Source organism: Hyaena hyaena, unplaced genomic scaffold, assembly GCF_003009895.1.
Source record: "Hyaena hyaena isolate Hyena2069 unplaced genomic scaffold, ASM300989v1 scaffold_170, whole genome shotgun sequence".
Lineage (NCBI taxonomy): Eukaryota > Metazoa > Chordata > Mammalia > Carnivora > Hyaenidae > Hyaena > Hyaena hyaena.
This window is the reverse complement of record NW_024080802.1, coordinates 1,794,150-1,938,328: the sequence shown is the minus strand read 5'-3', so window position 1 is coordinate 1,938,328 and position 144,179 is coordinate 1,794,150. Positions and strand designations below refer to the sequence as shown.

Here is a 144,179-nt window from a genome sequence, read left to right as displayed (position 1 = left end):
TGGCTTTTCTGACTGGAGACACTGTTCATCTTACCCACCGTCATACATGGCTTCAGTCTCTAATTTTCTCTACTTATACACCAGTGAATTAGATCTTTGTGACTTCTTTTAAAAGTTTGTATTTAAATTCCACATAGTTAACGTACAGTGTAAATTAGTTTCAGGTGTACAATATAATGATTCAACACCCATACAACACTGGGTGCTCATTGCAACAGGAGCACTCCTTAGAAAAATGTGGAACGCATCACGAATTTGCAAGTCCTTCTTGCACAGAGGCCATGCTAATCTTCTCTGTATTGTTCCAGTTTTAGTCTAGGTGCTGCTGAAGCAAAGACTGTGACTTTTTAAATGGGTAGACCAAAAAGCTTCCTCTGCATCCTGCGTTAAAGGAGTCCCTAGGGGCACCTGGGTGGCTCAGTCGGTTAAGCGTCCTAACTTCAGCTCAGGTCATGATCTCATGGTTTGTGGGTTTGAGCCCCGCATGGGGCTCTGTGCTGACAGCTCAGAGCCTGGAGCCTGCTTCAGATTCTGTGTCACCCGCTCTCTCTGACCCTCCCCTGCTCATGCTCTCTCTCTCTCTCTCTCTCTTTCTCTCATAAATAAATAAAACATTAAAAAAAATTTAAAGGAGACCCTAACCAAGATGCCTGGGTGGCTCAGCCAGTTAAGCATCTGACTCTTGATTTCAGCTCAGGCCATGACCTCATGGTTCGCAGGATGGAGACCCACATTGGGCTCTGCACAGTGAGAAGCCTGTTTGGGATTCTTTCTCGCTTCCTCTCTCACTTTCTCTTTCTCTCTCAAAATAAATAAACTTAAAAAAAAAAAAAAAAAAGGAGACTCTAACCAGTAGTCAGAGAAGCTGAGTATGGTCAAAGGGTATTGGTGGCAACATGCTGTGTGGAAAGGGATTGAGCACATCCCAAAAGAGGTGATCCATAGATATTGGTTGAATTGCATCAAACTGGAATTCAAATCCTGGTTCTGCTTCTGCCTTCTAGGATATTAGGCAGGTTTGCAAACCTCTGGGAGTTTCATATATATGTTGAGGGATGAAGATATCTGCTTTATAGGGTAGGGTGAAGACAGAAGAGGGTAAGGTGTGTAAAGTGCTTTGTGTGGTCCTCACAGTAAGGTAGACATGTCAATATCAGCTGAACAAGAAAGTGCCGTAGCATTTCACTTCAATTTCTGCCACATCCTACACCTTAAAGCTAACAAGGTAAAGAACTCATAGGAGAAGTAGGGATCTCTGGCCAATACCAGTGAGGCTTTACCCATCAGGGAAGGACTTCATGTGGGACTTGCTAGTACAAGTGCATGGGACATAATCTCCTTGTTAATGTAAGTCATGGGGGGGAGGGGGGCAGGCAGAGCCTGATGGACACCTTCGTCCCAAACCCCAGGAGCCACCACATCCCCTGTGGCAACTGAGGGGCCCAAGGAATGAGGAGTGCTACTCCAGAGTAGAATATACAGATCCCAGATCAGACAGAGTTCTTAAAGTTGTTACCATAATGCCTCCATTTTCTTATCTGTATAATGGGTGTTACAATATAACTTACATCTTGGGTTGTTGTAAAGATGAAGTAAGATAGTCTATGGGAAAGATTGGGCATAGAAGCCTGGGACTGTGAGCAAGCAGCACACAAATGTCAGCTACTGTTGATTGTTTTCTATTTTTTGTCAGTATATGGCATTGTTAACAAGTACTTCATCCATTACCTTATGTATCAATTGATCGATTTTCATTTAATAAACAGGTGTTCACTCAGTCACTCCATTTATTTATCATCAAATATTTATTGAGATCTTACATCGTGCTGATATCATGCTAGGCTCAGGAGATGCCAAGACTCATTCGGCAAGAAATTCGAAGGCTAGTTGAGAGAGAGGCTGGTAAAGGAAAACAGGATGAGACAAAGTGTATTAAGGGTCATGATCGAGAGTTGTGTAAAGCGCTCCTGGCACCTGGAGAAGCCAGGAAGGGCTTCACAGAGACAATGCTCTTTGAACTGGGTCCTGAACGATGAGCAGCCTGGGGAGTTTAGGCTTACACATTTCAGGTAACAAAAAGAGCTGGCAAAAAGGGTACAACCTTCCAGTCATGGGGAGATGAGGTACAGCGAGATGGCCACAATTCATAATACTGTATGGTATATTTAGGGGCACCTGGGGGGCTCAGCCGGTTAAGTGTCTGACTTCGGCTCGGGCCATGATATCATGGTTCTGACTTCAAGCCTCACATTGGGCTCTCTGCTTTCAGCACAGGGCCTGCTTCACATCCTCTATCCATCCCCAACCCTCACAGCCCCTCTCCCATCGCTCACGCTCATGCTCTCTCTCGCCCTTAAAAATAAAATCAATATTAAAATAAATTAAATAGTTAAATAAAAATTAAAATAAATATTTAAAAGTTGCTGAGAGAGTAGATCTTAAAAGTTCAAAACAAAGCAAAACAAAACAAAAAAGAGATGGGAATGAAGTTGTGCAAACAGAAAGGACTGGAAGCCACGAGGACTTCGGTGTGGGTGGTGTCCCGCCATCTGCCGGGCACCTTGCCCTGAATTCAGACGCGACCTCTGGCTGGGGCCACTGAGCCCCACCTGCAGCTCAGCCCGAGCCCAGGTGCCGGCCCAGGTCTGCTCTCGGGCGGAGGAAATACAAGTCGTTCACCGACCTCGATGTCTGCTCAGCTTGGGCTATGGATTCTGTTCCGAGCTCCTGCTTCCCTTCCCGCTGTGAGATGTCCGCTTTATCCCTCGTGACAGGCTTTATCTGCTACTCCAATTCTGGCAACTGCGTTCTTCTTTTTCTTTCCTCCACGTTTCGCCTCTAAGCTTCTCCAAAACTGGAATCCTGCCTTTTCTCTTTGGCCCTCCCCAGAGCTTGGGTCTTCTCTCAAGCCCCGTCCTTGGCTCTGGGGCTCACTCCAGGCTGTCTGGTCCATTGGAAGTTATTGCCTGCCAGATTCCTCCTCCGGGGGTCCCAGAGTGACCTGCAAATGGCTGAACCATCTCTTTACCCCCTAAACAAAAACTCCCATCTACAAGTCTGTTTCCACTGTCTGGCGGCACTGCCCTCGGGACCTTCATATCAACAAAACTGGTTTGGCACCACCACTGATTGAATTCCTAATTCATGACTATTGCCGATGAAATATACATTCCCTTGCTGTTAAAAGTACCGCCAAACACACTTTTTAGGATACAGTTATGCCGTAAGCTTTTGTAAATTCACCGCAAGAATTTGGACTAATACCACCTGTCCGATAAAACTATTAGAAAGGGGCGCCTGGGTGGCTCGGTCGGTGGAGCGTCCAACTTCGGCTCAGGTCATGATCTCACATCACAGTTGGTGAGTTCGAGCCCCGCATCGGACTCTGTGCTGACAGCTCGGACCCTGGAGCCTGCCTCAGATTCTGTGTCTCCCACTCCTTCTGCCCCTCCCCTGCTCACATTCTGTCTCTCTCTCAAAAATAAATAAACATTAAAAAAAAAAAAACCTATTAGAACATATGCTACCCAGGTGCCTTGGTTTTTGTGGGCCCAGGCTTGCCTGTATTGACTAGCATTTTATGGCATGTACCATTTTCCTTGACATTGCTCAGGAGATTAGGACACCAGTCATATGCTGCCAGCCACAACTTTCAGAAAACAAACTTGGGAATAAAGTCACAAGAAGAAATGAGGACCATTTGGAAATTTGAGAACCCACACGTTCTCTGTTTTTTTGGTTGTTGGTTTTTGGTTTTTTTTTTTTTCCCCCAGGAAGAATTTCAAAGTTTCAACCTGTTCTAACTCTAGCCCATCTGGCTACTTTATTAGTGACATCAGCAGCATCTTCTAATGCTCTCATCTGAGGCAGTACTTTCCAAAAAATTACAGAAAGAACTTTTGGATTTGATGTACCATATTTTGCCCATTTTTTTTTCTTTGAAAAAATAAATCCCAACTGGAGAGCATTTTAGAGAGATGCTCTAAATTTCTATGTGCATAGAAATATTCGGTGAGTCATGCCTAGTATTGTAGGTCTATTCCGGTGCGTGGGGTTTCCAGAACAATTACATAAGTGTTAGCATAGCCAGGAACTTTTGACATTTGTGGCAGCTTAATGGAGTTCTTTTCATCATTGAAAATATCCTAATTGTTGTTTCCTTAAATTTAAAATGCATAAAACTGGTGAAGCAGTATAAATTGATTTTGAGGCATTTCCATCAAACGTGCTTTGTTGGCAAAGAGACTGAAGAACATTTATTTGAAATGAAATACAGGTGATGAAGCTGTAACAAATACAATAATCTAATCATTCAGCAGAAATTGCTTTAGAGTATAAATGGTACATGAGACATTTTTCTTTTTCCTTCTACCACCCAGCAAGATTTTCTTTACAATCTGAGTGCTGTAGCATATTGTTTACTTAGGCAACATTAAAAATGGGAGTTATTCAATAATATGGTTTTGAAAATGCTGGGATTCCAAAAGTTACTAGAACATAGCCATACCTTGCTTTTTATTTATCAGAAGACTGCCTAGAAAATAATGGGATATGTCAAGTACCACTCATATGTTTGTAAAAATGTTAGTTACCTCTGTTTTGTTTTGTTTTTGTTTTAAGATACTCAAGTTCCTAGGTTTTTTCCAGTAAGAGAAACTAGAGAAGGATTCAACTAGAGCTGTTATCAATTCATCTTTTCCATCTCACAAGTGAGCTCTCCCCCACGCCCCCAGGCCAGAGTTTGGGGACTTTCTAGGGACGATTAAGTCCTTAGTTCTTATAGATGTTTGTTTAGTGTCTTGCACAACTTCCCTATTGGCTTATTTTCCTGCAGAGAGGAGGTTGTAGTTATGGGTGTCCCTGTATTTGCTGGTTCAAAAGACTGGTTCAAAGGACAGGCAGGCAGAGAGGGTATGGACTCACAAAGGTTGTTGTCTGCTTGTCCTTTCAAAGGGAAAGGATGGTCCATCAGGTCCAACCCTGCACACCCAAGTGCTGTTGGATTCTTTCCACATGACCACAAGTACTTGAACACTTTTCCTCTGTAGCAAAGCCTGTAAGCACAGAGTACCCTGGGAATCCCTGTAGGCGAGGCTGTGTGAACCTCGTGGGCTGTGGGTGTGTAGGGGAGAATGTAAATGGGATCACAAATGTAGTAAGTATGCTTGTGACTTGAAGTCATCATTAGAGTTTGCTTGTTGATGTTGGACTACTATGCGCTGTCCAGGACTGCTTCTAAGAATCTACTGAACATGTACCTCTGGGGCTTAGCAGATAAGATGAAAAGTGGAATTTGGTATCCCTGCCAAGATTTCTAGATAATGGGAATGAATTTTTAGGAGGAAGTGATGTTCATCCCAGGGCTGGGAGGGTGGAGTAGGAAGAAGGCAGCCTTAGCAAGGAAAAAAAAAATGCTTCCAAAACCAAAGCCAAGTCAAAACATACCCTCTAGACCAACAAAAAGAGGCGAGGGGAGCTGTCTTCCTCTGTTTCACAAAAACTCCTCATCTTCCTCTACATATTCCTGGCTTTCTGTATCTGGTTGTCACCAAGTCCAACTAGCTCTGTCTCTTCTGAGTCTGGAATCTATCTTCCCTTCTCCATTTCTCCAGCCACTGAGTTCAATCTCTTTTCGTCGTCCACCTGAATAGCCTCCTCACTGGTCTTCCTGCTTTCCATCTTCCCCCAACAACCCATAACTCATCAAGGGGATCTTTCATTATTTTATAATGGGAATTTATCGGGAGTATTTCTGTCAACTGTCAGGACAGACCAGAAGACTCAGAAATTGATAGAAACTGGTGGAGATGGGAGTGGGATAGATCTAGGAGCTAATCATCAGTGTTGCCAGTGCCCTGCCCTGGAATGAATGATCTTCCATCACTTCTGGGGAATTTTTTTCTAGCTTCCTTTCCTCTTTTCAAGATTTTCATTCTAAAGAGTGACCATCGCTCCAGGTTGGTCAGGTGGCTATTCGGTGGTGAGTAGAGGGTTCGGGGCACCTGATTTAACAGTCTCCCTACACTTTCCAATAGGGGAGAGGTAACCCTTCAAAAGGAAATAAAAACGGAGTAGATAATCATAAAAAATTAGCATGTGCCCATGATATGTTGATTATAGAAGGGACACCCAAGGCCAATGGAAATATATATATATATATAAAATCCTGTTGTAGTCTGATATGCTTGTTGACTTATCTCTCTTTCCCAATAGATGCTGAAGTCGTTGAAGAAGAACCATGTCTTATTCACCTTTGTATGCCCAGCCTCTCAAGATACATGCAATAAGTATTCATTGTATGAAAGAATGACTCAAAATCTGTTTAAATGAAAGCTTTGTTTCATCTAGTCTCTAAGCTTCTGAGCTTACTTTATGGTCCCCAGCCTTCAGAGATCCTTCTTCCTGAACTAATGCACTCAAAGCTGAACTCAGTGGTACTCAGTCCACTCACCCTCTGGGTGCTCCAAAAGGGAAAGGGAGAGAGACAAGAGACTATATGTCAAATACAAGCTTCTTCCTGGTCCTGTTCATCCATCTTTTCTATCACCGTTTGGTCTTCAGGAACTCCTAACATGCATTTGTTCCTGGGATGCATAGTAATTCTTGATGAGCTGATATCTAACTATTTCACTTGACATAATGAATGGAAAGAATGTGTTTGGAAATCAAACAGATGTAAGTCCCAATATGAACCCACCAGTTACTAGTTCTGTGACCCTGGATACTTTTGTTTTAACTGCTCTGGGTCTTGGATTACACATATGTCCACCGCAGATACTACAAGTGTAAATGAAATAATATATGCAAAAACACTTGTCAAAATGCTTGTGTGACAGGTGTTCAGTGAACATCAGCTCCATTCTGCCTTGGTGGCTTATAGTGACAGAGGCATGAGAGAAATTGCAGGACTAGAATAGATAATTTGAACAGAAAGGAAAAAATAAAAGCAGAATGAACACAATAATTTGTTCTAACATGAATCAAACTCGATTACTAACTTTTTACTGAACTCTAAAACATACTAAAGTTTAAAAAACATTAAAGAGGGGCACCTGAGTGGCTCAGTTGGTTAAGTGTCTGACTCTTGGTTTTGGTTTGGGTTATGGTCTTCACGGTTCCTAAGTTTGAGCCCCACTTCAGGCTCTGCACTGACAGTGTGGAGTCTGCTTGGGACTCTCTCTTCCCTTCTTTCTCTGCCCCTACCCCACTTGTGCTCTCTCTCTCTCTTTAAAATAAATAAACTTTAAAAAATAATAAATTAAAAATGTTAAAGAGTGGACTTAAGGGACAAACAAGCCCATATATATTTCTAATACAACAACAGGATTAGCTATTCCCCAAACCAGAACGCGCACAAGCATAACACTGGAAGGGATGTCCTCTCCAGTGTGTGGCATTGCTTTGTTCCATTCCAGGATGCACTGGGGTGAAGTTCTGGTCTTAGCTGTCATAGCTAGCTAGCTACTATCAGCAGAGAGGCCACTTATATGGAAACCCCAAGGCAGAATAGATCAAGGATTAGAGAGACAGCAAGCATTCAAATGAGCTAGTTGCCTGGGAGGCAGGGGGTGAGGAGGGGCTCTGCTCAATAACTATTTTCCACTCCTCTGACCTGCTCCTTTTTCTGGTTTATCTCATCAATAAAAGAACATGTTCGATTATGTGTGGTATAATTAATTATATAATGTAATAAAAAATTATATATATAGGTCAGTTCTAGCAAAAGGAATTAAAGAAGCATCTTTGACTATGACTGTACTTTTGTTTTCTGTTCTCATTTAAGAAATCACAAATAAAAATTCAAGGTACTGCAGTGGAAATATAATTTGAGTTTCTCTGAAATTAATTTTTGTTAAAAAAAAAATGGGTTGACCCGAGGAGAAATAAAATCAACTCAACAATTCCAAGGTTGGGTATGATACCCACTTCTGTCTCCAATACCCCTCCTCTTGCCCATTTTTCTTTTTCTCCTAAATTCTAAGCTGCTTACACATCACAGATTGTTCGTGAGGAGGGGTGTATGCTAGCCCAGTGTGGGAATGCCTAGTATGGGAATGCTAATTCATGGTCTGGAGGATAGAGAAGGTATGAGATAGAACCGGAAGACAATGAGCTAGAAATAGACTAACCCACCTCCACACCTCTCCCCATAAAACTCCCCACTTCGCTGCCAAAGGAGAGTCACAGTGCCACGCAAGCCTGACCACAGACAGGCTTGATTTTTTTTGGAGACTCACTTATGCCTGATAGGAGAAACAATTATCAATCATGGAGCCTTCCCTTAACCTGGTCAAGGAGGGGACAGAGCCATGATTGAAACTAGGTATGTCAGATGCTCTTAACCTGGAATTCTGATGTCAAGAGAAGTGACACAAAAACTCAGAATGATCCCAAATCATTTACTCTTTGACAGCAATGGCCAAAGGAAACCCCTTATTCCTAACAGCTGAATTCCTAGAGCTTCTCTTATACTTTTATGCAACAGCTTTTCAGCCTCTCCTGTTCTGTGAGCTACTCTCTATCCTTCTTATAAAAAAAAAATCATTTAATGTTTTTATTTATTTCTGAGAGAGAGAGAGAGAGAGAGAGAGAGAGCATGAGCAGGGGAGGGTCAGAGAGAGAGGGAGACACAGAATCTGAAACAGGCTCCAGGCTCTGACCTAGCTGTCAGCACAGAGCCCAAAGCAGGGCTTGAACCCACAAACTATGAGCTTGTGACCTGAGCCGAAGTCAGACGCTTAACGGACTGAGCCATCCAGGTGCCCCGAGCTACTCTCTATCCTAATAAATTCATTTGTTTAAAATATCCAGACTTCACTTCTGTTATTTCCATCACAGAATTCAGACTAACATACTTCTCAGATGCTACAGGCTCCAATATTCAATACGAAAGGTCAACATTTGGAAGGTGGAGAGAGTTACTTGGGGTCAAGCATTTACTAAGGTACCAAGTTCACTTTTTCTCAAGCCATTCAAATCCCAGATGTTGGCTTAATGACAATTCTCACAAGCCTAGGAAGGCAAAGGAGCCCCGGAGGACATTTTCCCAGGGTTAATCTGGTTGAGATCACCAGTTTCTCTAATTCTGCCAAAGTAATTCCAATAAGCCTCACAGATTCTAGAAAAAGGTCAATGGTACAGGTCTAGATGGGTAAGTTTAAATCAGTCTTTTAAGAGGCAGAGCCAAAGTTGCATGGTAATTATATAACAGATTATGATGGAAAAGCAGCCGCTGCAGTTAGGTCAATAGGCATTTAAAAAAATCACTGCGTGGGAACCCTTTCAAACCACAATGGAGCCTACATTTCCCAGAAGATCCTCATTCCTTCATTCGGCAGCAATTTTAGTTCACTGGAACCACAGTTTCTGCACGAAAGCAGCTGAAAAAGAGACTGTATTTTACTTTCCTATAAGCAGCATCTCCTGGCAATGGCATTTTGTATCCCTAAGATGTCACAGTCTTTTGAAGTTATTTTCAGTTTTGGTTTGAAAAGTGTCCTAAATTAGCAATACCCAGCCTTCTCCTCATGGAATTTTGGAGTTTAGGGAGGTAGGGGGGAGGGGTACGTACATAAGAGAGAAAGTTCTTAAAACATTTGCCAGAGTCCTCCTCAGTCTGTTGAAATGTTTTCTTTTCAAAATCTGTTTGTTTGTGGGGGGAAGGGGGAACTTGTTGGCTCAGTTGGTTAAGCGTCTGACTCTTGGTTTTGGTTCAGGTTATGACCTCACAGTTCAGGAGTTTGAGTCCTTCATCAGGCTCTGCGCGGATGGCACGGAACTTGCTTAGGATTCTTCCTCTCTCCCTCTCTCTCTGCCATTCCTCTGCATGTGCTCCTCTCGCTCAAATAAAAAAATACACTTAAGAAAAAGAAACTTAGAAAATTTGTTTGTTTTTGCAGCAGGTGCCATTCCAGCATCCAAATGGGGAGGAATCTCCATATATTCTTTCATTCAACATTTGGTGAGTACTTATTAAGGGCCAAGCACTATACTCCGTACCAGGCACTGGTAAACCAGACAGGCAGGGTGCTTACCCTTGAAGAACTCCTAGCCCAATGGAGGGAGACAGAAACAAACATAATTTCAGATCCGCTTGGCGCATGGGCAGCCCCTGGGTCCAACCAGTGGGTTAAGGAGAGGTCTGAGGTCCTTACTTTCCAGGTAGAAATGGTTGTATGTGTGAAGTAGCAGTTTGGTAGACAGACCCTTCAGACCAGAAAAGATCAAAATGGGAAACTATTGATTTCAAATACGTTTAAAGAAAGAAAGGCTTTTAGGGAAGGTCTTGCTTCCAATGATGTATTTCAGTTATTTCTTTGCGTTGCTCATTTGGAATCTTTTATAAGTACCTTGCATTTGTAGAATGCACTCTGATTTTGCAGAGCCCTTTCATTTGGTCCTGAGAGAAGGGCTGCACAAATATTATCCTGATTTCACAGATAGGAAGATGGAGGCTCACACGACCTTCCCAGGGTTCTCAGCTAGCCAGGCTTTCCCCTTTCCTGCTCAACACCATGGTCCTCACTTCTCTTCTACTTGTCTTGCCGCCATCTTTTTCACCTGGCACAAAATCCTCTGCTACTGAGTGTTTGATTGGGATTAGCCAGGATATTTTGGTTGGGACGCAGAACATTCCTCCCGACATGCACGCGCTTTTGGAAAGTGCATACTCCTTGTATTTGCTTCCACCATTGATCAGAAATTATTATTTTTAAACCTTTCTCTTCCTGGCTCAGAGACCATTGAAGAGAAGAACCAAGTTTCCAGCAGGACATTTGCTTTCCCGGCAGGGATAGTCATACAAAGCATCCAGAGAGGACACTGCAAACGTAGTTATTGTTTTGCATCAAACACCAGAAGCAGGAACACCGATGCCAAATTAATAATAGCAACCTCTGAACTTATAATAGTAAGAGTATTGGCCTTCCATGACCCATTTGCCTGATTCATCCATCCCCATAACATTTGATTAATTAAAGGAGAATAGTATAGAAACTACATACAGATAAACCTTTATTGTAATAATATGGCCTCTACTCATGAAAGGTAACATTTCTAAGCAATTGTGAACTAGGCATCTTTCAACAGAAGTCTCCCCTTCCACCTGGAGGCATTCTGAGAAGAACGAGCCTGGAGAATGATTATCTGTTTCATAAGAGTATATTTTTCTCAAGCTTTCAAGGGAGTCATCGTTGAAAAACTCATAAACAGAAAGTTAATTTGTAATAAGCTGATGGTGATAATACAGATTTTATGACTTTTGTTGTTTTAGTTATCTCTTTTCTTCTTTTTTTAAAGAGCTCAATAACTGCGCTGGATGTTAGCAATCCATTAGCTCTAGAGGGAACATTTTTAGTTCCCAGAAAACTCATTTTTACCTCCCAAATCTGAACCTGCAAACACAAAAAGCTCTTTGTCTTATGAAAAGGATTAGTATTAGTTGTTTCCAAAAGATTAGGCCCATTGATCTGAAGCAACTGTGCTTCTAAAACAATGTAGGACATTATCAATTTTAACCATTTGTCCAGGAAGCTACGCTTACACTAATGTTATTTGTCCAGCTGGGTATACGGACCAGGAGGGAGAAGATCAAAGGGCTTGGCGATTGCATAACACCCAAGATCTATTCTGATCATCAATCAAGCCTGGAGCACATGGGCTTGATTACAAACGCCTCCATACACATCCTTTTGGGATGCTGATAAGTGGAAGGCAAGGCTATCTGTAATGGCCACAATCCACTTCAAGAATTCCTAGGATCTCTTTTTAGGTCATTCTGTAGTCCTCCTTAGTTTTCTGCATGGTGAGCACACAGAAAGCACAAGATGAAAACCCTAACATGCAATTTGCAGCAATGGGCCCCTTGGGATTTTTTTTTTTTTAAGCACATAAAAAGCAGTGTGGGAGGTGACCTGTGGAAATATGTGTGCCACCCCTTGATGGGCCTACCTCCCCCCTCTCCAGGGAGGAAGGCTGGGCTGCTGTATCCCCATTCTGCCCCCGCCTCCTCACTCTAATGGCAGCAAGGCCATGGGGAACACGGGAAAAGTCACTCAGCAGGGAAAGCAGGAGGCTGGGAATGGGAGGGGCCAGAGCAGGAAGAGAGAAAACACAAATGGCTCCACAAGAAAGGAAAAATGGCAAGAACAGAAAAATACATCAATGAAAATAAACAAAACGTCAATACAAAACTCACAGGCGGCATTTACCTGAGAAGCAAGAAAGCTAAGGAGGCAACTGAAAGTCGAACAGTGTAAAAGTGACAGGCAGTGCAGGGAGACTACACCTTGCCCAGCAGGGCGGCCAAGGGGACACTCCATTCCAACCAGGCACCTCGGAGCTGGCCCGTGACTGTGCTCTGAATGACACCTGGCCTCGCTGGGATGCTTGGCAAGGAGCTTGCAGGAAGGTGCAGAGAGGGAAGGGATTGCAGAGAACCTGCCGGCATGCCTCTTCCCTTTCTGAGGTTGAAAGCTTCTCAGAGAACGTTAAAGGCTGACAGCTAAACTTAATCAGGGTTAAATCACCGAAATGATGAAGATGTTCTTATGCAACACAAATGGAGAGGGAATCCGCCAGCACTTTCCCTACAAGGTAATGTTACAGGCTCATCAGAGCAGCCCTACAGTTTGGAAATGTTTCGGAGTAAGTAAGGGGAAGCAGGGAATGTGAAGTCTGCTTCACTGCCAATGTGTTCTGGGGACTGGAGTCCTATCGGTTAAATAGGCGGGGCCCACAGCAGGTGTTCTGCATGGACAGTGCTCACCTGCTCTCTGTTCAGCAAAGATCTTCATACAAGGCATCCTAACAACATTCTGTTTTGAAGATAGTCCTTTTTCCTTGGGAAATCCAAATGTTTTCTGGAAAAAGAGCTGGCATAAACCATACAACCAGGGACTGGGACTGAATGACACATTAGTCTGTTTCAGGAGAGTTCAGCAGTCTGATTTTGTGCCATTTCAGTCATTTTAGAAAGTATACAGGTCCCATTCTGGCTCATACTGGCTTACCACGTGATTTGTGGTCTTTAAAAACCAATGCTGAATTGGGGTGCCTGGGTGGCTTGGTCAGTTAAGGATCCAACTCTTTTTCTCCACTCAGGTCATGATCTCACTGTTGGTGATTTCAAGCACTGGTGGCTTTACCTCCGTAGTCATCCTTCCCCAAATCCATAACCTTTGTCAAACCCTGAGAAAAACATCAGATAAACTCTATGGACAACATCCTATAAATTACCTAACCAGTAATTCTCAAATTGTCAAGGTCATCAAAAACAAAGAAAGGCTGAGAAACTATTACTAACGAGTCTAGAGGAGCCAAAAGAGACATGACAATTAGGGGAGCCTGGGTGGCTGAGTGGTTAAGCATCCGACTTTGGCTCAGGTCATGATCTTGCGGCTCATGAGTTTGAGCCCCGTGTGAGGTTCTGTGCTGACAGCTCAGAGCCTGGAGCCTGCTTTCAGGTTCTGTGTCTTCCTCTCTCTCTCTCTGCCCCTCCCCTGCTTACACTCTGTCTGTCTGTCTGTCTCTCTCAAAAATAAATAACATTAAGAAAAAAAAACAGAGACATGACAACTAAAGTAGTGTGGTGTCATGGATAGGATCCCGGAACAAGAAAGGACATTAGGTAAAAATGAAAGGAAAAAGTATCAGCTTTAGTAAATAATGATTATTCTGTAGTTGTGACACACGGGCGATGCTGATGTAAGACATTAACAATAGGGGAAACCAGGTAGCGGATATGTGGGAACTCACTGTACTGTCTTCGCAATTTTTCTGTAATTCTAAATGTATTCTAAAATTGAATGTTTATTAAAAAATAAATGTTAAAAGTTAAAAGTCAGAGCTCATGGTTTGGTAAAACCAGTCACTTGAATCCATTTCGGGTTTCTGCTTATGGTATTCCCAGTGTCCCATGATTACTGATATTTGACCAAGAGGAAAGTTGAAACATAAAGACAAGACTGAACACAAGGTGAGGGGCCTCTAGAACTCATCTGTTTGCTTCTCCATTCAAGCACGTGGCCTATGGGGCTCATCCAACTACCTCCTACAAGGATGTTGGGTTATAAAGGAGTTTCAGGTGACATCTTTTTAAGCATCTAGGTCTTTCAAAAGGATACTTTGGAATCCTAAGGAATGATTTTACAATGGTAGAATTTCCAAAACATGAACCACTTGGTTGGAGATAAAGAATGGCTCCATTGGTCCTTAAGCCCTTTGTACTCCCTGGGCCAGCCACTACTCAGATGACACAAGGTCAGCCAGTCGGGATTAGGGCAGTGGCCATAAATCCGTATTCCTAAGGTCATGAGTTCCTGGAGCCCATCAGGGATAACGTGACTTCTCATCTTGCTACGTGCCATACGGTCAGAGTGGTAGTGAGTTCTGGAGGCCGTGACAGCAGGAGACTGTAGTCAGCCTCACAGAGACAACCTGTACCTTGCTTTCTGGTCTTTAATAACCTGAGGTGTTGCTGACAGCTATCTAACCAGTTTCTGCAACTGCCACCATGAGAACATGACAGACTTTGGACTCATAAAATCCTGAGTTCAAGTCCCCACATCCAAATTGGCCACTTCCTAGCTTTGTGGTTGGGGTCAAGCTAATTACTCTTCCTGATCTTCAGGTTTTTCATCAGGAACAACAAGGCTGATCGTTATCCCACTTTGAAGGATTGGTGTGAGGATTAACCACATGGAGTGTGTGAGAGCCCCTTGCCCAAAGTCTGAAACATAGCAGGTGCTGACCAAATATTCTTTTCCCTCCTCTTTCCCTTCTTTTCTCACACAGCCAGGACAATGGGGACAGGCACAGCCTGGACGGCTCAGCCCCTTCCACAAACACCTCTCTCTGTTCTCACAAGATTAGCATTTCTAATAGGATCAGGAATTCTGTTAATTCATTGATCATTAATCCTGAGGTGTGCAAATAATCTCTTCTGATTTGTGCAGTTCCAAGCAAATGCTTTCTTAGGGCATGCATTTAAATTTTTTAAATTTATTTATTTTGAGACAGACAGAGAAAGAGAGAGAGAGAGAGAGAATTCCCAAGTGGGCTCCATGCTGTCAGCTCAGAGCCCAACACGGGGCTCAATCCCATGAACCATGAGACCATGACCTGAGCCGAAATCAAGAGTTGGAAACTTAACTGGCTAAAGCACCCAGATGCCCCAGGGTGTACATTTATTTATTATTATTTTGTTGTTACTCAGTGTGAAGGTCGAATTTTATCTCACCAGAAATTGTCCGGGCAGATCTCTTGTTGGACAATGAAAGTTCACTGAATCCAGGAGCTATGCAAAGTAGACACCAAAAAAAGGTTGTTTAAACCAAGACAGGACACTTTGCAACAAACAATCCCACTGTATCTCTGGTAGAACTGTGGGGAGAAATCAGTAGGAAGCAGATGCCTAAGAAGGCTAAGAGTAGTGGGGAAAAAGAAGCCAAACAATATATGTATTTAAAATAGGTTAATAAAATAAAACAAAGTAAAAGAAAATAAAACGCGAGTGGCCAGTAAGGGTGAACGAGAAAAGAACCCTCAAAACAGAGACAATCTGAAGGTGCAAAGGCTGGAGAAAGTTCTGATCTGAAACCCTGATAGGGGCTCAGAAGGGAAATTTCTCCTAACACACAGGCCATTTATATTCCTGAATGGCGGCCGCCTTTGCCATCAGTGTGTTTCTTTCATGCCAAGGGTAGAAACGCGCCGTTCTTCCAGGCCCGCCTTCTCTGCAGCATGGCCACCTGCATGGTGCAGCTTACATCTAACTGATAGAAGAAAGCTTCTGTGTCTTTGTAAACCGAACCAGCAGTAAACAAGCAGACTTCTAGTATTTTTATTTTTCACGGTCTGCATGATACCATGACGGCGACAGCATTCAAGGAGGCCATCATTTAGACCTAACATGATCTTGAGGGATTCCACAGAGATGTTTCTCAATTTGACCCAAACGGGTCTTCTGAACCCTTGAGGGAGGGAGGGTGGGCATGGATTTTCATGGTTTTACTGCCAAGTGTCCTTGCTCTGTTATTTTAGAAAACTTTTTAATCAAACAGGTGTACATGTTGATGGTGAAAAAACTTGACAGTGAGGACCAGCTAAATAAATATCACCCATTATCTCATTAACCAATGATAATGCTATCATTGCTATTTTCTTTTTCTTTTAAAACTATGTTTACAAAAAAAGTTTACATTTTTATATAAAAGTTTAATAAAAAATGTGAAAAAGAAAAAAAGCACCCATCATTATTCAACCTTAACCACTATCAGAATTTTGGTATTCTTTTTTCAGGTACTATTTCCCTCTCTATGAATACCATTCCTTTTTTAACATGGTAACACCTCTACCACCTGTATACAAACTATATGTATACAAACTATATGTACAGTTTAGTACTGTGACATTTTTACCTGACATTGCCAGAAGTTTTTCAAGATTACAAGGTTTCTCTTCATCTTTATTTCTAAAGTCACAGTAATATCACAGAGTAGTTGTCTGTCGCTTATATTTACCTATTTCCCTATAGTTTGAATATATATATATATATATATATATATATATATAGTTTGAATATACATATATGGCTGTTTCTAGATTTTGTTGTTAAAAATACCACTGTGTCAAAGTAGTACAAGAATATTGTATTTTTCTTTTTTTTTAAGTTTATTGTATTTTGAGAGAGAGAGAGAGTATGCAAGCAGCAAAGGGGCAGAGAGAAAGGGAGAGAGAGAGAATCTCAAGCAGGCTCCTCACTGTTAGCACAGAGCCTGACATGGGGCTCAATTCCATAAACCATGAGATCATGATCTGAGCCAAAATCAAGAGTCGGATGCTTAACCAACTGAGCCACCTAAGTGCTCCAGTAACACTATATTAAAAAAAAAATTTTTTTTAAGAACCTGGAAATGGTATGATTTTGTTACCTCAGTTGTTTATTTTTCTTTTTTTATAATTAAAAATACTTTTTAAGTTTATGTATTTTGAGAGAGACAGAATGCGAGCAGGAGAGAAGCGGAGACAGAGGGAAAATCTCAAGCTTGGGCTTGGACTCCAGAAACTGTGAGATCATGACCTGAGCGGAAACCAAGAGTCTGATGCTCGACCCACTGAGCCATCCAGGCGCCCCACCTCAGTTGTTGCTATTTACATAACAGACATGTATTGAGTGCAGGGTGCTGGAACACCAGGATGAATGAGCTATAGGCCCTGTACTCAGGAGACTGCAGTGGAGACAGGATATAGCGGAGACAGATGCTTATACAACATATTTTAGTTCACCTTGAGAAGTACAATAACAGAAGTAAGTGCCAAGTTCTATGAGCTAATCCCTAAAAAATGATTTGCACGGTACCTGGCACACAGTAAATGCTCAATAACAAAATGACAACAATGACGATGATTGTGGCCATCCCATTTCTGAGAGAACCATTTAAATGCCGCTTTCCATGATTCACACTTATAGAAAAATAAATAAAAGCAAGACCGTAACAGAAAGTGCTCCTTGAATTACAAAACTTAATGATAACGCATACATGCCCAGGCTATGCCAGCAAATAGCAAAGGTTATCACAGTCCTTCTACTTGCCAAAACACATTCCTCAAGGAGCAGAAGCTACTTCCGTAGCAATGTTCTAATGCCATGATGTCATCCTAGCTTGAATGCTATCACATGGAATGACTTTGCTCTCTTGAATATGACATGGGTCAGACAGCGATTTTCAGAGAAGAGGTCAAGTTAGTATTTTATTTCTTTAAAATACATATGATATATTTGTATATATGTATCTTACATACAATACATTTTTAAAAATCTAATTTTGGCAAATCAAGGCAGGCAGGAGAACTCTAAAATTTTCCATAGATGGGATATTTTTTTTACATTTAATTCCTGATTCCCATCATTGCCTTCAGCAGCCAGGTCGGCTGACCTGAACAATGGTTAATGTTTAAAAAGGTACAGCCTGTTCTGGTTCACAGCCCTGCTCATTTCCTCTTCCTGATGGTGCTGTTGTGATTGCAGGACTCAAGTAAGGCTTTCATTACATGAGAATACATGAGAAATGACGCTCAACTCACAGTAAGTGGGAGATCAAGGTTGCTTGAAGATAATGAGTAGCCTTAAGGAAAAACTTGACTTGGCTTGGACGCCTATGGGGATAGGTTTACTGTAGTACATGGAAGTCGTCCACAGCCACCACTGAAATATGCGTAAGGATTCCCGACAGGAAATGAAGGAAATGCTGCATTAAACTGAAAGCACAGTGGGATTTAAATAAGCCGTATATAGACTCTCTGGTGAGAATTTGATCAGGGCACCGCTGGCATTGGCTCACCCTCTCATCTATAGTAGCAAAGGGAATTACATGGTCTGCCCATCAAATCCAGAATACAAAGTGCTTTCAAGCCCTCCAACTATCCTCCTCTTCCGTGTATTGATCCTAGTCTCGTTAATGCCCGGTACGATGTTCTATGAGAGCAGCACAACGCAGCTACTGACATTTCCCATAAGTGATGTGCTCAGTCTTCTTCCTACCAATCCAATTAGTCCCACACCCGTAGAATTTTACTCAACACTCAGCTCCTCTGAGAAGCGTTCCCTGATTACCCTGTCGTTCCTCCTTATTGTTGCAAAGCCTCAGCACTTGTCTGCCCATTGATTTGCTCCCTAATTATTGCTGGGCATTTAATATGCTCAGCATTAGGCTCAGTCCCGTGGCCACATGATGAGTAAGGCTCCAGTCACTACCCTCATGGAGGTCACAGTCCACACACAAAAAATAGCCTAATAAAATGTGATAAGGGCAGTGGCTGAGACAGGCATGCGGAAGCACAAAGACATTTATCTTCTGGGGTGTCAGAAGGTTTCCTGAAAAAGCTGATGTTACAGTTGGATCTCCTGGGATAAGTAGTAGCTTCAGTAAAGGACGGTGGGGAGAAGAGGCAGGCAGGCACGAGACAAGCAGGGCATTCGTATATTAGTAATCTCCTTGCTGATGAGACGTGCTCTGGATTCGGGTTCTTTTCGTACAATTGAATTATAAGCCCTTCTAGAGACCATAGTTCATACTACTTTTGCCTTCCTCCCCATGGGTCTGCTCTTGGCCCTCGTGTTTTCTAAAACACCAAAGAGTATTTGTAAAGAGTGTGCTCCACCACCCTGGGCAACACTGCCGACTCATTGGCCACCTCCTGCACATTCTGTCCACCAGCGCTAGCAAGACTGTGTGGCCATGGAAAGCCGCATCCGGCTCTTGGGGCGCCTGGGTGGCTCAGTCCGTTAAGCGTCCGACTTCGGCTCAGTTCATGATCTCACGGTCGGTGGGTTCGAGCCCTGCGTAGGGCTCTGTGCTAACAGCTCAGAGTCTGGAGCCTGCTTTGGGTTCCGTGCCCCTCCCCTGCTTGCGCTTTGTCTCTCTCTCTCTCTCAAAAATAAATAAACGTTAAAAAAAAAAAACTTCACAAAGAAAGATGCATCAGGCTCTCAGCTGCAACCTGAGACCTAGGAAGACATGCATGCCCTTGACTCAAAGCAAGTATGTGCTGCTTACATGGCAGAACCATCCAAACCACTTACCTCGAAATCCCATAGCCCTCGTTAAATGCCTAACTATTTCATATTCTTAGCGTTTGTAATAATTTACATTTTATATTCAAAAGCTTTGCCCCAATAATTCTATTATAATTTCCTTGGACAACTAAAAAAATGTACCAGGCACGTATGGAATAGAACTTTAATCATCCTACGGAAACAAAGCAATCGTTTAAACATAAGATCTTAAAAGCCCCCTTTTATTGATATGATTGCTGGCTACCTCAAAAACTGCAAATGTTGGGTGGTTACTGTTGTCTCTTGATCTGATTGATTTTATTTAAAACTAGAAATAGGAGGCAAACAGGCCAGTGTCTTACAATCCTTGGAGAGCTCTGTGGTGTCGCTCTGTGTCACAGCGGGCAGATTGGCTGCCTGAGACTAGATGGAGGCGTGGGCTGTGTGCACTGCTCCGCCTTCGTGTTTGGCCTCTAGGTAAAAAAGACCTCCACATCCCAAGACTGCAAAATCTCCTTTGTTCATGGATGGTTAAATCTTAACCCCTTTTCCCACTGCCTGGGGTCAGGGGTGGAGGAGACATTGGAGGAGACATGAGAGGCAGAACACAACTACAGGGTAAATTCAGTCGGAAAAAAAAATGGAGAGAGAAAGCACCAAACAAGTTTTACAGGCTTTGCTGCTCCAAAGCTGTCATTTCAAGGTTACGGCTTTAGAATGAGGCAGCTTTCCACCTGAGCACTCCTGAATGGAAACAGCCATGATTTAGCTTGCCTCCGGAGAGAAAAAAGAAAAATCCTGGAGCTTGGAGCCAGGTAGGGAATTTTGGCCACCGAAACCAGAGTTTTTGGAATGGCCAAATGGAACTTGGAAACCATTGTTTCTGACGGCTCACTAGCGAGGCCCAAGTCATAGAGTGTGAAAATTAAGCTAATGGCCTGTTTAAAACTCCCCAGCCAGACGTTCCAAACCCAGGTGATCTTCTAACAAGCAGAAACTTCATGCAGGAGATGGTTAAATAGAGCCACATGCCAACCAAGGCCTGCATCAACGACGGGGAGAAAGGCAGACAGTATTTCCTTATCCAGTTAAACTTCACAGTACCCGGGAGAAGTCATCCGCTGCAAACCCTTTAGAACTTATATGTGAGGGTCGCCTGGGTGGCTCGATTGGTTAACCATCCAACTCTTGATTTTGGCTCAGGTCACAATCTCATGTTTGTGAGGTTGAGCCTCCACCTTGAGCTCTGTGCCGTCAGCAGACAGAGCCTGTCTGGGATTCTTTCTCTCCTTCGCTCTGCCCCTGCCCCGAGCTCTCTCTCAAAATAAATAAATAAAACTTAAAATAAAACCAAACAAACACCAAACCTGTACGTGAACACTCCGGCAAAGCAAATAATGCTTCCTGATTAGTTTTTGCTCCAAGCCTCAGTGTCCTTATTAGTACAGTAGAGATGTTAACACCTAACTCAAAAACACAGTTCTACGACTGCACAAGATAAGATTTTCAAGGCCTCCCCCCGTAGGCACCTAACGGTGATTCGCTTCTACCTTTTATCCTACTGTTCTGACTCCTACTGCTGTTACCCTCTTGGCAGTTGATTACATAACAAACTCACTGGGTTTGTTCATCGTTCCTCTCCTGGAAGGGTCTGAAAACCGCTGGGGACAGGAGCCGCGTCGGATGCACTTCCCACCGAGGACAGCTCCAAGTACACAGGTGGTAGGCGCGTGGCAGATACGCTTCCATACCCACAATGAATTGCTTCACTCCTGTGTGACCTTTCCTCCCTCTCAGTAACATGCAAAGGCTGGCGAAGATGAGGAGAACAAAGGCAAGAGAAATGGAGACAAAATTAAATTTCCTTACAACATGCAGCCCGTTGCTGAATACCTGAGACATGCAGAGTGTGATATTCCTCAAGGGACTAACAGCCGCCTCCACGTTAATGCTTCGCTACAGACTGAAAGCAACCTTAGCCCGACAATGGCCAGACCTCCAGGATTAACATACGAAAATCCCTTTAGAGACTTCTGTTATCTCTACCCACCTCCCACACACAGAAAAATATATAAGCAATTGCACCCTACAGTCCCATCCCAGTGCAGCTCTTTCTGCCCATGGGTCTTGCCCCTGTGCTATAATAAAAGCACCTTTTTGCACCCTAAAATGACTCAAGAATTCCTTCTTGACCAAGCCGCTGAACAACCCCGCATCAGTGGGAAAGCATCAAATGATTTCCAATAATTCTACCACCTTTTCCCACATTTAAAGACAACAGGGTAACAGAAACGTGACTTTCTCCTTAAAGGTATTTCTTAACACGTGTTAAGTTTTTTAGAGGGCAATGCCTGTATTTCCCAACCAGGACAGAATTACAAGAAAAATTACCCCCTAAGTGGCCCTTTAAGTTCAGTCCCAGCAAAATGTAACTTCAGAGCAATTATCTGGCCAAAAGGACATTTTACAGATAACTCTACAGCTTCGCTCTCTAATCTTTTGCGAAATTCCAGCACCCTTGCAGCTAGCTGCCTTATTGACACCATCAACCAGGGCAGGGAATGTCTGAGGACACGTGGACTTCTACAGACAGGTGACTCCTACAGACATACAGAAGGACATTCGAGATTCCCACATCTTTCACAGATGAGTAAGCAGAAGCCAGAGAGGTTATGTTTTGCCCAAGATCATGGGCTAGTTGGAGCTTGAGCCAGGTAAAAACAAACAAACAAACAAAAACTCATGGCCAGTGGTTTCCAGTCCAATTCATTTGTTCAGTAAATGCTCATTAAATGTCTATTATGTGCTTAATATGTTGGAGATACAGACATACATGACACAACCCTTATACTCAGGGGTCATACAGTCTAGGAGGGGATGAGAGACAAGAGAAAGTCAGTTACGCAACAATGGAGTAATGGATGTAAGGGGTCCTGGGAGGGTCAGGCGAGAAGAGTGAGGGACCCCAAAACCTCAGTAACTAAGATAAAGACTATTATCATGCTAAAGACAGTGTCATTATGACTCACTTTTCTCTTTGCCTCAGACTCCAATATGGCTCAGCAAGACGCTCCTGCTGCTCTTCTATTTTACATGTTAATATTCTGTTCACTGTGGATTTTTGGCTTTAGTGGTGATTATGCAAATATTACATTAAAATAGTCTTTATTTTGATGACTGAGTTTTTCTGGTGCCCTCTTCTGGAATTCTGCACCTTAGCCAAGAGCCTCACTCTAGTCTCCAGGGGAGTCTGACAGAAGCTGAGTGGGGAAAAGAGGAAAAGGAGGGTCCTGTAGGGGGCTTCCAGCAGAGGTACAAGGTGTTCAGATTCTGCTTCCTTGAGACCTACAAGTTCAAAAAGAGCCCCATCAAAGGAGAGGTAGGAAATTTTCAACCACAGCAGCTTAGCTCAACCAATTAGCTCAATTGCTAATATTTTGTGTAAGGGCTTGCCAAATTCAAATTTGGTAGAAAGGGATTCTCAGGTCTAAAAGCTGCAAAGTTCAGGGGGCACCTGGGTGGCTCCGTCGGTTAAGGGTCTGACTTCGGCTCAGGTCATGATCTTGCAGTCCATCAGTTCAGTCCCCGCTGACAGCTCAGAGCTTGGAGTCTGCTTCAAATTCTGGGTCTCCCTCTCTCTCTGTGCCTCCCCTGCCCACACTCTGTCTCTGTCTCTCTCTCAAAAATAAATAAATAAATATAAAAACAAAAAAATAAAAGCTGAAAAGTTCTTACGGCAATGAGAAAAGATTAGATTCAGATACATAAGGCCTATCACATGTGACACAGGGCCCGAGTAAGATACAGGACTGAGTAGGTACATGGAGTAGGCAAGCCATCAGCCTGAGGAGAGAGAGAGTACACGGCACATACCAGATGCTGACAGACCCACCAGAGACGCCCTGGGTGGCAGAGTTCAGCTGTTTGCACTCCTCCCAAGCTCCTCCTATAGCGCCTGTTAGCAGACTCATTCAACAGACATGTCTGCTCTTTTTTTTTTTAATGTTTTATTTATTTCTAGGAGAGAGAGAGCATGAGCAGGGGAGGGTCAGAGAGAGAGGGAGACACAGACAGAAACAGGCTCCGGGCTCTGAGCTGGCAGTCAGCACAGAGCCCGACGCGGGGCTCGAACCCACGAACCGCGAGATCGTGACCTAAGCGAAAGTCGGACGCTTAACCGACTAAGCCACCCAGGCGCCCCACATGTCTGCTCATTTATTGGACCAAATGGTTTGCATCCCCTTATCTGTCCACCAAAGAGAGGGTCTAAAAAGATAATTTTTAAAAATTGGCTATCACATCAGAAAGTCTGCGATTCTTAGACAAATGCTGAATAGATCGTGAGGGCGAAGGACAGACCCCTTAGAAATGATTCCTAGAACTGAATCAGGTGTAGTCCAGCCAGACTGGGGGTGGGGGGGCACCACATTACACAACTCCGGGGGGTGACTCAGTGGAATCTGTGTCATGCAATGCACGGGTGACGATACAGGGCAGCTCTCATTTATGACGGTGCCTAGATACCCCCTAGGAAATAATGTGTCCACATTTTGGCTGATTCATGCATCCTAATTCAAACCATTTGGCTCTTTCGGTTTTAGCAAGCTAGAGTCTCAAATTCTATAAAATGTCTCTAGCAAGACTGTTCAATTTTCATCCTCCCGGATCCATGTAATTATTAGGGAAGAAGGAAGTGTGTATGCATAGCGACAAGCGATCAAGGTGACAGGGGAACCCAGAAACCCACGAAAAGTAGTCAGCTATGAAAGATTTCAAGATCAGAGTCAAACTTACTATATTGGTTGGGTTATATATACAACACACCTGATAAGATCAAGTTTCGGGGGAGAAGATGTAAAAGTGGACCCCCACAAACTCCCAGCAAGATTAGTATTTCTTACAAGCTATGTGTTTAAAATCTAAATTATACACGTACCATACTTTTAAATCAAGTTTTAAAACTATACCTACAGTGACAGCACCAAAAATGCACATGAATACAGGAAAAGAATGTGAGTTTATATGCATTTAAATGACGGTTCTCCAGGGGCATCTGGGTGGCTCAGTTGATTAAGCATCCAACTCCTAATTTTGGCTCAGGTCATGATCTCACGGGTTCGTGAGATCAAGCCCCTGGTGGGGCTCTATGCCTGGGATTCTCTCTCACTCTCTCTCTCTGCCCCTTTCCCACTTGTGCACACACATGCGTTTTCTTGCTCTCTCTCAAAATAAATAAATACACATTTTATAAAAAAAAAAAAGATGGTTCTCTGGATAGTGTGGTGATGGGTTATTCCCCCCTCCCTTTACTGAGATATAATTGACCTAAAAAACATTATATAAATTTAAGGTATATGATGTGTTGCTTTGATACACTAATATATTGCAAAATAATTACCAACAGAACTTGAACTAACACCACTGTGTTACCTAATTCCCATTTCTTTTGGGGGGTGGGGGGCTGAGAACATTCAAGATCTATTAGCAACTTTCAAGGATACAGTACACTATTATTAGCTATAATCACCATGCTACACATCAGATACCCAGAATTTATAATCAGAAGTGTCTATCCTTTGGCAGACATCTCCCCACATCTCCTCATTTCCCCACCCACTAGCCCCTGGTAACTACCTTCTACTCTTTCTTCAATCAGCACTTTTAGATTTCACTGATAAGTGATAACATAAAGTATCAGTCTTTCTTTATCTGACTTACTTCACTTAGCATAATACCTTCAAGATCTATCCCTATTGTCAAAGATGGCAGAATTTCCTTCTTCCTCATGGCTGAACAATAGGCCATTTTTTATTTATGGGTGTTTCCCCTGCCTAATTCTCTTATTTTTCTTTTCTATTTTCTAAAAATGTGTTCACTCAACAAATATTTATTCAGCACCTGTCACATGCTGGGGGCTGTTCCAGGTACAGGAGATACAACGGCCAGTGTCATGGCATTTAAATTCTAACGGGGGGTGGGGAGTGATCTAGGCAACAAAGGAAACACGTACAAAGAAAATATGTAGTTACGTGGAGAAAATAAAGTAGAGAAGCATATCAGGAGTACTGGTGCGGGGGTGGCTTACAATAAGTGTCAAGAAAGACCTAGAGGAAGGTGATATTTAAGTAAAGGCTGAAAGGAAGAGAGAGAGTTAGCCATCCAGTGTCAGTGCAGAATGCTTCCCAAGCTGAAGAAACAACATTGCAAAGGCCCTGAGTGGGAGAGGAGTAAATAAGGCAGGGGAAGTAACAGGACATGAGGTTAGAAAGGCAAGGGGGCCGATTATGTGAGATTCAGAGATCTTTACAAGAAATTGGATGGGGAAAGCCTTTGTCTGATTTTGAGCCGAACACTTACAGCATCTGGCACATTCTTCAACGGTATCACTCTGGTGGTGTAGGAGAGCAAGGGCAGAAACAAGAAGACCATTAATGAGGATATTTCAATACTCCAGGCAAGATGTTCTGGTGGCTCAGACTAGAGTGATGGTGACAGCGGTGTGGGACTGGATATATCCTGACAGTGTGGCCAACAGGATTTGCTGCAGGTTCGAGACATAAAGAGAGATCAAGGAAGGTTCCAAGATTTCTGGCCTAGTGGGAGTTGCCATTGACTGAGGTAGGGACATCTGTACGAGGAGCAGATTGGGACGAAGAACGGGGATTTAGTTGTGGGTGTGTTATATTTGCAACGTCAAGAGGAAGTGGGATTTGGAGTTTGGGGGGAAGTTGGGAGAAGGAGCCTGGGACTGGAGTTACATATGTGAGTTGGTAGCATGTCTATGATGTTAAGACCATGAGACTGGAGATCCTCAAAGGTCTGGGTTTAAAAAGTGAAGAGATATCCAAACCCTGCCTCCTGGGAGGCCAGTTCTTGTGCAAGTGAAGGGAGCACAGGGCTTGTGGCCATATTGGAAGGTGGTGGATATAGTGGTGGGGATAGTAGAAATGGCCTGGTTACATCTATTTCTCATGGAAATAGGAAGCAAGTATTAAGAAGATAATCAGGTAGGGGGTGCCTGGGTGGTTCAGACAGTTGAGCATTTGACTTCAGATCATGATCTAGTGGTTCCTGAGTTCAAGCCCCACATCAGGCTCTGTCTGTGCTGACAGCTCAGAGCCTGGAGCCTCCTTCACATTCTGTGTCTCCCTCTCTCTCGCCCCTCCCCTGTTCATGCTCTGTCTCTCTCTCAAAAATAAATTTTTAAAAAAGGAGAAGATAAATAGGTATTTGTTAAGGACAAGGAATTAAAAAAAAAAAAAAGGAAAACTTACATATGCATTAACTTTCACTTGGCAACATCACTTCCAGGAATTTTTGTTAAGAAAACAATCAAGGAGGGGACACCTGGTTGGCTCAGTAAGTAGAGCATGTGGCTTTTGATCTTGGGGTCATGAGTTTAAGCCCCATGTTGGGGGTAGAGTTTATTTTAAAAAAAAGAAAGAAAAGAAAATCATCAAGGGGGTACCTGGGTGGCTTAGTCGGTTGGGCATTGAACTCTTGATTTCAGCTCAGGTCATGGTCTCACGGTTCATGGGTTCAAGCCCGAGGCTGACAGTATGGAATCGGCTTAGAATTTTCTCTCTCCTCTCTCTCTGCTTTTCCCCACTCTCTTTCTGTCTCTCAAAATAAATAAAATTAAAGGAGAAAAAAGAAGAAAATGATCAGTAACTTTGGCAGGATATTCTTTGGCAGGGCTGTTTATAAGAATAAGAAACTAGAAACAGTCTAAGAGACTCACAATCGCAGATTGGTTATATGTAACAAATTTCTTAGTTAGTACAGCCTTTCAAAGGTATGCATTGACATCAAAAGCGATTGACCATATATTCAGAAGAAAAGGAAATTTTCCATGTTTGTAAAAAATATTTATTTGTATATACCTATCTACATGTATCTACAGGTTTAAAATAGATAATTCTCACCAAATTGGATTATTGATTGCTGATTCTTTTTGTTGACTATGTTTTCTGATTTTTCTCTGATGAACAGAATGAGAAATTTGTAATGAGAAAACAACAATACAAGAATGTGCTCAAGGTCCCTGTCGCGACTTTAGTTTTTCTGTGATTCTCAACATGTCCTGCAGCCTTAGCCCTTGAGCTTCCTTAAATGTAAAGCAAACCCTGGTAAAGCCACAGGTAGCTACATTCTTACCTACACTCCCCATCAGCCACACTATTACCACTAAAAGCACCCGGACTAAAAATAATGTGATGTTTTTATCTATATGATAATTCACGTTAAAATACTTTAGTATAGGGCAGCCTGGGTGATCTCACAGTTCATGAGTTCGAGCTCCACATCGGGCTCTGTGCTGACAGCTCAGAGCCTGGAGACCGCTTCAGGTTCTGTGACACCCTTTTCTCTGCCCCTCCCCTTCCTTTGTGCTCCCCCCTCCCAAAATAAATAAAAAACATTAAAAGTTTTTTAAAAATAAAATAAATAAAATAAAGTGAAGTAAAATGAAATACTTTAGTATAGGCCCTTTGTGTGAGGGGCATTAACTCTAATCAACAATGCAAGGGGTGATTAATTAGTGTGTGGAGAGTCTGAATCTAAATCAACACCTTATGGGTAGTTTTAGCACAGAGAGAACACTTGTATGAATCAAAACTTACGGCTAGTTAATTGACATAGGAATGTTAGAAACACTGCTTATGGTGAAATTGTGAGTTAGCAGTGGTGAAACAAAACCCATTGACCTTGCACAGGCCATGTGCTCATGGATTCAATAGCCCACACCCACTGAGATCTGCATCTTTTGGCCCTGGGTCCTTCCACTCCATGGAGGACCCTCTTGCCTGATCTAACTCAAATGTTACCTGTATAATCCTGCCAGCAAGTCCACTTCAAGTAAGATGGTTTCTGGTAAGATGCTGGTTGACATGCATAGTAGCAGGGCGGGAGCTGTCCAAAGCCATGCCTGCCTGCTTGCTAGCTAAAATGTGTGCATATGATTGTTTGTTTGTCTTAAGTAAACTCTACTCCCAATGTGGGGCTTGAACTCATGACCACCAAGATTGGGAGTTGAATACTCTCTCCACTAAGCCAGCAGGGGGTCCCTGTGTGCATATGTCTGACTTACTTGTTCTGAGACTTGCTTGGATCATGATATGCCAACTGGTTTGGATCAAATCATGCCCACTGGCTTGTTAGAAGAAACCACAATTTACCAGGAAGCACCTCATTATCTCCGTTGACCAGATCGATTTAGGTCATTTGCTACAAATAAAAATAATCGTATCATTTGATACACATAGTGGACATTTTCTCAGTAGTATAGAAGGTGGATGTAAACACATATTTAGAGACTACTACTGATGTACATAATTTAAGTTTAAAACAATTTTTTAATGTTTATTTATTTTTGAGAGATAGAGTGCAAGCAGGGGAGGGGCAGAGAGGGAGGGAGACAGAATCCGAAGCAGGCTGCAGGCCCTGAGCTGTCAGCACAGAGCCCAATGTGGGGCTCGAACCCATGAACTGTGAGATCATGACCGAGCTGAAGTCGGACGCCTGAGCCCCCCAGGCGCCCCGCCTTACTTAAGTTTTGAAAGTGTGCTGCCCATGACATAGCTTTAAGACAACCCTCAGCCCTCCTTTTAACCAGATTGCTGTCCCAGACTCTTGCTCTATAGGGATTCTGGCACTGCCCCCTCCCCCACAGGGGATTCTGAGTACCCTTTAGAAGGCCATCTGTCTTGTTTCCACAACGTGCCACTTACCTTTGAAACAGCTGCTCCAGAATTCAACTTTCCAGCTCCAAGTTGGCATTTCTCTGATCCATTTGCAACTTCTGCACTATTAATGTTTGGATTATACTAGATAAATTTGGAGGTTAAAATTGATTCATGCAAATGGATGTCTGAGTAAGCAACAAAACATGACCTAGAATGATCTTATGGTTTGATATGGCAAAAACATGTTTTATAATCTGTTTAACAGCAAACTTGAGACTTCCTGAATGTGTCAACCATAACACACCCTTTTTTGTTAGCAGGGAGAATTGATTTTCATATTTTTCTTCTCATTCACAATCAAGGAAATTGTTAAACGAGAAAATCTGGTCTTCCTCAGTAATACATTTTCTTATATTTTTCTTTTCATCCTGTCTTTTTTTTTTTTTTTTTCTTTTATCATCTTCCTGTGCTGGACTGGAGCAAAGAGCTCTCTCATACTTGGATTGGTGGCACTAACCTCATTTAGTATTTTACATACACCTGCCTGGTTCTGACCAGAGATCAAAATGAGTATTGCCAATAATGGGACAGATTGACATTATGTTCCTTTAGTATAACACACAGAGAGGAACGCAGCACCACTTACATCATATTCCTAGCAAAATGCATATACTATCACAAAGAAACATCATACAAACCCAAACTAAGGGAAATTCTACAAAACAACTAGTGTGAGGTCTTTAAGAATACTGAGGTCATAAAAGATAAGGAAAGATTGAAGAATATTAAAGAGACATCAAAAGTAAATGTGATACATTATCCTGGATTGGATCTAGAAAGAGAAGAAACAACTTTTTTTTCTGTACATAACAGAACAACAGGTGAAACTTGAATGGGGTGGGTGGATTACATGGTGATACTGTGTAAATGTCAACTTCCTCTTTTGATGGCTGGACTATGGTTATGTAGGAAAATCTCCTTGTCTTCTAGTAAATACACATTGACATTTCTAGTGTGACATTTCAGGTCTGCAACTTTTAATTATTTCAGGAAAAGAGATAGATGGGGGGAGAGAGAGAGAGATAATAGATGATAGATGATAGATAGATAGATAGATAGATAGATAGAAAATGGATGGATGGATGGATAGATAGATAGCTGATAGATATGAATGAATAGATATGTAAAGAATGATAGATATATAGATGTCGACAAAGCAAAAGTGGCAAAATATTAGCAACTGGGAAACTTGGGTAAAAAAGTATATGGCTTGGTGTTTCTGGGTGGCTCAGTGGGTTAAGCGTCTGACTCTTGATTCTGGCTCAGGTCATGGTCGTATGGTTCCTGAGGCTGAGCCGCACATTGGGCTCTGCACTGACAGTGCAGGACCTGCTTGGGATTATCTCTCTCCCTCTCTCTCTCTGTTTCTCTCTCAAAATAAATAAATAAAAACTCTAAAAGAAAACTTAAGAAAAAAAGGAATATGGCATCAGGACACCTGGCTGGCTCAGCTGGTGGAGAATGCAACTCTTGATCTCAGGGTAAATATAAATCTTTTTTTAAAAAGTATATGGCTTCATGTTATTTTCAACTTTTGAAATGATTTTAAAACAAAAATGGAGAAAAAGGAAATATTACAGAGTATTATAAAGCAACAGCCATTAGGTTACTTACCATTAGTCTTTTTATTCTTTTTTAAGCTTTAAGTTTATGTATTTATCTTCAGAAAGAGAGCATGCAAGTGGGGGAGGGGCAGAGAGAGAGGGAGAGAGAGAGAGAATCTCAAGCAAGCTCTACTCAGTCAGTGCACACAGCCCAATGAGGGGTTCAAGCTCACTAAACCGTGAGATCATGACCTGAGCCGAAATCAAGAGTTGGACATTTAACCAACTTCGCCAGGTGCCCCAACTTATCATTACTCTTAAAATAAGAAAGTTCACTATCACCATACAACAAATGGCAAACATCTACATCTGTATTATTACATATAAGATACAGACGGACAGCATCTATCTCTTTCTATCTGTCTTGTACATGAACACGTGTGTAATCTGCCTGGGATCCTGCAGATCGGCTGAATCAGAACACGGGGGCGCTCCGAGGGTGACCGTGACTCACAGCCAGCACGGCACATCACCCTTTAAGCAAGTCTAGTCAGTTCCAGGAACTCCTGGGTAGGTCTGGGAAGGAAGAAATTCTGCTTCCTGTCTTCTCTCGGGTGCTCCGTCACTCACTAAGGTGGAGGCACCTGATAAGGAATGACTCAGGAGAGCTTCCCAAACCGTGTTCCTCCAACACTAATGTGTTCTCAGAAAACAAAGGAAAACGAAACCAAAACTCCATCTGGTCTTTGGGTGGAAGAAGTCTATATAAAGCTTCCTATACTAGATCCTCCCTGGGCATTGACTTATTTATTTATTTTAAATAGGGTTTTTGATGGGGGCGGGCACCTGGGTGGCTCAGTCCGGCGTCAGGTCATGATCTGGGAGTTCACAAATTCAAGCCCTGCTTCAGGCTCTGCACTGACAGTTCAGAGCCTGGAACCTGCTTAGGATTCTGTGTCTCCCTCTCTCGCTGCCCCTGCCCTACACATATCTCTCTCTATTTCTCAAAAATAAATAAAACATTAAAAAAAAATAAAATAAAGACAAATAGGGTTTTTTCGAAGTATAGTTGACGAACTTTCTGGACATTTATAATAGGAATTAGTTTATAAATGTTTTACAAATGATTGCCTGTTGTGTAACTGGATATTTTGCAAACTTTTTTGGCCATGGAATGCTTTCCCTCCCTTTCTCTGTGTGTCTCTCCTGGCTTCCTTACTCCCCGAGGGTGCGCATACCATTCAGGATGCTGAAGGGAACCACCTAAAGGCGGCTGGGCCTCGGGCACTGCTCAGTTAGGACTTGGCACTGGACATCTGTGGTTCTCACAGCTCTGACTTCCTGCGTGTGTCCCTTTTATCCGCAGGGTGACTTCCCTTGTGTGATTTGTGCAATTTCAAGACACTGTGAGTGGCACCTGGGCCTGATGGTCCTCCCTTCACAGTCAGGCAAAGAATGGATTGGGGCGCCTGGGTGGCTCAGTCGGTGGGGCGTCTGACTTGGGCTCAGCTCATGATCTCACAGTTCGTGGGTTCGAGCCCCACGTCGGGCTCTGTGCTGACTGCCAGCTCAGAGCCTGGAGCCTGTTTCAGAGTCTGTGTCTCCCTCTCTCTCTGACCCTCCCCTGCTCACGCAGTCTCTCTCTCTCAGAAATAAATAAAAACATTTTTTAAAAATTTTTAAAAAAGAGAAAAAGAATGGATTGGATTCGTCCTGCTCAGCTGACCCCGATCCCTCACCAGATCTAGGGAAACCAGCCAGGGCTCACCCGGTGGCTGCAAGGGTCCCTATCATACCTGGTTGCTGCACAAAAGATAGGTGGATAGGATGAATATTTGGTGGAGAGTACCAGAATGTTCTCCACAAAGTGGAATCTATTTGTAAGTTATTTATTTAGTTATTTATTTATATACTTATTTAGAGAGAGCACTAGCAAGAGAGGAGCACAGAAAGAGAGAGGACAGAGAGAGACAGAGAGAGAGAGAGAGAGAGAGAGAGAGAGAGAGACTCCTAAGCAGGCTCCACGCTGTCAGTGCAGAGCCTGATGTGGAGTTCAAACTCACGGACCGTGAGATCATGACCTAAGACAAAATCCAGAGTTGGACGCAGGTCTGACCGAGCCACCCAGGCGCCTCCAGAAAGTGGAATTTAAACAGCAGAGAGCCGAGGGCATTGCGCCTGGCTCAGGTGCACCTCTCCTTACACCGATGCTCCCAGACGCTCACTGACGACTGGGGCGGGTGGAAGGGACCGCTGTGTGCGGTCCCCTCCCCCCAGGCTAGAGCACCAAGGGCCACACAGGCACACCGCCCCAGTCGCTGCTCACTGAGGAAAGGATAAGCATGCCAGGGCACTGAGTTGTCTTGTCCACTGTTCTTTTTCTTCTTTTATTCCTCTGTGTTCCCACACCTGAATTTGTCTTTGTTTTTGGTGCCACCCAGATTTCCACCAGCCCTGGCCTCGAGGAGCACAGCTCTTCAGGACACTTCTGAAAAGACCACTGAACACAGATGGCTCACCAGCCCCACCCCCGCCCCCCACCCCTGTACATTGAATTCCAAAGGTTATTTTCTTTAAGCCTTCATCTCGACCTTTTGCCTCATAATTTTGAAATAAAATCCTTCTCCGGACAGGTCCTCAGAAAGTGCTAAGAACTGAACAATGAGTCATTATTCCACAAGCAGTGGTTTCCAAACAGCACTGGCGAAGGCGAGTGTGTGGCGGTAACTTAGCAGGGGTGAGCCAGGCTGCTGCGAAGAAGGCTCGAGTGGGAGGGGAGTGTCTGAGCTTTAGCCTGAGCTACTGCAGGCGAGGCACAGAGAATCAACACAGGTCAGGTTTTCCTTCTTTTCTTGTGAAGTACTTACTGACACAAGTACAGTGCTTTCATAGAACTCTAGCTGGCTTTGAAGGCGAGCCATCCCTCATTCATCACCCCAAAGACGAGCGACAACTTCTAGGGCTCAGGCCTGCTCATTGTAGGACAGCGCCCGGTGCCTGACCCACAACAGATGCTCAGTGAGGTGTTCTCTCTCCCCTTCCTCGCTCCTCTTTCCTCCTTGCCCCAAAGCACTGCTCCAGAAGAAAAGATCCAAGAAATCACTGAAGATTGAGTAGCAAGTTATTCCCACAGCTGCTGTCCTTTTGCCCGTCTTCAAATCATCAGCCTCTTGTAATTAGGTCACCGCCTAATTCATCTGATAAATTATATACATGCACGCTTTTAATGTGAGATCTTCGACAGCTCAATTCAAAATAGTGACAAGAGCTGAGAATCTTGGGCTTTTTCCTCACCGTCAAGTGCTTGCTCCTCTCTTAAAAGTCAGCCCAAAAGGTGAATTGGGTTTGAGAGTTTTTAGGGTCACTTTGGGGTATACGTGACCCTGTAAAGGCCACAGTTTGTCAAATATCTGCCTCAGAGAAGAGTCAGAGCCTTGCAATTCTTTTTTTTTTTTTTAATGTTTATTTATTTTTGAGACAGAGAGAGACAGAGCATGAGCACGGGAGGGGCCGAGAGAGAGGGAGACACAGAATCTGAAGCAGGCTCCAGGCTCTGAGCTGCCAGCACAGAGCCCGATGTGTGGCTTGAACCCTCTAACCGTGGCATCATGACCTGAGCCAAAGTTGGAAGCTTAACCGACTGAGCCACCCAGGCGCCCCAGAGCCTTCCAATTCTGAGAGTCTCCTGAGGCTCAAAAATTCTTCAAGGCCGCCTCAGACATGTGAGACTCCTCTGGTCCCAGAATTCTTCTGCATTTACCAGTTCAGCTGATGCAAACCACAAGTTCATAGAGTCTCAGGGCAGGAGATGATCTTCAATGTGCTATTCTCTATTCTAAGCTACAAATTCCCTGCCAAGTAGTAATCTGGCCTTCTCTAAAATATCTCCAGGGGTGCCTGGGTGACTCAGTCAGTTGAGCGTCTGACTTTGGCTCAGGTCATGATCTCATGGCTCATGAGTTCAAGCCCTGCACCAGGCTCTGTGCTGACAGCTCGGAGCCTGGAGCCTGCTTCCAATTCTGTGGAATTCCAAATCCCTCTCCCTCCCCCCCCGCCCCCCCCCACACACTTTATCTGTATCTGTCTCTGTCTCTGTCTCTCAAAAATAAATTTAAAAAATTAAAAAAATACATCTCCAGGAAGGAACTACTCTATTTCTAAAGGAAGTCCATTTTGCTTTCAGGTAGTACTAATTGTTTGAAAGTATTCCTTAGATCTGGCTAAAGTCTACTTTTCTGTAGTTTCTACCTCCTTCTACTTCCTGAAATCACTTCTTAAATGTCCAGAGTTTCTATGTAGCAAATACGTAGGTTTCGAATACCTAGAGCCTGCTAGTTCTTATAAAAGAATCTTAGGGTTGAGCAGGTGAGGCTTCCATGTCCCCCATTCCCAGCCAAGGGGGACAGCATACTCCCTTGTACCTAAGGGGCCATGTTCTGTGTGACTCCACAGTTCTGGTCTACTGATGGGCTGACCCATGGCCTGTGGGAAGCCCAGCACACATGTTTGTCTTGCTAGAGATGATGACGATTTAAAAAAAATTTTTTTTTAATGTTTTATTTATTTTTGAGAGAGAGAGAGACAGCATGAGCAGGGGAGGGTCAGAGAGAGAGGGAGACACAGACTCTGAAACAGGCTCCAGGCTCTGAGCTAGCTGTCAGCACAGAGCCGGATGCGAGGCTCCAACCCACAAACCATGAAATGATGACCTGAGCTGAAGTCAGACGCTTAAACGACTGAGACACCCAGGTGCTCCAATGACAATTAAATTCATCAATGAAATTGTTTCCCTCAAGAATTTGGACTGGAAAAGTGGGGAGAGGTCAGTCAGATGGTAAAAAGCAGAAACAAACAAAAGTAGCCAAGCCCTGTTAGTGCGGAAGCACCAGAGTCGGTTACCTGGTACCTGACACTAATCACCTGTAATTATGATGTATTCTCTCAATACGGTTCACATCCTGCACTGGATCTAAGTTCTAGGCTCAGTTAGGCCCAGCTAGACCACATTTCCTCTTTTCTGACAGACTTGCCTGGGAGCTGGTTGCCGTAATGCCCAGCACTGTACCGAAGAGTCCTGCCTGCTTCATTTTCACATAGTCTTCTAAAAATTTCTGCATTGCCTAAAATAAACCAAATGAATCTCTAACTCTACAGGATTTAACTAAGAGTTCTCACATCTTCCAAGTCTCTTCTCTGGGCTAAAGATCTCCACACATGTGAACAATCATTATGAAATGGCTTCCAATCTCTTCAGCTTCTCTGCCTCTCTTTGTCCCACCTCCCATCTCTGAATGTCTTAGTCTCCCCTTTCTCACCTCCAGCTGCCAGCATCACAAATGAAGCAAGTCAAATGGCAGCCTATGCGAGGCAAGTCCTGCGTGTCTCCAGCATAGAACACGTGTATGAAATCAAGTGTGCATCTTCTTTCCATTTTTGGAATGAACAGCAGAAAGATTTCCCTACTTGATCAGCCCCATGAAACCCAAGGATTGTTAAAACCAAACCTGTGAGACGAATTAAAATGGATGATTATCGGGGTGCCTGGGTGGCTCAGTCAGCTAAGTGATCGAATCTTGATTTCGGCTCAGGTCATGATCTCAGGGTTCATGAGATCGAGCCCTGCATTGTGTCGAACTCTGCGCTGACAGCACGGAGCCTGCTTGGGATTCTCTCCCTCCCTCTCTCTCTCTCTCTGTCCCTCCCCAACTCATTCTCTCTCTCTTTCCTTCTCTCTCTCAAAATAAATTAATAAACTTAAAAAAATTAAAAAACAATAAAATGGATGATTATCTGCAAGTTCTTAAAGGGAATATGGTGTGGAGTCTTCTAGTCATCTCCTGATCAACCCCTTTTCATTGGATGAGATCATCAAAAGGACTGGCTCTCATTTCAGTTTACTTAGGTAGTATTGGGAAAAGAAGTTAAAAAAAAAAAATCTATGCTCCAGATAATGTGTTTAAATTGATTATCTGAAAGAAAATGTAAATGTTCTCATGCAGGTCCACTTTTTTGGTTGCAAGCTATAGAAAACCTCATAATTACAGAAACCACAAGACATTGTTTACTGGGGTGTCTAAAACTGGGTTCAGGCTCTGGTGGTGGTTGTTTTGTTTTGTTTTCCGCTCAAGGTTAGCATCGGTAATTCTGCCTCCAGAATTTTACTTGGCGTTTGCACATAACTGTGTTGAAGACTGAAAATCCTGCAAAATTGAGCCACCAGAAGACGCCCCCTTCCATCTCATTGGTCAGGGCAGAGGCATTGGGCCAATCTGAGCTATAAGGGAAGCAAGAAGTGCGTTTCTGGCAAAGGAAAGTAGGATTGTCATGACCAGGCAAAGCATCTGCTTCACTGTGCTCAGAAGGTTTAAAAATAGAGTTTCATTTTATTACGGAAGTTAGCACATAATTGTTAAGGAAAGTTTGGAAAACAGAAGAAAAAAATTCCCTACGGCCCCTAACCAAAGTCTTCTCTCAATGCACTAATATTAACACTGTTCTAACCATTTTGTACATAGAGTCTGACTTTCCTTTCCATTTTTTTCACTTAAGATTATTTTAAAGCGTTATGATTTTTAAAATACATTTACTATTTTGAAATAAAATCTAAGTTAAAGGCGGCTGCATAGAGCAGGGGTTGGCTCAGGAGTGGAGACGGTGCTATGTCCTGGGTTCTGGCCCACATTTATCACTGCATTTCCGGTTCCTCAAGACAAAGAGGTATGTTTCCTTAGTCCTACCATTTCCGAGTCTACAAGGTCTCCACAGCTGTACCTCTGAGACACACAAGCCCCACTGTCAGACACTGATTCAACAGAGCAGCGCCAGGCCACAGAGACGAGCAGGCAGGTGAACTGGGAGGCTGCGGCCATGGGAAACTGGATGCCCAGCATATAATAACACAGGATACGTAATATATGACAATGAGGTAATACCAGATCCTCCGGTTTCCTAACAGACCCCAGAAATCTGGATTTTCATGTGATATTGATTCATTTTTTTACTTTTTAATTTTTTTCAAAAATTTTTTATGTTTTTAAGAATTTTTTAATGTTTATGTTTGAGACACACACACACACACACACACACACACACACACACACAGAGTGCAAGCGGGGGAGGGTCAGAGAGAGGGAGACACAGAATCCGAAGCAGGCTCCAGGCTCTGAGCTAGCTGTCAGCACAGAGCCTGACACGGGGCTGGAATTCACAAACCAAGAGATCATGACCTGAGCCGAAGTCCCGATGCTCAACCGACTGAACCACCCAGGCGCCCCTGAAATTGTTTCATTTTTAAATCTCGGTACCTACTTTGAAATTCTGCAGACGTGGAACAAAACATGTCTGCCGAGTGCTGGTTTGCAACCCCAGCTGAACCAGAAGCTAACTTGGTCAACACGAAGTAAAGGAACGTACAGAGGGGAGTTACATGGACCTGCTTATAAGACATTTTGGCTATACAGCAACTGGATCATTATAATGGGTCTAATATAGCAAATGCTTATATTAATGGTAAATAAAAATAGGATTTTATTGGGGCACCTGGGTGGTTCAGTCGGCTGAGCGTCCGACTTCTGCTCAGGTCATGATCTCGTAAGTCATGGGTTTGAGCCCCGCATCGGGCTCCCTGCTCTCAGCCTGTCAGCGCAGGGCCTGCTTCGGATCCTCTGTCCCCCTCTCTCTCTGCTCTTTCCCTGCTTATGCTCTCTCTCTCAAAAATAAATAAACCATTAAAAAAAATTTTAATAGGATTTTATCACCTCTGGTTTCTTACATTTGCAGTATAATTACTTCTCATTGTTTATTCCAAAGTCCCCCTGGGTATGAGCTGACCGGATGCTCTCTTGAATGCGTACTGTATCGGAAACAACCAAGTCAGGACCCTCTTTGGACACAACTCCTTTTATATGTATTTTTCCTGATCTCATCTGGTTCCAAATCAAGTCCTGTGTCTTTTGCCTTAATGAAGCAGCTTATGGAGAAAATGGAAAGGAAAATGATGAGAGCTTTGGACAGGTGTTGTCTTGAGTAGCAACTGCCATCTCAAGTGGTTGATTCTCTTCTGGCCCCTAATGCACGGCATTTTGTCTCTCCTTGTTAGAGAATGACTGCTCAGGGTCCCAGTGGCGGGGAGCGCGGCACTGGGCAGTTCTAACTCTCCACGCGCTGAGAGCAGTGCCAAAAGAGGATTGGCCAACTTTGAACTTTTTAAATTTTTTTTCCTTAAGTTTATTCATTTATTTTGAGAGAAAGAGACAGAGTGTGGAAGCAGGGGAGGGGCAGAGAGAGAGATGGAGAGAGAGAGGGAGAGAGAGAATCCCAAGCTGGCTCAGCAATGTCAGCACAGAGCTGGAGGCGGGGCTCGAACCCACGAATTGTGACATCATGACCTGAGTGGAAACTAAGAGTCAGACGCGTAACCCACTGAGTCACCCAGGCGCCCTGACAACTTTGAACTTTTTATGTGATTTTTGCCTTTGACACGGTTGTTTTAAGTGAGGTCTAAAAAAGCAACAGCCCCCTCCAAGGACATCGGGTGTCTAAATGATTCATCTTCTCACAGACCTTGATATTCAATCCAGGTGTAGGAATAAACACCATAGTCCTCAGGGTCTATCCTTGGGGCTTGGAAAGGCTTCAGTGAAATTCTGGAGCAGAAGGCCCAGGCACTTCCCTGACTTTCTCTTTGTTCTGCTAACTTTTTATCTCCGAAAAGCGAAGGGATTTCCTTTGGGGATTAAGCGGAGGAAACAACCTGAGGTGGCAATAGTGTTTCATTAGAATTAGGAGACGCAAAGGTATCCTGAAGTCCAGGGAGCACGAAGCCCTTTCCCCCAGTCTTGGGCCTCCTCCCTCTCTCCCCAGTGGGGATCCACAGCCCCCCACCCCCCACCCCCCACCCCCATCTGAGTTTCTCAGTCTCCTTTCCCTGGGGCACAGGAAGATCTCCAGCAGACACAGAAACATCTCATCCCACAGTGACAACAAGCTACCCTGCCTTCACCCCCCCACCTTTTGTATTTTACAAAAGCATTTTGTAACAGATATTTAAAAATCAGTAAATGCCATTCTCATTCCTGCCAGGTCATGGTTTTGAATCACTGAAAGGAACAGAGGTAGAAAGAGGCAACTGATGAATTTTCTTAATGATACATTTGTTGCAAGAATGTGAGAAAGAGAAGAGTTTCCTGCTCACAGAGGCCGATGTGAAGCTCTACAAGTTTGTCCTAATCCCACTTTTCATTCCAAACCAGGGGTCTGCAGAAGGATGAAGGTATGACAGTCAAGAAAAGGATTTGTGTCAAAAACAGCAACATTACTGCCAGCCCCACATACCCATCACCTGTCAACACAAGGCCAGATAAAAAGCGCATGGGCACTGCTACTCAAGAGTCATGAAAAAACTGTGAAATAAACAATTACATAAATCACATCTATCACATTCCTTTCTCCCATTTTTTCACTCTGATTTGTGGCTGACATTTACTGTAAAAATGTTCATTCATAATGCAAATGAACCAATTCTGAGTTAGCCATGTTTTTTCTGATTCCTTTGGCAGTAAAACAAGCTTGCTTTCCCCCTTTGGTTAATGATTAACTTTAAACTTTTCAAAGGGCCAACTATTTTTCACAGTTTTTATTTGAACTGTTTCATTTTCCTTTCGCTTTATTATGATCACTCCTTACATTTTTCGGAAGATACTTGGTTCACACCTTCATCGTTTCGGTGGTATCCCACCTAATTTGACAGATTCGTTTCTATTTGCATTTAAAAATGCTCTCCACTACGTGTTGGGGTTTCTTCACTGGCCCAAATATTATTTTGTGAAGTTTAAGTTTTCTCTTTCATATTTTCTGTATGATTGAACATTTTATTTTGTTATTCCTAATTTTATGATTTATTCTCTGGATATATGGAATTGTAACTTACCTTATATCATGTAGTCCAGAACATGGTCAAATTTTGTTTAAAAATACACTTGGACAAAAAAGAAAATTTGCTTACATTTTCATGTAATTCTTTGTATGTATGTTAAGCCTGCCTTATTAGTTTTGCATAACACTGTTACCATGGATTAATAAAGTTCTACTTCTACGGGGGACCTGGATGGTTCAGTCAGTTAAGTGTCTGACTTCACCTCAGGTCATGATCTCGCAGTCCGTGAGTTTAAGCCCCGCGTTGGGCTCTGTGCTGACAGCTCAGAGCCTGGAGTCTGCTTCAGATTCTGTGTCTCCCTCTCTCTCTGCCCCTCCCCTGCTCACATCTCTGTCTCTCTCTTTCTCTCAAAAGTAGATAAACATTAAAAAATAGAAAAAAAAAATTCTACTTCTGAACAGTAGATATTCTTTGTGTTGCATTTCTGTCAATTCTTTCCCATCACGTAGTTTGCTTTGTAAATTTAGAAATTTTACATGATTGGGCTATTTCTCCTATTGTTTTTGTTGAGGAACCTACTTTATTATGAGAAGAATCGCAAATCAGAGCCTTGATTTTTACTAGGAACATGTCTGAAATTTGAACAGAAAATGCAACTTTTGTACTTTGCAAAGAAAAAAAGTGGTTGTGCACACCCTGTCCACCCCCGTTAACCTCCGCCTCTCGGCAAGACACCGACCTATTTTCCTAGTAAGCCCAAGCTGCCACTGTGTTACCTGACTGAGTCACAGTTGGGGCTTATGCAGGGCAAACCAGCAATTACACTGTGCTCCTAGATTCAGTGTACATTCATAAATCCTCTGGTGCATGGAGTCTAAAACCTCGTGACCTCATAAGGCAAAAACATTGTGGAATATGAGGAATACAACGCATTGGAGATATTAATTCCACTTAAATATCTATTCGAGACCCATCTATATTTATTATTAGTTATATTCATCAATAACCTCCAAATATTGGAATCATTTCTTTCTTTGGGTAAAATCCATTTATGCAAATACTTTTACCCAGGGATAGAGGGTTCATCTTTCAAATCCTGTTAGATGCACAGAATTTATCTCGGGAACAACAAAAACCAAGGTTGCTCCCCACGTGAATGAAATGTTCAGTGAAGATCTGGACTGCTTTGTCTTTAAAGTCAGAAAGCAGATAATACTTGTTCTCCATATGTCAGAGGGCAAGGACAGTATGCGGTGCGGGTAAGTTTTGGTCTTACTGCCACTTACTGGTTCACATTCCAGGCCCTTCTCCCACTTTCCATTTTTGCCCTGCCTTTATTAGGGTAATTATGGCATCCATCGTCTCAGGCTGAATTCCTCTGAAGTTGCTCAGAGCTTAGCTTTCGGCCTGAACCTGGAGGTTTTCTGTGTATGGAAGGCTACTTTCTTTTACGCATTTATTCTTTTTGTTGTACTTTTACTACAACGTTAATTTTGTATTAAATATCACACTTCCATTCATTACCACATAATACGTGTATCCTTCCAACAGTTACAGTTGAAATCAAATTATTTGGAAATGCAGTCTGGGGAAACAAAATGATTAATAAGTAGCAATAATTTCTACCACTTATTGAGCCCTTCACTCTGTGACAGCTGCTGTGCCAATCATTTCACAAACGTAGTTCAGTTATTATTGTCACCTTTTATAGGTAAGGAAACGAAGCTCTGTGAGTGCCTTTCCTGAAGGTCACACTATTTAGCTATGCAACAAACAGCAAGTGAGAGCAACGGGGGCCCCCTCTGCCCCAAACATCAAGCATCTAAATTGTTACCTAGGCTATTTCTTCCAGTCCACTCTTTGGGCTGGGAGTGGATTGAACAACAAATGTTTTAAAAACACTCAAAAAAAATGAAAATTCTCATTTACTCTACAAGTATCTGCTGAGTTCCTGTGAATGAGGCGACGTGCTTGGTGCGGAATCTGAGGATGACAGCGCTTCCTTTTTGAGAAGGCAGAGCCGCCACGGAAGAGGCAGAATGGCACCTGTATTGCCGTCTACGTTGGACCAGAGGCACGCAGGCAATGGGTGGAAGCGAAGGATCTCACACCTGGTGCTCAGGGAGGGCACCTCTGAAAAGGCGGCCTGTGAGCGGGACTGACGAGTTTTGAGGGGACGGAGAGCTCCAGGCAGCGTGAGTGTCAAGTACAAATGCCCTCAGGCGGGAGCGGTTTTACTTCTTCAAAGGCATAGACGCCACTATGGCCGGAGGGCAGGGAGGAAGGATGATCCACGGCAGAAGGGAGAGCAGGTCCACGAGGAGGGGACAGGGGTCACATTACTACTGTCAAGACTTGAGCTCTGACTCCGGTTGGATGGGAAGCACTGAAAGGGTTTGAGCAGAACAGCCACACATTTAAACTCGCCTTTCAGTGACCACCCTGGCCCACTCTGCGGGGAGGGCAGCCGGCAGCCTGCCAGGAGGCACATGGGGTTGTCCAGGTCAGAGACGACGGTGGCTTGGGCCGTGGAAGGTGATGGAGACGAAATCTGCTGAAGGAATGGAATGTGAGGGGTGAGAAGGAGGCGAGTAGAACTCTGAGGTCTTCGGCTGAGCACCTGCCAGGAGAGATGCGGAGACAGGGAGTTGCTGGCTGGGGGCTGGGGGAGCAGAGTTTAGTTTCAGACACATTCAGAAATGCCTACGCGTCTTCCAAGTGGAGGTGCGGAATAAACAGGCGGTTGAATAAACAGCTGATGAGGCAGTTGAATATACAGGTTAGGACAGGTGAGAGGCTGGAAATCAGATGAAGACTGATTAGAAGCTTAGAAAAAGGGGGGGAGGGGTTATAAACGACCCTCTTGAACAAGTTTCAAGGCATTTTAATTTATATCATCACTGCTTTTAGACCCCTTCCAGAGGTCTGTGACGACTGTAAAACTACATGGCATCACTGTGTTGTAAGAAGTGGCTACAGCTCCACCATTGGCTTCTGGAGTGTGGGCCTTAGGCCAACCAGCGTCTACACCACCTGTGGGCTTCTTCGAGCTGCAGATGTCTGGGTCCTACCCAACCTGGTGAGTCGTACACACAGCGGACAGGGCCCAGGAAACTTCGACAAATGCTCCAGGAGATTGTTATACACAATTAAAGGTGCCTGAGCTGGATAAGAAGTTTAGTGTTTCAAGGTTTAATCATTTAAAAAGAAAGGAACAACTTGTTTTAAAGGTAAAGCGTCTTTATTGTTTGAAGCTTAAGAAATTGTAAACAAAAATCATTATGACATTTCATTTCTTAGTCTTTTGAATAAGGTTATAAAAATACAATACCACTTAGTCTTTATAAACTCTTGAAAATGTCTAGAAGTTCACACTTAGTATAATATAAAAAGGCACTTAAAACACACAATGAGATGATTTTTTTAAAAACCACCTTATAGATATGATTAAAATTCCTTGTGAAAAAATTTATAAATAGAGACTCCTAAATAAATAGGACTTGACTTTTTTCTTCTTTTTCAAAAATTTCCCCCATGTTACCTACAGACAGCATAAATGTGACTGCCCTCTCCCACCTGCTTTGTTCTTGATTTAGGTTAATAGAAAAGCAAGCTAATATTAATCGGGTTTTCTTCAATTTAATCTCGTCTTAGATAAAACAAAATTCTTACTTTGTAACCAAATCACCCTAAGCATTTTTTAGAATGTCAGTCTCATTTTTATTTTGTTTTAAATCACAATTCATTAAAAAAAAATAGGAAGACAATCATGTGAACAGTATATGTACTTATTACTCAGCCACCAAAATCGCCCTAAGCAGCATTTCTGAGGCATGTGAATGTACCTGTGTGTTTGTAAATATTACTGTTGCTTCTTTCCAGCTTCAGAGCATACTGAAATCACTCTAACGCTGGCTTTGTCAACTTGGGTCTGGACACGACCCAAATCATTCAGTGCACTCATCTACGAGATGAAAGATGTGTGAGCTTCATGCATTTTTAGCTCTTCATTTTCTTTCAGGCTGAGCAAAGGACAAGCCATGTACACTGTAAGTTAAGTAAGCATCCGCTGCCCTGTGCCACGTATCTGCTGTCGCTAATTAAAATAAGTGTGTTCCTGCTGTGGAAATTCTACGCTTTGGGAATTTTATAAGATCAGCATTTCAGGGCCATTGTTAAGAAAGTATTAATGAATGTTTTTGAGCTAAAAGAAATAGGAGTCAGACTACTAACTCATTCCCTGCACACAGGATGCTGTTCCAGAGGTAACTGTATTACTTCACCCCAAGGGTGTTGCTCGCTAAAGAAACACATCCATCGCTTTAAGGAATTGCCTGAACGTGATCAACTGCAATGATTTAACAATGAAATTCAAAGATTTGGTTACTGTCCTGGCAGGATTTGGACTAGAACTGAAAACTGGCATTTAAAATAATATGGGGGAAAATATAGAGCCACTTGAATACTTATCACTTTATTACTGCAATCATAAATGGTAATGATTTGAATTAGTCCTTGACATTGATTTGTGTGTTTAAATTGGTCGTTAATTATACCTTTTCTGCCTTTGGTTCTGTTGCTCACCCTTTTAAGAGACGTCATGATCATGATAATCAGTACACGGTTGTGTTGCATGAAGGAAGCATCTCGTGCTACCTTCCAGAGACTATGTACATGTGTTCATTTATCATGCCTCTGCTCATAGTTTTCTATTTAACTTTTCTGCTGGAGAGCACTGAAAAGCCTGTGCTGATTTTCAAGGCAGTCTTTCAGCTTATCCTCGGTCAAAGTCAGTCGCTGCTCCAAGATTGAAACAGTCTGTAAAAAGAGGACAAAATAATCAATGCCTGGTGACCTGATGGTGAGGACGGTGATGGTCATCTCTGCAGAGGGTTCCTTTTAGGAACTGGAATGTCCACCCTTTTGCCAGGAAGGGGCTCAAAGGTGAACCCCAGAGTTTGTTCAGCTTTTGGGCTCTACCGTGGGGCAAAAAGCACCAGCAAGCAATTTGAGGAAGAAGAAATCTGATGCCTTTGGGGAGAAGAGAGTAAAAGATGAGGCCTTTGTAGACCATTCTTGTCTGGCCTCCTAAAGCACCAATGCCAGGGAAGAGGCCACATGAACCATTCTAAGCGGGCTCTCGTGCTATATGGCAGTGTCGGGGGTGGAGGCGGAATGCCACCTGCCCAGCCCACGGGCTCCTTAAATGTCATCGCTGGTCATTCTGGCATGATCAATCCATGATGGACCATAGCTATGCCACCCCAGGGAGCTGGACACCTAGTTTACTTTGAAAATATTACAATGACTGGCATCAGTTCTTACAGCCTGAAAATGATAACGGCACCTCCTGGGGTGTTAGGAAGACAGGATAAAATAATGCACGGAAAATGCTTATGCCAGTGCCCGGCACACAGGACTTGGTGAATCTTAGCTATTTTAACCCCTTTGGCTAACAAATGAGCTTCTGACTACACACATGTGTATACACACACACACACAAACACACACACACAGACACAAACACACACACACACACACACACACACTAATGGCTACTTTTAAATGTGGCAAATCCAATTTTTTGTGATATTGACTACTTTATCTTCAATCTTTTATATTTCCTATAAACTCTTTATTCTAAAATAAAATGGATTCAGGAAGCTGCACAGAACACATGTCCCTTAATGAATTCTCATGAGAAAAGCAGCCTCATAACTAGGTCAAGAACTGGAACTCTGCCAAGGAGTTACTCCCAGGGGCCTTGCCGAGTCCGCACTCCTGCCCTCCTGCGAGAACAGCTGCATTCCTGACCAAGTAACTTTCTTGCGTCTCTTTATGGTTTTATCTTTCAGGTGTGTGTCCCTTGACACTGTAATTTTGTCTTACCCATTTGCAAAGTTTGATACGTCATTTAAAGTTCCTTTTAACCTACAGCTTCTCATCCCCTCTCCCTTTTTTCTTTATAATTTGTTGATAGACTCAGGCCATTTTGAGTAGAGTCTGCCTGTAGTGCTTCCACCAGCCTGAATGTGAAGAGGAGCACGCTAAGGGTTCAGTCTGGTCTATTTGGTTCTCTGCCTGTTCTATACATTGCAGCTGGATTCAAAGGCTTTAGTAGACTTGTACTAGATCTTTAAGACTATAGATCTACCAAGATCTATAGATAAGACTATAGGTAGTGCTCTATTTTGTTATAAGATATGTCAATAAGGTTTGATTTCTTTTCTCATGTTGGGAATTGCTCAGTGCCTGAATCTATTAATTCGTGAGGATTATAAATGATGATATTCTAATCTCATCCTTCAAAAAAAGTACTAGTTACGGTAATTTGTTAATAAGAGACCCTTTCCTCATCTACTACTTGGCTGTCTAGTACTAGAGTTCATATAGGAAAGGCAAAATAAATGCTTGGTCATTTTAGTCAACAAGTTTCAAGGCAATGAGCTGATTCCCTATCACCTTCTGAAGGCAAACATTTTTTAAAAATCATTATTTACCAGCTTTTGCTTTTATAGTCCATACTATGGATTATGACTAATTAAAAATGATGCTGATAATATTTTTTTTACCATTTCTTGAGTACCTATATGGGCCAAGCGTTTTGCCATATATTTTATACACATTATCCCAATCCCACATGCTAAAGCTGTTGATATGTATATTAGCAACACCTTGAACACAAGTTAACTCCATTTATCTACCATATAAATGTAATTTTATTTTAATTTATTTCTAATTATAGCTCAGTACAGATAGGTTATAAACACAGAGACTAAGTTAGGCGATGTTCAGTCATCTGTAATTAAAGTGCGTCAGAACATGTTTATTTTACTTGCTACTTGCCCACAGATTCAGTGTTTCTATTTTGCAAGTGTGTTGGGCTTGCTTTTAACCTCTTAATTGTAAAAAGGAAGCCAGCCTTTCAAAATTAAAAGGGACAGTGAATAAAGCTAAAGTGGTTCATTTAACTTTGAATTGGGTAAAAAGGAGAGATGGGTCATGAGGCTATGGACAGATTCATTTGGAAGAGTCTCTAAGAATGACCGACATCAAACACAACAGTATAGGTGAAGAAGCTGTGGCAATATGGGGAATAAGCCAACCGATACTAAATCTGGCATGAGGCCAAAGGGGAAACTGCCTTTAAAGGAAAGAAATGTCTGATAAACACAGAGAAAGTCACCTCCAGCACAGTATTACAATATAAAAATTGGTGATTTAAATATGATTTTCACTGAACAAATCATATGATGACTCCAAGTTCTCACATGGCTCTTTCCCACATTCTGACAGGACCCCCCAAACCACATACATGCCCCTTGCCTCTAAAGGCCCTGAGATGTTATTTGTGGGTTTTTAGTATCCATTTAATTAGTGGTTCTAAACCCTGGCTATAAAACAGAGTCATACTGGGTTAAGAGACAAATGACAGGCCCTTACCCCAGACCAATGTCAATGGATCTCTGGAGATGAGAATTGGCCATCCGTATGCTTTATAACTGCCCAGGTGATTATAATGTGCAGCAGTGATGAGAACAGAATGAGAGGATTTCTATGTGAGAGCTATTCCAACTCAAAATATGTATTATGGAAAAGTAATTGACATCTCTCCAGTTCACATTATAGCCTCTCTTTCTGTATAACTTATAACAAGGTCTGCCCATTCTGTGTATCGGAGGAATAATAAGACTTCTTCCAAGGAAACACTTAATCCACAGAGTTGGAGGAGTTATCGCAACACATAACTTCCCTTAAATGACATCTTTATCTCCTGATGGAGAGTTGGAAGACCCTTGGTATATGAAGACCCACAGTATACCTTCTTTGCAAATGTAAAATGGCATCAAAGGACAAGGTGATTTCTAAAACAAGAATGCAAAAACTATCACCTCCAAGAGAACACTGAGGCAATGTAAAAAGCTTTGAAATTAGGAAAGTTACATCTTGGACAGTGAGGAGATCTGTAGAGTGAAGAACTATAAACTTTGTCACAATTTCATTCTAACCAGAAACTGTTCATCATTTTGCTATGGCCCTAAATATTTCCTTGACAATGTCCTAATCTGAACACACTACATCAAAAACCTTAGGGTAAAGCGCTACTGAGCAGAATCAAATACCTTTATAGCATGGAGGACCAGTGCTATTCTTCATAGTCTCCGCTGTTCCTTCTGGCCTCCAGAAGCCTGATATAGCACCAGGGCACGCGTGCGCACACACGTGTGGGCTCTGCTCTGCCCTCTGTAGTACCTTACTATTGCAGTCCAGCAGAGCAGGCCTTGCTATCTGGATGGCCACCCCGAGCGTGCCTTTCTGAGAAAAAAGAATTGCCCCTGCCTGCGAGTTCTGCAACCTGCGGTAACCAGGATTGTTTCACTAGCCCTTAAGTACATGCAAAGCGTGCTGACCCACCTGTGTCAGTACATTGAGCTGTTCCATGATATGCTCTAAAGCATCGGTCACGGCGAGCGGTACGCTTCGCTGGCTCTCAGAGGGGAAGTCACTCATGTCTTCGGTTTTCTTTTTCAAGGCCGCTGGTGAACAGTCCGATGACAATAAAGAAGGGTTCAAGAAATAGCTGTTGATCTCTTCACCCTTGTCTGCTGAGGTTCTAACAGTGGTATCTGTTGTCTTTGACATCATAGAAAAGACAAGAAGAGTTATATTTTCCAAACCTTAAAAGGAGTTTCCAATAGTCCTCTTCTAAATACCCAGCTTTCATTTCATTGTTTATCCTCAACTACAGTATTAAAGAAATGACTCTGCAGGGAGAAAATAAAGCTGACAATGAATAGAGAAAATTCACTATTTTCCTTGATATTTTAATGAAATACACTTTGTATTTATCTTTCTGAAAGATGAGGCATTCTAACACTAAAAAGACTGTTAGATGCAGTCCAGTTTTTTTTTTAATTTTTTAACATTTATTTATTATTGAGAAACAGAGAGAGACAGAGCATGAACAGGGGAGGAGCAGAGAAGGGGAGACACAGAATCTGAAGCAGGCTCCAGGCTCTGAGCTGTCAGCACAGAGCCCGATGTGGGGCTTGAAACCACAAACAGCGGGATCATGACCTGAGCTGAAGTTGGACGCTTAAGCGACTGAGCCACTCAGGCGCCCCAGTCCAATTCTTAATTAAAAACAAATACCATACCAAGATGACAATTACTTTTACAAAAATAAAAAATAACAAGTATTGGTGAGGATGTGGAGAAATCAGAACCTGCATGCAACTGCTGGTAGGAATATAAAATGGTGCAGCTGCTGTAGGAAACAGTTGGGCTGTTCCACAAAAGTTAAACATAGAATTACCATATGATCTAACAATTATTCCACTCCTAAGTATAAATCCAAAAGAACTGAAAGCAGGGACTTAGGTACTTGTACACCACTGTTCATAGAAGTTTTATTCACAATAGCCAAAAGGTGGAAACAATATGAGTATCCATCAGCCGATAAATATATAAACAAAATGTGGTATATACATCCAATAGAACATTATTTAGCCACCAGAATGACTGGAATTCTGATACATGCTACAATAGGATGAACCCTGAAAATACAATGCTAAGTGAAATAAGCCAAACTCAAAGGAAAATAGTGTATGAGTCTACTAATATGAGGTCTGAAAAACATGCAAATTCACAAAGACAGAAACAGTAAAGTTACTATGGGCAGGAGGGTCGGGGAGGGTGGAGTTATTGCTTGATGGGTACAGAGTTTCTGTTTGGAATGGTGAAAAAGTTCTCAAAATAGATAGTGGTGATGATTACACAACATCGTGAATACTTATTGCCAGTAAACTGTACACTTAAAAGTAGTTAAAAGGGTAAATTTTATGTTGTCTATATTTTACTACAGTAAAATAAAAAACAAAACAAAACAACTGTCCAAACATATGGTAATGAACAATCGAAAATAAAATTTTAAAAACTAACCCCATTTACAATAGCATCAAAAGAAATAAGATACTTAGGATAAATTTAACAAAAGAAGTGTAAGACTGGTACACTGAAAACTGCAAAATCACTGAAAGAAATTAAAGATCTAAATAAATGGAAAAGCATACACACCTGTGACAAGTTCACAGACCAACTGGAACACTTTATACTGTTAAGATGGCAATACTACTCCTCAAATTGATATGTACAGATATAATTCCTATCAAAATCTTAGCTGCCTTGTTTGCAGAAATTGACAAGCTGATCTTAAAATTCATAAGGAAATGCAAGGAACCCAGAATAGCCAAAATAGCATTGAAGAAAAAAGTTAGAAGACTCACACTTCCCAATTTCAAAATTTACTACAAAACTACAGTAGTGAAGACAGTATGGCAATGGGCATAAAGACAAACACACAGATCAATGCAACAGAATTGAAAGTCCAAAAGTAAGTCCTTCCACTTATGGTCAGTTTGTTTTTGAATAAGGTCACCAAGATAATTTAATGGGGAAAGAATAGTGTTTTTCACAAATGATGCTGGAAAAAGTAGATGTCTACGTTCAAAAGAATGGATTTGGACCCTTACCTCACACCATATACAAAATTACCTCAATATGGATCATAGACTTAAATATAAGAACTAAAACTATAAAACTCTTAGAAGAAAACATACAAGTAAATTTTCCTGACTTTGGACAGACACAGGCTTTTTAGACACAACACCAAAAGTACAAATAACTGACTAAATAAATAAATAAATTGGACTTTCTCAAAATTAAACACTTCCATGCTCAAAAGATACCATCAAGAAACTGGGAAAAAAAAAAAACTCCACAGAATAGAACATTTGCAAATCATTTATTTGATAAGAGACTTGCCGATGAACATATAAAGAACATATGAACTCTTACAACTCAAATATAAAAAGAAAAATGGTCAAAGGATCTGAATAGGTGTTTCTCCGAAGATACACAAATGGTCAATAAGCTCATAAAAAAGATGCTCAACATCATTAGCCATCAGAGAAATGCAAATCAAAGCCACAATGAGATACCACTTCATACCCACTAGGATGACTAAAACAAGAAAGAATCTAAGAAATGTTGGTGAAGATGTAGAGAAATTGGAACCCTCAATATAGTCATTAGTGCAACTGTATAACAGTGCAACCACTTTGGAAAGTAGTTTGGGTAGTTCCTTGAAATGTTAAATATAGAATTACCAAAAGACCTAGCAATTCCATTCCTTGGTATATACCGCAGACATAACAAAACTTGTTTATGAATGTCATGGAGGCATTATTCTTAATAGCCCAGGTACAATTCATATGCATCCAAATGCTGTGATAATGAATGGATAAACAAAATGTGGTATATCCATACAATGAATATTATTTACCCACAAAAGGAATGGAGTACTAATATCTGCTATAATGTGGATGAGCCTTGAAAACATTAAGCTAAGTTCAGGAAGCTATACACAATGGCCATGCATTGTGTGATTCCACATACATGAAATGGTCAGAACAGACAAATGTATGAGGACAGACTAAGATTAGTGGTTGCCAAGAGCTAGGAAGAGAGAAGAAGGAGGAGAGATTGTAGTGGGTATGAGGGTGATGAAAATGTTCTAAAATTCTCAGTCACTTGGCAGTTCAGTCTGTAGAGCACAGGACTCTTGATCTCAAGGTTGTGAGTTTGAGCCCCATGTGGGTGAGAAGCCAAAAAAAAAAAAAGAAAAAGAAAAAGAGAGAGGCAGAAAGAGGAAGGAAGGAAGAGAGGGAGGGAGGGAGGGAATAAAATGTTCTATGATTCTTTTTGGAGTGGTAAAATATTCTAAAATTAGGTAGTGATGATGGTTACACAACTTTGTGAATATACTAACAACCATTGAATTACACACTTTAAAATGGTGAATTTTATAGTATGTGAATTATATCTTATTAAAGCTATTGTGAAAAACAAACAAAAATCTAAATACACATATCACAGAAAATTTTTAAAGTTTTTAATCAATTTTACATTTCTGGTTATCACATGAGAGTTCCTGAGAGGTTACCTCTCAAACATGTTACCTTAATGATGACGATGATGGTGACAACAGGGCTTGCTAAGTACCTGGTACTGTTTCAAGTACTTTACACATATAAACTGATTTAATTCTCACAATAATCCCATCAAGTAGGTTCTACTAATATTCCCATTTTATAGATGAGGAAACAGATACAGAAAGAACGAATAACTTGCCCAAGGCCATACACGTAGGAAAGATGTATGAGACATAACCAATCTTAAATCTCCATGATCCTCCCAACCATTTGTTAGGAATATGAAAACTTTCAAGTTTCCCCTGTCACAATCTTATAAATTCACCATTTGTTGAAAATAACAAAAACAAACTCAAAATCCACCATTTGCAATTCAAGTGTATTTTAAAAGGGTGTATAAAACACATCTTTGTACTCCTACCTGGCTCAGGGGTCTCTCTGTTTGTTCACTCAACAAACAGTCCCAGGGCCCCGCTCTGTGCTAGGCACCATTCTAGGCAGCGAGAACCCAGCAGTGGGCGGCACAATCCAACATTTAGCTCTTCTGAAGCTTGAGCCTTTCAGTCATTTGGTAATATATCTTCTCTACTCTTCACCCTCAGAAATTTATAAACTTATATTTTTGTTTTATTGTCTAGCAGGCTATATTTATCTTCAAAAGCCATCCTGGTTGCTTAGCAGTTTTGCTCTGTACCCCCCAAGACCCTCCCCCGCCCTTTGTGATATGCCTGACAATGTTAAAGTGTGAACCTGAAATACCTGAGTCATATTATTTTAGGATATGAAGCACTCATTTAAAATCCACACCCCAAAACAATCCCATTACTAGCCCTCTGAATTATTCATTCCACATGAGAAAGAAAAGCTAAAATTGTAATTAAAATGTCCAGAAGCAAAATTCCTAGCAATCACAGACCATGGAGGAACACGTTAACAAAGGATTTTTAATGCTACTGATTAGCCAGAGCCAGTATGACCCATTCATTCATGCTCCGAGCTAAGGGAAGGGGGGAAGGAACATACAGAATTTCTCTACCTGGGTCCCCAGCTCATGGCTGGTGGCAAAGATAGAAATGAAAGCCCCATAAAGAAATACACAAAGGATTTGCTGCTAAGTCCTGCCTATTAATCACAGTCTGCATTCCCGATCCTGGGCAGTCATCTCACTGATTGGGAACAATGTGTGGATGGCCATGTACAATGATCCTCATCCCCAAATAACTAATTCCTCCTCAAAGAACAGACTTTTTAAAAAAAAATTTTTTAACTTTGCTTCTGCTCTGCCTGCAGTGCCTTTTCTGCCCTTCTAGCATGGCTGAATCCTTTTTGATCTCTAAACGTCTGCTTAATTGTCACTTGAGAAGGTCTTCCCTGATCACCTTACTGAAACTGGACCTTCCATTCTCCAACATGGCACCCTGAGGTTTTCCTCCATAACTGGTCAGAGTTGGTGTCTAGATATTTGTTCCTGATATAATGTCTGTCTCCCTCACTTACCACTACATCCCCCGCGGCACCCCCCCCCCACCCCGACTTGGCAGGAACTTGAATCCTTTTGAATATGTTAACCATTTGTATGCAGATTTTATTACTGTTCTCACAGATGGAAACCAAACACTCTATATTTGACCAAGGCAGTCTTCTTCACATGGATCACAACACGGCTCCGTAAATACATGCAAATATCACCTGTGATGCTGTGGCAACAGTACCAGCCATTCATGGGAAAAGGCCTCGACCTAATTAAGAAACCCGTCGTTGAATTCTGGGGCTTTGCAGCCAGGGTGGTTAGTGAAGAAAGGGTAACAGGAAATGGACAAGGAAAGATTTTAAGACCTAGACAGTCTAGGGAATAAAAGATCTCAATACAGTCTTAATAATGCTTTTCTTGTTGGGGCCAGCATCAAATAAATTACTATGACATGACATGTGAAGATGAATAAAACACAGAAAAGGGTATGGGCAGAGAGAGGGGGAAAAGTACTAGAACTCCATCCCACATTAGCCACTGTCTCTCAGAGGTACTGGAATCTAGAAATTAGCATATTTTTTCCCACGAACCAACCCTGACTTTTAATCCTATTTGTACAAGGAAAGAGAGAGACGCATAGCATGGGGAAGTTTTAACACATTCATTCATAAAAATAAAAAAAGAAAATGAGGAGGGCAAAAATATGTGATTCTATGCCATCCAAAGTCCAGCAAATGAGGCTTTGGTCCCCACTGCTCTCAGTGCATCAGGCCCTCCTCTACCTCAAAGCTGCTGGCACTCATGTCCTGGGTAAATGTTTACCAAGCACCCACATCATACTAAGCATTTACCAAGGTTAAATTTTATGTCGCCGACCAAAAAGAATGAACTCTTGCCATCTGCAGCAACGTGGAAGGAACTAGAGTATATTATGCTACGCGAAGTCAGAAAAAGATAAATAGCATATGATTTCACTTATATGTGGAATTTAAGAAACAAAATAGATGAACAAGGGGAAAGGAAGGACAAATAAGACAAAAAGGGAGAGGGAGGCAAACCATAAGAAACTCTTAAATACCTACAATCTGATGGGGGTGCTGGAGGCATGCTGGGTGGGGGAGCTAGATGGATGGGCATAAAGGGTTATGGGCATTAAGGAGACTACTTCTTGGGATGATAACTGGGTGTTGTATGTAAGTGATGAATCACTAAATTCTACTAAAACCAATATTACACTATATGTTAACTAACTTGGACTTAAATTTTTTAAAAATTGAAAAAAAATAAATGTATGCGTGGTACAAGAGAAGTCAGTCTGCTCTCGAGAATCCTCTGTTGTGGTGAGAGAATTAAGACAGAGCAAGGCCCAGAACCCCTGCAGCGCCTGGCACATCACTTGCACTGCAGAATGAACAAGAAACACAGGCAGACAAATGACTAGAAGACTGCAGAAAAGAGCAAATGCTTTGCTACTTCATAAAAGGAAGAAATCACACTACATTCCCTTATCTCTTTTATTGCTGACACTTGAAGTACAGTGAGGTATGAAGAACTCCCTCGGGGGCTGAGTTAGCAGACGAAGGTCTCTAATGGCAGGCGTTAAAGCTACAGCAAAGGGCAAGGGAGATGTGGCACTTTCCTTCATGGAGCTTACAGTTCTCCAAAGAACCACTGCCTCCAAAAGGATGGCGGGACAATCACCACCCCTGTTTTGGACAGGCCCATGGCTGCCATTGCAAAGATGGGAAATGCAGCCTCACCAACTGCATGAATAAATCTGAGTGGCCGAGAAACCCTATTTCTACAGGTTAAAAGGCTGGACTCCCCATCGGAACATACGAAATGAAACAAGAAGTACAGAGTTGACTGATGCAAACAGCTTTGATGGTCCTGAGAGCTAGATACAAAGCCTCTGACATTCTAGGGTCAAAGAGCTCTTAGCAGGTTGTATAGATGCCATGGAAAAATTAATGCACAATTTTTCACTCATCACTACGTTAGAGAATGAATTTTTTAATACATTAATAGAAAGTGAAAATTGTGGCACCTGTAAGCAAATTTTTTTCCACGAAATTAACCACGCATAGTGTAATCAAGGTGGACACATCTAAACTACTACTATTTATATAATTAGCAATGGGACATTCAAGATGCTGTGGTGCTCTATTACACCTGGAGGCTCATTTTTATATTCATTCCCTTCCTCTCCTCTCCTCTCCTTCCCAGTCCACCCCCTCTTGCTCCCCCACCCCTTCTTCTTCTTCTCATCTACACCCTGTCTGGGTGAGCAAGTCAGAATTAATCACTGGGGCCACTTCACTCATAAGTCGTCATTCCTGCCATCAGTAGAGCACTATCATTTCTTGTTATATTTGTGTTCATATGTCTATATTCCCAACTGGTTTGAGAGGCAGTCTCTTGAGGTCAGTAGCCATAACTTGACCATATTTTTTCCTCAGGTGTCTAGCACAGTGCATGAGACACTGATAGGGCTCAGCAGTTGTGGAACTTTGATTCTCAGTCACTGAATTCACTGTCCTGGATCAGTTGAACCATAAACAAAATACAAATATTGATAATTTGACAATATTTGGAGAGAAGTAAAAACCCAACATTTTTACTACTAATAAAAACTTTTAACCCAAAGTTAAATAATACCATTCTCTACTAAAAATTACTGTCTGAAATGCCCCCTCAGAGGCCCAGTGAGGGAGCAATGGAAGCACTTATCACTTAACTGCAAATCTGCAAATCACTTCTTGATTTTTATCCACACTCCCTCCAGCATACTTGATGGTTCCTAATGGTCTACCATAAAGACTTTCTGACAAATATTAATGCAAAAGTAGGCATTTCACATGTAAAGATAATCAATGACTTGGACTTCAGGTATATCTTTAATAAATGGGTTTTAAAAAGTCAGTGTTGGCTTATAACTAAGAATTTTAGTCATGGTTTAATTTTGTAACTAAGGAACAAAACTGACAAAAGCCAGAAAAATCTATCCAAGATTGGTCTTGACCCCTCCAGCTAATGTGAGTTTCCCATCACTGAAAATGCTAAAATAGACTTGTGATGCTCACTTGTTAGGGATATTAGGAAAAATATACAAACATCAGGTCAGGAAATTCTACTGAATGCCCTTCAAAGTCCTTTCCATTCTGGACATTCTGAAAATTTTAAATCACTACACACACACACACACACACACACACACAAAGATGCCTGCCTGAAACAGACTAGGATAATAAAAAATATCTTCTGCCTGGACAAAAATAAAGGTAACTATTACTTTTCAAATAAAGAATGGTTTATTTATTTTCAATAACATTTAGAATGCAAATCTGAAACGTCAATAATCTCTATATGCGATCTAAAATATTGAAGATGTAACAATCATTCAAACAGCATTATTTTACTTAGTACCTTAACGCCAGAAAAATTCTAAATGCCAGAGATACATAAGTGCATTAGTGTCCTACTGCTGCTGTTAACAAATTACAAGTTTAGTTGCTTAAAACAATACAAATTTATTATTATCTTAACGTTTTGGAGGTCAGAAGTCCAAGATTGGTTTTACAGAGCCGAAACCACGGTGCCAGGAGAGCTGTGTTCCTTCTGGAGACTCCTGAGGAGAGACTGCGCCTTGCTTTTTCTGGTTTCGAGAGACTCCTGCCTTCCATGGCTCCTGACTGCATTACTTTAATCTCTGCTTCCATTGCCATTTCTCCTTCTCTAATTTCCATGCCTCCTTCCTCCCTTTACAGGCAACCCAGTGTCTATATTGGGCCCACCCGAATAATCCAGGATAATCTCCCTAACTCAAGGTCCTTAACTTTATCACATTTGCAAAGTCTCTTTTGCCATGTAAGAAAACACATTCCCATATTCTGGGAATAGAAACATGGACGTCTTTAAAGGACTATTATGCTGCCTACTGTAAGGAATGAATAAATGAGATCCCACTGACATGATATTGTAATTAAGTGGGTGAAACAGGAAAATAAATATACAGGTACATGATGTAATGTCAGGTAATGACAAGGGTTATGAAGAAAAATAAAGCTGGGTAATGTACTATATTATGATATAGCTTCACTGATGATGTATTTTTTTTTTAATGGGAAAGGTAGAAAATAAATTTTAAGCATGTCAAGTTTGAGATGCTTATTAGGCTTCCAAAGGGAATTGTCATGAATGTCACTGGAAGTATAGGATTCTACATTTCTGTGGAGAAGTTGTGGAGAGTGATTAGTGATATGTGTTTACCAGTTTTTATAAATGAACAGCCAGAGGAAGAGATACACAGAGCAAGGTCTGGAAAAGTCCCAAGTACAGGAGCTTCTGGCACCTTGAAGTTGGGGTGCTCGGCATATAAATATTATAGCCATGGGCCTATGATCACTTGGGGGGGGGTGGAGTCAAACAAAACAAGAGTTGCAAAGACTTCAAAAGGCAGGAAGAGCAGGGAAGGTGACTAGTGGCCCATGAGGTGGGAAGGGTAGTGGGGCCCAGAAGCCAAGTGATGGAAGACTTTCAAGGGGAAGGAGGAGCTCACCAGGACCAAGTGCTGTAGAAAGCCTGAGATAGATGGATTCACTGGGGCCATGACACAGCAGAATGGCAGAGACAAAAATTTAATTGAGGTGGATTCAGAAGAGTGGAAAATGTAGAAATAAAGATTGAACATAGGCAGCTCTTTTGGGGAGTTCTGCTTTAAAAGCGAGCAATGAGACAGCAGCTGGAGAGGGATAAGGGGTCCGATGAAGTTTTCCTTTTTAAAGATGGTAAATACATTACAAATGCTTGCTGATGGAAAAGATCTAGTAGTAGAGGCAGAGCAGTGATGTCACAGGGCCGCGAGGTGATAGCTACTCAGTGAATGAGGTGGCTAGGCAGTACTGAGTGCCCTGAAACTTTGTGTAAATAAACTTAAGGTGCAACCAGTCAGCACGGCTTTCTGGTCAAAATCAGTTGCTTGGGTGCTGGTGCAGAGTAGGCAAAGAAATAGATTTGACCAGGTTGAAAGTGTGTGGGTGAGTACAACAGAGGGACGAAGTCCGGGACTAGAGCACGGCCATGATAATGGACTACAGACTCTGGGGTAAAGGAAAGGGACGCAGACACAGGAGGTGGGCAGTGACAAGGCAGGAGGCTCAATGGAATGGAGACCTTTCTGGAGTGGATGAATTACCAAACCTGGAGGACTGGAGGAAGTGGTGGCCAAAGAGTAGGAAGCTTTACACTGAGTTTACCATCAGCACAAAGGATTCAGACAGTCGCTGAATTCATCTGAGATTCCTGACAGAGAGAAAATGGCTGTCTTTCAGGAGTGACTCAGAGCGTTGCTCTATCTTTAGTTCTCTCCTTCAGATCGGAAGCCTGTGGTAACCAAGGAGGAGATGAACCAACCAGGGAAACGGAAAAAGGAGCTATCGAGTCACCCATGTGGGACTGTCACAGGACACAACATCAGATTCATTCTCAATTTCTGAAATTGCTAGGAAGGAAATCCCGCAGGAGATAACCACGTCTCTTCTGTTGTGACTATCTGCACAGTGCCCTGTGTAACCTTGTAAAAACATACCCACCTGCGCCGGTCTTATTGACTTAAAAGTATCTCTTGGATAAAATCAGAGGATGTCATGTGAAATTTGTGTCTCCCAAACTAAACTGGCTGAGCTGAGAAAGACTTCTGCTTGTCCCTTGGGAGAAATCATTGTCTTTTCTTCAAAGAAAGAGCCTTCAGGCTTTAGGGGTAAGGTTTTACAGACGGTTTTGATTTTCCTTCTTCAAACCAAATTGGAAGTTTTGTTTTTGTCAGAAGACTTGAAAAGCACATCCCTATGCACCTATCAACAATAACATCTGAATGTTTAATTCAATCCCCTTGGAAAAGGCACCTGTGGCAACAAATCAAGTGTCTGTCTTTGTCTCCAATCTTTATTCTTATCTCTAGAGAAGCTTAGTAATTTTGAAGCCACGAAATGTTAGGCTACAACAGCGACATATAAAATCTGTACAGAAGTGTCCTTATATGTTTCACCTCTCACACGATTAGGCAAACACCAACTACGACATTTCACTCTGTTTAAAAAAGGTGCGTGCATGTGTGTATCTAAATTTTGAGGCAGGTAATGGCTTATGTTATACAATGGTGTATTTTTTAAAGATATTTACACTCAAGTATTGTATCTTGGAAAAAATGTAAGTCTGACTCGGAAAGTCATATTTGGTTTAGTTTCACCTACATGTCTCAGAAGAGCCACCTGTGCACCTTTTAGAAAACTGCCCCTTCTCTGTGTGCACAACAGCACAGCAACCAAGAAAAATTAAAACATGAGTGAATAAGAAACCTCACTGCAACACTAACAATTTTTTTAATCTTTTTTTTTTTTTTTTTTTTTTAGGCAGGCTCCATGCACAGCATGGGGCCCAATGTGGGACTGGAACCTGAGATCAAGACCTGAGCTGATATCAAGAGTCAGACGCTTAACTGACTGAGCCACCCAGGTGCCCCATTACTAACATTTTTGAATGAATCAGTAATCTTCTTTTATCTAACTGGTAACTGTCTTTTTTTAAAAGTTCCAACTATGCTTTAAACTTTTCAATAAAAACATAGACATAATAAAGCAGCCCTCTCCCCTACCTTAAGAAAGAAAGTGGACCCTTTTCTGATCTTTCCTCTTTTCTTTCCCTCTTAAAGGATACCACCATCTTGAATATGGTATCTATCATCCCTCCCAATTCACGCCCCATTACTTTTTATAACATCTGTAGACATCCCTAAACGATAGAATGGGTTTTGCATGTATTAGAACTGTGCATAAAAAAATGCAACAATATATTATATCCTTTCAGAACTTCTTGTAAATCAACATTTTTTGATTTGTCTATGGTGATACAGCTAAGTCTAGTTCACTTCTTTTCACTATCAAATAGCATTCCACTGATTGACTTTTCTACAATGTATCTATTCTTTCTACTCCCATTAAGTGCTACGATGAGCCTCTCATAAATGTCTCCTGGATACACGTGCAACAGTTTCTCTAGCCTGGAAAAGTCATAGTTTTACCAGATATTGTCCAAAATATTATCCAAATTTATTCTCATATGAGAAGACAATATCCTCTTTTTCTACAAAATAAATATTTCATATTTCATTGTTAGACATTTTAAATTTTAACAAAATTATGGCCAGGAAATGGAATTTCATGGTTTTAATTTCACTGCATTTCCATGATTATTGGTAACATGAACATATTTTATATGTATATTAGCATCCTTCTGTAAATTGCCTGTTTAAACCCTCTGTCCGCTTTTTAATTGTTCTACCTCTCTTTTTCCTAATTTAAACTATCCAGAATGTTCTTTATACATTCTGGATACCAGTACTTTGTTGTTTGTATGTATAATATGTCTTCTACTCTGCAGTTTGTCTTCATTTTTATTTTATGGGATTGTCTTTATTCACACAAGTTTTTGTTTTAATGTAGTCAGATTTATTAAACCTTCTTTTGTAATTTGTGCATTTTGTATTGTGTTTAAGGAATCCTTGCCCACTAGGAATGTAGAAATATAGTCTTCTGTTTTCTTTTAGATGTTCTGAGTATTGGTTTTCACATTTAAGCCTTTAACTCCTCTGGGATTGATTTTGTTTGTGGCTAAAAGTAAGAAAATAATTATATATTTTTTCCAGTTAGCCAGTTGTCCCAGCAACATTTACTGAACAGTCTATGTAGTGACCAATCCATCTTCATGTGTCTGCAAAGCCAGGCCTCTCATATACCAACCATCTGTAATTGTGTGGGTCTGTTTGTGTGCTCCCCATCGTGGACTCTCTGTCTCTCCCTGTAACGTTAAAGTTCATTAAAACATTAAAGTTTCATTAAAAATATTACTGGGAGGAAAATAAATAAATCTTTAAAAAGGTGGGAGGCACCTGGGTGGCGCAGTCAGTTGAGCATCTGACTTCGGCTCAGGTCATGATCTCATGATATGTGAGTTCGAGCCCTGCATCGAGCCTGCTCTGTCAGCACAGAACCTGCCTTGGATCTTCTGTCGTCCCCTCTCCCCTTTCTGCCCCTTCTCAGCTTGCGCTCTCTCTCAAAAATAAATAAATCCTAAAAAAAAAAAATTACTGGGAGGTTTATTAGAATTGCCTTGAATTTGTAGATTTATTCAGGAGAACTAATACCTTAATGACATTGGGCCACCTTATCTACAAACATGGCATTCCAGAAATGCCATGTAATGTTTTATTAATTTCATGTTATCCTTACATGAAGGCCACTCTGCATTCTCTGTATCATTTCAATTTTAGAACATGTGCCTCAAAAGGAAACACTTCACTACCATGTTAGTATCATAATAGTTATTCAGACAGTGCCTAATTTACGATGATGTTTCAAATTACAAATTTTCAACTTTATGATGGTGTAAAAGCAATACACATTCAGTAGAACTACACTTCAAATTTTAAATTTTGATCTTTTCCTGGGCTAGCAATATACATGAGGTATGATGCTCTCTGGTGATGCTGGGGAGAGGCAATGAGCCACAGCTCCCAGTCAGCCACACAACGCCAAGGCTAAACAACTGACACACTTTCAACCATCCTGTTTTTCATTTTCAGTAAAATATTCAATAACTTACCTGAGATATTCAACAATTCATTATAAAATAGGCTTTGTGTTAGATGATTTTTGCCCAACTGCAGGCTAATGTGGCATTAGCACATTTAAGATAAGCGAGGCTAAGCTACGACGTTCAGTAGGCTAGGTGTATTAAATGCAGTTTATCAGGATTTAACCATGTTGGTAAGTCGAGGAAGATCTGTGCACAGAAAGCCAACTGAATCAACAAGTCAAAGTATATCCGCAAATAACCATCCTTGGTGTTTTTGTGAAACATAAAGCTATCATAGAATCAGGGGCACTAATTAGAATATCTTTTTGAAAAATTATTTCCTGAGCTTGCTTATTCTCTGAGATAAATAATACCATTTCTTTCCTACAGGCCCTATCTTCTGTTCCTCAAAACTCTTCACGTGCCAGATTCGAAAGAAGTGAGCTGTGTGTTAAAAGTCATGAGATAATTCTTTTAAATTGTACACACACAGTAAATCATGCTTTGCTCACTTGAATGAGACTTTAGCTCCCTTACTCTACTGTTTTAATGCTACGAATAGGCAATTTTAAGACAAGAATTTATCCAATCATTTAACAAAGCTACAATTCAGAAAACTGGCAAACTTTCAGAACATCTTTTAGAGAGCAAATATTGTATTTATTTATTTATTGTTCTATTCATCATGTAGCATAATGTGAATATTATAGTACAATTAACAATAACTGTGATTATAACAGTTATATATATTCACAGCTGGGTATGAGAACCACCCTTCTGTCTATTTATTATTCATTAAATCTTTCAAAAAACAGAGTGAAAGCTTTCTATGAGAATTCAGTATACACAGTGTACATTGTATTAGTTGACTTTAATTTGCATTTGCTAAATAGTGAAGTCTTTCCTTATCTTCCCCAAATAGATGAAATTTGACCCTCATCTAAAGCTCTATAAAAACTCAACTTTACTTCTTAAGGCAATTAACAATTTTTCCTTGCATTTCTGCTATTTGTAACATCATATAATTTTCTCTGCTATAATATGGTGGCCATGTGAATGAGACATCAAGTCACATAGACCATTAACCCTGTATCTTCTGTGTATTAACTGTATGATGTGGGACAAATTACTTGACCTGTCTAGGCCATAGTTTCCTCATCTATAAAATGAAGAAGACAATATTGAGCTACTTTATAAGGTTGTTGTGAAAACGTAAGTAAAGAGTTTAATATAGGAGCACCTGGGTGGCTCAGTCAGTTGTGTCCATCTTGGGCTCAGGTCATAATCTCATAGCTTGTGAGTTTGAGCCCTGCGTTGGGCTCTGTGCTGACAGCTCAGAGCCTGGAGCTTGCTTTGGGTTCTGCCTCTCACTCTGTCTCTCTGTCTCTCTCTCTGTCCCTCACCTGCTCACTCTCTCTCTCTCTCTCAGAAATAAACATTGAAACAAACAAACAAGTTTAATATATAGTTTGTGTTCACTTACTTACCTACCATCATCAGTATTATCTTTTTTTTTTTTAATTTTTTTTATTGTTTTATTTCTGAGAGACAGAGAGAGACAGTGTGAGCAGGGGTGGGTCAGAGAGAGAGAGGGAGACACGGAATCTGAAACAGGCTCCAGGCTCTGAGCTGGTAGTCAGCACAGAGCTCGATGCGGGGCTTGAACCCACGAACCATGAGATCATGACCTGACCCGAAGTCGGACGCTTAACCTACTGAGCCACCCAGGCGCCCCTCATCAGTATTATCTTATCATGTCCTCCCCCAAATCTTCTACAATCTAAATTGCAAGTTTCTAGAAGGGCAGAAGCCACAGCTACCTTCCTTTACAAGTGACACTTTGCTGAATAACTCCTATGTTTAAGGCTCACATAAAGTAATTAATAAAATTTGTTGAATTAAAGATATTTCTCTAGCCATTATACTCCAAGGATTTTAAAAAATTCTCCTCTTTATATATCTGGTTTCTCAAATGAAATAATAAGCCATAGAAGGGCAGGTGGCATTTCAATAAATAAATGAATGAACCATAATAAATAAATGCTAACTGATGGTAAAGAAATAAGTATATGCTGAATACACATGTAAAATGAAAATCACTGTTTGACAAATCCAAAATAAAATATTAAGACATTTTCAGATGTAATTTTAAAAAAGAAAAAACAAACAAACAAGGTTTCCATTGCCAGGCTGCTGCCTGAAAAAATGTATGTAATAATTTTTAAAAGGAATTTAGTAGGCAAAGATACAACATCTATTTAAAATTTTTGGTCTCATCATTTTAATGGATAAAAAAATGGTTTCCTAATTATAATACAGAAAGCCAATCTAACATCAAACATTTAAATAAATGTATGAATCCCATCTAAAATATTTAACCCCTTGATGAAGATTATGTAACTGGACATAGTTGAAAATTATGGTATAACACCTCCAGGAAGAACAGCTTATGAATAGAATATCAGTAACAGATATTTCATTATAAACAACTGAAAATACGATGCTATGATAACAGTGTACTGTTTGATAGAGATACAATATTTTTCTTTCCTACATTTTTGTGTGTAGAAAGATGTGGGTGTTTCCCTCTTTCTTATTTTGCCGGTGGAAGAAACCCAGAAACCGAAGACAATAAAAATAATGACTGCATTTATAGAGAAAGTTCTTTTTTTTCTTTGAAACTAATTACAATCGGGGAAAATGGCCCAGGAGAAATAACTTTCAAATACTGTGACAAGACGCACTTTCTACCCGTTGGACACTGTTGAGTAAAGCATTGTTAAGGTCTCCCCTCCTGCCCCATCAGCCTAAGTCAGTCTCTCCAAGAGTCCCAACAGCTGTGGATGCTCTTCGTTGGAGATTTGAACTTGGAAACAACTGATGAGAGCCTGAGGAGCCAGTGTGAGCAATGGGAAATGCTTACGGACTGTGTGGTAATGAGAGATCCAAACACCAAGCACTGCAGATGCTCTGGGTTTGCCACATATGCCACCATGGTAGATGCAGCCACAAATGCAAGGCCACACAAAGTGGATAGAAGAGCTGTGGAACCAAAGAGGGCTCTCGCAAGAGAAGATTCTCAGAGACCTGGTGCTCGCTTAATTGTGAGAAAGAGTTCTGGTGGTGGCATAAGAGAAGACACTGAAGAATATCACCGAAGAGATTATTTTGAACAGTATGAAAAAGTTGAAGTGACTGACATCATGACTGACAGAGACACTGGCAACAAGAGAGCTTTGCTTTTGTAACCTTTCATGACCATGACTCCTCTGTAGACAAGACTGTTATTCAAAATTACCACACTGTGAACGGCCACAACTATGAAGTAAGAAAAGCCTTATCTAAGCAAAAGATGACTAGTGCTTCATCCCGCCAAAGAGGTCAAAGTGTTCAGGAAACTTTGGTGGTGGTCATGAAGGTGGTTTTGGTGGGCATGAGACTTTGGTCATGGAGGAAACGTCCATGGGTCAGGTGGCTTTAGTGGCCACCGAGGCGGTGATGTTGGTGGCAGTGGGGATGGCAAGAATGTAATTGGTAATGATGGAAGTCATTCGGGAGGTACCCGGAGCTACAGTGATTTGGGTAGCTACAACAATCAATCTTTCAATTCTGGACCCACAAAAGGAGGACATTCTGGAGGCAGCATCTCTGGCCACTATGGCGGTGGAGGCCAATACTTTGCCAAACCACAAAACCAAGGTGGCTGTGGCAGTTCCAGCAGCAGCAGTAACTATGGCAGTGGCAGAAGGTTTTAATTACTGCCAGGAAACAAAGCTTAGGAGAGGAGAGCCAGAGAAGTGACAGGGAAGCTACTGGTTACAACAGATTTGTGAACTCAGTCAAGCACAGTGGTGGCTGCAAAGAAGACATGTTTAAGATAATACTCGTGTATATGGGCAAAAAACTTGAAGACTATTCGTGACTAACTGTATACAGGTTGTTCTACTTTCTGTTCTGTGAAAGATGTAAAGCATTCCCAGAAAGGGTTTTAGTGTAGGATTTTTTGTTTGTTTGTTTTTGTTTTTTGCACCCTTGCTGCCAAATGCTAAATGTAATAGTTTGATCATGGTGCCAAGTCAATATGTCTTTTTAAAAATGTATTGTGTAAAGTTAGTTTACTCTGAAGCCATCTTGGTAAACTACCTCAACAATGTAAAGTTAGAATCTCTTCAGGGTGATACCAGGTTCCGTTTGAGATTTATTTGTGATGTGCCTGGACATGAAATCCAGTCTCCAGCAATCTTAGTGCAGTTGAACTGACAGTTAATTTGTTGTGACCTGGAGTTCACGGTGAAAGGGTCACCCAAGGAAAGCTGTGGAGTTTATTTGGTTATTAATAGGATTGCTGGCACATCCTATGCAATACATCCAAATTGAATTATGGTATCAAATATAATTATAGATGTGACTAAAGTTTACATATCATCTGTAATTGTGCACAATAATATTATATCCTCTTGGGAAAAAAAAACAAATACAGTCATAAAATTCAAACATTCTTTTCACAGGTGTCGTGAGTGAAAGAGAACATCAACCAGATTCTCTAACTGTGTAAAAGAGTGGCTAGCAGTCAGGATAGTTAGCGTGCGTACGTGCACGCGTGCTCTCTCTCTCTCACACACACACACACACACGAAGAGGCAGGAAGTTCTTAAAGAGGAAGCTGTGCCAGCAGTAACGCAGGTCCAATACTTACAGCCATCAAACATGACCAGTGTTATCTGCTCCATGTTTCAGTCACAGTATGTATCGGATAACCAGCATTTCTCAAAGAAACAGTCTCCTAATGATCCCTCCTGATGAAAGGGATGGTATTAATGCTGGTCATCTGTTCATCATAATCACTACAGTATTTATTATGGAGTGAAGTTTAGGGATTATCCTGTGTGGCCTTATGGCTTGATCAATCAATTAAAGATTCTCAAATCTGTATCAGGACTGGATACTCCATACCCAAGCTCTATTTCCTAACTTGGTAAACGGTGCCAATATTTAGCCAGCAGCTCCGAATTTAAGACCAGCCACCTCTTCTTCATTCCCTATGTTACTGGTCTAGATCAAGAACTCTTCACTTCGTATCTGGATCACCACTGCAACTGCGCCCTAGTTTCTATGCTGCCAGTCTCACCTTCCTCTTCTCCTCCTTTTTCACATTTTAGTGTATTCTGAGATTCAAATTTGCCCATCACTCTCCTGCTTAAAATCCTTCACTGGTCCTCCTAAAGTTCTTAGGGTGAATTCAAACAGCTTCAAATGGTATTCAAGGTCATTCATGATACAGACAACCAGTAATGTCCATGTTTTTCTGAACTCACCATCCCCTCTCAAGCCTTCTTGTCTATGTAGAAGCTGAGCTATGTCCTTGCTCTCCATATAAGGCAGATTCTTAAAGAACCTGCTCAGGGATCAATCCTCTTTGGGAGGTTATTTCTGATTAAATTTTCTGTCCCCCATCCTAATTTTCTAGTCTGCACGCACATATGTGTGCCTGCGTGTGCGCGTGCGCACGCACACACGCACACACACACACCCACACTCCTTATTTAGGTACTCTGCTCATGCACTGCCATAGCAACTTAGGCATATATCACTATTTTTGGACTTAGTCTTTCATCTGTACATTCTCACTGCTTGGTATATGACAATGCTCAGCAAATGTATTGAATAAAAAAGGAAAGAATAATCTATATTAGTTGTCTTTTTTGCTCACCTTTCCCCCTGTACTCACTGTTCAATTCACTTCATACCGGCTTGTACCTGTATTACTCCATCAAAAAAGCCCTCCAAATCTCAGCTAAATTCATCAAACATTTTCCAGTCCTTCACATGGCTTTCAGCTCTGCTAAACCTTACCATGTCCTTGAAACACTCCTCCCTTGGCCGCCAGGACACCACACGCTCCCTCCATCCCTGGGCTCCAGTCTTCTTTTCAGTTCTCCCTTGGGCATATCAGCTCCCCTGCAAGCCAGGCTCTGCACACACAGTTCCCTCTGTCTAGGACCCTGCGGTACTTCTAACCGTCTCATCTCAACCTCAGCTAGAGCTTCAGATCAGCATTTCCCAAACTTCACCGTACATGTAAACCACCTGCAGATCTTATTAAAATGCAGAGTCTAATTCAGTAGGTCTAGGATGGGCCTGGGGAATCTGTGTTTCTAAGGTCCCAGGTGATGCATGGATGACATTTTGAATGGGAAGACAAGTCAATGTCTCTGCAGGGGAATGTTCTGTGACTCCACCTCACCCCCACACTTGATGCAGTCAAATGCCCCCAACTTATACTCTCCCCGTACCATGTAACTCGCCGTGACAGCTGTGGCTTACCATTATAACCTGCACGCATTCTTCTCCCCAGCCTCCTGCTCCCATTGGGATCTGGCACATTCATTTTTGAGAAATGAATGAACGATGCCTGTTGAGCCCACTCCTCACAGGCCAAATCTTCCCCTCATGACACTAACACAAGGCTCACCGCCCTGAGCTCGAGTCCTACACACATCCAGCTCATCTGTGGTTAGTCCTCTGAGCGATTTTCTATTCCTTCCCAAGTTTCACTCATTTGGGGTCTGCTGACCTATGCCCAAAGGGAAACGATTCCATATGTACTGGCCTTTTTATCATTATTACAAGTGTAGTTTTGGCCATAGTCTCCATGGACAGTCAGCCAGTACTCCAGATGCTCTTCTGCCAGGTATATAAGAAACAGAGTTGAAAAGAGCAAATTCTCTCCCATCCTGGTGCGAGAAATATTTCAGTGCCAGGAGGGAGAGAGGCAGGAGGAAAAGACAAAAACTTTTAGTACATTCTGATTTTTTTTTCCATTTAAAATTCATTGCCTAGATTCTCATAAAATCTTGATCTTTCTTGCGTTTAGGGAAAAAACTGACTAAAAATACTACTGGATATATTATATAAGTTAATGGCTGGATACAAGAGCTAGAATATTTGCACGAAAGAATGGAAGAGCTTAGCTGCGTAAGACGCACGACAGGCCGGACCAACGCCACCGTTGCCAAGAGAACTGCCTGGAGGAAGTGCCAAAGCAAGAACTAAAAATAAACAAAACGTAACTCCATGGATGTCATTTCCCTTGACTAATGAATACGTTAAAATAGGAACAGCACATGGTAGCACAAATAAAACGATATTAACACTTCATTAAAATGCTAATAATATATCTTAGAGAAATTTGTTGCTCTTTAAATACAGAGCTTTAAGAATACTTAAGAGATCATTTATTTTATTATTTATTTGAAATTAAAAGAATTTTTTCCTCGGTTCTGTTTGGTAAATCTATTAGTATACTCAATTTGAAAAATTATGATGTATTTCTTCAGTAATCTTATTTTGTGTGAGATTGCTCGTGTCACTTAATTGCATACCAGAAAGTGATTGCTCTTTCCAGAGGTGGGAGTAAAGAAGTGGCCTCTGATACATTCATGCTCAAAATGTATATAGCCATAGTTTTTTCTTTAAGTGGATTTTATTTATTTTTTGTTTATTTGAGAGAGACAGAGACATTGCGAGTTGGGGAGGGATGGGGAGAGAGGAGAGAGAGAGAAAATCCCAAGCAGGCCCTGCACTGCCAATGCAGGGCCCGATGCAGGGCTTGAACCCACGAAGCTGGAAGATCATGACCTGAGCTAAAACCAAGAGTTGGATGCTCAACCAACTGAACCACCCAGGGGCCCTGGTAAATAGCCACAGTTTTATGCATTTATAACTAACAGAATACTTACACATATAAATGATTTCTTAAAAAAAAAAAAAAAACCTAACTTTTAAAATGGCATTAACATCTTGAATTTTTTTCAGTAATTTTACTGTGTACTGAATTATACAGAAAGTACACCGAATTTTCTCAAAGTACAAATCTGGGAGAAAACATTTCTTAGTCAAATTTTTCAGATTTTCAATTGATTTTCCCAAGCATGCAATGGTCTTCACTTTATCTTAATAATGCATTTCCAATCCCATTTCAGATAGGAAATTATTTTAATTATTTATCATCCCAAAATTTCATTAAGTTATTAGTTATTATCCCCAAAGTGCATATTTCAGAATTTGGAATAACATTTCTCAGCATGGTAATTTGCCTGACACTAGATGTCACTTAAAATTAATTCATTTTACATAATATAATTTTAGAGACTGGACAAAGTAGGGCACAGACCCACTTTACTGAACCTGGGGCTTCAAACAGAAGTTGTCCAAGTGAATCACAAGATGCCCCAGCTATGGGGACAAGGTAAGATACTGTAACAGCTCTGTCACACAACGGCTCTCAGAGAGTAGATATGAGGGGGGCCTGGGGAGCAGAGAACGTGGGAGGACTGGATCCCTTGGAACTTTAGGTACTTGTGATCTGAGAAATAATAACAGCAAGAGACAAAGAAAGTTTGGAGGAGACGGCCGGGATTCTGCAAATAAGTGTATAGCTGCAAAAGTGCCTCAAATCCATAGAAACAAACAAATTATTAGGAGTTTGGGGATGCTTTTGAGCATTGCTCACAAAATTTCCATCCCAGCAAACTAAGGATATTCACGAAGAAAAATGGCTCTGTTTAAAAATAAAAGTCAGTGGGAAAAAAATATAATAGAACATAAATAAATAAAAGTCAGTGAAAAACAGAATTCACTTAACAAAAATCACACGTAACAAAATGGGATGGTAACTGATGTTATCATCTATTCTACAAAGGAAATAAAACCTGCACACACCAATAGCAATAACACCACTGAAGAAAACTTACGTACTTACAATTCCTGCTACAAAGAATATCCTTTCTTAAAAAACAATGAACAAAGAAAAAATGAAAATCAGTAATAGGATGAGGTTGGGGATCTGGGGTGAGCAGTAAAAGAAACCTAATGACAAAGCCCTGTCAAGGAGGTAAAGCCGTTATATTATTATAAAAGGGATTTAAAGATATGATAGCTCAAATAACTGTTCTTACCAGGAAGCTATATCCACACAATGAGGCTTGAACAAACTATGATGAGCACGCTATATGGCACACCTCCTGGATAATTAATGAGAGACAGTGTGTCTTAAACACAATTCTTTTTGGTGAGGATTCTAATTCTCAGCAAAGGATGTGTGTGCTTGCTATAGTCTGGTATATGCTGAGGATTTAAGTACTTAGCAAGTGGGAATAGGTAATGTATAAAATCCCAAACTAGGCTCTGCAACCAATTACTTATAAGCACTAGGGCCTATTTCTCCATATGCTCCCAACAAAAGGTCCTCAGTGCTTGTCCTCAGTACTCCCCCCAAAGATACTCACTAGGCTTTTTTGGCTACTATATTACACTACAGTGAAAACATATTTACAGGATAAGCCATGTGGATAACAAGGAAGCCAAAACTAGGATACAAAATGACAAGTCATGTGGTCTGGGTAGATTAAGTATTTGGGGAGAAGTAGAATATAGGGTGTCAGAGTTTGAGCTCTGGACTTAGTCACATCTGGGCCCTAGCTTGCCTCCATCACTTCATAGTAGGTGTGACTTTGGGCAAGTTGCTTTAACCTCTTTAAGACTAATTTGTGGAGAGAGTCTATGTACATTCTTAAGGAGACAAAATGTTTAGTCATACATAAAATGGTGGCTGTTTTTATGGAAGCCACAGGCATGTAGGAGAAATGCTCCTAATGTCTATAATACTACATTCCTGGATGAGCAAACACAAGATGGTAAAGTTGGCAATCCTACTCAAATTATTTTTTGAAATGAATGCAACACCCATCAACATTCCAAAAGGATGTTTTTGGAGAACTGGCAAAATAATTCTAAAGTTCATATGGATAAATAATAGGCCAGGATATCCAAGAAACATTTGAAAGAAAAGCTTGTCCACTATATTTTGAAGAAATATTTAGAAGCCACAATAATGAAAAAGGTGTGATAAAAGATCCAGAACAAACAGATCAGTAAGACAGAAGATGAAGTCCCAAAGAGACACAGTACATAACAATTTAGTTTTAAGAAAGTACAAATGGAAGATACCTTTGTTAACCACAAACCTGTACCTTATGACCAGAAGTAACTGATCTAGAATTTAAGATCTAATTGTCAAAAATAAAACCTTAAGAAGAGTGGCTAGGGGTATATTTGGGGAATAGGGAAGGACTTTCTCTGCATCAACTCCAAAGAAACCATAAAATTAAACTAATGATATTTTTCAAGAAGCTAATGCAACTAAACCTATCAACAATCAGAAAGAGAATTCAAGGGGAAATAACAAAGAAAACATACTGTAGATAGCAAAGGGGGTCAACCTTATTAATTAAAATGACTTAAGGATCTGGGGCACCTGGGTGGCTCAGTCAGTTAAGCATCTGACTGTTGGTTTCTGCTCATGATTTTGCAGTTTGTGAGACTGATCCCTGCATTGGGCTCTGTGCTGACAGTTGCAGAGTCTGCTTGGGATTCTCTCCCTCTGTCTCTCCCCCCTCCCTCCCTCCCTCCTCTTCCTCTCTCTCTCTCTATAAATAAATAAAATAAACTCTAAAAAAATAAAATGACTTAAGGGCCAATTTAAAAATGAATAAAACAACAGAAAAATGACCAAAACATACAAATAGGCAATTCTGAGAAATAAAAATGAGCAGAAATATGAAAACAAGTCAAAGTTCACAAGTCACAGTTCTTACCATACACACCAAAAAGGTAACCATAGGAAATAATAGATATGTTAATTATTTCAATTGTGGTACTCATTTCCCAATGTATTGATATATCAAAACATCACATTGTACATGTTATAAATATATCCGGTTTTTATTTGTCAAAAATAAATATTTTTAAAAAGCTCACAAGTTGCTAAAAAATAAAAATTAACATCTCTTACTAAAGACTTTTTAAAAATTAAATAATAAATATAACACCTAATATATATGTTTTAAAGTATAGGAAATGAGCACTCTCATATATCCTTAGTAGGAATCCAAATTTGTATACACATTCTACAGCGAACCTGACAGTTGTTCTTTTTTTTTTTTTTAAGTTCTTATCCTTCTTTTTTAATGTTTATTTTTTTGAGAGAGAGAGGGGGGGGGGGGGAGAGAGAGAGAGAGAGAGAGAGACAATCCCAAGCACGTTCTGTGCTGTCAGCACAAAGCCCAAGGAGGGGCTCGATCTCATGGGCCATGAGATCATGACAGAAATTAAGAGTCAGACACTTAACCAACTGAGTGACCAGGGTGCCTCTAAAGTCCCTGTCCTTTGATTCAGTAATTCCTCTCACAGAGTATATTTCTTGGTTCCAAATCTACTGATTCAGTAATTCCTCTCATAGAGTGTATTTTTTGGTTCCAAATCCACCGATTCAGTAATTTCTCTCATAGAGCATGTTTCTTGGTTCCAAATCCACCATTCAAAACTTTGTTTGTGATGCTGACACTAGGCCTCTGTAAGCTACAGCTTTCTCTTTCTCTTGAGTTCCCTGGGAAGCTCTGCCAAAAGGAGGCCAGAGATCAGAGGTGACAGGCTCTTCTCCCTGTTTGATTGCTGCGTGAGTCAGCCTCTTCCCAAAACAGCCATGACCCTCACAGAGACACGAGCACCAGGGACCAGTGCCTCTCAGGAGGCCGGTTCCAGTTCTGCTGGGTCTGTCCTCTGAGCCTGGAGGGCGGGGCCTCTTTTCCAAGCCTCGAGCCTCTACCAGCAGTAACCTTTTCCCAGGAGTCTACAGTTTAAATGTTAACAACAGCTGTCTCCTGTTAATTGTCTGTTTCTTGTATTTTGTGTGAGGGTGCACATGTGTTTTCTCATTTTTTTTTATTTACTATTTTTCATTCCTTGTATAATTAGGAACGTTACTGCTATTTTTTCCCCAACAAACATATTCATACTACATACTGGTTAAACGCACACTCTCTAAAGCTAGGTAGAGTTCAAAATCGAGTATTGTTACATACTGGCTGGATGACCTTGGGTAAATTTCAGATGTCCATGTTAGAATAAAATATATACAAGATGCTAAAAATTCCACTAAATGGATAAACATATTTGTTTCTCTTGACAAAATTAGAATCATATTGCTTATAATATACTTTTTTCACTTAATAAAAAGATAAAATTCATATTTAAAAACTTTGAAAAATAAAAATCATACTTCCCTATAAAGATATATGTGATTTTTAACCTCCACTTTGAAATAGTTTCAAACATACAGAAAAGTTGCAAAAATAATGAAAAGGACTCTCATATATCCATCTAGATTCATGTATGGACATATTGGCACATCTGTTATATCATTATCTATTTAATTTTTTTCTGAATCTTTTGGGAGAAGCTATAGACACTATGCCTCTGTACCTAAATTACTATAGTGGGTATTTCCTAAAGACAAGACCATTCTCTCATATAACCACAGTATCATTATCAAAATCAGAAAATTTAGAATTGATACTATTATCCAATATTCAGCCCATATTACTTTTTTGCCAATTGTCTTACTCATGCCCTATATAGCAGTTTTCCCACTGACCCTGAATCAAATCCAGAATCACACATTGTATCTGGTTGTTGTTAAATATGGTATGGCTACATAATATTCCATCTATTGATATACTATGCTTTTATTTAACCAATACTCTCTGAAAGTATTGATTTGTGTCCATCTTTTTGTTATTATAAATAATGCTGGCATAAACATAACTCAAATATGAAGTTATCTGAAGTCTTTGTCAGTACATCTTATTATTATTTTTTAAGATGATTTAAGATCTTTAGGATGATCATTCAGGATCCAGCAGGAAAACAGAAATCACAGCAGCTTTTTTAACAGAGAGCATTTAATATAGGGAACTGGTTAAACACATTTGGAAGTCTGTAAAGACTAAAAAGGAGGACGGAGGTAAGAAGAAATAGCAAATGAATGAAATAACTACCTCTCTAGGGCTAGAGGAACAAAGGAAATAGATTGGCTTATTGGAAACAGGGCATATAGGGGCCCCCAGCTAACTTGAAATGGTTTGTTCAGAGGAAAGAGGAGTGTTCATTAAAAAGACATTCTGAAAAGGAAGAGGAAATGCCTGGCATTCTTTCTCCATCTCCCCTTCAACTCAGAACAAACAAGTAACTTGTATATGCTTTAGTAAAATAATCCTCAAATACATGAAAAGTAAAATAATTTTGCCACCATAAACACTGAAACCTAGCAAAATTCTGTAGCGATTTGGAAAGCAGTTTAAATTGTACATGTAATATACAAACTGGGCTTTGTAGTAACCATCATTACCTCATGGAAAGGAAAGAGAAAACACTACAGGAATTAATTTTTTTAAAATAAAGTCAAATTATACTAAAACATTCTTCAATTGTAAAAATCCATTTGAAATGCAAATGATAAGGGTCGGTTGGTTGGTTCAAAGCAACAAAGTTTTACCTATGCTTGAGAATGTATGGCATACCCACATTCTAGTACCTTCTACCGATGTCTACCTCAGAAAGTAAAAGAAAGGAAATTGAAAGACAGAGAAGGAAGCAGACAAGGACCAGCACTGGGCCTTAATAGCCTGTTCACTTGGATTATAAGGGGTTTTAATCTCTCTGAAGCCCTAACATATTTTACAAGTCCTGATTTCGTAAAGTCCAAACAAATAACTGAAAATTCTTATTAGCAGACTTGCTGACTTCCACCAAATAATTAACTATCAAGTGGCTAAACAGAGACAAGGGCAAAGCCATCTAGCTTTACTGTGTACGCAGCACCAAATAACTCAAAACCAGATAGGTAGAGATGTATAGAGCAGCTGAAAGCTGAGTTCACTATTTTCCACGAAACTGACAGACCCACACGTGGCGTTTAGCTCCAGAGCACATCATCCTCTGGGTCAGCAGCAGGAAGCTCATTATGGGCTGACAGTCCAGGAGACGGGGCACTCTGCAGAGTGCTACTGTAGTAATTTCCTGTGTGAAAAGCTCACTGCTGTTCCTGCATTCCTCGGGGTGCATTTCTTCTCATCTCAGAGGATGTTGCTCTTCCACAGGAAGAGGAAGGAACCAGTTGTTACTGGATGTGTGGGCAGAGAGACCGGCTGGGCATCTTCAGCATGCCTCAGTCTCAGCTGTGGGAACCGGGGGTGCGGCTCAGAGCCCCGGACCTGGACGGAGAGTAGTGCTGCAGCAGCCAGGAGTCACAGCTTAGAAAGACAGCAGCTCTGACTGGGTGTTGCATGTCAGTGATGAATCATGGGAATCTACCCCCAAAACCAAGAACGCACCATATACACTGTATGGTAGCCAACTTGACAAGAAATTATATTTAAAAAAAAAAAAAAAAGACAGCAGCTGAGGAAGTTGGAAGGCAGAAATAATACCTGGAACTTCACCATCTCCAGTTCCTAGAAATGTGCTGATATTCTAAAGGAAATTCTAAAAAGTACTCTGTTGGATTCCCAAATAGCATATTTTATAAAATCTTTTTGGAAAGAGTTTCCTTTTTTTTTTTTTACATTTCATAAAGAAGAGTTTAATTCCTAAATCATTTTTGTTGAAATTTAATTAGTAAAACATTTTTTGATAAAAGGAAACTTACATTAATGTAAGCTTCCTTTCTTTGTGAACTTCAAATTGGGAATGAAGCTCAAATTAGTATATTTTTGAGTATAGCTAAATCAAATAGTTGAGAGTTATGGCCATTATGATTTTTATTAAAAACTACATTTTATTTGAAAGAAAAAAAGAAAGCCTCTGACCCATACTATTAATCTCTTTTTATAGTTGTACTATCTTAGTAAATTTTACAGATGATGAGATCTGTGTCTTCTAAAAACGAAAAAATCATGTTCCTTTAACAGTCTAAAAAGTTTCTGTTGGGTTTTTCTTTAATAATCAAAAAACACATTTTTTTAAAGGTCAACTACCACATTCACAACTGTTGGTAGTTTTTATAACATATGGGTCATAGTCTCTTTCCATCTCTAATATTTTCTCTCCTATTTCTAAAATAACTTGTATCTGAAAAAAAGCCATTTTTTCTTCTAAATGGTAAAAGACCTGTGAATGCATTTTTTTCATTACCTCTACTGATTATCATGGATGTCTTATTTGTAAAATGCCTTTCACAATTTAATTACTTCATTTCTTACAATTTCAAAGGGCAATGTTTTAAAATTATTTCTCAACCCTGATAAGAATTATTTTATTCCTACTAAGCATCTTAGAGTTACATTTAACTTTTTGAGTTACTAGATTAAAAAAAAAAATTACTGTATCCTACTTGACATGTTCACTATTGTCTGTAATGAAGTCTAACAGTCTTTTACTAAAAGGAGGAGAATTGTAAAAGATACCAACTAGTGACACGCCTGGATACAGATTCTACAAACATGTATGTTCATTTCCTTTCAAATGCTTAGAGCAAGGGCCAGGACAAAGATACCCCAGGCCACTGAACCAATGCCCAAGGATAACGTTAAACTGTTTCCTAAAGCTTAGTAAGCTGCAACAGAATTACAAACAACATACCTACTTTTATTTTTTTAGTTTTTATTTTTTTAATGTTTGTTTATTTTTGAGAGAGAGAGAGAGAGACAGAGTATGAGCGGGGGAGGGGCAGGGAGAGAGGGAGACACAGAATCCGAAGCAGCTCCGGGCTCTGAGCTGTCAGCACAGAGCCCGACGCAGGGCTCGAACCCATGAACTAGGAGATCATGACCTGAGCCGAAGTCGGACGCTTAACCGACTGAGCCACCCAGGTGCCCCAACATACCTACTTTTAGAAATCCTATGCACTAAACTTACAAATCAAAAGTCACCTCATAAAATACTGCAATGTTTAAAAACTTAAAAAAGAGGGGCACCTGGGTGGCTTAGTCGGTTAAGCATCCAACTTTCGCTTAGGTCATGATCTCGCGGTTCATGGGTTCGAGCCCCGCGTCGGGCTCTGTGCTGACTGCCAGCTCAGAGCCTGGAGCCTGTTTCAGAGTCTGTATCTCCCTCTCTCTCTGACCCTCCCCTGCTCATGCTGTCTCTCTTTCTCTCCTAGAAATAAAAATATTAAAAAAAAAAAAAACTTAAAAAAGAATCTCCTCTATCTCCAAATTAGGACTGGTTTATATGTAAACCCAGCAATGTTAGCATACAGAATAGTAGTGAAAGCAGGAGGTTTGTACAACCTGATTTTTATTGATTTTCCTGGAAAAATAAATGGGGAATCTGGGGACAATAAATTGCACATTACCATTATATATTTTCAAAGCGATAAATTTTAGTTTTGAGACATTTAGGTTTGCATACACTGTGTTCTTTCAAGTAAGTCTTTCCAAATCTTTCCTTACATAAGCAGTTAGGACCTGGAATCGCTCTGAACTAGTTATGCAATGTTGTCTAGTAACCAGGACAAACTGTTGCCACAACATCCATGGAAATATTCTCTATGTATCTGGAAATTTATTCTTTGTATGTCCATATATTTTGTCAATGCATTAATATTTTTCAGAGAGCATATACTGTACGACTATCTCCATGAAAGTGGGTAGCATTTTTCTTCCTAAAAATATGCCAAAGCAAAAATCTTTCCAACAGGGCAACCAGAGCACTTCGCTGAAAACACAAATCTAAATGACATCTAGGAGGGAGTCATGTGTGTTTTACAATCGCACTCACTTCCCAAAATCATAGCAACAGCAGAGTATCTCTTGCACTGATTCAATTGATCACTTTCCTGAGCCTAAAAAAAGGATGTGGTAAAACCACAGTTCTTTCCTTCAGCAACCCCTCTGGCAAAATGATGCAGAGCCAGGAGATAATCTCAGCTACCCTGAGGTTCCTCAAGGGTACATGATACTGTCCCTGGGGAAAGGAGACAGGGAATCCCATAGCTGACATCAAACCTGTCAGGAAATCATCTTGGCTCTGCCTTCAAAATACATCCAGAATGGATCACTTACCAACACCTCCTCTGCTACCACCGTGGGTCAAGGGAGGCCTCTCAGCTGACTATTCATTAGCTTCCTACCCAGCCTTCTGGTCCTCTCCACTCCCACCTCCGGGCAATTCTCCACATGGTAGGAGTCACAGTGCATGTGTTAAAACCCAAGTCAAACTAGTCCCACCTCTGAAGGAAAGTCTCTGGAGGCTCCCATCTCACTCTCATTTGGGCCTTCTAGCACTGCTCCCACTTGTCTGGAGAGCCTTCCCAGATACCCACGTGGCATGTTCCCTTCACCCCTCACATGTCACCTCTCATGTGACTCTTGTCCTGAACATACTACCTAAAATGCACCCTTAGTCCTGTCTGCCTTCAGTGCTTTTTACACCTTTGCATTTTTTGAGCCTATATGAGCTGGGATAATAATATTATATTATATAGTCTATTTTTTAATCTGTGAATTGCCTGTCTTCCCCACTAGAATGTTGAAAGCCAGCTTCTCTGGGGCAGGTATTATTGTTCGCTTTTTCTAAAGGCAAAAATAGTGAGTGGCACAGAATGGTTACTCCCTAGGTACGAATTGAGAGACACGTGCTGTGAGCAGCCATATTCCCGGCATTCTACTGCATTGGCTACCCATTAAGTCAAGCAACTTGAAAATCCCAAACTAGACCGATGTACTTTTATTACCATGGTACGTATTTTCAATTATTTCTGGTGTCTACTTACACGTTGCTTTCCCCAGTTGGAATGTACCTATCAAAATCCTACCCAACTCTGGCTAGGTCAAGAACTGGTCAAAAGTTTCCTCCTAGAGGAGTTTTCCCCAGCCCATTAGTGATCTTTCCAGAATACTTCTATCAATCATCTCTTATGACAATCACACATGCTCTTCATCTAGTATACTGAAAATTGCCACTTATTTCTTAATCTCTTATTTCTATGGGGCTAGGTTGTAAGTTTCTTGAAGTCAGGTAGGCAGCCTGAGAGGCCACTGAGCATCTCATGTAATGCTTTCATGCACTACAATTTTAAATATTTTGACTGATGGAGCAACACAATCCTGGATTTTTTTCCCCTACAATCCAACTGACAATTCTCTGTTTATTGTAAAGATTAATTTGACCCGAAATACTGTCCCTAATTCTAAACAAAGGCATCCACATTATGTTCATATTCTACACAGTTGCCAAAATGAAGATGAGAATGCTGTTTTGATTCTCAGAAAAGAATCCAGTGTTTTGAAAATTAATCAGAGGAACACATGCAAGATTATCCATTTCATTTTGTTCATTTGTAGGACAAATAACAGTAAAATCAACACGTCAAAATTTAGGAATATAGTTTACCTAAAATATTTTAATAACTCTAGAGTATGTGAAACAAATTCTGTTTATAATCAGTATTGTCTTTTAAAAAGACTTTACATTAGGATTCAGAAGAGAAATTCCTCTCTTGCCTGTTTTTGTGGGAGAGGAGTGATGATGGGGAAGGGTCTAGAACACCCCACATCACATGTCGATGACAATGCTAAATGCTGTTGTACAACTTTGATGACAAAATCTTGGTCTGATTCTAGCTGAATAAATGAAAATATTAAAAGACTCAATGAAATCTTGGAAAACCCTTAGAAAATCAGGATATAATAAGTAACAATGTAATGAGAATAAAGATTCAGGAATCTGAGATCAACATTTTACAACTATATCTATATGACAGCCAGTATATTCCTTTACAACCATTCCCCTCCTTTTTTTTTTTTTTTTAAATCAATTAAGCTTTAAAAATGCAGATTGGTTACAGCTTATTTTGATACCAAAATATTGTATCAGATTTCCTGCCTGGCATTAGATGCACAAGTGCAGGCCACAGGGCTACCAACTGTTACACTGTATGCCATGATTTCTTCTCTGTAGTAAGAAAGCACCAGAGACTAGATATCGGTATTCTCAGATCTAGAAATCATACCGAATGTAATAGTAAATCAAGTCAAAGAAGGAATAGAGGCCAACTGTTCCCTATACCATAACAAACCTGTTCTTATCCTACTAGGAAATTTGACAAATTAAGGTTTAAAGAGTAATCTTTTTTATGTTTCATCTTGAAATGAATTCTAAGGAAAATTTCTTCCAGTCTTCTATGAAAACCAAACAAATAAATCTCCCAAATAAAGAGTAACCACAATAACAAAACCCTAAACCACCTTTAGACACTGTGTGTTTTAGCTTCTAATATTTCTCTGGGTTTAAAAACTATAATGACGTGCAAAGTTCACATCACAAATATTTAATGCAGTTGTGCTTCATGCCGGAGTAGAAACAAATCTCCTCTACAATTATGCCTGATTTGTTGTGCAGAAGCCAAAGAAAAGCAGCCAAAGTATAAAGGGGACTACAGATTAAGACTTACCAGTAGATTAAGTCTTGGAGCATGAACATTTAAAGTGATTTCACCATAGTTTTCTTTTTTTTTAAATTTTTAATGTTTACTTTATTTTTGAGAGAGAGAGAGGCAGAGAACGAGCAGGAGAGGGGCAGAGAGGGAGGGAGGCACAGGATCTGAATCAGGCTGCAGGCTCTGAACTGTCAGCACAGAGCCCAACATGGGGCTTGAACTCACAAACTGCGAGATCACGACCTGAGCCAAAGTCGGACACTTGACCAACTGAGCCACCCAGGTGCTCCTCACTGTAGTTTTCTAACCAATCATCTATCAATGAGCTAAAATAAAGATATATACCTTGACAATTTAAAGAAAGAAGCTTTAAAGGTATTCTTTATAAAAAGATGTTTTATGAGCATCTAGTTACATCTTCAGAAAATGTCCTAGTAAACTAAACAACATCAGGAGTCTTTACACCTTGCCTGGAGGCAACCAGCTATCTTCCAGACTGTAAAATAATCTACCTAGATGGGACTTCCTTTGCCTAATGCTAAACCAATTGAGAGCAAATATGCTTTTGTTTTCCTGTGTTTCGTTTTATTTGTATGAAGCATTAAGCACACAACTCAAAGTAACAATATAGTCTTCTTTGTAATGTTTACATATTGGGTTGAACCATGGGAAATCACTGATTTTGGGCCATTTTTGCCTACAATATGGCAATTTCATATAATCTCACCTAATATTATCCCTTATGTGGACAATCATCATACTCTTAATCTTATTAGTTTTGTAGCACAGCTGCAAACTTGTGTTATTTATCATATAAAATTCTCCTCTCAAAGTCCCACAGGCATCAGTCCCTGAGTTAGGGTCCTATAACATGGACTAGTTGGCTTGTGCAGCTCTGGATTAGCATCCAGGGACAGACACTCTGCTATCACTTGCTAGGTGGCAGTTATGCTACTTACACAGCATATCCTCAAAAACATCTGGATTCTTCAGGTCATGAGGCTTTGTTAAGCTTGACGGGTATTGGCAAGGTGACTGTGGACCAAAGATTTTTGATGCTCTGTGATCTCTTCTACGCCAGGCATGCCTGACTTTATAGGCTGACCACCTCATAAGAAGGCATCAGATCTCAGAAGCCACAGATTGTTTTTGCTCCTCTCACTACAGAGGCAAAAACCCAACTCATTGGAATTTATGTTTGAACAGCATTCCTTTTGAGTAAATCATTGAACAAACATAGGTGTGTTGAGCACTATTACAAGTCGCCAATCAATATGGCAAGAACTGGATGTCTCGTTAATTCGGAATGTCATAAGGAAGCTACTGATGCAGGAGTGCTAGGAGGGATATTTTATAAACATGAACACTGTAAGAGCCAAGACCACAGACCTGCTGGAGGTTCTAGGTATCACACCAATTACTGGATTTCCTTCCCTTTGACAATCATCTCCTTGGTTACTCGCCCCCTCCCAACCCCCATGCTGATTTCTTGTCGGAACTTCTCATGAGTGATCTATGCGTATTCTCTGACTGGGATTAACACTGAGAGAACCCTTCAATAACTACAGCTCTTTCTGGTACAAGATAGATTCAGGATGGACTAGACCTTCTGCAGAATTACTCTACAAAAAATACTATTCTTGAGATCTGCTGGAAAAGTGTGCAGTGTTGTAATGTCAAATGTTTTGGTTTGTTCTTTTTTGGCCACGCATTAATAATCTCTCCAAAATATTGAACTATACTGACACCACCAGAGTAGTGTCAGCAAAAGACCATGCATGCAATTCCTCCCATTCATTCTTAGGACTAGTTTTGCATAGGCTAGCTAGCAGGAACTGAGGGCAGCAATGATTTGCCTTGCAAAGGCTAACAGACTCCAACTGAAGTCTAAACCTTTGACTTTACACTGCACAAATAAATTATATGTATAGGTCTTATAAACAAACTTGCAAATACCAGAAATACTTAATCTCTGGATAATCCACCAATAGGGACAAACAAAGGGAAACGGCTGCTTTTCTTATAACTTCTAAGGAGAAACTAGAAGTGAGTGTAGCATCTCTGAAAGGTAATTAACAGAGAAGAAAACCTATTCTGTGACAACAAAGTGAAACGTCACCTGGATAGCACCCAGATAGGAAACGACACAATGAGCAATGAGCGCGGGTTAGCCTGGGCTCAACGTCATCAAAGTAAAGGCATTTCTGAAAATTAGTACTGCTCCCCCTGGTGGCTATTTAGACACATTGTAAATGACTTTTTGTATAAGGTTTAGCCCATTTTTTATCTCCTCTCCCACACACTTTTTACGGAAAATGGATTTTGTCAAATAATTGAATGCCACTTAAATGTCAAAGAAAACTTACCGTAGCAGAATCAAAAGAAAGGATGTCCACAACAGGGGGAGAAGAAGTCTGCAAATCGATGACCTCAAGCTTTGGATTGATCTGTGTATATATACAAGAAAAGTTAACATTAGTTTTTTCTACCATAAGAAAGTGAATGATATTTGCAACAACCCAGAAGGTATTTCCTAATATATACTAAAATTATAATGTATTGCTAAATTCATTAACATGAATACAAAAATTTTAGGCACAGTATTAGCCTATCAAGTCTCTCAATGTATACGAAAAGATCATTATGACCAAGTCAAATTTATCCCAGAAATAAAAAGTTGATTTTATATTAGAAAATCAATATAATTCACCTATAAAGAGATTTTTTAAAAATAAAATAAAATGACCCACCTCAGAAGATGCAGAAAAAAGTCCTAGCCAGTTCATTAAAACAAGAAAAGGAAATAAAAGGTGTTAAGATGTAAGAATTGGAACAAAATAAAGAAAATTGTTATTCATACACAATCATCTATGGAGAAATTCCAAGAGACTCTGTTGCTGACTTAGTAGAAAGATCCAAAAGTGATAAACACAATCAAGTGCATGCCTGTCCGTCACACAGGCAGAAAATGTATTTATGGGGCACCTGGCAGCTCAGTCGGTAGAACATGCGACTCTTGATCTCAGGGTGGTTAGTTCGAGCCCCACATTGAGCATTAATTAAAAAATTTTGTAAAGAACAAAAAGGTATCATTGACAATACCATAAAAATGTAAATACATCAGAAAAAACACACAAAGGTTTGTAAGATCTTATGGGAAAAATAATAAAACCACTGTAAAAGATACTTAAAAAGACCTAACTAGGGGAGCCTGGGTGGTTCAGTTGGTTGAGTGTCTGACTCTTGGTCTAGGCTCAGGTCATGATCCCAGGGTCACGGGATCGAGCCCTATGTCAGGCTCGATGCTGAGTGTGGAGCCTGCTTAAGATACTCTCTCTGTCTCTGTCTCTCTCTCAAAAATAAAAAAAAAAAATATAGAACAACCAATATTTAAAAGCCTGATGTATCTGATTATATCAAAATCAAGAATTTCTTTTTAACACTGGACACCACAAAGTTAACCAACAAAACATGGGAAAGGAGGATAGATTATCATGTCTAAAACTGAAAAAGAAGGTTTTTCTTACACATCTACAAATTAATGTGAAAGAAAGTGATCCCAAGAAAAAAATTATGGAAGAGAAAACCTAACAATTGACCAGCACATTGAGCGATTTTCAGAAAAGTTAGTAATTAGAGCAGATTAAAGCAATATACCACTGAACACCTGTTAGGCTCCAAAAATGAGAAAGCTCAATGATTCCGACCTTCTTTACAGCAGCACTGTTTACAACTGTGGGGGAAAAAACACACAACCAAAGATCCCCAAATGTTCACCCACAATAGAAAAAAACACATAAATCGAGCAAATTACTACTGGGCTAAATTCACTGGGATCCTACTCAGCCATGAAGATAAAATACAATATGCAACAACATATGAATGAATGAATTCAGAAACCATACGTAGGACTCTCAGGATTTTAATGTTAAGTGAAAAAGCAGATTATAGAGAAATATACTCAGTATGACTTCATTTGTATAAAGCTTAAAACCATCTAAAAGTAAATAACATCTAATTATAGATTCAAATATATATAGTAAATAAAAAAGAAAAGCAAGGGAATAATTAACTAGATTGGCTATTACTTCTGAGGAAGGTCACTTCAGAATTCTAGAACACCAAAGAAAAAAATAAAAAATAAAGCCACATCGGGGCGCCTGGGTGGCTCAGTCGGTTAAGCGTCCGACTTTGGCTCAGGTCATGATCTTGCGGTTCGTGGGTTCGAGCCCCGCGTCGGGGTCTGTGCTGACTGCCAGCTCAGAGCCTGGAGCCTGTTTCAGTCTGTGACTCCCTCTCTCTCCGCCCCTCCCCTGCTCATGCTGTCTCTCTCTTTCTCAGAAATAAATGAAAAAACATTAAAAAAAAAATAAAGCCACATCATCATCAATTATTTATTAAAGATTGTGAAATACAAGTTAGTTGGCCAAGGGCAACAAAGACAGCAGAACTTTGTATCAAATGCACGATACCAGCAATGGGTATACAAAAACCCCGAAGAAGATTTCAACTGTTGACTTAGTGAGAAAATCTTTCCCGTGGAGAAAACATAGGAAGGGCTTAAGATGGATCTGTGAAAGAAAGGTTTAGAAAACAAAAACCAAGAGACAGAGATGAGGTCAAGAGCATTCCTGAGCACAGAGGCAGAATGCCGATGTGATACCTTTGCACAGGGTGGTAATAGGAGAGGTTGCCAGGGGCCCACTGTGACACGTGAGGGAATTTTGGAGCCTACAAGGTGCTTTAGCAAGACGAATCGGACAGAGGCGTGTAGGGTAACCGTGAGGACACCACTAGGACAGCCCAGGACTAGGGCGATCAGGGCTGAGCCCATGCGAAGAGGAGCAGAATTACTTTGAAAGAATTTACCATGTTTGATGGGTAAAGTTATCGTTTGGGAAACATGAAGAGGCCTTTATAATGACCCAGCCACCTGTGTTAGAGATGCAGGCCCCAGAGTGCTCACACCACAGAGAAGGGTTAGCACAGTGAAGGAGGATGAGGGCCTATCGGCTCAGCCTGCCAGCACCTTGGTTTCCTTCTGGCTGCTCCGGATGGCAGAAAACACAGCCCCCTCCTATCAGCTGAGTCCGCTCTGAGGGCTGAGATAAGAAACCTGAGGATAAATCCCCTTCCTTCCAGTCTCAGCCCAGCCCTCCAGAGAGACTGCTGGCAGACATTTTATTCTCTTTTATCTACTGCCACCTAGTGTACATATGAAATTATTTACTTACGAAACATACAATCTGGTTTTACTATCTGATATCAGAACTGTTCAAAAACTCTAAATCCCGTGGAAATAGCCTCTCTCGTGGAGAAATCCTTGAGCTTCTTTCTACAAGTTGGAAGACCCTCGAAGTAACTAACAAGTTGCTGACACATACATTAAAATGGAGCAGGCTGTTCTTATTAAGTAAAATCTTACAGTCTTCTCAAGAAGAAAATGTGCAGACGGGGTGATGTTTCCAGTTAAGTTCTTTGCCAGCTAACCTCCAGGAATATTAACAGCACATTCTAGCTCTCCGTCCTTATTAAAGGGAAGGACCCTGTAGTAACTACGCTCACCTTGAAATGGAGTGGGCTGCCTTTTGAGGGTGGCATTTTCCACCACTGAACAAGGGCACGTCATTGAGAGGCTCGTGCAGGAGAACCCTCACACTCACCGCCCGTTCCAAGGCTCTATAAGGAGCGCGAGGGCTGCTACGAACAAATTCTGAAGGGCAAGGGAAATGCCCGTCTTGTTCTTTGTTGCATACTCTAAAGCTAGTATATGTCAAGCACAGAGACACTCATTCTCTGTTAACAGAATAAAACTTAATTTAGATTATTTTGAAGCATTCCATCAAAATGGTTAAAAGCACAAAATGGAATCAGTGTGCCTGGGTTGAAATGCTAGTGTTGCCACTTTCTGGCTTTAAGCTTTAACTTACATGTGCTTCAATTTATCAAGTAATAAAAAGAGTGCTTTGTAGAGTTTTAAGGAAGATTTAATGACAATTTATATAAGTCAATTAGAATAACTTTGCATGTATTCAATATTATTATTATTATTATTACTAATGTTATTATTAAGTAATCTCTGAAGAACATTTATTGAGGCCTAAAACAACATAAACATATGCCATGGCTAGAAATAAAATACACAATTTGCAGAGAAGTGGTCATTTTATACCTGAAGTTACGTTTTCAACCTTAGGAGAAGATTGATATAAAAACTCAGTCTCAGACTTGAAGACTTAAATTGATCCATTTTCAGGAGTGCCAGAGTGGCTCAGTTGGTTAAGTGGCTGATTTTTGGCTCAGGTCATGATCCCACAATTCATGACTTTGAGCCCTGCACTGGGCTCTGCTTTGATAGCTCAGAGTCTGGAGCCTGCTTCAGATTCTGTCTCGCTCTCGCTCTCTCTCTCTCTCCTGCCCCTCCCCTGCTTTCTCTCTAAATAAATAAATAAGTAAGTAAGCAAACCAACATTTACAAAAATGTTCTTAATTGATCAATTTTCAACAATGAATCATGGCCAGACTATCACAAAATACTATTATATAGATATTCTGTTAAGTAAAAGGAATTTTTCCTACCTCTTAAATATCACACAGAATTTCCAGTGCAATTTATAGATCAAGTTCATCTCAAATGGCCATTTTAAATTAAAAGCCACCAGAACAATTATTTTATTAATAAATTCTTTTTAGCTAACTAACAATAATCCCTTCCAATAATATTCTGTAATTCTCCTAGAATAACTATTTTGATGCCTGTTGCCCTTTGGATGGCTTCACTGTCTTCCCATTAAAGTATGCAAAAGCCTAGGGTACTGCACATACACTAAGTTCCCCTTCCAGAAGGAAAGTTTGATTTTGTCTGGGGGCAGAACTGTGTGATTCAGCTCATACCAGTCTGAAGAGGATAAAGCCAGCATGAATCAATGACATGCTATAGCACAGTGTGGTCAGAGTTAAGATACCTTGTTTTCAAATTTGGCTTCTTTCCCACCAAAACAAGAAAGAAGCTGTTCTTACGTTTTTATTTAAGATGGGAGTACCTAGGGGGTGCCTGTCTGGTTCAGTCCATAGAGTGTGCAACTCTTGACTTTGCGGTTGTAGGTTTGATCCCCACACTGGGCTTAGAAATTACTTAAAAATAAAATTTAAAAATACACATTTAAAAAAAAGATGGCATGCCTAGCCCAGGAGTGCTACAAAGGATCTGCAGTTAGGTCAGTGGAAAGGACACAGGAAGGGCCTGCTTCACACAGCTGAAGCTAGGATTGCATGCGTCATGCTTTCTTTCATGCAGCCTTCTCTCATTTACTCTAAAAGTAGCCTGCGATCACCCTCTCTGTCCATGCAGGATTAGTAGTTTCCATGTTTGGCCAGCTGGTCCCCAAGGTCAACGACTCCGCACATTGCCCCACCTTCTAACAAGTGGAGCCAACACAGCCGGCAAATAGGGGCTTCTGCAAAAGCCTGCACAATTTCACCCAGAAGACTGAGATTGTGCCATTCAAATGAGCCTCACAGAAGACACATAAAAAATACAAATCATGAGAATACTATGAGGCTTCAGACTCAGAAATAGGGAAAATAATTAGATCACTTAGGAGCCATTTTTCCCCACATCTTTTAAAAATACCTTTTCATCCTGTTAATTACGAATCCTGGCCTCAAAAAAAAAGTTTTCTAATTTTCCAATATTTCCAAAGTAGAATATGGAAGTTGAACTTGTCTAAACCTTTGAAAAGAAATGAATGCACCAAATTTACTAGTTCAAAGTAAAATTGACTAATCATAAATGGACACAGTACGACTTCTATTATGATTTATACTCTTCCATTCTAGGTGATATTTATAAACTAATCGTCTTTAGGTTCTATGAACGTTCCCTAGACATTAACTTGGAGCGTTCAAAAAATTTGATAGTTAACATTTGTTTGTAAAGATGTCCTCTGTCCAGAAAACCTTACACTTTTGCTTTATCTTAAGAGCTTTTTAAAGGGGGGGGGGGGGGAAGCAAACAGCTGGTTGTTCATAAGCAGCATCCTATCACTCTTATGGCATCCTACGTCACATGAACTAAGGATGTTTTGCAAATGAGCATCAAACTGTGTACTTCATTTAAGCAAACGTGAGTGCTTACAGGTAATGGAAATTGCGTACATGGAGACTGACATTCTTCAGGCCACAAAGGTAATTCAGTCACAAAGCTCACCTTTCTGTTTATAACTGAACTCTAATTCCAAGATGAAAAGTTAGTTTTTAATAGATTTTTCAAGTGTACAAGTGAAAAGTATGGCTGAGGGTGGCTTTGCAAGGCCTGGGTCACCCTGACCGAGCCAACCAAAGCAGCCCAGCCACTTCTACCACTTTCTGGCTGCTGTGTCAAGAGCAGCGCTTCTCAGACAACTTGTTGACATTTCAGAGAGGGTCCAGCACGCTTAAGTGGCCGGGGCCGACAGCAAATCACAGAGAAAATGGCTTGGCTCTCTCACGTGAGGGTGGTGTGGTGTCATGGAGAGATCGCTGACTGAGGAGTCAGGGTCCTGGGGCTCTACACGCCGCCACTCTGGGAAGGTGGCTGAGGGGATGACAGGGCAGCAGCACGGAGGACCAAGCCCAGCCAAGCCCCAGAAATGCCAGAAAAACACACACCACGAGTCAATGGAACCAGCTGGGGGCAAAACAAGAAAAGAGAGAGGACTCAACCTATAATATATCTCCCAAATATTTTATGTGAATACATGTGATCGCAGGGAATTGACAATTACATCTATCACTGTAGAGACTGAAAACAAAAATGTGATTAAACCACAAGTTATATTACATTATTTCTTTCAAAGAAACAAAAAATGATGATGTAATAATGATGATACAATAATAGCACAAAGAGGTACTAAATACTTTGTTTAGAAGAACTGGAAAGATGGTCAGAAGATAGAAAGAACAAAAATTATAGCAAAGAACTGAAAATAAACACCAGGAAGAAAAAAACCAGGACAGAAATTCCTAAATGTGGCTAGACTAAACAAAATCTAGAAAATAATAAAAATAAAAAACTTAAAAGCTTTAAAAACAAAATGCATGCGTGCACACACACAGACACACAGACATACACAGACACACACACACACACACACACACGAACAGAAATGGCTGAAGTAACAGAAAAACCAAGACTAAGGATACCAAAATCAAAGAATCAAAGAACTGATTGAGGTGGAGACACAGGGAGCGTGGAAGGGAGCATGGGACCACCATATAAACAGTGTTGGTGACTGAACTGTCACTCAGGAGTAAGTGTTAACTCAAACAGCTCCTCTAAAAGCAAAGCATGGCTCTGTCAATGATGAAAAATTGAGTCAGATAAATAGGTGATAATGATTTCTGACTTCGGTTCTTGGAAGAGAAAGGGGCTTACAAAGAATCATGCAAAATGGAAAGAAACAGACTAATACCAGCCAAGTATCCAGCAATGATGAATTTTGTCTTGAAAAGAGTAGAACATTTAAATCTATAGGACCTGAGGGAACTTGTAAACAAAACCTATAGCTAAATATATAATTATATACTTCCAAATATATGAAGGCAAATAGTAAAATGGCCTCAGTTATTAGGTTTAATGCCTAAATCTCCTTTTTACCGTCCATGAGATTTTCTTTTTTTTTGCCATAAAAAGGCTGCAAGATACCTGTTTCAATGACTATTATAAAAATTCTTGCCCTTCAGCCCTGTTTTCATCATAGCCATTATATACTCTCCCTAAACACATCGAGAATATAAAGTTAATTCTGGCTTCACGGTCACCACAGGCCTTTGGTTTGATTTCTCATTTCCTATTATTATTAACATAATTTTAAAAGCTTTATTTCTAGGCCTTCAAGAAGCAAATACAAAAGGCTTCAGTAGTACTACACGTTATCATTATTTATAGTTTTATTGTGTTAGTGAACATAATTGTTTCCCTAAGTGATGTTTTAAAACAAAACTAGATTTTATAGAATGAAGTATAATTTCAAGCACCTAGTTAACCGATAGCCCCAAAATGTACACTTACAGATAGTAGAACAAATATGGGCAAAGTACTCACTTCAACAGTCTCAATTTTTCCTTCATGAGGGTGTGGTGTTCTTGGGTATATATCAACAAGATGTGGTGATGAGTCAAAATGTAATCTTTTGAGATTTTTTTTAATAATATCTTTACAACTCAAGTAATCAAAATTAGTCTTCCATAATAAGACCTATAAAAAATTAGTACGTTGGCAGTTATCCACTTGCATGTAAAAGCAAAAGAACCGATTTAAAAAAAAAAAACAACCCAAAAGACATAATTGTCCCTTGTAATAGTCAGGAATGCTAGAGGTGTATTTCAACAATACTACTTTTTCTCAATACTATTTTTTAAGAGTGGAAGGGAGAGATTTAGCACTTTAAATTGCTCTCACGCCCAATTTAAAATTCATACTAAGAAACAACTTACTACTTTAAAATTCTCTTTTAATTTTTCAAAGTTCAAAATCATGTTTTTTGGCTTGATAGTCTACCTTACTCAATAAATCTACATGTTCTATGTATGACTTTGGGTCATCTAAAAAAAGTGCAGATTTGCTACATTAACAATTTATATTTACCATCCTCGAGGAGCTTAACATTTGAAAAACAAGACGTAGAGATAAAAGATGAGGCAGTAGTTCAAGTGGAAGAGCCACACCAGCACTGGGGATTCAGTAAGTTACACGTATAATAATTAAATGTCCAGAGGAACTGCTCTTTGAGGTCCAGAAAGTATCAAAACTGGCACTATTTCAGCTAGGAGACAGCAGACTTCCTGGCATTAAATGAAAATATAAACGCATTGATAATCCTCTTAACATATACAAAATAGCTGGTTGTAAAAACCTTAGCTGAGGTCTTGGATTTCTTTACCCGAACCAAATCAGAAAAGGGGCTGAAAGATTTACAAACCTGTGCGTCTGCACCTCCGGAGCTAAATAGCTCTCCACCTTTTGAAAATGAAACAGTAAAGACAGGTCCCTAGAAAATAAAGGGAGATTTAAAAAAAAAAAAAAGCACTTGGTATTGTTTTCTCATCACCAGGAACACTATTCGTTTTTCATCCTATTCTATATAGACTATTTAGGCAATTAAGTCTGATAGAACACATCCAGTTGCTGGCAACTAATGTGAGCAGAATAAAGATAAAGCACCAACCCAATTATATTTAAATACATATAAAATGATACTAGATTTACAAAGCAATGCTAATAAAAATATGAAAATACACATTTTTCCCTTTAAAGAAAAACTTTTACATGTGAAAGTTAATAAGAATGTCTCTGTGGTTAACTCTCCAACTCTTGATTTAGGCTCAGGTTGTGATCTCATGAGTTTGAGCCCCACACCAGGCTCTGCGCTGACGACAGCACAGGGCCTGCCTGGGAGAATCCCTGACTGCCTGCCTCTTTCTCTGTCTCTTTAAAGAATAAATAAATAAAAATTAAAAAAAGGACTTTCTGGCTTAGAACTCTTTATTCAGAATAACAAACTACCAGCAGAAACTGAATGATATGTCTGTAGGTGAGATGAACAAAGCCCATTTCCTGACCACGATAGGCTTCACTGAGTTCTTTCTTCATGTGGGCAAGAGTGAGCCACTGAAAGTTCTGCCAGCAGGACACAGATAGAAGGAGAGCTGTGACTGTTGAACACTGAGGTCAGGATTGTGAGAGTGGTGATCTGGCATAAGAATGAATGGTTGGAGCCAGTTAAGAAATTGCTGCAATTATCTAGGTGAGAGGTGGTGAGAACCTGAAATTAAGCCAGGACTATGGAGCTGGACAAGTCACAAGATGTCTAAGGACATTAAAAAACAAAAACAAAAAAACCCAAAAAAACAGAGGGATGCTAATGCTTTTTCTATAAAAGAATAATTTGGGGAGGCATCTTGCATTTTTCTTCAAGTAGATCATCACACAAACTTAGGTTATTATAGCCTCATAAATACCTTTAGACTGAAAAATTCCATCATTTTGTATAGTGCTTTTCTCCTAAAATATTGTGCTTGTCTTTTTTTTCCCTATTATTCTGTCCTTCTTCCATGGATATTTTAGTCCTTGACCACTTTTATTGGTTGTTTATTCAGCCTAAATCCATGGATACACATATATCTGAGCTGGTTAGTGTTGATTTCGGCTTCGCTCTAACACAGCTGCAGGACCAATGATAAAGCGAAGCAGGAAGCCAGGCAGGATATGTGAAGGCAGAAAGAAGCCCTTCTCCCCTAGACCACAAAGCCTATTCTATTTCTGGAGATAAACAGCTTATACTTGGCTAAAAGGAAATACCCAGTATATCTTAAAAAAGAGAGAGAGAGAATGCAGGATGCATTCGAAAAGATTTAGAGAAGTTTCAATATTTACCCAGAAAGGAGGAATACTTTATATTCTTAAATAGAGTTTTTATTTAGTGCATTATACGCTGAAGAATGTGTGTGTGTGTGTGTGTGTGTGTGTGTGTGTGTGTGTGTGTGTATCACTGAACAGGTTCAATAAATAGCAAGGCTCTTCCCCATAGGATTCTAAATCAATTGAAAAATAAGACATAAGAATATCATCTTTCTTACTGGTAAGAGGTTTAAAGAGAAAATGCAGCTTTATTTGTGGGCAAACGGGCTTTCTAGAACTGAATCCCAGAATGAGTCAGATTTGAGTACCTAGTCACAGGCAAGACCGGACGAGGACAGGCCTGCCCACAAGAAATATCAGAGAAAAACACTGAGGACAGACTCCCAAGAGTAGAAAGCACTGGGCTCTACTCATTGAATTTCTCCTTCTAAACCCACCACTGAGATTAGTGATGAGGAGGGAGAGGGTGTGAAAGGCTCAGTGTCAGAGCTATGGGACAGCCCCCACATGAGGGGAAAGACCAGAAGTAAGGAAAATGCTTATCCATCCCCATTTGACCAGTCAAACCTGTATTACCTACTGAGGAAGACAGCAGTGGAGGATTAATTTCATGGCCATTGAAAGACACACTGATTTTGACAAGAATTACAATAAATAATATTTCTAAGAGTTGCATCCAGTGGATAAAAACAAAGCCCTGAAAGCAAACATTTTTTTTTTTTGTGATACCAGCAACATGTGCTACGCTTGGAAAGATAATAAAGACACATTATAAAATGGATCAACACTTTAAAATATATATTATTTAAAAAGCACAAATCTTAGTATCAAATACCGTATGTCCTTGAAGTGTATATATGAGCCTTCCTTCTAAGAGATCCAGAATCTTAAGTGTGCTATCTGAGGACGCAGTGATGAGATAGTTACCCGAAGGATGGAATGATACACAGTTAACTCCACCGCTGTGAACTGATTTATAGAAAATAAAAGCAAAAAGTTCAGAGAACAATTTTTAATTCTAAAGATGTTCTTTTGCCCTATGAGCAATATTAGGCTGGAAATAACAATCAATTAGAGACAATGTCTCCACAACAGCAAAGCTCCATGTAGCTCACTAAAACAACTAGTTTGTCATCATACAGCTTAAGCTTCCAGCTAATAATGAGACACAATCGCTTTAAAAGTGAACATATGACATCAAAAGATGGTCTTGTTAACGACATAACTATAAAATCTTCAGATATATACGTATATAACGTGACCAAGAACTGACTACCACCAGCTCACATAAGGTATACAACCTAGCCTTAAATGAAATTTCAGAGCCAATTAGTGGCTTGAGGCTCGGGGGTAAGAGTGTGGAAGTATATTTTCAGGAGCGCAGTCTTGCCAGTGCATCCAAGAATTCATTTTTGGACACCAGCCTTCCAACAGGAGGCAGTATGACACAGCATTCGGAAGGCTGCTCTTCCGAGAACTTTGTAAACAGAAAGCCCCCTGCTAGTTCCATCAATTATTTTAGCACATTACTTACCCTCCTTAAGCCTTAATTTCCTTATCTTTAAAATGGGGACAATAATAATAATAATAATCCTTAGGCTGTTGTAAGGATTTAGTACAGTGTCTGCCACATGGTATTAAACTAATTTTAAAAGGAAAACATGGATTTAATAAAAATCCAATAAAAAAAATAAGAAATCAATTCATTTCTCTTCTAGCTTCAATACATAGCCACCATGGGATGTTGTTTTCTACTAATTATAACACCTCTTTGTGCTCACAGAACCCTTTCTGATTCAAAATTCAGAGTCCATTTCTATCCCTGACCTCTCAGGTAATGCAGATAACCAACATGTGAACATCTTGCAGTAACTTCTTTTTTAAGCCCTGGCATCATTTTTAAGATCCCTCCACTTTCCTCTCCACTCTGACATCCACGCCAGGTTCTCAGACCATGCTGTTGATGGAACTACCTATTCTCTAGTCAATTCAAAGGCAGCCCCTGCCTCTCTTTAAGAGAGTCATACCACACTGAGAAGCATAGGCTGTGGGTTTAAGAGTTTCCTGGAGTAGGCCAGGCATCATCTGGATTCTGTGGTCATGGAAACTGGTACCTTGATAATGCTGGAGCAATTTGTTTACTCTTATATCCCAGATTTTCACGGTATGATCAGAACCTGCTGAAGCTATGCATGTACCATTAGGGTTAAAATCCACAAAATTTGCAAACCTAGAAGGAAAGAATAAGATAGTCTAATATTTTGATTTCTTTACCTTCATTTATTTATTCGAACCTAATAATTAAATGTCTCTTTAGCAAACTAAACCATATAAATGCACACAGAAGGGACTTACCCTACAGAATCTGAGAAGTTATTAACACACTGCTTATTTGCGGTATCCCAAATTTTAACAGTTTTATCTTCACTACATGATACAATTAGCCTTCCATCAGGTGAAAATCTGGAAGCACAAGAAGATTGTCTTTGTGAAAGGCTGCTGACAATCACCCCCAGACCCTACACACACACACACACACACACACATCAGGCTGTACATATTAAATACCAGAGACCACTGTTACCACACCATGCAGCAAAGTCATATCCTACAACCATCTTTCCAACTAAAAATAATCTTAACAAAACAGAAGCACAACAGACCATTTAAAAAATTCAAAATATACTACACAGACCAAACAAGTTTCTTTTTTCCTTTTATTTCTTTATTTAAATAATTCAGTTTTATGGCACCTGTTCTAGGTCTTCAACTTTGCCCTCTTCCCAAGCCAAGTACCTTGTTGTTCTTGTTGTTTATAAGTATTCTTTATCTCTTTCTTTCATTTAGGTCATTTTCTGGTATTATCCATATGACCTAAGAGAGCCTTTACTACTCATCCCACTAACCAGATACTGAGGCTTTTAGGAAGAAATGGATTGGCATGTTGAGAATTAAAATTAAATTATATTACCAACAAAAGAATCAACTCCCCAAGCTGGTAGTTTCCTGGACCTCGGGAGGCCCGAAATCCCCATAGACAGCTTATTTATACAGAACTGAAGGTTCTGATTCAGGGACACACCTATTATTTACATGTCCCATTAAAAACAAATGAGTACATTCTCAGACATCTCATCTACTGTTCTTATGCATCCTCTTCCTTTAAGAACCTTTCCAAAGTTCGTTCTTTTTCCCCTAAGTGGTAGGAGAAAAAGAGAAGACCAGAAGACCAAGAAAAAACTGAAAATTTTTAGACCGTTAGGAAACTCTGAATAGTATTGTTATTATTAATATTTTAGTAATAACAAAACCCAAAAAAAGACAGACTTAGGTCATAGACTGATTATGTTTCAATTTTATTTGCACTTTCCCTCTATGCCCAGATTACTATAAAGGTCATCATTTAAGGGTGTGGATTATAATTGAAGGGATTTTTTTTGTTCTCTCTCCTCTCCTCCCTCTCTGTTCTTAAGGCTGACCTAAAAATAATTCTTCCTGACAGAAACTTTGAATCTATCATTTATGGATTTACCATATTAAAAAAAAATGGAACACAGAAGCATAATTAAGTTCTTTGTGAAATAATCTTTTAAATTTGGGAAAGTAACCTTGCAAGAAAATTATCTTCCAAGCTGGGTAGTTCAGTTTGATTTTATAGTAACATAATATGTTATTAATCTTTTCCTCCAGAAAAAAAGTGTAAGAAACATTAACATATGAAGGACAGTATTACAGAAATGCTTCAAGTAGAGGAAGCTTAAGTTACACAGACCCTGGAGAAGAAAAACCTATTCAGTGTCCTCATGAAAATATAATAATACATAATAATGCAACTAGTACAAGGAATCAAACTGTTTCTTAATGTTGTCTTTTTAAATGTTTATTTACTTATTTTGAGAGAGTGTGAGAAGACAGCGTGAGCAGGGGAGGTGCAGGGAGAGAAGGAGAGAGAGAATCCCAAGCAGGCTCCACACTGTCAGCATAGAGCCCAACACAGGGCTTGATCCCATGGACTGTGAGATCATGACCTGAGCTGAAATCAAGAGTCAGATGCTTAATCCCCTGAGCCACCCAGGTACCCCAATAAGTTTTCTTTTAAAAATCACTCAATGTGAATATTTTAAATAAGAATTTCTAAGAGATTACTTGTTCCTTACATTTTAAGAAAGCAATGATAATGTTTAATAAAATGGGGTGACCAAATTAAAAACAAAGCATAAAAATACTCACCGTTGACATTATTGGCCAAATACCACCACCACCATTATCATCATTATCCTGCCTACATTTATTAAACACATATGTCCTACAATGGTTCTTAACACATTACTTATAACAATTTGTTTAATCTTCAAAATAATCCTACTAAACAGGTGCTACTCGTAGCCTCATTTTACAGGTGAATAAACCGAGGCCCATAAAGGGATCAGTAAACTGCCAGAGTCACAGAGCCAGGAAGATTTGAACCAGGCAGTCTGGTTCCATCGCCAAACCTCTCAGCCACTCTGCTTAAGTCCCTGAAAGAAAGGAAACGTTCTTCAACTGGCTAAATTATTCAGAGCACAGAAGTTCAGCGTGGCTTCTGGGTAACCACAGAAAGTTCTAAAGTGGAGGGAAACCATGAGTCAGTGCTTTTAGGAGGCTATGTGACTGGGCTCTACCTAACAGGCTAACCACTAGACTATCCTTTACTAAAAACGTGTCTGTGCTGCCATACACTGTCAGTGTCCTTGGGGAGTTGATGGGGAAGATACTCATTCATTCAAATATTTACTGTGTACCTGCAAAACCAGGCACTGGGCACTGTCCTGCGCAAACAGAATAAAGTGATGATGAGACTTGTAAGAACCCTACCTTCAAGAGGTTTTCAATCTAGGAGTACAAGGTAGCATTTTAGATAGTGCTAAGAAAAGAGTTTGAAACAAAATGGTGCCAATTTGTCAATAGAAGTTCCACAGAAGCAACAGGATTTTAAAGAAACTTGTGAATAAAGAAAAGGAGGTATCTTGGTCGACTAGAAATTCATCCTGAGCAGGAGGGGCTATAGCCCAGGAGAAGTTCTAGGTGCTAAATAAATGAAGCAGATAAGTAGAGGGGAAGGATGGAAAAGAACCTGGTGCAGGGCAGGGTGGGAGCTGTTCTACCCCGGCTCAACACGACCAAAGGGGGCCTGGGGGTTCAGGCTGTCCCCTCCTCTGGACACCACGTTATAATGGCTGCATATGTTGTCTACATATGTGCTTTGTTTTGTTTTGTTTTGGGTGGGTGCCTTGGGAAGGGTTATAAGTGAGGATGGTGGTTTGTATCTTCTCTTCTCCCCTTTTATTTTAAATTAGATACATTAAAAATAGGTTAGCACCAACAAAACAGGCTTCTCTTTGCCCTGAATTTGGTCAGGAAAGGATAGTCCTTTCTTTTGTCAGGGCTTAAACAACATCTAACTGGGTTATCAATTTTAAGAATGTTAAGAAGACACATAATTTCTACTGAGATATCAACAGATTTCTAACTCTCTAATTCAGTACCACTCAACCACCTTTTAAAACTTCCAAAAAGTGTGTCATGGAGATGGACAGTATATTAGTCAGTAGTGACTGATAGATTAGCAGACATGAATTATCTGTAAGGCATCTGGGAAGTTAACTTAACTGTTCAATCTCTTAAACATACTGGTACTTACTTGAGAGAATCAGGAAACTACTGAACTTCTTTCTAGAAAAAGTGGTTCACAGGTCTTTGAGAACAGCCCAATTGTATAACATAAGTTCTTTAACTTGAAATCTATGGAGTTCATGCAACTGTATGTAAAATTGTATTATCATATGCAAAGCCATAGAGTTATTCACATATCAGAGAGCCAAGGGGTCCATAAACCATGAGAAGTTTGAAAGAGCTTTCATAAGAAATCAAAATTTTCCTTCGGAAATCTCTTATCATTCGAATAAATATTCTATAAAAAAAACATTTCCAGCCCTCAGACCTGTGACACCAGAGTAAGCACTGTTCCATGTCCACTGAGAAATAAATAATTAGTAATTGGTACTTTGAAGCCAGCAGCTAGTCAAATAGGAGGGGGAAGCAGTAAAAAGTAGTGGAAATAGACTGCCCAGTGAGTGTATGGTCCTGAATTCTAGGGCCAATCTGTAACTGTCCGGCTATGTAACCTTGTGAAATTCAAAACCACACTGGCCACCATTTTCTATTTGTATAATGACGGCGTTTGGACTGCATTCAGAACTAAATTTCATAGACTCATTAAAAAAATATATTGGCAGTCTCAGAGTGCGCTTTGGTGGGATTTTGTGTTTACACACTGAAGGTGAAGTTCAAGGCAATAAGCAAAACATTTATGCTTTTTAAAGTGTTGGTCAGCATCAGAAGAGAACCCATCTGTTAATCACAGTAACAGGATTCATTCCTACAGCTGCTGAGAGACAGAAAGCAGATGAAAGAGATATAAAAAGATTTAAGTATGCCATGAAACATGCTAATTATTTGTTGGGTCATTTACCATTGATATGCCCAGACTTCTCTCCTGGGATCTCCACCCAGAAGTACAACTGCCTCCTGGGCGTCTCTCTTGGATATCCTGCAGGCACCCCCAGCTCTGAACTTGTCCAAATCTGACCTCATCGTCTTCCTCCCGAAACTGTCCTTCTCCAGGGCTCCTTTTCTCAGCAAATAGTCCCTCAGGCCAGAAACCTAGGAGTCATGCTTTTTGCCGCTTCCTCCTCTCAACCCCATACTCCAGTCCATCATTAGCCCCTGTCTCTTCAAACCACAGTGGGAACTAATATCTTTCCTCCTCCACAAGCAACAAAAGTCATCTTTTTAAACATGAAATCCTATTTCTCTGATTAAAACCCTTTGATGATTTTACACTTCCCTTGGGAACAAGCCTGGCATCCTTACCACTTCTTACCAGGTCCCCCAGGGTCTGCCCTCCTGTCCCTTCATGACCCTACTTTTCCCGGCACACACCCCTCTTCTCTAGGGTCCTTGCTCCTGCCTCAGGCATTTCCTCATGTGCTGTTCCCTGTGCCTCAAACACTGCCCCCTATTCTTTGTCGAGTTTAAAATACCTAAGAGGATTTTACTCATCTTTCAAGTCTCCGCTCAGTGTCACTTCCTCAGGAAGACTTCCAGACTGCCACCCCCTGCCCGCCAGTAGGCTAGTTCCTGCTCTACTCCAGTAGAGTAGCTCGCGTTCACGCTTAGGTCATCCTTGCGACCAACCATTCTGTTTACTTCTCCAACACACGTAAGCTCCAAGACAGAAACCACATCTGTCTTGCTCACTGTTGCATCCCCAGGCACCGTGCGTGGCACAGAGTAGGTCCCGAGTAAATATTTAAGACATTTTTTAAAACTTTAAGAAATGTAGGTCTAACTTAATATTAGAGCCAATGAAAGCTGATGTTTAAAATCACAATTTGTTATGCAGTGTGAATATACCTAATGACATCTAACTGTATGCTTTAAAATGGTTAAAATGGCAAGGTCGATTTTATACATATATACTACATATATGTAGTATATATGTGTGTATATATATATATCATACCCCTATAAAGAAAATCTCTACAGTTCAAATGGTCAAGGATCACTTGTAACACTACCAACAACTGAAAATTAAAGGTAGATTTTTTTCCCCTAAAAATTAATCCTGGAAATGTAATAATATTGGACAAGTTGTCTCAATAGCCTCTACTTATTTTTGATTGAAGACAGCATAACAAAGCACACCTTATCCGAGAATACACATTATTTTTTAAATACAGGGCTATGATAATTTTACCTATTAGAAAATTTCTTTGCCACTAAAGAAGATATTTCATATATATAAAATGATCTTTTTTTTATTACTCATTAAAGAAAAATTGAATGTTAAAAAAGGGAAATACAGTAAGTAAAAAAAGTCCATAATGCCATCACTCAAAATCACAGTTACCATTGCATGTATGACAGGTACTTTATCTTTTATGTTATAAAGAGTTCTGAATTTTGCTCCCCGCCCCAACATGAACATTTTCATGTCATTACTTGCATACACTCCCTTTTTAATAGCTACATAATAGTCTAAATTTTTGGAACTAGTTTTCTCTGGAAAAACTGGCTCTTTCTAATATCTCACCATTATAAATTATACTGAAAGCAAGATCTTGGAGTACAAAGATCTTTTGCATACAAAAAAATATCTTTTACATACAAAAGGGTATTTAGGATATATTTCTCATTGTGAAGTCACTGCACCAAGGACATCTGAGATAGTTTGCAGATTGATTTCTAAAAAAGACTATTAATTTATATTTTAAAACCAGGAATATATTTTCCAACAGATAGCATACCTTGAAAATATTCCTGTGAATTAAAATGTATGATCATAAACAACACTACTCCGAAGAACATAGCTAGCTAGCTATTCATCACGTCTTACATGAATAGGCACCATCTCTATGCCACAGAGAGTAGGTCTAGGCTCTAAGAACAAATTTATGGTAAGCACTAAGCACAGAAAGACACAGAAGTTTAATTACTTAAGTCCATGGTATACATTTAAAACTCAAATACTAAAAGGAAAAACAATTGCTCTGCTGACCCTCTACAGTCATTTAAATATACTGCTCATATATTAGGAGGAAGAGCAATATCACTTGAACATTTTTAATGTTTAGTTAATTCATCTACAAATTTGGTAAATGTATGGTATGAAATAAAAATCCCACTTATATTCTTCCAAATAGAAATCCAATTATTTTACCTTTATATTAAACAGTTCATCCAGTTCCCCACTGATTAGAAATGTTATCTATCATAAAACATACACAGGTATGCTTCGAGTCTTTCTATGACTTATTTTCCTAATACTATACAGTTATCACCATATTTTAATTTCTATAATTTTATTTTACTTTTTAAGTTTATTTACTTATTTTGAGAGAGAGACAGAGAGACAGAGAGAGAACGCATGCATATGCACAAGAGGGGGAAGGGCGGAGAAGGAGAGACAGAATCCCAAGCAGCCTCCACACTGCCAAAACAGAGCCCAATGTGGGGCTCAAACTCACAAACCAGGAGATCATGACTTGAGATCGCAAACCAGGAGATCAAGAGTCAGAGGCCCAACCGACTGAGCCACCCAGCCACCCCTAATTTCTATAATTACATACTATGTTCTGACAGCTCGCTAGACAAGTTTATTCTTATTCTTTTTCTTGTCATTTCTTTTCTTGGCTATTCTTGCATGTTTAACTCATCCATATGAATTTTGAAATTGGCTTGGTAGGCTCCTTTGACAGAACTTGTACACAGAGGGAGTAACAGTTATCAGACTAATTCTCCTACTAAAAACAATCATACAACTGGGCAAAATATATGAAGCAACTGCTTTTAGGTTCCAGAGAAGAGACAGCACCCAGTTGTGAATCTTTAGAGGTAGATAACATATATGAGGTGAACACCAAAATCTGTCCCAGACTTCTACCTGGGAACATTTTCCAAACCATGGCACAAAGACATAGAGCCTAAGGAGACAGCAGCAGTCCAACCGGGCAGAGGAAACAAATATCAGAATGCAGAACTGGGCTAAAGGGCTGGAAGTTGTAAGACAGGTGTGAAAGAGGAGCTATGAAGAGCAGAAACTCAAAAAACTCTGCCCCCAAGGCCCCTTGAGTCTGGCCAAAAACAAAGCTGCTTACACTCTGGACTACAATGCTTGGCAGAGAACAACCACTGGAGACTATGAGCTGACCAAAGATGTGAGGTTACATAGTATGGAGAGATGTTCATGTTCTGGGCAGATTTTGCTGAATGCTCTAGGCATTTGGTGGAGTCCTCAGAAGGGCCACTACTACTATAGCCCAAGTGTCAAGGCTACTCTAGATCCACACTGAAACAGTCTAAATCCAAGCGTCAAGAGAATCTAGGTGAGCCACCAAAGAGTTAACTGCTTACCAGAACAAAACTCAACACTTTTTAGAGATGATAGAGTAACCCATGTTCTCACTTAGCAATGCTTGGGCACACAATTAAAAAAAAAATCACAAGACATACAAAGAAGCAGAGAATCTTGACCCAGAAGGGACACAGATGTTAGAATTAGCAGACAAGAACTTTAAGCAATTATTATAAATATGTTTAGGATTTAAAGGAAATGATGGGCATAATGAACAAACAAATGAGGGATCTCATCAGGGAAATGCGTAAGCTTACAGTAGATTAGACATTGCTGGGACAGACACACCAGGAAGCTGAAGACAGGCCAACACAAACTATACAGACTCAAACACAAAGAGAAAAAAAAAATGAGAAAATAAGCAAAGCCTCAATAAACTCTGGTATGATAGCAAGATTCAACATCCGTGAATTTGGAATCCCAGAAAAAGATGAGAAAGAAATGAGGGCAGAAAGATACATGAAGAATAAACAAAATTTTCCAAATGTGATAAAAATATCAATCCTTATATCCACATAGTTCCATAAACCATGAGAAAAATATACAAAACCATACCTAAACTCATTATGGTCAGATTGCTTAAAAAAAGGAAAAGAAAAAGAAAAACATAACCTAAAAGCAGCAAAAAAAAAATGCATTATGTTTAGGGGAATAATAATAAAAATGATTGCTGCCTTCACTTAAAAAAAATGCAAAGCATAAGACAATGAAAGGATATCCCTTGAGTCCTAAAAGAAAATTTATACACTAAATTAAAATTCTACATCTCAGCAAAAATGTCCTTTTAAAAGGATAAACAGGGGTGCCTGGGTGGCTCAGTCAGTTGAGCGTCCAACTCTTGATTTCAGCTCAGATCATTATCTCACGTTTGTGAGATTGAGCCCCACGTTAGGCTCTGTACTGGATGTGGAGCCTGCTTAAGACTCTTTCTCTCCTCATCTGTCTGCCCCACTCCCTAACTTGTGCTGTTGCTCTCTCTCAAAGTAAGATAAAACAAAACAAAACAAAACAAAACAGATAAACAGAAGGAGAGAATTCATCACAAGGAGACCCATGCTATAATAAATAGTACCTGAAATTTTTTTAGGTTGAAGGGAAATGATATCGGTTGGAAACTTGGATCTATTTACACAAAAGATTAAAGAGTGCTGCAAAAGGTAAATATGAGGGCAAATATAAAGGCTTTTTTGTTTCTTATTTAAAAGAAATGAAATGTGAGCTCATACCATATACAGGTATCAAATTGTCAAGGGCTGGGAAATAGGAGATAAAGTTTTGTAAGTTCTGACATTAGAACTTTTTTAAGTTCTAGTATTACATATAAAACTGCATAAATTAATTTAAAAGTAGACTGTGACATATTAAGGATGTAGAATGTAACCTGTAGAGGTTACCACTAAACAAAAACCCAAGACAAAGAGTAAAGCTAAAAAGCCCAAAGAGGAGATAAAATGGGATACTAAGAAATAACCAATCCAAAAGAAAGGGAGGAAGAAATAAATAAATGGGACAAATAGAAAACACAGAGTAAGATGGCCAGAGAGGCCTCTGCAGAGTTTCACATGAAAACAGTAAGAAAACAACTGATAAAAACAAAACAAAAAAACAAAAAATACAACCACAAGGCACAAGCGAGATAAAGGCATTCCATTAAAACCAGGGGCGCTCAGTACAAAATTATCAATCTGAACAGGGATCAGCCAAAATGGAAAACCAGTGAAGCCCCATAAACATTCTCCATCATAACATGCATGTACAGTCCTCATGTATTTGATATTAAAAATCCACAGAAATGACTCTTCCTTGAAGAAGCCCACGGAAAATTCCTACCAAAGCTACCTTCACACCCCTCACTGATTCATTCAATCCACATTTTTGCACAACTCCTCTGAGCCTTCCCTACCGCACTGTGACACTGCAGTGCTTCTCACACTGTGTGTGCCTCTCCCCTCATACCCGCGTCACTAGCTCCCTCCCTTCAGTCACCTGAGCAGAGACGTCTTCCCTGAGCCACGTGTAAAGGAGCACCTGCCAACCCCATCACTCTCTACCTTGTTACTCGACAGGGTTTTCCTGCAGAGCACAAGTCACTAACATATATATATATATATATTTATATATTGTCTATCTCCCTTTAGTAGAAGGAACTCCACAAGACCGGGAAGTGTGTTTTGCTTCCTACGGTATCTACAGAATTTAGAACCGTGCCTGTCAAGAGAATACAGTCTGAATAAAATACTTACAATTCAAAGTCTAATAGGGAAGAGCGGCCTAAGCAGACAAGACCTCATAAACAGGACAATGCAGTGGCATAGAGGACTTGTAATTAGCGGGGCCTGGGAGAATCATAAACATTTCCTAGAAGGAGAGCTGCAGAGCAGGATGGGGAAGGAGAGTGGATTCAGGGCGATTCCAGGCATGGTGGCAGCAGGTGGAAAAGGCATAGAGCACAGCAGAGTGTCACACACAGGAGCTCTGCATGGCGCAAGAAGGGGATGGGGAAGGGGATGAAAGACAGGTTGTGACAGAAAGGCAGAGCAGACAAGCCAGGGCAAGGAGTCACCAGTAGTTTTAACCTGAGGAACAGTACAACCAGGTTGCATTTCCCAAAGGATTCTTCAGAGGCGGCAGGGGGGTGGGAGTGGGAGGGGGAGTGGGAGGAGAACGAAGACAAATCTGTCGTCAGGAAGAATATTTAGGAGGTTATTGCAAAAGTCTCTACAAGAGCCCCTGATGCTTAAAGTTAGACTGGCACTGGGGGTGAAGATAAAACAGTGTCTTGAGTGCACATCAGTGGATGCGAGAAGAACTCCACCACCTTCCCAAAACTCTGCTCCACTAACAAGACTTACAGAAAGTGCCTCTTTAAAAAAAAAAAAGTGAGAGAATTTTAAGGCTCATTTCTGTCACACATACATACACACACACACAAACGCATGTTAATAAAACCAGGTACGAGCACACCATGTGATTACATAGCAATTCTTTCTTTCTCCAGCTCACAGCTCTGCTGTCCCCTGAATCAGCATCACTCTCCAGTCAGCTCTTTGCCAGCAGTGTCCCTCAGCGGCCACAGGCTTCAATAAGCCTAAGTGGTGCCTGGTTGGCTCAGTCAGAAGAATATAAGACTCTTGAGCTCTGTGTCATGAGTTTGAACCCCACAGAGGGTACAGAGATTATTAAAATAAATAAATAAACTTAAAAAAAAAAAGGAAAAAAGAAATAAGCCTAAGGCAGCAATCCCAGGGGAAAGGCCTGCTGTTCTAACAAGACTCACTAGGTAGGAGGAGATGCCCTGTTGCGGATGGCAAGCCTGAGCTGAACGCCTCTGTCGGGACTGGAGATCAGGCCACGCCAGCATCTATACAACATACAGAGGGACTGGAGGGAAGGGCTGGCTCCTCAAGAAAGCTTGGGCCCCGTCACCAGAAAACAGAACAGAGCTAGGCAGACAGAAGTGCAGGCTTCCACCACTGCCTTCTTCTCTCTAACTGATGAGGGAAAACCAAATGTTGGGCTCGTCCCCAGTTTCTAAGTTTCTCCCCACCTGGTGGCGCTCAGCCGGAGGAATGGCAGGCTTACGGCATCACACAGTCCTGAACACTGTATGGCCCATCCTCACAACAGTCCGTTTGAGAAGCCTCATTACCCTCATCTCCCGCTGAGGCTGAGAGCTCTGGACTAACTCACCCAAGGGTAACGATGTGGCACAGGCAGGCATATGAATCTTGACCTATCTCATGCCAACCGTCTACAGCAGTCATACTGCGGGTTGTTAAGCCCAGTTTGTATAGAGCTCAGGGACGATCATGCTTCTTCCCAATCCCAAGCCCTCCAGTGTCTCCGTGTCACCTGGAGGATGAACTCCAAAGTCTTTTCCAAACACCCATGGCCCTGAGCCTTCCCCACCTTCCACCTCCCTCGCCCCACTGTACTTCCTGTGCCAGGCAAGAGCTGAATAATTAGCATTCCCAGAGCACAAAACGTTTTCCCAGGCACTCCTGCCGGTTCCCTCTGTGAATGGCTGGCCACCTCTCCCCATCTGGCGAGGCGGCTGCAAGCCTCTTCTTTCCCCGCCAGTCCCGCGGTGCTGGGCCTGCAATGTCCTCCTCGGCGCTTCCTCACGCAAGTCCAGTTCCACGCCCTACTGCGCTTACCGCCTTGTGTGCCGTCTTCCCATGAGCGACATCATTTTATACTTATCTTGTATCTGTTTTGTTTCCATTGAACTATAAAACAGAAAAGACCCTTGAGGCTAAGACTACCGTTTCCATCTCTACCTACTTGATATGCAGCACAGATATGCGGTCAAAGCAGGAACAAAACAAACAAACAAACAAAATAGAATAAAAACTTGGGAAGGACTGACCAAAAAAAGGGAATATTTTAAAGACCAAAATTTTATATTATTGGTGACCTTTTCAACCTTTCATACATTCTTTTGTCTTCTATTAGCAATACCTTCTTTTGTATATTTAAAAAATATTTATTTATTCTTGGGAGAGCACAAGCAGGGGAGCGGTACAGAGAGAGGGACAGAAGATCTGAAGCAGACTTGAACTTATATCTGATGGCAGTGAGCTTGACGTGGGTCTCGAACTCACAAACTGCAAGATCATGACCTGAGCTAAAGTCAGACGCTCAAACAACTGAGCCCCCCACGTGCTCCTTCTTTTGCATTTATATTATACATAGATGCTACAGTATAAGGACAAGGAATAAAATATCTCCTAGAATCTTCTACAGGAAAAAAATTTTTCTTATCTGAACAACTTGTTAGAATTCCCTCTTGTTAAAACATGAAGACATGTCAGCCACCATCATACCATTAATCCACTGGCTGCAGGAAACTCAGGCTAAACCAGCCAAATTTGCACTAACCAAGGTGATGTGGTTCTACATAGAAGTGTCTCTTCATTCCCTCTAAATTGTATGACATTTATTATCAAGCACCTTAAATTATTTTAGGAAGAAAATAGACACATATGACACACCGGATAAATCCTGGCTATCATTCAATGGTTTTGCTTATGATGAGCTACCTGATGAAGGTAACAAAAACCAGTGTCTTTACCAAACATCTCCAGAGTCAGTCCTAGTGGAGGCTAAATAATGACTCCCAGTACCTTGCCAAGCTTTTGTGCCCTGTCTGTTCTTGGGGCCCAGTCCACTAGATGATAGATTTCTGTGTGCAACATCATTTAATAAATAAATGCAAGTGATTTGACCAGCCTCTTGGTACCCTCACATATGTCACCTCCTAGGTGGGAAAAATTACCAACTCAAGTTTAACAATATCTTTAAAGATGAAACAAGATTGATATGTCCAATGAGGATGAGGATGATGATTCAGATTTGTCTAGTGATTACTCTGTGGAAGGCATGATTCTAAATGCTTTATGTATATTTACTCATTTAAATACCATGACAATCCATGTGGTAGGTTACTATCATCATCAGCCTAACTTTACAGGTAAGAAAACTAAGGCACTGAGAAGGTAGGTAATTTTCCCAAAGGTCACATAGCTGGTAAGCACTGGGGCTGGAGTTTTAACCTATATATTTAGGTCCTTGGTCCATGTTCTTGACCACATAGCTATGTGCAATATATGGAAATAATGCTTTCTGTATTTCTTTTGGTCAGAGCCAAAAGTAGCTGACACCTTTAGAAGAAAAAAGCTATTGGCTAAAAACTGAACCTTTTTTCTTCTTCTTAGCCTCACTGCCATAGATTATAATCAACGTCTGAACAGTAATGTCCCGCTGAGAGCATGGGATGTACGGCAAGACACACAGAGCTAAGCTCCCACTCCCATTGCACCACATCTTAGCTGGGGACACCCAGCACGTTGTTTCATACAGTGTGCACACGGTGGGCTGGCCGCAGCCTGCACAAATTTTCCCCAGCGACCACATCTGCCCCAGCCCCTTTCTTTTAAGAGCTGTCCTCTCTGTCCGCCACCAGAACACATGGGTGGTATGCCGTCTCATCCCTCAGGCTGGGGTGACCAGTCTGTCGGGCGCCTGGCTGACCTGTGACAACCACAGTATCTCGCTCCCTGGTGAAGGGATGGGCACGGGATCCAAGAGTTGTCCACAGCTCTTTTCTAACTGGACATAGGAGCTTTTCCTGTCCAGTCACAAAGCTGTGAGGACTTGGGCCTAGAGCTGGCAGTGACCTCACCCCCAGGGCATTTGAGAGTAGAGCCGGCATGTAGACAGGCCTCCAGAGAGACTGAGGGCATTGCAGCCCCTGGTTCTCCACTCCAAGGTCACCAAACATCAGCCAGTTAACCACCTTGAGAGGAGAGAAATAATTTCTTTGGGCTTCTATCACTTTCAAACAGACAAGTTCTAACTTTAACTCTGAAACTCACTTCCTTCATCTGTAAAACTAGGAAAATAAAACCACAGCCCTAAAAAATTTTTTTAAACAATAATAATTAAAAAAAAATGCAATAGCCCTACTCTCCCAGGGCAGTTCTGATAGGGAATCATTTTAAATACTTTAGCGGTGTCTCTTGGGAATAGAAAGGGCTCCAAGGCTGCTAGTTGACATTATCACACAATACCATTTGTCCCAACAATGCTGCCAGATTGTGGAGCCATTCTTAGTTCTTCTCTTTTCCTGTCACATTGGGTGTTGCAAGTATGTTAGTTGTACCTTCAAACTACATGTGGAATCCAACTTCTTCTCGAAATCTCCACTGCCACCACACTGGTCCAAGCCAGATGTGAGCTACTACACGCAGCCTCCTAACCACACCCCCTGCTCCTGCCCTGACTCACTGGGCAGCTTTTCTCCGCGGCAGTCGTAGTCGGTAGTCGGAAGGCAGCTCTGCTCACCGCTATACCACGAGCGCTGCTCTGGTAGTCGGAACGACCCCATTAAAATGTTAGTCAGAGAGATGCATGTGCTCCAGGGCCATCTCCTCTCTCGGAACACAGCTCAGCTGTTCCCCACACTCTGTTCCACACCAGGCTTCTTGCTGGTCCTCAAATAGTCATCAGCTCCCACCCCAGGGCTTCCATACCGGTTTCCTCTATCTGAGACAGTCCTCTCCCAAACATACGCAAGCCTCGCCCCCTGCCCTCTGTTAGATCTCTGCTTAAAGGCCACCCTGTCTTTGTGAGGCAGTTGCTGTTTACAACTGCAGCCCCTTCCAATCCAGCTGTTTTTCTCCGCAGCACTTACCACCATCTGACCTACCGTCTCACTTTCCTACCTGTCTATTGTCTATCTCTCCTTTCTAGAATGGAAGCTCATGACAGCAGGGGGGGTTAACTGTTTTGCTTACTATTGTTCCCAGCACATGGCAGGCTCATGACAAATATTTGCTGAATGAAGGAATGAATGAATTTGCCCTTGATCCCCTTTTCTGGGAGTTGGGGAGGGGGTGGTGGTAAACACAGACTACAGCGGGAAAAAAAATACGGAAATCTCATTAGGAAACTTCACACTTACTTGGCACAGCGTACCCAGTGTGTATGTCGGTACAAGGAATATGAGAAACGCTGGCGGAACATGTTCCATACTTTGATAGATTTGTCTTCAGAAGCGGTAGCTAGAAACTGGCCATCGGCTGAAAAGTCTACACTTCGAACTGGAGCCGTGTGAGCTTTAAATTCAGAGGATTTTCCTCTCCTGGAAATAAACAGTTTATAAAACTTAATGTAAGTATAATCAATATCTAATCAGTATACAGTCTTTGAACATATAAAACTATTTAACTCCTGTAAAAAACTGACAGAAGTATGAAAAGTTTCTTCATCAACACTAAGAAAGCTAGTTTTAGTCATTACAGTCACCACTGATATTTAACAAGAAAAGACCCTCATGATCCCACCCAGAAATGCACCTGCTGTTTTTGTTTTAATTAGAAGATAGAGAAACAATATTTTGGACCAATCTCTACCATGAATTTTAAGTTCCAGTTGTTCCTCTAGAAATAGCAATAAATAGTTTAAGGAAACTGCAATCTAGAAAAGCTAAGATCGATTAAGTAAACAGCTCTAAGGAAGTGCTTTCAAACTGGGGTCACGTGGAAGTTGTGTGGACCGGCAGTGTGCGCTGGGAAGGAAGAGACGCCCCTTATACCACTTCTCCCTTTGCAGAATGTCTCTAGGTAATCTGTCTCTGACTCACTGGTGTTTCCACCTACCAGCAATAAGAACTCAGAGCCCTGGGGCGTATGTAAGGCCTTGCTCACCCAGGGCCCAGTCTTAGCCTCACAAGCAAAGGACAAATGGCAACAACTGTATTCCAGTTCTCAACACTCTGAAATTTCAGATGCTACTTTTTTTTTTTTTCTTGGCTAGGATGGGACAAAGAGAATAGGAAAAGGAGAGATGGAGAAAATAATGTGTGGTATTTAAGGAGAAGCACCAGAAAGAAAAAAAGTTAAAATAGTTAGGGGCAGGCTAGCAGATAAGCGCTGGAGTTCACAGGTGGCATTTGGGAAATCCTACTTTGTGTCAGGACTCCAAAGTTCCCCAGATACTTCACTTTATACTACATCCAGACTTAGCATTTTTTTCCATTCAGAAAATCATATTTATACATAACTGTTTGAAAAACATCAGGCAACAGAATTTACAGAGCCTGGAAGTCATACTCAACCACTCCCCATTTTCCTCCCACGTCCAATAGGTTGGCAAAACTGATGTAGGGATAGTGATATTGTTATCACTTCCCAAATATCCTTTTGATACCTCCTCTTCCATCCCAGCTCTGCTTACGGTAAGGCAAACACACCCTACGTATCCTTTACCTAGATTATTGAGAAAGCCTCTTAACTGGTCTCCCTGCTCTAATCTTTTATCCCCTCCAGTCACCTACATACTGTACTTATTATGTCACTAAAAGCATACTTCTAAGCATGTAAAGCTCAGTGTAGACGTGTCACAGGCTGTCCTCCAAGAAAAGGTACGATAACCAAGTTCTTCAAGGCATCCTGCCGTTACACTGACCTTTGGACTCAGAACAGTCGCAGAGCTTCAAACACACCTCTGGCTTTGCATTTCCTGCTTTGTCTCAGCCAGGATTACTCCCCCCACCCTAACCTCCTTGACCAACGCAGGCAGGCTTAATTGCTCCCTATCTGCTACATCTATTTTGCTTATTACATTATACAGTATTTAAAAAAAAATAAACCTGCCTTCTCTTCTATTAAGCTGAGTTTTTTTGAGGACAGGAATGGTGACTTATTCATCCCTATAAGACCAGCACCAAACATTAAAAAAAAGAAAAATTTTTAGGGGCGCCTGGATGGCTTAGTCGGTTAAGCGTCCGACTTTGGCTCGGGTCATGATCTCGCGGTCGGGCCCGACGTCGGGCTCGAACCCACGAACCGCGAGATCATGACCCGAGCCAAAATCGGACGCTTAACTGACTGAGCCACCTAGGTGTCCCCCCAAAAAATTTTTTAAAAAACGGGGGAGGCTGGGTGGCTCAGCTGGTTGCGCATCTGACTTTGGCTCAGGTCATGATCTCACTACTCATGGGTTTGAGACCTGTGCCAGGCTACAGCTTAGAGCCTAGTTCCAGCTTCAGATTCTGTGTCTCCCTCTCTCTCTGCTCCTCTCCTGCTTGTGCTCTCTCTCCCTCTCTCAAAAATAAATAAACATTAAAAAAAATGTTTTTAAAGACCAGCACCTAGCACAATATCAGGCATATAACAAAAGCTTGATACATTTTGTTGAATTCCACTGGGAAGAGTCACTGCTTAGAGTTCTTAGATCCAACCTGGCTTATCCGTCCAGTGGTCTATACCAAGACAAAAGTGACTTGGTAATGAATCTCCATCACCTGATATATATTACTCTGGGAAAAATGAAAATTGATATTTAAAAAATTGGGAAGGAGTATTCAGGGCCTGGTTCAGTGAGGTTTCAAGGGAAAGTTCTATGCGTAACAAGAGGAGAGTTTGGCCCGAATTCAAGAACACGTCCTAGAGAAAACAGCAAGACTGGCATCTTTTGTGACGGGGATGCCAGGAGACAGTCCACAGTCCAGCAGCCTACCTGTCTGCCTTCCTTCTCAGGGGTTTTCCTCTCGGCTACAGCCTGGTCCAACCCCTGGATCCAGTCTCAACAGGAAGGATATAAAAAACCATGAAAGGAGTGCCTGTGTTTGTCATACAGCTGTTTAACTGGTTTGCAGTTCCTCACCTTGCCTTCACATTGGCTCTCTGCCTCCCACAAATTTACCTGCATCTTCTGCCCTAACAAACTCCAGGCCGGAACCGCTTCCTTGCTTGTTCCTGCTATTCCTCCTTAGCCCGCCGGTCACCAGCTGTGCTGTCTCCAAATACAGCTGCCTAGCATCCCTCTTATCCCTGTGCACACACAGGCCCCCCCTCCTCACACACACAATGCCCCTGGAGATGGATTCTACCGCTTTTTCCTCCTTCTGAATCGGGACTAGCTGTGCCTAACTTTGACCAATAACATGAGGCAAAAGTGACCCTGTGGAAGTTTCAGACCCAGCCCTTCAAAGGTCTAGAAGCTTCCATTTTTACTGTCCTACAATCCAGCTGGCACATGGTCAGAAGTCCTTATTCTGCTGGAGAGAGGCCATCTGGAAGGCCAGGGTGCCCCAGCCAATAACCAGCACCAGGCCCCAAGCGCATGGGTGAGTGCTCAACCTGCCGGCTTCATAAGCTGTGTTAACAGCCAACATCAAATGGGACACAAGAATCACCCAGAAGACCCACAAAATTATGAGAAATGACTAGTTGTTGTATTAAGCTAAGTTTTGAGGACTGTTAAACTGTAATAACTGATGTGCCAGTTTCTAGCCCACTGCCATAATCCATGACTGCCCTGGCCCCATATGACAGGGTTTAGAAAGAGGAACCAGAGACATCTACACAAGCCTAACTGTTGCACTTAGATCAGCCAGTACAAATTAATGACTCAGTGTGTTTTTAGCTCATCTACCTTTGTACAGTTTATTCACTGAGAGTTCCTAGAATTAGTACGGGGAGCCTGAAGTTGTGTTCTGCTGAAGACAGCAAAACCACTAGCCCTAAATCCCCAAAGTTGAGGATTTTAGAAAACGCTTTCCCTTTTGGACCCCAAACCAGTCTCTCTCTCTCCCAGTTCCCCTCTACACTGTCACCCATAGTGTCATCATATGTCTCTTCTCTTCAGTCGTTTTTGCCACCATTAGGGTAATGTTCAGATTCCTCAGCATGGAGATTCCCTTGGGTGGTGGCAAAAAAAAAGAAGTGCCCGCTGCCACGAAAATGCCCTGTGAACTTCCACTTGGGAGTGCCTGAGCCTGTTCAGTCACATAGCACAAATCAACTCCTGCCACAAGAGAGCCAAGGAAAATGCCCAAATGCTTATTCCCTGAGGTATTTACCAGGGGAAATGATATAATGTGTGGGATTTGTTCTAAAACTACTCGAGCTAAAAACAAAACAAAAAAAAAAAAAAAAAAAAGGGAGGGGGGATTGGTGAAACAACTGATAACTGTTGATCCTGATAACTTTTGGATCTAGTTGATGAGTAGGGGGGAAGGAAATGTTGTGCTATTTCTTTCTATTTTCATATGTGTTTGAAAACATATAATTAAAAGTTCAAAAAAAAAGTTCAAAAGCTTTTTAAAATATCATGGCTCCATAATTGCTTAAAATAGCTAAGCTATCTGCTAGGATTTAAAAAGCCTCGTATAGAGGCATTTGTCATAATGATTTATCAAATGCAATGATTTAAACATTTGTCAGAAACTTTCTTTAGCAAGAAAACTCCGGAGCCCAATAATGAATTATATGCATCCAAGAACAGTTCAGGCACAGAGATTACTAGAGATCCAAAGACCCACAGAAGATCCACAAATTGGCACTAGTCGATTAATAAACTATAAAATTTCAGTTATATACGTCAATGTGTATCTCTCCAGGGAAACAATGTGAAGTTTACATCAGATTTATAAAGGGATTGATAACCATCACCCTGCCACAAAAGAAAAAATGAAAAGAAAAAAGAAAAAAAACAAACCTGAAGCATATTTCCATGGTTAGAAATAGGTTTCAAATAGAAGAGATAATATAAAGGTAAAGATGAGGGGAAAATGGTATGAAATAGTTTGCTAACTTTAGATAAGGGCAATACATCTCGCGTGCAACTCAGACTACTCAGTGCAGGTAACCGGGGGTTCAGGCATTCTCAAGAAGTGAAGAAGGAACAGCCAGGCTCCTTTCTTTCACATTCCTAAATCCAGAGCATATCAAGTGTTACTGTGTTTCTCTTACTTATCAGGAATCCAGAGTCTAACGGTTCTGTCTCGAGAAGCGGATGCCAGTAAGTTTCCAAGTGGGGAAAACTGCACGCTGGTTACCACATCCTTGTGACCCACATATCTGAAAGCTCTAGCTTGCGGCTTGCAATTCCATAGCATGAGGAACGTATCCCAAGAAGCAGTAGCTATCAAGAAAAAGAACAAACCACTGATTGTTAAAATGCAAATATAGGAATGTCTCATTACAATGGGCAGCGTATCAAGTAACAAGATGTCCAGGTAACAGAGGGGCTGGAGGTTTCTAAGCCCAAGCAGGTTATGGAAAAAATATTTTTAAAAGCAACTCAAAGCTACATCACTAATGTGCAAGCCTGGCCGTGTTCTATACAACCACAAGTCAGGATTACTGGCCTCTGCATCTGGTTGGAGCTCAATGACAGTTTACTAGAAGACAGCAGCATAACACAGGCCCTGAGGACCAGGAGTAGCTCTGTCTCTAACTCTCAGGATGACTGGGAAAGTTACTTCAGGTCTAAGTCATGAAGACTGAGTGCTTTTCCTGAGACAGCTGGGAATGATGATTATTTAAAATTGTTTATGTGAAGATAATTTTACAGTTAAGAGAAAACATAAGAATAGTATAAAGAACATTAATATACCCTTTGCCAGCTTTTTTGTTTGTTTGTTTGAGAGAGAGAGAGAGAGAGAGAGAGCGCACGCACGCAGTGGGGAGGGGCAGAGAGAGAAAGACGGAATCTAAAGCAGTCTCCATGCTTAACAGGAGCCTGAGGCAGGGCTCAATCCCACAATCCTGGGATCATGACTTGAGCCGAAATCAAAAGTAGGACGCTCATCTGACTGAGCCACCCAGCACCCCTATCCTTTTCCAGATCCACCTGTTGTTAATATGTTGCCCCATATGGTTTATAATTTACTCTTAGCTCACTTGTATTCATTCTGTACATGTGAGCTAGCTTGCATGCTCACTTTCTCTCTCTCTATCCCTCTCTCTCACACACACACACACACAGTTTCCCCCTCCCCACCCCCCACTCCCGAAACCATACTTCCAAATCATGGTACCTTTATTCGTAAATACTTCATTGTGTTTTTCTAAGAATAAGGGTAGTCTCTTACATACCCGTAATATCAACTACAGTAAATTTATTACTGACAATACTTTAATCTACCAACTATTTTCCAATTTTGTTAAGTGACCCAGTAGCGTCTTATGGCTGAAAACGTGATCTTGAAAATCTCTTTCTGCTCTGACCTTCTACAATTAATAAAAGAATAGTGTATGTCAGACATTAGTTTAAGACCTTAAGGAAATAAAGACAAATGCAATTAATGGTGGAAATAAATGCCTTGGACAGAGAATGAACAAATTAACAAATGAAAGAAAGATCTAATTCTTGTCCCCAAACCAAATTTTATACATGCATGTAGCCCCCAAATTACCTCAATAATAGGAACCAGGTCAATGAGAATCACTAAATCTAGATTGCAGAATCTTAGGAAAAAAACGCAACTTTATAAACTTGAAATAGAATTAGCATTACTGTTAGAAGAAAATAAAAAGACACTGAAAACCTTTCTACTACCTTAGTCATAGATAAAACTCATTTAGACTTAGCTATGTGTTGTTTCCAGGTAAAACAGTTAAAGTGAGTTTTAAAGTTTCAAGTTATAAGGGCACCTGGGTGGCTCAGTTGGTTAAGCGTCCAACTTCGGCTCAGGTCATGATCTCGTGGTTCATGGGTTTGAGTCCCATGTCGGTCTCTGTGCTGACAGCTAGTTCAGAGCCCGGAACCTGTTTCGGATTCTTTGTTTCCCTCTCTCTCTGACCCTCCCCTGCTCACACTGCCTCTCTCTCTCTCTCTCAGAAATAAATAAAACATTAAAAGAAAAAATAAAATAAAGTTTCAAGCTATATGCTGTATACTACCCCTTTCAAAAAAAAATACAAAAAGTTGATGCTCCGCCACAGTTCATAAAATTACTAAATATTTGTATCAGAGTCTATATTATCTGGAGCTAAGGTAGACAAAATAGGGAAAACAATGAATTATCATAAGATTTACACTATTCAAGTTCTGAAGTATTATGCTGCAAGTAAGATCTACAGAAAGAAGACACGATACCTTACCTCAAGGAATCACAACATCATAGGGGAGACAGTTCATTAATAATATCATATGTGTTCAGAGGACTTTTAGAAATTATTCGTTCATTTTCCATACCTCCCACTCCCTTTCACCTACTGTGCCCATCCCCCTAGCCTCCCCTCTGGCAAGCACAACATGTTCTCTGTATTTATGGGTTTGTTTCTGCTTTTTTTGTTTGTGTTCGTTCATTTGTTTTGTTTTTTTTAGATTCCACATACAAATGAAATCATATGGTATTTATCTTTCTCTGACTTATTTTACTTAGCAGAATACCTTTGAGGTCTACCTATGTTGCCACAATTCATTCTTTTTTATGGCTAATATTCCTCCGTGTGTGGGGGTGGGGGTGTGTGTGTACACACCACATCTTCTTTATCTACTCATCTACTGATGGACACTTGGGTTGCTTCCATATTTTGGCTACTGTAAAAAACGCAACCATAAACAGAGGGGTGTATATATCATTTTAAATTAGTGTTTTATTTTCTTCGGGTAAATACCTACTGGTGGAATTACTGGATCATAAAATTCTATTTTCATATTTTGAGGAATCTCCATTCTGTTTTTTAGAGTAGCTGCACCAATTTACGATCCCACCAACAGTATATAAGGGCTCTTCTTTCTTCACGTCCCTGACAACACTTATTTCTTGTCTCTTTGATTCTAGCCATTATAACAGGTATAAAGTGATATCTCATTGTGGTTTTGATTTATATTTCCCTCACAATTAGTGGTGTTGAGCATCTTTATATATTTCTCTTGGCCATCTTTATGTCTTCTTTAGAAATATGTCTATTCAGGTCCTCTGTCCATCTTTAAATCAGATGATTTGTTTTTTGGATGTTGAGTTGTAAGTTCTTTATATATTCTGAATATTAATCCCTTATTGGATTCAACATTTGCAAATATCTTCTCCCATTCACTAGGTTGCCTTTTTGTTTTGTTGGTGGTATCTTTCACTGTGCAAGAGCTTTTTTTTTTTTTCTGGTATAGTCCCAGTAGTTTATCTTTGCTTTCATTTCAATTGCCTGACAATACATATCTAGAAAAATGTTTCTATGACTGATGTCAAAGAAATAAATTACTGCCTATCTTTCTCTTAGGAGTTTTATGGTTTCAGATTTCACATTTAGGTCTTTTAACCCATTTTTTTAATTGAAATTGAATTTTTGTTCCAAATGACTGTAATAGCTGAAAAGACAACAGACAAAACTGAAAACGACTTGTTTAACTGGAAATGAGAGGTAGTTGATTTGCAGGAGAGCAAACAGTGCAGTGAGAACGGTGCAGTGAGAGCTTGGCACTGTGGTAACAGTAATAATTAAGAAAGCGCAAAAATAACCAGTGTCCTTTTGATACACAATCTGGATGTGCAGTGTGCACAGCAAACAACATGAAAGGAAAGTAAAAAAACAAAAAAACAAAAAATGGGGAGGGGGCGGGGGGACAAACCCACAAAACCCCAAACCTCAGAAATTAACATTAATTTAAGAACACAATAGTGAAGGTTTTTTGTAGCAAAATTCTCACAATTCTTTTTTTTTTTCTTCAAAATTTATTTCTAAGAGAGAGAGACAGCGTGAGCAGGGGAGGGTCAGAGAGAGAGGGAGACACAGAATCTGAAGCAGGCTCCAGGCTCTGAGCTAACTGTCAGCACAGAGCCCGACACGGGGCTCAAACCCACGAACCGTGAGATCATGACCTAAGCGAAAGTCAGATGCTCAACCGACTGAGCCACCCAGGCGAACCAAAATTCTCACAGTTCTTAAAATGGGAGTCTTCAAAGGTACTTATTCAAATTGAAAAGCTGAAAACAATGAATGAAGAACAGTTACACAGGCTTGGAAGAGCTGCTACCTGTCACAAAGATAAAGATGACACTTGGTCCTACTTCCAGACAGTGATATCTGATGAGCCTGGGGAACCTGAACAGAACGGAAAGGCTGCCTGGCGGGCGCTGACAACGCTGACTGCGAAACCGTTCACTGACAGTATCACAGACATTCACAGGATGTTTATATGCTCTTCATCCTTAGCACTGTATGGAGCAGTCAGTGAGCCTTCCTGAGGAAAGGGCATTTGAGCGGAGACCTGAGTGCAGTGAGGAGTGATTCAGGCTGACATGTGCAGGAAGAACACACTCTGGGCAGAAGGGACCCCACGCATGACTGCCTGAGACAATAACGTAGTTAAAAGACTGACGAACAGCAAGGAGACCAGCATGTCCACGGCAGAGCGCCAAAAATGAGAACGGCCGGGCGAAAGCTGAGAAGAACGCTGATGCCGGGCAAAGAGCCGCGGTAAGACGTGTATGGATTTTATGCTAAGTGCAGTGGGAAACCTTTGAAGGATTGGGGGCGGAGGGGTAGAGAAGATCTTTTGATCCGAGTTATGAAAATCACCATCCTGACAGTAAGAAAAGGATGGCCTTATAAAAAATGATGTTGGGTCAACTGGATATTCATAAGGGAAAACGATGTACCTTGACTTTTACATTTTATAGTATAGACAAAAATAATTCTATATAGACTGCAGGTCTATCTGAATGTGATAGGTCAAACAACACACTTTTAGACTAGAACATAGGAAGATACCTTCATGGCCACTGGGGTAGGCAATAAACAGAACATGAAAATTATTAAATTGCTAAAATTGCTAAAGGAAAAACAATATGTACTATACTAAAATTAAGAAACTGTTCACTGAAAGATATTACCAAGTGAGTGAAAAGGCAAGCCACGGAGTGAAAGAATATATTTGCAGTACATACATCCCACATTTAACAAAGAATCTGTAAAGAACCCTACAAATGAATAAGACAGGAAAATAGGTAAAAGGCTTAAATAGGCACTTTATAAAGGAACAGGCCAAATACCTAATAAACATGAAAAGGCTGTCAATTTAGTCACAAGGAAAATGCAAATTAAAACCACAATGAGATACACTGCATACTCCTCAGAATGACCACAACAAAAAAGATAGGTCCTACCACAGCTTGATGAGAATGTGGAACGACTGGAACTCTTCTAACGCTGGTGGTTATAACCATTTGGGAAAACTGCTTTGAAGTACCCACTGGGGCTGAATATACACTTACCTTTCGATTCAGCAATTCCACTCCCAGGTATATCCCTAACAGAAATTCTTATCGTATGTTTAGCAAAAGATATATAATGTTTGTGGCAATATGATCCAAAATAGACCAACACTAGATACATAACTATCCATCAAAGATGGATGTATTGGGGCGCCTGGGTGGCTCAGTTGGTTAAGGGTCTGACTTCGGCTCAGGTCATGACCTCACAGTTCGTGGGTTTGAGCCCCACATCGGGTTCTGTGCTGACAGCTCAGAGCCTGGAGTATGTTTTGGATTCTGTGTCTCCCTCTCTCTCTGACCCTCCGCCACTTGTGCTCGGTCTCAAAAATAAAAACTATAAAAAAAAAAATTTTTTTTAAAAGATGGATATATCAGTGGTGGTATATCCACATTGTGTAACTGCTGTGTAATTAGATTTCATTTATAGCAAGTTCAAGAAGTAGTAAATCTCATCAACGGAGTTACAAATCAGTACACAGACTACTGGGGGGGTCAAGGGAGGAGAACAATAGCACAAGGAGGGGACGACTCTTGGGGGCACCAGTAACGTTTCCTGCCCTGGGTGATTGTTACATGGGCATGTCACAGTGTGAAAGTGTATCAACTTGTCCAATTTGGGTACATATCTTAGACCTCGATAGAACATTTAGAAAAAAATTAGAAAATATCACCCTGATCGTTCTGTGCAGAAAGAATACGTAGGGTCAAGGGGGGGGGGGGGGGGGGGGGGGGGGGGCGCGCAGGATTGAAGAAGGAAATCAATTAGGAAGGCTACAGCAATAATCCAGTCAGGAGAAGGTGGTGGTTTGGACTAAGCTGGAGAAGTGGGAGAAGTAGTCAAAATTAAGATCTATTTAAAGGTAGAGCCTGTGCAGCTTGCTACTGGATTTGATATAAAGAAGAGAGAAAGCAGAAGCAAACATGCCAGGCTTTTGTACTGGGCACCCAGATAAATCTTAGGGCCATTTAACGAGATTAGAAAAATCAGAGGAGGGACACCCGGGTGGCTCAGTCAGTCAAGTGTCCGATTCTTGATTTTGGCTCAGGTCATGATCTCACAGTTCATGGGTCCAAGCCCCGTGATGGGCTCTTTGCTGACAGTGAGGAGCCTGCTTGGGATTCTCTCTCTCTCTCCCCTGCTTGGGCTGTCTCTGTCTCTCAAAATAAATAAACTTTTTAAAATAATGTGTTTAAAAGAAGAACCAGAAGCGACAGAGGTTGACAGTGAGGCAGGGTGGGATGGGAATCAAAGTTCTTTTTAGGACGCAGTAAGTTGGAGATACCCATTAGACATACAAGTGGAAATGTCAAGTAAGGGGATGGATATACCCACCGAGAGTTCAGGTAGAGATTTTAACTATTCACTGAGGTGGTTAAAGGAGCAAACTATAGAATTAGACTCCCTGAGTCATATCCAAGCTATCATCTACAAGCTATGTACCTTGGGGCACGTTACTCAGCCTTTCTATGCCTGGGACACTAAATCTGCAAAAGAGTTGTTTTAAGTGTTACATGAAATGATACTTGTAATCCACACCTGTCACACAGAAGACACTCAAAGGTACCCATTATTATTATTGGTTTTCCTTGTGCTACTGTCAGCAGCAGCCGCTGTCTAGAGCAAAGACTGGACACTGCCTAGGATTATTCGGGGAGTGAATCCAGATGAAGAAGAGGATGAAGGTACCTAAAGGAGCCATAAATGAAATAGGAGGGGACAAGCAGATTTTTCTGTCCAGGAACTCAAGAAGTATTGAGAGGGGGTGACAAGCTGTAGCAAATGCTTTCAAGAGATTAGAGTAACATCAGGCCTGAAGAGGACCAGCTGGGGTCTGGTATAAAATGTCAATGTGGGGGCCCTTGTAGAAAAACTGCTAAGAGGGTCGTCTGGGTGGCTTAGTCGGTTAAGCGTCCAACTTTCGCTTAGGTCATGATCTCGTGGTTCGTGGGTTCGAGCCCCGCGTCGGGCTCTGTGCTGACTGCCAGCTCAGAGCCTGGAGCCTATTTCGGAGTCTGTGTCTCCCTCTCTCTGACCCTCCCCTGCTCATGCTGTCTCTCTCTCTCTCCTAAAAATAAATAAAAATATTAAAAAAAAAAAAAAAGAAAAAGAAAAACTGCTAAGAATTTCAGGACAGTGATAGCAGGGCATTAAACCAGTCCTAAGTGACTACACAGGGCACATGCCCATAAAACTGGCCCTGGACCCGAGGACCAGCTGTTGATTTGACAAAAAAACTGTGTCCTTGAAGTGGTGGGATCAGAGCTGGGTGATGTGAGTTGACGAGAAAATGGGAGGGAGGCAGCAGAAAGAGTTAAGGTGTACAACTGATTCATTAATTCACTGAAGGTTTACAGGGTCCCCAACGTTCAACACGATAAGAAGCAGGAAAAATGGTAGTATAGTATAACGGTGATGCAACGATTAATGGGGTGAGGGAGGTCAGAGGGATAAGAATATGAAGCTTAACTGTGAAGGTGACACAGGGCTTGAGACTTCACATATTTTATCAGAAAAGGAAAAGAGCATCTTAACCAAGTGGAAACTTAAAAATTACAAATAACAGAGTTGATGGCTGCATGTCACATTAAAGCAGCACTTGGTATCCTGGTGTGAAGCCTGGTGAAGAGAAGTGAGAGAGCAGAAGAATAAGTGCTTCATAGGACAGGGACAGCCTCACCTTTGGCCAAAGGGGCACTTCAGGAGCCTATTAATTATGAAATACCAGAAGCCAAGATGTTCCAGTTACCACTGTGTGGCTCAGGGTACACTGTCTATTTCTTCCACATTTTTCATCCTTACTTCCTTAGACTTACCCACTAAACTCTAACACCAGGGTAATGAAAGGTATTTGACTACTGATATCAACGTTGTAGACTGTTAACATGGAATTTACTTTCATTCATTTCCACTAAACCACACCCTATGTAAACATCACCACCCAATTTCAAATGTCAAAGCGTGTATCATTTGTCATCCAACTGGCCTACTTTGAGATAAAAATGTCAAAGGAAAGAAGTTAAGACAAAAGGTTAACTAGCAAATCTACCCTTGAAAAAAAAAAAACTATTTCAATCCCATAACAATAATTCACTGTTTCAGGAACTCTTCCCTTGGACAAAAAAACAAAACAAAGTCCATGTGCACCTAGGCCAGTGCTATGTCTCTGGAGGTAACAAGGACATGCCAAGGAGAATGTGTTTGCTTCCCATCACGTCCAAAAGGCCAAAAGTCACTGTGCCACCTTAACTAGCAATAACTTGAGTCACCCTAAGATCCCTCACTCCTTGTTTTATCCAAACCTGCAGTTACTTAAGAGGTTTGCTCCATCAGGAATACTATATCCTGGAAAGACATGGTAGTGCCTCCAGTCTCTGAGTTTGTTGTTAAGTTATTTTATCTTTTCAATTGGTAATATATGCACAAGATATCAGCATTTACCAAAATCTCCTTCCAGACCTTGGCCACCTAGTTCCCCTTCCTAGAGGCAAACCAATGTTAACCATTTCTTGAGTATCCTCCTATGTGCTTAAACAAATGTGTGTCTACTTACATGTATTTTTTTATACAAATGGTAGCATGTTACTGCTGTCATTCTGCATTTTGCTTCTCCATCTTCCTTTGCCAGCCCATTTAGTAAAATATGTTGGAGATCATGATTTATTAGTACATAAAGGCTGTCTTATTCTTTTCCTATTTTTTAATGTATATTTATATTTGAGACACACACACACACACACACACACACACACACACAGCATGAGCAGGGTAGAGGCAGAGAGAGACGGAGACAAAATCTGAAGCAGGCTCCAGACTCCAAGCTGTCAGCACAGAGCCTGACCCAGGACTTAAACTCTGGAACCGTGAGATCACAACTGGAGCCGAAGTCGGACACTTAACTAACTGAGCCACCCAGGTGCCCCATTCTTTTCCTATTTTTAATAAGACTTTATTTTAATCATTTCAAGCATATAGGACAGTTACACGGTAGTACAGAAATTCCCTTGTATTCTCTACTTTAGATATTGCCACTGTTGCTATTCTATTTGCTTTATATTCTCTCTCCAAACACTTATATGTGATATTTTTTCCTTAACTATTTGAAAGAAAGTTAGAATTGTAATATCCTTTTACTACCAAATATTTCAGAATCTATTTCCTAAGAACAGGATATTCCATTGACATGAACCACAGTACAGTTAACAAAGTCAGGCAATTAAATGCTATTTAATATATTCTTAATATCTTATTCACAATCTATTATAGATATGTTCCCCAGGAAAATAGCTATTATCCTCTATAATCCAGGATATGCACTGCCTTAAGTGCCAGGTGTCTGTCTCCTGCACACTGGAAAGATTTCCTAGGCCATTTTTTTTCTTTTATTGACCCAGATATCCTTAAAGTCTACAGACCTGTTATTTTTGTGGAATGTTCACCAGTTTTTTTTTTCCCTGATGTTCCCTCATAATTAGATTCAAGACATGTATTTTTGATAGGAATCCACAGGTTGTATTGTGCCCTTATCAAAGTAGGGTATGACTGTCTGTCTGTCCAGTATTGGTGAGATTTACTTTGATTGCTTGGTTTAGGTGGTTTTGCCTAGTAAAGTTAGTATTGTTCCCCTTTGTATTAGTAAGTTGTTTGTGGGGACATACTTTAAGACTACATAAATATCCTATTCCTCAATAAACTGTCACACACTAATTTTAGCACCCTTTAATGATTTTTCCAACCCATCATTCTTTCCATAATTTACTAATTAGAAATTATATTCATTAATAATTTAACTGATGAACTAATATATAATTTGTTAATTTATTATAGTAAGGAAGAACTCTCCCTTTTCCTCCATTTATCTATTCATTCATTAACTTATTTTATCAGTAAGAACTCAGATTATAATCCATAGCTATCATTATTCACTTTGACTCTCATACTATTCCAAATTTGGCTAGTGAGAGCCCCTTAAAGCTGGCTCCTGTGGCCTTCTGTAATATGTGTTCATCATTCTTTGAGTACTTCCTTCCAGAATGATTTCTAGAACTATGACCTCTGCTGTCCCAGCTCAGCCAGGATGTCGTTGCTTGGGCTCTACCTGTTGGCTGTTCTGTGGGAAGAGCACCCCTGGGAAGGAAGCCAAGGTGACTGCGGGCTCATCTTGCGCGTTTCCCTCCTTGCTGGGACTATTACAGTTCTGCATTCTCTGTTGCTTAATGCCTGAATACACTTGCTCATAGATTTTGTCTCATTCTACAGTTGTTTTTAGGCTGAAGGGCAAGTTTGGCTACCAATTACTCTGTCTTGACTGGACAGAGAAGTATGCTTTATTCTCTTTAACAGCTATATCGTATTCTATCATGTAGCTACACCTTAATTTATTTAACCAGTCTACTCTATTTAGTCTTGCCCTTTTACAAATGATGCTTTAATATACATGAGTCATTTCTGATGTGTACAAATACATCATTGTGATCAATTCCCAAAAGAATTATTGATGGATCAAAGGGTAAATGTTTTTGAACTTACAAAAAGGTCTATGTTCAAAATAATGTGTCTTTCACAACTTTATACATTTGGATTATATCCCTCTCGGATCTTTCCATCTCATATTCAAGAGAGTCCTAATAATTCAGATCATCTTCATATTGAATTCTTGAATTTTTCCTCTATTTCAGGGGTCCTTCTATGTATCTGGAATCTGACTATGTCCCACTTATACTCTACTACCAGAAGTTTCACTGATTTCACTGATTTTGTACTTCCTGTTGCATTTCCAGGTTTAGGCTGGTCTTTGGGTCACAGAAGAAACTCTAGATGGCCTTCTTTAAGGAAAAATAAACAAAGACATATTCTAAGGAAATCTGTGAGGAGATTTCTATAACTGTTTCTTTTATGTTTTTTTTAAATTTATTTATTTCTGAAAGACAGCATGAACAGGGAAGGGTCAGAGAGAAAGGGAGATACAGAATCTAAAACAGACTCCAGGCTCTGAGCTAGCTGTCTGCACAGAGCCCAACGCAGGGCTCAGACCCAAGAACTGTGAGATCATGACCTGAGCCAAAGTCGGACGTCAATGGATTGAGCCACCCAGGCGTCCCACTATAACTATTTTTTAAGGAAAAAAACACATCACTCCCAAGCATACATATCTATGAACTTAGATAAAAGGTAAAGGACTGCCCAATAAAAAGATAACATTCTAATCTTCACTAGATAAACTTTCATCTAAATCTAATACTTTCAGAATCCATTTGTGCTATCCAAGCACTGTATAATAATATAAATGATGGCACTAACTTAAAATTCTTCTGCCCTGAATGAGGGAATATTTAAGCATCTTTTCCTTCTAGCTGACACTAAGTCATTATCTTGCTAGTGTAAGCACGGTCTAAAAGGAGCTGTGGGTGCTTTAAAAATAATCTTCAGTAATGACAATCAGGAGAACTTAATTTAACTTACTCAAATTCCACATCTCTATGAGGATGGACAATCACAACAACATACACCTTTACTGAGTTGTTAACTAGGGGCCAGGTACTTTTAAAGACTTTACAAGCATTATTTTATTTAATCCTCACAACAAGGGAGGTAAATATCATTATCCCTCTCGTACAGATGAGAAAATGAGGCTTAGTGAGGTTAAGTAATTTGCCCAAGGTCATAGAGGCAGAAAGCAACGGAGTCCATTTTTAACCCACTTCTATCAGCCTCCAAAGCCTGGGCATTTAACCAATAATTTATGCATTTATGGATTATCTCCATTATAATTACTGGGAACTTTGTTTAAAATGTGTACTTCCAGTAAATTAAACACTGTCTGGGATGAGACTGAGGAATCTGAATTTGTTTTACCACTTTCTCATTTAATTCTGACGTACATCGAAAGTAGAGAAATACTGTGCTCCGCATACACTGGCACTTAAGAATAATTTCTTGAATCGTAACAGTAGGAGAAACTTTAACAAAGCTACTACACAGGTTGCCATCAAGAACCATAATAGAAAAAGAATTTCTGGCAAACTTTTATTATGGTTTCACTGTGAGGAAAACAACTTCAAACTCCCAAATTTCATTCTGCTTCCATTCAATGAAAAAAGAAAGAAATTACTTGTTCTTTATTTATTCTCCAAATAACCCACAGGCTAATAGGATTTGAGTCCATAACAGCATAACCTTGAAGGGAAAGAGGGGAGAAAAGTGACAACTTGACTGTTAAAATTATACATTTTTAAATGGAAACTTCTAAAGTCCAGCTCAAATTCTGCAAACTGTGTGACAGTACTTTTAAACTCTTCTTTTTTATTTAAAGTTTTATTTATTTCTAGGGGAGAGAGAGAGAGAGACAGCATGAGCAGGGGAGGGTCAGAGAGAGGGAGTCACAGACCGAAACAGGCTCCAGGCTCTGAGCTGGCAGTCAGCACAGAGCCCGACACGGGGCTCAAACCCACGAACTGCAAGATCATGACCTAAGCGAAAAGTCGGACGCTTAACCGACTAAGCCACCCAGGCGCCCCCTCTTAAACTCTTCTAACGTTTGAACAAACTTGAGTGCTGCCCTCTGAGAAGCTGTCCTAAAGGAAAAGAATGTGGTTCCAGGATCAGACTCCAATCCAGGCCCAGTGAGGCTGTGCTGCTTACTAGCTATATAGCTTCAGGAAAGTTCCTGAGCCTTCATTCATAAAAAGGGATGGAAACACTTCACAGGTTATTTTTTTTTCCCATCCCCTCTCCTCTAATCACCCCCCAATCCACCCTGTGCAACCCAGAGCCCAGCACCTTCTAAAAGGCTACCAAGTATAAATACACCATACTTTATGTTGTTTCCCAGAGTCATGACCAGAAGTTTAGGCCTTGAGCTCCTCCAGTCAGCAACCACATTCACCCACTCCTATAAATGCTCTGGATGTCGCCTTAGCTGACCCTGACACCCATGCCTTCTCTCCTTTCCAAAAGCCACCACTTGGGCCAGGGGGATGCCCACATCCTGCTCCTTGAAAGTCCCTCCTCCTCAACCACTTATGCTTGACCCCGCTTGGGAGCCCCAAGTTCCCTGAAACCCTTTCAAGTGACAATCATTTACTCTTTCACATTTCACCTGCCTCAAGTCAGAGTTTTCCGCTCTAGCTCCTGATATTATTAGTTCAGTCAACAGATATCTCACCCCTACACCACATAAGGCATTGTGGGCAGAGCCGGGAAAGTCCTAAGGAACAAAATAGGCAAACTCTCTACATGGGAGCTTACATTCAGATGAGGAGGAAGAAAACAAGTCAACAGGCAGGCAAACATGTCATCTTAAATTGTACTAACAGACAGGAAAGCTACATCAGGAAGTCATAATGAGAATTTTGTGTGGAGGTAGAATACTTACTTCAGATGGAGTTACCAGTAGCATTTTAAGTAGCGGCTGAAGGACAAGAAGGAGCCAGCCAAGCAGAGTGAGGAAATAAAGAGCACTTCAGACCATGGGACAACCAGAACGCTCCAAAGCCCTTTTCTTCCACGCTTCCTCAGCAATTCATCCCGTGGCCACCCCTGCATCTTGTCATCAGCAGAAACTGAACACTTCCCAGATCATGAATTGAAACCCACCATCCTCTGACAAGCTGCTTTCCTTACAGCTTAGTCAAGTAACTTGTATATCACTCCAATCCATTGACCTATACTCTCCATGGAGGCTCTGTTTTCATCACCTTCACTTCTCTCCTTCTCCAACTGATAAGCCCCCTCTCATACATATATTCAATCTCCTGACTGTCCCTCCTTCCTTCAAATTTCCCCAGCAAAATCCCAAGTCACTCTGCCTTTTCTGGACCTATATTTGTGCCAGTGAGAATGGCTAGATACCCTCCCCCACCCAAACAGATTGGAAACACTATAAATGCATAACCACTAATGTCACCTGGATCTTCTACACTGCCCAGTAGTGCTGAATTCTGCAATACTTCCCTCCCTACTCTCTAATGAGTGTTTAACATCTCAATTCCACATTTCTAACCTACCCTAGACCTTGGCTTTCATGAGACCCTACTGCCATGGCTTTCCTTCTATCTTTCTGATTATTCCTTCTTAGATTCTTTTGCCATTTCTTCTTCTCATCTAAAGGTTGGAGATCTTTAGGAATAGACTTGGGCTATTTGTCCTCATTATTCTATGTTCTTCCCAGGTGATCTCAAATATTCTCATGACTTGGCTAAAATCAAATTCCCTGAGTAGACAAAAGCAGTTTAATCATACAAACACAGGTTAATTTAGCTTATCTTGTAAAACTAACTTGACCTGAGTCATTTCTGGCTTATGTCTCTGGAAATCACAAGCAAAAACTTGAACTGTTTCCCAAGGTAACTGCTGACCAACACCCTATCATTTAAGAGAACTCTAATATTATAAGCAATCAATGTGAAGAATAAAGTCACTGCTTTCTCACTATATAAGCTGCTTTATAACATACCCGAGCCTTACTGAATGTTTTGAGTGCTCCCAGTTTGCAAACTGTCTTTATGGCACGTGCACAATAAACTTTTACTAATTACGATTTCAAGGATTCCTCAGCTTTACTTCTGTTATTTCTGAACTTTTGACAACTTTAAATACCACCTGTATGCTAATAACTCCCAAATTTCTCTTTCCCAGATCACCACCCTAGTGTGAACCATCATCAACTCCTGCTGATATCACTAAAATAGTTCCTAATTGACTTCTCTACTAGTAGTTCAGTATCCACATAATAGCCAGAGGGCTGTTTTTGAGGTCTAAATCAGATTATGCCATTCCTTTCCTAAACACCCTTCAATGACTTTCCATAACTCTTAGAACAAACTCCTAAAACATGGCCTCCATCTTAGTTTCCCGGGGCTGCAGTAACAAACTGCCACAATTTTGGAGGCTTAAAACAAAGCAAATTTATCCTTGCATAGTCCCAAAGGCCAAAAGTACAAAATCAAGGTGTTGGCAGGATTCTCCCTAAAGTTCTACAGGAGATTCCATTCTTTGCCTCCTGCAAGGTCTGGTGCCTCCAGAGGCTCCTTGGCTTGTGGCTGCACGACGCCAATCTCTGCCTCTGGCTTCACATCACCTTCTTCTCGCCTTCTCCTCTTATCTCCTCTGTGTCTCTCCTAGGAACACTTGTCATTGGATTCAAGGCTCACCAAGATAATCCAGGATGATCTCTTCTTGAGACCCTTAACTTAATCACACCTAGAAAGAACTTTTTTCCCAAATAGAGTCACATTTACAGGTTTCAGGGACATGAACCTACCATTTAAAGGGCCACTATTTAGCCTGCTCTGGCCTCCAAGGTCTTACTGCCTCTGCCTTCCCCTGCAACTTCATCTCCCAAAGCTCTCTCTCTTCCTTTGTTTACAGGCTCTACCCCTTCTGGCCTTTTTCTTTCTTTCTTTTTTTTAAGTTTGTCTGTTTATGTAATCTCTACACCCAATGCAGGGGCTTGAACTCTTGACCCAAGATCAAGAGTCGCAGGCTCTTCTGAGCCAGCCAGGTGCCTCTGGGCTTCTTCTATTTCCTTGGTCAAGGAGAAGTTCTCTCCCACCCTTGGTTACTGCATATGCTATTCTTTCTCTAGTCTTTGCATGCAACTAACTCTTCCCTCAGGTGCTGAGTTAAATGGAACTTCCACAGAGGAGCGTCCGCGACCCCACAAACTTATGTCACCACGGTTATTCCTTAAAGCACTCTTCCTTTTCCTCACAGCACGTACCCCTTTATCTGTTTCAAGTTGTACCTGCACACGATTTGGGTGTTCACTTGTTAACATTTGTTTCTACCATCAGACTGTGGCTTCTTCACCCCGTGTGAAGAAGCACCCCTGTTTTGTTCCCCTCTGTGTGTATACCCAAAATATAAGCCACCGTTGCATTAACTAAATAAAGTTATACTCTTTAAATAGAGTACTTTCCACTCCCCCTTTGAACAAGATCAGATAAGCGCAAATAAAAGGGTCAGAAAGGTGACCAGACAGCCGAGGACACCCCTGGCCTTCAGCGGACAACTCTCCTGGGCCAGCCTGAGAAAGTGATCGAGCTTGGCATAAAAAAGGAAAAGTAGTGTCTGATTATTAGCAAGATGTAAGGACTTGTCCACTCTTCGCTTCTGCCCTGGACAACTATTCAGTTCAGGAATTTATTTCACCTTTTATAATAATCTCTATTTCCTGGTCAAAAGGATTTAGGTTTTTCTGAAATTTTAGGGGAAAAATTCCAGTATGAACCGATTCCCACTTCTAGTCTAATTCACATTTATATCTAACTTTCTTAATTCTGCTGAACTACCATATGACTCAAGTATTAATAAATCCTGCTGGTCAGTTTTAAAGTCTAGTAGGCACAGAGGGACATAGAAATCTTTTCTGGAACACACGGAATTCTCCAGCCTCTTCTTTTCTCCTAAAAAGTTTTTTTTATATAATTGAGATGTAATTCACATGCTATAAATTCACCTTTTATAGTGTATAATTCAGTGTTTTACCCAAAGGTGTACCACCATTGCCACTATCTAATTCCAGAACATTCTCATCCCATACCCATCCCATAAAAAACCCATCCTCATTAGCAATCATTCTCTATTCCTCCCTGCCACAGGCTCTGGCAAACACTACGTATTGTCTCTATGGTTTTTCCAGTCATTTTTTACTTTCATGAAACTGAAAGAGAGATCAAATGATTTGCACAGTGTTGCAGTCACTAAATAAGACAGCAAAATTATAGCGTACACATTTCTAGTAACTTTTTAAACTATACATTAAAAAAACAAAAGATCAGTAAAAAATATGTTTAGCTCAACCGTACATATCTTAAACGTGACTATAAGACATCTAATGTATAAGGCAGAGTCTCAGGCTGGGGAGAGGCAGGGGTGAGGGGCATTAGGCAGACCCACTAAAGAGGAAGAGATGTGACTGGCGGAAAGGAATTACACTTCCGGATGGGGTGATGCAGAGCGAAGGTTGAGGGAAACGTGAGGCTATGTGGTTTATAGAACAGACATATTTCTTTTTAGCCGAGGGTTCTGAAATTCGTATTAATGTGCCCAGGTGCTCATTTGCTTCCTTTTACAGAGCCCCCAGTGCGTCCCAGAGCTCCCCAATCATTTCCTGTTTATGAGTAGTAAACGCAGACATTAATAGTGCTAACACCACTCAGAATACTTGTTGGGTAATGACACCTCGCAAAATAATGCAGGAACTCTGACTTTTTAATATTCTGTGTTTCCAAATAAGCTAAATAATTACAAGCTTAACTCTCTTCTGTTACCATCGACAAATGTGCACATAGAAACAATGATCCCATAGACTAGAATCATCAGAATCCATCTGCAAAATAATTAGCCACGCATTTTATTTCATGTCTTCATACTGCAAAAAACCATTAACAAAGGGGAAAAAAGGATGGGAATCGCTCATCACGCAGAAAAAAATTCATTGTTCAAAAGAGATTAATCTGAACCTCAACATTTTGGGGGGCCATTTAAAAATATTATTGAAACAGCAATTGAAAGAGACAAACTAATCGAAACTAAACATTTTATTAATTAAAATTGAGATCCTAAAACCACTAAGACTATACAACTTAAAAATAAGCTCTTGGCTCCAACCTAGAAAAGTCTGATTTCCCAACATACAATGAATATACAAGAGCCTAGGACTACTGAGTAAACAAATTTTCTTTCACAAACAAGTTATTCTGATTTCTAGAGATCCTGCAGATGATCATTATCATGTGTCTGAAAGATGACTGTTAAAAAGGCCTACTTAGTCAATCTACTCACAGGGCTGGACACTAAATGGCATAACAACCATTTAAAGTAGAAACCTCTCGTCTACCAAATATTTTACTGAAACTGTTATTAATATGTAAACTAACTTAAAAAGTCAACTCTTAACCGTCTTCAGCAAAAGAGAGCTTTGGTACCGATAAATGGGAATTAGGGAGTCTAAACGTTATCTGTAGATTTACAGTATGTTTTTGAAATTAAATTGCCAACGCCTGTAGACAAAGTGTGAAAGTCTCATCCTTCTGTTACCTACTTGCTCTATCATGAGGAATGAGCCACCGGACTCGTTGCAAGTTACTGATCTAAATAAAGCACTATGCTAAAATTTCTTGCAAAAAAAATTAATGGATCACATCCTACAATTTAGGCAATAGGTAAAAAAATTAAGTACTTTACTTTTCAATGCCCCCTTTACTTTTTGACAGGAACTGTAAGATCCTGTTTATTAGAGTAAGAGCAATTCCAATAAGTACTTCCAGAACAATTAATTTTAGTTTTTCCATTTGATGGGGGGGGGGGGGGGGGGTGAGAGGCTAACAAGAACAAATAAAGAAAGAAAGGGTGATTTACATTAAAAAGTAGACTGGGAGAGGGTAGGTTTAGCAGAACAAATGCTGTCAAACAACCATTTTTGCAAAATGTAGAGTATTATTATAAATCCTTCTTAAATTACACCCAAGGCCATGTACCTTGCACGTGAAATTTGCATAATTCTTTGATAAACCTCAAGGTTGCCAAATAACTTAATGAACGTTATTAACACATTTTCATTGTAAAAAGCAAAAGAGAAATAAAATAATCAAGATACAGTGCACTTTTATTTTCTGAAATGGCTATCCTAAAAGTTTTTCTTAAATTCCAGTTTTGCAAAGTTCCTTCTCTCTAGTCATCAATTACACATTGAAAACAACTTTACTTGTGAGTACTGTGGACTAACTCTCTACGGAGTATGCGTTTTTCATAAATCTAGACCAAAGTGAACTAATTGAGACTTGATTCTAAATTCAGCTTGTGATTCTTGGATAAAGCTTTGGAACAAAACCAGTAAAAGTGTGTGTGTGTGTGTGTGTGTGTATACTTTTACTGGTATATATAGATACATATATACATTTTTCGGTATGGTTATTTCTCAGATAATTTGGTTTGGAAAATATTTATATTCTTAGTCCAAAAGATTACTTTTAGAGTTTGAAAGATAAAAACAAAATTGGTTCAATAATTGTCAAATAAAATGAATACAAACACTGACCACAACAACTTTCCACCCAATCCAAAATAAACTGCTTCAGTTGAGCTCAGCTCACTTAACTTTAAAACTACCTCTCTTTTCCAGCTTCATAACTGGACTGAATGTTGCTCAACAACATTATCTGTGTTAAAAGTGAAGAGATAAAAAGCGTTGTAAAGACTGCACGAATGGCTGTGATGTATAATCACATTTCAGAGCTGGAAGGGATCTTTGAGATCTAATCCAGCACCCACATTTTATAGATGAGAAAACTGAAGCTCAAACGGAGTCTTTTGGTCAAATGACATGACCAATATCACATTCCATGGCTGAGGCATTCATTCATTCATCATTCATTCATTCACCCACTTACTGAAAGCTGCCTAAGTGCCAGGCTTGGTGCTAGATGCTGAAAACAGGCTGCAAGAGGCAGTACTTGCCAGTGTCCAACCAGGCTTTTTCCTTGTTTTAAGATAAATCCGTAAATGTCCTCACCAGGAAGAACTCCTAGAAGACTTCCACAGCCTTTGTAGCACTGGGCCCACTTTCAGTTTCACACATTTCAGTAAACACAGTTGGGTTTAACTTCAGAGAGTCCACAATCATGTTTACTTTAAGCGATTAAGCATTAACAAAGGGAAGCACAGTACTGTGAATGAGTCCCTCTCCAATACATTCATAACTTAAGGAAGTGCAATCAGAAAATGCCTCCCCCGCCAGCCCACAAGAGTTCATAGAGAGGACAGCTTACAAAATCAGAGCAAAATGAGGTATCCATACAGGTCAGTTAAGTCTAATAGCTCAAGTTTACCAAGTGTGGAATGTAAATATCTCCCTGTTTCATTCAGATGTGGGTATATTTTTCTGAGATGTCTGCAAGTTCAAAACACCTCTAAACTCATATTCAAATTAATGCCCTCTTCCAATGAAACATACATCAAAACCGGGCCTTTCTCCTTAAGATCAACTTCCTTTGATTTCTAGGTGATTAAAGGAAAATTAAAACAAAACAAAGAAAATAACACCTAAACTTCAATGTGCTGGCTACAAGAAATTCAAATCCTACATACAATAAAAACAGCAATAGCTCAAACTGCACATTTATGAGTTTTGTTTTTAAAGAGATGGGTGGGGAACTTATCCATCAACATAAATCATCCCTCATTCTGCTTGGATGTTTACATTCTTTAATAGTAAGTCTGGCACTTAAATGTTTTCTATAGCTCAATTCACAGTCTACTTCTTTAAGTAAGGAGAGAAAACCATATCGACAGAGGTTTTAAATAAAACAACCCATAAGTAAGGCACTTTGAAATATTAAACAGCAGCTCTCTGTGCATCCACTTTCAGTGTTCTACACCAAAATGAAACACAGCTTTCACAGAGCTCTCGCAGATGACCAGTGGGTGATTTCTGATAAAATACAGTCATAACTGAGGCTCTTTAAAGGCTCTTTGACTTTCTCGAAACTATTGTCCGCTCAGAAAGAAAGTGTTGTGCTCTTCTATTTCTCAAACTTCCAAATTTGATTTTTATCGAGAGCATCACAAGTTCTCATTTGAACATCAGGGCGACCCTCAGGTGTCCGAAAAGCACTAAGACACAGTCCTGAGTGGGGATGGAAAATGGTTCCGTCTTCTTTAAAATGCCATATAATGTTGGCTGGAATGGGGAACCCATCTTTTGGGCAATTCTGCATTCCTACATAATTTTTTTGCTGGGGAACCTCTGCGCATAACTCTGTCACAGAGTTAAACCTTATTTCCTTGTTCGAAGTATATTCAAAAAACTGATTGCCTCCTTGACCATGGCAGCCAAACAGTGAAAGGTTGGCACCTGTGGGGTTACTGTCAGGAGAGTTATAATCTAAACATTCAGAAGAGATCCCCATACTGCGAACAGCTCCATGCCAGCCTGGCCTATCCTCCGGAACATGTAAATTAGAAAACACATTTTTCAAATACCAGTCAAAGCTCTTGCACTTCAGCCGTTCTCGTAGTAATTTTCTTTCCGATATATCACCATAAGCCTCCTTCCTTGCTGGAGGGTTTCGATTGTAGAAATGTTCTTTGTACTGGTCCATCCACACTTCCGCTGCCCGAGCAGTATTCTGTAGGAAGTTGGGCCGAGCGTATGGGGCCCGCTTGGGGAATACATGGCCCACATGGGAACACGGGTGGATCTCCAGTTTCCCTCCACACTGCCACACCCGAAAAGACAGCTCGAGGTTCTCACCGCCCCACACTTCCATTCCAGTGTCATACGTCCCAAGGTACTGAAAATATTTCTTGCTGACAGCGAACAGTCCTCCAGCCATGGTGGGCGATCTGATTGGGTCAATTCTCGATTTCCGTCTGTCCCTTTCATGTTTGGGGACAGAATGCCACTGGAAGGTTAAGCGCCAGTCAAATCCACCAATCATGGGCTCCCCAGTCTGCATATAGAACTCAAAAGTATTCCAATCAATGGTGTCTATCACAGGACACACAATTGCTGTTTCATCTTCACCAATTCTTTCCAAAAGTGGTTCCAACCAACCGGAATTACACTCACAGTGGCAATCAAGAAAGGTGAGGACATCCCCCGTGGCAAAAGTGGCCCCAATCAGGCGGGCTCGAACCAGCCCCTCCCGCTTATTTGTTCTAATCAAGCGGACTCTCTCGAGATTGCTGATGTAAGTTTCAAGCTGTGTCTTCAAATAAACTCTGTCACTCAAGTCATCCACTAGGATGATCTCCTTCAAGAGGACTGCAGGAGAAGTTTCTAAAACACTGTGGATGGTGCGGAGCAAAGTCGACCAGGCTTCATTATAGAAAGCAATGATAACAGAGGTGGTGGGAAGTCTCCTATAATTAAACTTCTGGGATTTACACTCATACATTCTTTTATCTTCTATGTGCCGGTGCAGGGAAATCCTGTCGCTGAGATAAATATTAATGGCATATCTCTCGATAAGTTCTTCTTGCTGCTTCAGTTCATCCTCGCTGAGCTGGAGTTTGCTGGCTTTCCCCCACTCCCCAAGTGCGTGGAAATCTGCAGGGGGCTTCTCATAAAGCGGTCGAGACAACCCCTCTGCCTTTCCCCAGGGGTCTGAGAGCTGTTGGGGGCCCCTCTCCCTAGCAAGGCCGGCGGCTGAGGAGGCATGGAAAGTGGAGACAGAGAGTTCGACCAGGATATAGGCCACTGTTAAAAGCGCCAGCAACAGGCAGCTTTTGCCTGCCCAGGTCCACCTCACGGCCATCCGGATCCTCATGGCTAAGGCGCAGACGCAGCCACCAGAGTCACCACGCAGGGGAAGGGCTTCAGACCCGCAGATTGAGTTCCCAGCTCAGGTAGGCGCGAACTTCCGAGCAGGTTCCTCCTTTCACGCAGGCGCTCGGCTCCTTTCCAGCCACAGGGGCTTCGCAGGGGTCACCGGAGACCTCTCGGTCCTTGGCCTCCGGGACAGCCCCAACTCCTCTCTCCCCGCTTCCTCCACTTGATCTCACAACTTTTCACAAACTCTCAAGCCAACACCCCACCCTCCCAGGGCCGAGGACAAACTCCTCCCCTTCCCACTCACTCCTCCTGGCGGTTAGTTCGAGAAAGGCTCTGGCCAGGCCCAGGCGTGGAGGCGACACGGCGGGGCCGGGCTGGGGGCCAGGACGGGCACGATCCAGGTGCCCGAGTCTGCGGCCGCTCTCAACCCCCACACGCCCTCCCCCACTGGTCCTCGGTGGTTCTCCCGCGGCCCCGTGTGGTCAGGAGGCGAGGTCTCCGACCCAGTGAGCCTTTGCCACATCACGAAAAGAGAGAGAGAATAAAACTTACCAAGTTGTTTGCCGTTGGGGCTGAAGTCCACGGACGTGATCGCAGCTTTGTGACCCTTAAAATATCGCTCCAGAACGGGATCCTCCTGGGAAGAAAGCAGTCGAGTTTTGAAAGCAGGTGCAGCCGTCGGATGCGGGCGTCCCGGCGTCAGCGCGGCCGCCTCCACCGGGGCGGGTCCCGGCCCGGGAACCGCCACCGAGGCGCTGGGCCTGCGGAGCCCGGGGGCGCTACGCGAGCGCCCGCTTGGACCCCGACGCGGCGAGGCCGAGCGCCCGCCGCCCCCTCGGAACCCGTCCCCGCCGCCCGGGGCGCTTCCCGGGGTCCGGCACCCCCGCGGGGCCACCGGGGCGGCTCATCGGAATGCGCGTTCCCGGGCCCCTGCAGCGGGCTCGGAGTCCCCGGAGCGAGGCGGGGCCCCGGCTCCTGGGCTTTTTCAAACCCGCCAGGTGATTCTGACGCAGGCGCTCCACGGGAACCCTCCGAGAATTCTGGGGGCCATGGGGCTGTCCCGGCTCGGTCCGGAGCGCCAGGACGCCGGGAGGAGCGCCCGGGGTCCGGCCAGGGCTCGGCCCCGGGAGCGGAGATGGAGACGTGGACGCCCCCCCCCACCCCCCGGGGCGAGCGGCTCGGGACCCGGCTGCTGACGCTTGCCTCCACCTCCCGCCAGGTGCTAGTGCGGTCCGGCGGCACCGGCTGCGGGGAGGCGCCCCCCAACCCCTCCTTACCGGGGCGGAGGCCATGGGAGGAGCGGTCGGCGCCGAGCTCCAGCCGGCGGGGGGAACCGGGGGAAGGGAGGGGACGGGGTAGGAAGGGGGGGACCGTGCGGCGCCCGGAACCGTCCGCCCAGAGCGGCGGCGCCTCCCGGTCACTACAACAACGGCGGCCCAGTCAAACCCCGCGCTCCAGGCGTGGCCAGTCGAGCCCCGAGGCGTCGCCGGCGCCGGAGGAAGCGGTGTCTGGGCCAACAGGCAGGCGGGACGCCCCGGGGTCAGGTGTGACCACGCACGGAAGCCGTCATTTACTAACACTCGCGCTCCCCGCGGCTTGAAACCGTGGAAGAGGGCAGTCACCGGGACGGCAGTGAGACCGATGGGACGCAGAGGGCAGGGAGTCTATGATCAATGCAATCGGAGTTCTATTACACGTTAAAGAGACAGCGCCCACGAATTTGAGGAGGGTCTCCAACAGCTTAATGACTGGGGAGGGAAGTTTGGGATGGAGTGGGGCAGCTTGATAATTATTAATATATGCACAGGAACTAAACCTCTGGAGGACAGATTTTAATTTAATAACTATTTTTCACACAATATCCTTCGTGATATAGATGATGGATAGATGAATGAATGAATGAATGAATGAATGCTGTGCATCCACTTAATGGTTTTCTGCTATGTGTTTGTATTTTAATCTGCGCATTAGTGTATGCTTTAGAGCCCCCAGTTTACCCGGCAGCAAGTTTAAAGTCTGAAGGAAGCCTTAGAAAGAAACTTTTTGTTTTGTTTAAATTATTAGGCTACATAGTAACCATTGCCATTTGTATAGCAGGCTTTCTTACACATAATATGATTGACGCTTTGGCAACGCTATGGAGTTGATAGAGTTACAGAATGTTAACAACGTCTGCAAATTACAAACTTGATTCCTAGATCGTTTACATATAATTGTCGAAGATTACAGAGTCAGATCTTCCAGTTCTAAGCCCATATTCTTTTTTACCCTACCTCAAAGCATGAAAGACTCAGCTGAAAATTACATATGAAATAAACATTCTTGGCAGCAAGAAAATGACATAATAGACCACACCTGGTAAGATACATGTTTTATTAAATGAAAAGTATAGTACACACCTTAATTACAGGGTCTCAAGTTGTCTAGTGATAGAATTTAGTTTTAGTAAATACTGTACATAGCAATTAAGCAGAGAAGAAATAGCTTTAGATTTCAGTATTAGTTCAATTCAGGTATAAATTTGCTGACTATCTCCTGTTTGGCTCTGAGGGATTACAAAGGTGACAGACATTTTCACTGCCCTCAAGAATTCAACAGTCTAGGTTTCCAAGTCTCATATTTTAGCATGCATAATGATGATTTAAGGGACTCAATTCCCAGAGATGCTGATTAAACATGTATAAAGTGGGATCAGGGCCCTACAAATGTAATAAAGAAGTCTTAGGGGCGCCTGGGTGGCTCAGTCGGTTGAGCGTCCGACTTCGGCTCAGGTCATGATTTCACGGTTGGTGGGTTCGAGCCCCACATCGGGCTCTGTGCTGACTGCCAGCTCAGAGCCTGGAGCCTGTTTCGGATTCTGTGTCTCCCTCTCTCTCTGACCCTTTCCCGCTCACGCTGCCCCTCTCTCAGAAAAAAAAAAAAAAAGAAGAAGTCTTAGCTGTGTACATTGAGAAACACTGCTATAGTCTAGGAGGTGATATATCAAGAGTATTGATACTAGCTACTTACCAACACACTGGCAAGAATCTAAGTTTTGCTACTTATTCCCAGTCTAGGTTTGAAAAAAAAATTCTAAAAGACTAACATCTGACACACTTAAAAGTAATGCTAGATGTTGGTTTGTATGTAAAATGTAGCTCTGTGGAAAACAGTTGGGCAGTTCCTCAAAAACTTAACTCCTAGGTATATACCCAAAAGCATTGAAAGCAGGGACTGTAAGAGATACTTGGACACCAAGGTTTATAGCAATGTTGTTCACAATAGTCAAAAAGTGAGGGGCACCTGGGTGGCTCAGTCTGTTAAGCGTCCGACTTCGGCTCAGGTCATGATCTCACGGTTTGTGGGTTCGAGCCCCACATCGGGCTCTGTGCTGATAGCTAGCTCAGAGCCTGGAGCTTGTTTCAGATTCTGTTTCTCTCTCTCTGATCCTCCCCTGCTCATGCTGTCTCCCTCCCTCTCTCTCTCTCTCTCTCATAAGTAAATAAAACATTAAAAATAAAAAAAAATAGTCAGAAAGTGAAAACAACTCACATGTCTAACAGTGACTCTGTAAAGAAAATGTGATATGTACATACAATGACTGTCATTTGGTCATAAAAAGGAATGAAATTCTTTTTTTTTTTTTTTTTTACAAATAGTTTATTGTCAAATTAGTTTCTAAAAAGGAATGAAATTCTGATACATACTACAATGTGAGTGAAATCTGAAAACATTATGCTACATGAATAAGCTAGACACAAAGGCTAGTTGGATTCATAGAGACAGAACGTGGAATGGAGGCTGCCACAGGCTGTGAATGGAGAATTGTTGTCTAATCAGTGCAGAGCTTCTGTTTGAGGTGATGATATTCTGGAAACAGATAGTGTTGATGGTTCAAAACATTGTGAATGTACTTCATGCCAGTGAATTGTACACTTAAGAATAGTTAAAGTGGCACATTTTATTTTAATGTTTATTTGACTACAATAAAAAATAATAATTCTAGGAACTCTGAGGAATGACCAAGACCTCAGTATTTCTTACAGCCAAGATATGTCTGGTCTTGGGTATAGCAGATTGCCAGAGAAGGAAAAAGGTAAAAATGTAGAAACTAGTTCAAAAGAGAAATCTTTAAGTACAGATTTTTCTCTAAGTCTTTTAGTAAAAAAAATTTTCTTAACTTTTTTCCTGGTTATCAAAAAATACATGTTCTTAACTGCAGAGAAGGGAAAAATCACCTATTGGGTCATTACCTAAAAGTAGACTTAAAAATTATTTTTGGAGTGCCTGCGTGGCTCAGTCGGTCAAGGGTCTTCATCTTTGGCTAAGGGCTAAGGTCATGATCTTGCAGTAGCAGTTTGTGAGTTCGAGCTGGCTCTGTGCTGACAGCTCGGAGCCTGGAGCCTGCTTTGAATTCTGTGTCTCCCTCTCTCTCTGCCCCTCCTCTGCTTGCACTGTCTCTATACATACATACATGCATACATACATACATACATAAAAATAATAAAAAACGTTAAACGAAATTTTAAATAAAAGAATTTTTTCAGGGGCGCCTGGGTGGCTTAGTCGGTTAAGCGTCCGACTTTCGCTTAGGTCATGATCTCGCGGTTCGTGGGTTCGAGCCCCGCGTCGGGCTCTGTGCTGACTGCCAGCTCAGAGCCTGGAGCCTGTTTCAGAGTCTGTGTCTCCCTCTCTGTCTGACCCTCCCCTGTTCACGCTCTCTCTCTCTATCCTAGAAATAAAATAAAAATATTTTTTAAAAAAAAGAAATTTTTCATACACTTACGGTGTGCTCAGTACATGCTACATGCTCTTCTAAGTACCTTACAAATTTTGACACTTAATCCTCATAAGAATCTTGTCAGAGAGGTGCCCTAATTGCCATGTGCATTTCTCTATAAGGAAACTGATAGCAGAGACGTACACTTACTTGCCCCAGGTACGTGGCTAGGCGGCAGCAGAGCCGTAGA

At 41.0% G+C, this 144,179-nt stretch overlaps 2 protein-coding genes and 1 non-coding gene across 5 annotated transcripts; all 3 read right to left on the bottom strand.

The window, feature by feature from the left end:
• Window positions 1–231: 231 nt before the first annotated feature.
• LOC120237086 lies at window positions 232–334 on the bottom strand. The gene has a single exon (XR_005529851.1). It is a non-coding gene; the product is annotated as a U6 spliceosomal RNA (small nuclear RNA).
• Window positions 335–45,174: 44,840 nt separating this feature from the next.
• On the bottom strand, window positions 45,175–140,656 carry POC1B (POC1 centriolar protein B). 3 transcript variants are annotated; one of them, XM_039240227.1, is made up of 12 exons: window positions 140,508–140,656; window positions 139,783–139,867; window positions 116,703–116,874; window positions 111,908–112,087; window positions 96,843–96,950; window positions 96,602–96,717; window positions 95,323–95,456; window positions 93,049–93,117; window positions 92,172–92,324; window positions 84,454–84,534; window positions 49,132–49,350; window positions 45,175–45,534 (listed from the first exon to the last, which is right to left on the bottom strand). In XM_039240227.1, the coding sequence occupies exons 1-12, from the start codon at window positions 140,520–140,522 to the stop codon at window positions 45,430–45,432; spliced, it is 1,437 nt and encodes a 478-aa protein (XP_039096158.1). In that variant the 5' UTR covers window positions 140,523–140,656; the 3' UTR covers window positions 45,175–45,429. The 3 variants fall into 3 exon arrangements, with proteins under 3 accessions (XP_039096158.1, XP_039096160.1, XP_039096159.1); XM_039240229.1 differs by lacking the exon at window positions 140,508–140,656 and having other exon boundaries at window positions 139,783–140,122; XM_039240228.1 differs by lacking the exons at window positions 45,175–45,534; window positions 49,132–49,350 and adding an exon at window positions 61,917–62,034.
• Window positions 135,544–139,459, bottom strand: LOC120237073 (polypeptide N-acetylgalactosaminyltransferase 4). Its single transcript, XM_039240226.1, has one exon. It carries the CDS (start codon window positions 139,223–139,225, stop codon window positions 137,477–137,479), a length of 1,749 nt encoding a protein of 582 aa, XP_039096157.1. The 5' UTR covers window positions 139,226–139,459; the 3' UTR covers window positions 135,544–137,476.
• Window positions 140,657–144,179: the final 3,523 nt, after the last annotated feature.

Coding starts and splice junctions, on each gene's coding strand:
- LOC120237073 (XM_039240226.1), bottom strand. CDS start 139,225: ATGAGGATCCGGATGGCCGTGAGGTGGACCTGGGCAGGCAAAAGCTGC.
- POC1B (XM_039240227.1), bottom strand. Junction 84,535..92,171: donor GAAAAATTGAGACTGTTGAA/GTGAGTACTTTG, acceptor ATATATACACAG/ATCAATCCAAAGCTTGAGGT. Junction 45,535..49,131: donor AGCTCAATGTACTGACACAG/GTGGGTCAGCAC, acceptor CTCTTTTTACAG/ACTGTTTCAATCTTGGAGCA.